Raw genomic sequence first — 116274 nt, 5'->3', positions numbered from 1 at the left:
ACAAAATTTCTTGAAGAACTACAATTTTGCTGTAAGAAAAGTAGTTCTTTCTGTTTGCTGGAAACCAAACCTTCTTTGAGCCTTGTATTTCATGGGGAAAGGTGCTACAGTCAAATCAGATGATTGTGTAAGGGTGTGGAATACAGAGAGTCAATTCCAAAAAGTGCACAGGGGCTGGATGTTCACTGTTAGTGTGTATGGCAAGTGCAGACAGTAGCTGTAGACAGCTTGTGTAACTTCTGCACTGCTACTAGTTGATCTTCTTTACTGGACGTAAAGTTCAGTGCAGAAGTAGGGCCAAAAGACAATGCTGGAAGCAGCTGTCAGTTCTACTGGGCAACAAAATATATTTAATGAAACGGTATGAACAAGTCATTCTTCCAGCTTTGCTGCACGGTTCAGTATGCAGTCAACAGAAATGTACAACTTAATAAACATTGCTTCTCCAAAGCACAGACAAACTCGCTAACCTTTCCCTTTACATACAAAGTGAAAATGTTTGCCTTTAAAGTATGTTCCTTAATGGAGAAGTCTTACATTGCATAAATATATGGACATGTATCAAGAGAGTAATGGATTTTTTTACCAATATTAGGCAAAAACATGAATCAAGATATGTTGACAATGTTTTATTTAACTGAAAAGCCACAGGCAATATGGTTAATAGCTGCAGCAGGTATTAAGCCAATGGAGATTACTGAGGTGAACATTCTTGTATTGCCCTGGAAACAGCTGCATATACCCGTCCTGTCCCAGTACATTTGTGAGACTCTAAGAAACCAAGTGCTTCCTGGGGAACGTCCTTGGTGCTTTCTTCTCACAGCTTTCTGATGTATGTGGTATATATCCTTTGTCACTTGGCACAAAGTCCATGCTTGTTGAGAATTACAGTCGTATTACAGGTGGTCTGATTGCAGCCTGATTGTAAAGAGGATAAAAAAAAAACATGGAGCAGAAGATCTTTGACTTTGACTTTTATAACCTCCCTGCGCATGACCGTATCAGAGGAATTCTAAATCCAAAATTTGGTGACCAGTTATTACTCTGACATTGTTCAACAATTTGTCTAACATGAAAGTCTTTCCTGGACATTTGAAAGCTCCATACCACAATCTCCATTTCTGCTGGTTGTGATGTTTCTATATATTTCTCTTTCTCTATAAGGGTACAAACTTCTTAAAAATTTCAGCTTGTCTTTGGACAAGTGCAGAGCAATACAGAAAGTACATAACAGCTGGTTCTTGCAGCCTGCAACTGGGGCAGTTACAAGTCTCTTGCTTTTAAGTTCTGACCTGTTCTTTACTGGTATTTTTAATGGTTTGGCAGACAGCCTTGAAATCTGTCTATATTGAGTATAACTGTTTAGAGCAATTACAGATATTTATTACCTTTGAGCAAAGAAATAATTTACTAATCTACATAAAAAAAAATAAATAAAAAAAAAATTCTAAAACTCTATGTCTTATTATGAGTAGAATTCACTGAGAGAAGGATTTGGGAGTTCTGGTGGACCAAAAGCTCAACTCGAGCCAGCAGTACTTGCAGCCCAGAAGGCCGACTGCATCCTGGGCTGCATCAACAGAGGGGTGGCCAGCAGGTGGAGGGAGGGGATTGTGCCCCTCTGCTCTGCACTTGTGAGGCCTCACCTGGAGTGCTGCATCCAAGTCTTGGGCCTCCAGCACAAGAAGGATGTGGACCTGTTAGATTGGGGCCATGAAGATGATCAGAGGGCTGGAGCACCTCTCCTAACGAAGAGAGGCTGAGAGAGCTGGGGATGTTCAGCCTGAAGAAGAGGAGGCTTCTGGGTGACTTTATTGCATCTTTTCACTACTTAAAGATAGCCTAAAAAGAAATGTAGAGCAACTTTTTGCTCAGTCAGAAAATGACAGGACAAGGAGGAAAGGTTTTAAAGTAAAAGAGGGGAGATTTAGATTAGAGGTTAGGAGGAAATTCTTCATGCAGAGGGTGGTGAGGCACTGCAAAAGGTTGCGCAGAGAAGCTGTGGATGCCCCATCCCTGGAAGTGTTCAAGGCCAGGCTGGATGGGACTTTGGGCAACCTGGTCTAGGGGAAAGTGTCCCTGCCCATGGCAGGGGGTTGGAACTGGGTGATCCTTTAGGTCCCTTCCAACCCAAACCATTCTGTGATTCTGTGATTCTCTATTGTTATCTATCATCATAGGCTCACTTGTGTTTAAAACTCTTTTGTTGTATTAAGTGATTTGTGTTTGCCTATTTATTTACTGAGAATGAATTGGGTTAATTACTAATTGCATTTAATAACTGTTCTGTTAAAATATATGTATATTTTTTTCTGTAACTCTTTCCTCTTTAATGAATATTGTACAGTTTTAGCTGCCTCCTGTTGTAAGATATCAGGCCTTGGGTGTAAACTTGCTGATCTGCATATAATATCAAGTAATAATCTGGCAATTGTTTAGTTAAAGGCTAAGTAAGCAATAGCTGCCAAAGCAATGTACTTTAATTTACATGTATCAGAATTCTTTGTTTTCTGTTATTGCTCTTCTTTCTTGCCAGGACAGCAGTGTGATCATCTTTATACCCACTGACGGGTGTGAAATAACATGGCCTGTAAGCAGAAATTATTAAAATGTGTGGATCATATTTTACGTTTCACAAGGAATTGTTTCTTTCCAGATACCAGTGATGTGAGCCACAAAACTGCTGTAACATATAGTCTCCTTGGGCAGGTTAATTTTTAGAACTGCTGGTAGGGAAAATCATTTGTTTTTTTTTCAACAGGACATGTAGTCAAATATTTTTGCCTGCTTTATGACAGATTCTTGTATATTACTTTCCAGGAAATAGTTTGTTTATGTCTTTTTTAAATTAAAGGGGTGGTGGGGGGTTGAGGAGTAAGCGGGGAAGATGTAAAAAAGTTTCCAGCACTTTCTATCTCGCCTATGATTTGTATTTACCGTTGGTAGATCTGTGAAGGAGGCAAGATGCCCACAGTTCAGCACAGTGAATTAATCTGACCATAGGCAATGAAGAACTTAAAACAAAAGTACATTCAGCTTTATTGAGGCATTTCAAGAACTAGTTCTGTAAACTATGCAGGAATACTTTTCAGCAATTGCTTTTGAAAACATGTGATTTTTATTACAGTTTTAGCTTTAAGAATGTTAAGCTTGTAGAAGAAATCAAGAGGGAGCATGAAGAAATTGTGCTGATGTTCTCAAAGTTTAAGATCTGTTGTTAAGATCATGGTGAATAAGGTGGTGGTAACTGATCTGCATCAATTTTTTCATAAGCTGGTGGAGCATTGGGTACCTGTGGTAAGAAAATTGGTGTGAAAGATTGAAAAAACAATTAAGGCACAAGAAAATGAAATTAAATATGCAAGGAAGTATTTGCTTTCAGATCAGAAGTTGTATTATAGCTTAAAATAGCTGAGCTAATTCATTATGTCTTTATATTATCTAAGTTTATTTTTTTCTAACATGTTTTCTGGGTTTGCATCATATTAAAATGATTTTGTTTGTATCATTTGTATCATTCGTCCAAATAAATAATTTTTAAATTTATTAAGATAGCAATTTTATACGGAAAATATTTTATATGTTAAGATTTCAAACTGATACATAAGACTTTAAGAGTCTTGACACACGTAAGTTATCTTATTTGCAATGTTAACAATTTAGGAAGCTTATTTAAAATTGGTTATAAATTACACTTTTCACTATTCTCAAACTGTTTAAACAACAGCCATGATTTGACATATAAATTTATCAATTAAGTTATTTTAACTTTTTAAAAATTATGTGGTTTTGAATGTTATTCTTTCTTTCCATAGTGATTAAGGTAGCTAAAACCTTGAAGTGGTGCTCCCACAGGTTGCAGTGTACCAGACACAATCTACTTGCTGTCAGTCAGCACAGGGTAACATCTATTAGGAGCGTCTATTATGTATATATTATATATTATATAATGTATATTATGTGTATTATGTATATAATAGATGCTCCTAATATATATATATAATATATAAGATGTATAACAATGTATTTCAACATTCACATGCTACATCATGCTAATAGATTGCAAAATTGTCAGACAACTTAGGAAAAGTAGGTGAAAGAGATTTCTCTTTAAAAAAGAAGAATTATTATTAGTATTTATCTAAATAGTAATTTAAAAAATCACAGTAAAAATTGTACAAAATACTACTTCTTAACAGTTATTGTAGTCATTGAAGACCCAATCTAGAGAGCACAACCTAAGAAAGAATTCTTTGAATGACTGTTTACCAAGATTGTCTTACCGTATCTTACTGCATTTTAAGTAAATAAGGCCCCGAGTTGCAACTTACCACAGAATCAAAGTTTCTGTACTCCTGCAGAGCCATTTTGCAGTCCACTATTCTTCCCTCACCTACCATGGTTCGTATTGTGCCCATGCTAGTGCTTTTGCTCTGTGACAGATCAAGAAGAAACACGGGGAAGGTGAAAGAGAAAAGAAAATGTGAAGCTGGAGTACACTACATCAAGGTATTGTATGGTTGGACTTGATGATCTTTAAGGTGTTTTCCAACCTAAATGACTCTGTGATTCTGTGACCCTCTAATATTTGGCAGTATTTTACAGTATTTATTAGAATCTGGGATTAGGTACAACAGCAGCAAGTAAGAGAGGCAATCTATCTAGCACTTTCTGCTGTCTCTGCCAAGACATGCTCTGCCTCCTACATCACCAGTTATACTGCCATCAAAAATAGGGATTGCATTTTAAGGTCCATGACCACTGCAGGGACCTTTTTTTCCACACATTTCTGTCTTTAAACTCAACCTTTTTCCATTTTCCATCATGTTTTTGTACGTTCTTTACCGATTTTCCCCTTTCCAAAAATCCTAGCAAAAATAAGGTTTTAAAAACCAAAAAGTATCTGCAGTGAGATGGAATTAAAAAAGACATTGTGCTTTTTACCGTGATGTGCAGGAATGAAAGAAATCTGTTTTATGTGGCAGTTCAAGTTTTATGTGTTCTTCTAGTGGATGTGCCTATTGGATAGGTCACTGGAAAGGTAATAGGACAAAGTTGTTGGGAACATCAAGGAAATTGATTTGCTGACAAGGGTTATATTTTTTAATACAAAATGGTTAAGTCTTTTTAGAAATATTAGGGTAACTAAAAGATATTTGCCACTTACATGGTTACAAAATGCCTCTTTCTCACAGGAGAGAGAACAGAGCTTCAAAGATAAAGCTTTGAGACATTCAACTACAAATTTTGTGGGATGGATCAAATATCATTTAAAAAAAATACTGTTGAAGAAGATAGAGCTGCCATTGTACCCACTGAGCAGCCAGTATACAGCACAGAAAACATGGTTTTATGTGCATTTAAATATAATGCTTCCTATAGATCAGCCTTTCCACTGGTGGGTTGTGCAAAGCTGGGCAGTTGGCTTCACATCCCCATGCTTCTGTTTCCTCTGCCTGATTTGCAAGTTCTGCAGGGTGGGTAGTGCTTCATATTGCATAGTTTTACCCATGTGTATGTTAGCGAGAAACAATGATGTCTTATGACAGGTTTGATGTTCTCTCCATTAACGTAATGCAAATAATGATAATATGTTTTCAAAATGCTAATATGCAACCTGCTGTGCTTACCCGTAGACTTTTACAGCCACTACGTCTCTTGTAATACCAGCAGCCAAAGATAAATAGCATGGCCAGCACCAAAATGAAGATTCCAATACCCAGGCCTCTGTTAAGAAAGCAAAACAAAATAATTAACAGCAGAACTAGATGCATTATTTTGGGAGCAAGAATGGTTAGCACAAAAGCTTATATCTGTATCCCTTTGTTAGAGGCAGGCATGAAGCAGGATTTGCCTCAGAAAACAAAATATCAGTAACTTCAGCCAGTCTCTGTAGATTGAGGAGTTTGTTCTCTGCCAAGATTGTAAACATTTTAAAAATGAAGAATATATAGCTTCAAAGATAATAATCTACCTGTGACCAGTGCTTCTAAAAAAACTCCATACCTGTAAGTCTAGCAATCATCATTCTGATATTGGAAGAGAATGAGAAATAAAATAAATGCTATACATGCAGAGACATATCTCATGTTTAATTGTTAAATTTCTCCAGGCAGTAAGTATTGAGAATACTAATTGCATCACATTACAACACAGTCTGGTAGCAGAAGGTTGGCTTTTGTTGTTGTTGTTGTTTGTTTGTTTGTTTTAGGTACATAAAGCACTACACAATCCCAAAAACCTTGTAAGAAACTTTAATTTTTTCATAAACAGTTCTGTAATTCTTAAGTTCTTGTTTCCTGTCATACTAGGCACAGTATTGATGTCACTGAGTCATTCTAGGGAAGGTGGTCTTTGCAAACTATGCTGTGAGAAATCTTTCCCACTGCTCACCAGGACTTAGAATATAAGGCATAGTTCCACTGTTTATCAGAAAGTAGAGTGACAAGGTAATTGCACATTTCCTTGTCATAAAGACCTCTTCCTCTTGCACTAATGTACTGTCTGTTAAGGCACAGAGCATTCGTTGTGGAATGAAGAGTGTCTTCCCCTTCGTCTATTCTCTGTGCCCAGGGATGAACATATAAAAATAAATGTGTTGCAATACATGTGTGTATGGTACAAGTCACAAAGTTCGGAGTCCAGCGAACCAGTACTAGAAGAGTATTCCACATAAAGGTATCCCAAGCACATCGGAAATATTTGCCTAAAGTAATAACACATCACCAGTGAGATAGTGTCTCTAGTAACCCAAGAAGCAACATAGTTTATTGTAAGCCAAAGATCACAAAGTATTAGCTTGAATTAATTCTGCTTAACTTGAGCTTCAACCAGAAATGACTTACTGAGAGACACATTTGTATGGCATTCATGTCTCTACTGGTTTTTGATGGTATTTTACCATTTCACTGGTGTTATTCTTTAGGGTGAGATGATGCCTTTTTGAGATTCTGAAGAGAGGTATGTAGACCTGGAGGTAAATCTTACTGTAAATATCACATTGCACCAGCCTCAGAAATGTAATTCTAAGTGATCCTCAATAAGCCCAGCAATTTTATTGTAATAGTTGATTACTTGCGATCATATAATCAATCTCCGTATTCTTGAGTTCTGCAGATCTTATTTTTCTTAACCATTGCGTGCACTTTTATGTAATGCAATGACAAACATTACAGACAGCTACAAAACAGACAAAATGCACTACACCTACATACATCAGAGATTTTGTTTTTTCTGATACTATTTTGTAAGTTTCTTTTCAATGTAAGTTTTTTCTTTCAGCTTACATGCTAAAATAGGTTTTGGTTTATGCTTACTCTTCTAATGCAAGATAGCTGTGTCCTTTTCCTCTGAAAAAGTTGCCATCTGGATGGTGGTTTCTTCTGGGCATTTTGAGACTTTAGTCTTGTTCAAACCCACAGGACAGAACTATGGCCCTAAAGTGCAAGAAATAATTTGTTATCTTTAAGGCATAATATTATCAACTTTTTCATTGAGTATGATCATTTAGGAGAGATAGGACAATCTGTTATTTTCAGGATAGAGTCCATATAGATCCATATGTATTTGCAACTGTCCCAATTTAAGGCAAAACTCAAAACCGTAACTATGAACAGTTCCACCGTCACCAAGTTACTTGCATCTGAGTGCACCAGACTATGATTTGACATGGTCTCTCTAGGCACCAACTGATAACAGTTCTGAATTAAAGTCTCTTAGGTATATAGGGAGAAGAAAAAAGGTATTTTGCCTGGACAGGAAGAAATATTTGGAAAAAAATATGCATATAGTATTATATGCATATTATATGCATATTATATGCATATTATATGCCTTCAGGGATGTGTTTCTTTGTTTCTATTACTCTCTATAAATGTTCAAAGGCCAGATGTTCAGTCAACATAAATTGTCAAAGATCTGTTGATTTCAGATGGTTACTAACTTATACCTGCTGACAAGCTGCATTTAGGAATGCAGGGAAGATATAATCTTAAGTTTCAGTTTTAAGAAAGTAATCTTCCAACTAAAAATAGTCTGAACAGTTACAAAGGAAAATCCACAAGTAATCATGTTTCTGTCATTTAAGCAGCACGACAACAGATCCTATTTGATAGTATCTTCCACATCTTCCTACCTTACTGGGGTGAGTATAAAAACCGGTGACCTTGCTGAAGAGAATTCTAGCCAAGGAAGCAAAATATTTTCAAAACTCACTAAGAGTCAGTTAAGCCTCTGCTGAAGCATAATTTTTAATCAAGATAGAAAAGTTTGAGTAGAATAAAAAAAATACAAATCTTACCTCCTTCAGACTTGTATTCTGTCTGTTGACTAAAAGCATGTACAGCTTTATTTGACTTGATCTCTTTTTTTTTCCTTCTTTGATCTGTTCTCTTATGACTATCACGAGTTTAAATTCCTTTCAGTACAGCTTCTGAATGCATTAATTAGCGTGAAAGGGGCCAGTAGACAACTTTTCACTTTCTTCTCATAGTCTGTATCCTTCCCTCTTCACAAGCAGCTCAGAAGTCTGTTACTTCTTCATGTTATTACATACCTTCTTAGAAATGGCTCAACACCATTACCTGCCTAAGCAGAATGACTTCCTGAAGTGGGCAACATACTCCTAGATTAAGACATGTTTTGATTTTTGGCTGATTTTGTTGCTGAGGGTTGATGTAAACAGAGTTTCTGCAAGTGTTTAACTAAAGCTTTTTTTATCCGTGCTTTTTGTACCATTGTAACACCGAGCATAAAGTTCTGTGGAGCAGAACTCAAAGATGGATGCTGTTATGTTATGATCGAAGTGTCTTAGATCAGAGCAAGTACGGTTAAATTCTGGACTGGCAAGCAAATGCTGCAACGAGAAGAAACTCTCTTCTATGGGCTGCACAATTAATGGGGCCTGGTTTTGTGGATTTTGTGTGAATTATCACCATCTCTGTTTTTGTATGCACATACGTTACACTAATTTTGTTCATAACATCAGACAAGAAACAACAGCCTTTAATTAATCCAAAGTTTCTGTGTTCTATGGTGGGCCAGAAGTGCTGGTATCTACCAAAAGATACAATGACCATGAAGGTCCATGTTCTGTTCACCCTTTTCCCCAGTGAATCAATAACTTGACCTCTCTGTCATAAATTTTTGCTTAAGTTTGAAGGACTTTGGTTATCTTTAAATGGATGAACCTGGCTCTAAATTTGGTTGGCAAGTTCAAAAAACAGTAAGAATAGGGTGTGAAATTAACATCCGTTTCCTTAGGAAATCAGGTGAAAGCCTTAACATCAATATTTTCAGTGATCATGGAGCTGGGAAGAGCCAGATCATTTCTTCTGCTTGTGTGTTCCTATGCTTTTTCCCAATGAAGGTAAAAATCTTATCTTGTTTAGATGGGATATTTGTTTGGATTGTTCTCTTTGGAGGTGCCCAGTGCCAGGACAAGAGGCAGTGGTCACGAACTGGAGCACAGGAGATTCCAGCTAAGCACTGGGAAGCACGTCTGTGCTGTGCAAGTGACCGAGCACTGGCACAGGTTGCCCAAAGAGGTTGTGGAGTCTCCCCCTTGGAGACCTTCAAAAGCCACCTGGAGGTGGCCTGGGACAACCAGCTCTGGGCATCCCTGCTGGAGCAGGGGTTGGAGCAGGTGACCTTCAAAGGTCCCTTCCAAATTCAACCATCCGGGTATTCTGTGATTAACACCACAAGACCCATTAAAGTCTGAAACAACCGTTTTTGTTGTTGTTGTTTTCAGAAGGAGTAAAAGGAGGAAGAAGAACGAAAAACAGTAAGGAACATAAATTTGCGTATTTACCTAAAATGATTTGGTGTTTCTTTTACAGCATTCCAGATTAATTTAGTGAGAGTTTCAAGTGTGAATGAGATACAGAGAAACTTTCTGTAGATACCTATGTAAAACGGTAAATGTACACTATCAGTCTAACAAAATCCCAAAGAAACATGCTGGCCCTTGGGTAATACTTTAAAAATGTCACAGAGTTCCTTATCAAGCCATGTGTTTTGCTGAAGAAAAGCTTCACTTCTGGGAGGGAGTTCTGACTGAAGAGTATTCTTTGTTCCAGAATAAGCAAAGCTGACACAGAAAATCCATGTGATACCAAAAGCAGTGGTTTCTGCTCCTTCCTTACCTCAAGCAGTGTTGGGGGGGGAGAGTTTCAACTGATCGAATATTCTACGTCTGAAAGAATTTCTTGTTAACAGTAAAATAAAGGGGGTGGGGGGATGGGATGGGGTGGGGTGGGGTGAGAGGACAACTTTGTCCTTAGTATGTGGTGCCAGCTGATATGTAAATGCACAATGCTGCTATTGAGAAATTGGGTGGATGAGAAGGTGAAACACCATTTTCTAGTTCTGATCTTAGTTTCCTTACAAAGCCCAATTTCTCTGAGGTGATGTTGCTAATGCCTTGAGTATACAGTCACTGGAATTTATGCAAGGATTTCACAGGTGTTACCTTTTAATACCTAACATTTCAGGAGCAGAAGATGGAAGAGGAGGTATAATTACAAGAAACACCAAAGAAATCCAAACTTTTTCTCACAGCCAGCAGTCTGTGGCAGACCTATACACTGATGAATCTTGATAATAGGTATGATGCTTCCCCTATAACTGAAAATAATATACTTGACCTTTTAAAAAGAATGGTGGTTGTTTTTATTCTGCTGACAGTGAGATTCCATCTTTCTAGGATGAGATTTTTATTAATTTGTTTATTTCCCTTAATTGATAGTCTTTATTTTTCACTGGCATTTAAGGGTTCCTGTAGCAGGCAGAGCAAAGAAACATATGTACCTTGATAAAGGCTTTAGTTTTGCGTTTGCTGGGAATTTCGGTAGAACCACTTCAGTATTTCAGTGCTGGATCTACATCAACAACAAAAGTGCTACATTAAGTGTGAGTAAGGGGACCTTTCAGTTATGATGAACATCCTCATCTCTTCATGGCTTGGGGTGATGGAGGAGGGGGCAGAGAAATCACCTCCCTAGATCTGCTGACTGCCCCTGTGACCACAGCCCCAGATGCTGCCAGCCTACTGTTCTGCCCTTGGCAGATGTCAAGATGCCTCAAAACACAGAAATTGGAGACAGGGATTGTAAATAAAATAGAGAATTTTAATTGAAAATACAGAAGTTTAATAGAAAGGAAATGGCCTGTATGAAGTATCTCTCCATTCGTTCTCCCTCCAACAATTCCTCTTTCAATCTAAAAAAATGAAGGGTTATTTTGAGCATCAGAAAGCTGCAGTGACTTAGATTTCTACAGAAATCTAAGTTATTAAATTGAAATGACTGAAACATATTTTGCCAGAAATTTCAAGTCCTTGCTACAAGTCTTTGCCTAGCCAGTTGTGTCTCTCCCACTCTTTGTTCTGTAATCCAGCCCTCACTGATAGTTTATTAGTAGTTCAGCTAATGTCCTGTAAATTAAATTAAAATTTTGAAATTATTATTATTTCAATGGGATGAGAAATAATTATTGTAGATGTGTGATTGATGTTAAACTTGGCTATGCAGTTAAAATATTTCAATGAATAAACACTCCGAAGTTCATAAGTAAGGCAACTATAATATTTGGTGTAGCTTGAAAGCCCTAACTTGCTATGTTTTTCCTTCAGCTTTTTTTTTTTTTTTTCCTATTTTTATTATGTGATCCAGTCCTTCCTCTCTTCTCTATTACTTCTGCCCCAGATAAAATAAAATTACAGAAAAGATATTATTTGGATACAGACTCTTTTTGTTCTCATAAATCAAATACATGCTCAAAGAGCCTTAGGTTAATTGCAATGTAGAACTAAAGAGGAATTCAGGAAATCCCAAGCATTTTAAAAATCCTACTAATATTGACTTTGGAGAAAATCGGACAAGTCCTCAAAAGTTGTAAGATGTCCAGTGTAGTCACACCACTACATCATGTTCTTGATACCTTCTGTTTTGCAGTTTCAGGAAATGGAGAGAAGGGTATGGTAATGTTGACTTATCTGGTTTAGTATTAGTTTGACTTCCTCTTTCACTTCTTTGTTGAAATTGATCTAAAATAACTAAAAATACAGCTGCTAGGACAAGAGTGGCTCCTGCCATGTAGAAGCCTGCTTTGTAATCTCCAGCCATGTCCACAATCAGACCTGGAAAGAAAAAAAAAGACAGTAATGTGACTGATAGAAAACAGGCTAATGTGAATTAGCTCATCAGGGTGAACATATCCTCTCTTCAAGGGAGTATACTGGCTATATAACTGTGTTTCAGATTTCTAACCCATGAGTGCATAGAATATTGGTCCATTATAACATTTTAAAATATAAAACACAATTCACTTCTCGTTTACTTTATATGTGAGCTGCTAGTAAAACATAATGTTATACAGTTTGAAACACTTTCCAACCCAAAATATGATGGGCAATATTTTGGGTATGATGGGCAATGGCAGAAAAATAAACAAATCGTGCAGCTTTGTATCTTAGCCCTATATTCTGAGGTGTAGCTATCGTTACACACTGTACATTCGACCTCAGGTGTCGAGCGGTAGTTTAAAGAAAGAGGGGAGATGCCCTCTGCTGGACACAGGTTGATAGGTTGCCTATAGTGCTACTACTGACCTCTGCTAAACATTTTTCAGTCATAGGCGTTATTGAAAGAGAAGACGCTGTTTTTTAGGTAGCTTTAACCCAACTGAAAGACCTAAGCCATTGTGCACCATGCAGAAGAAGCAGTTGAATAGTAGCAGTGCTGTCGCAGTGCATGCACTAATAGCACTGGCTGCTCGTTGGGTACAGTGGCAGCTCCCACTCCTATCTCACTCACATCAGTCCTGCCAGACAGAAAAACTCTGAAACCAAATCTTTTGAGTTTTACTCTTAGAGTAGGAGGGAAGAGCTCTTAAAGCACTAAAGGTTCCCTCTGCTTTTGTACCTTCTTTTTTGCTTGCTGCATATATGCAAAAGGGGTCACAGTGATCCCCAAGTAATCAGCGTTTGTGACCAGGCATTGTACCTGTAAGGCCTGTTACTGTTGTAGTTTATTAAGATCTTCCTGGCATAATTTGGATACTGTTTCATCTGAAGTTCTCCATAATCTTCCTTGTTTCTGTATCTTCAAAAGCAGATTAAAGTGTTACCGTACTTACTCTGACCCACTTGCAGCCTATAATGTGGTGTTGTTACCACAGAAGTCATGGTAGTCTGTGAGCAGTCTCATTTTATTCAGCGGCCTTTGGATGAGGGCTTAGATCTACTTTTTACATTGGTAATTTTTCTGCCATATCACTTCATAAAGTCCTTACAGCCTATGGCTAGTTTTCCTTGCATTTTTCCAAGATGACTCTTGCCTACTGCCAACAAATAGCCTTGTACTGTCTCATCATCTGCTTTCTCTTTCTACTTTTTTTTTTTTTTTTTTTTTTTTTTTTTTTTAATGCTGCCTCCCCATTTATTATATTGATTAGCTCAAATACTGTCTGAAAACAGCAGGCATCTCTGTGAATATTTCCTTGGGTTCACATAACCTAATGTTTCAAGCTGTTAAATGTGACCTTCTGTATAAACCTTCCAAACAATACCAGCATTTATGCAACACCATTAGTCTCAAAGTTCCAAAAATCCAACAGTATCTCCTCTGCAAGTATGGATCTGCTGCTTGCTCCAAAGGCACACTTTCATAACAAGAGAATGGGAGTCCATCAAGTGTGAATCAGGAAGCAGGAACACCATATGAACCCTGCCATTCTTCCCTGCTTTCATGTTGAAGAGGTATCTCTAAAACCACAGAGAAGAGAGGAAGCAAGATATTTTTTAGAGGAATTAAACTGACTCTTTGTTTTATTTACTTCTTGGTCCAGATACTCCTGAGCTAACAGAGGGCAAAATTTGGTCCAGATACAGATTTTTCAGTTTGGGTTACCACTCCTCATACTCTTATAAACTGTACTTAGTGAAGTATCAACTTACCAGCAAGAGGAGGCCCCAGAAAACCTCCAGTGCTTCGAATGAGCATGAAAAGCCCTAGAGCACTGTCAAAATCTGACATGCCCACAACATCTGCTAGCACTGTAATGTGAACGGCGACTGTTGTGCCAAAGAAGAATCCATAGAAGCCAGTGAATATTGCCAAGGACAGGTAATTGTTAGCCAGCGGCAACAGCATCAAGGAAGTGCTGATCAGTGTAATTGTCATTGTCAGTAAATGAATAGTTTTGGTAACATGGAGATTGGCGTACCAGCCACATAGCAGTCTGCCTGCGAAGTCCACCATAGCCAAAATGGATAGCAGGGATGCAGTCCAAGATTCATCTATTCCCAGGCTGTAGCTAAGTGGAACTAAAAATAACGGAGGAACAAAAAAGCTCATAGCAGCTAATATGCCAAACATGGCATAAAGAACAAACTCCGGTCTCCTCACAAGCATCCAGTTGAAGGTTTTGTGGGTGGAAGAAGACCTTTCTTCTTTTTCCATCCTAGATGCACCAGTGACAGGTGGTGTTTCAGAATGGCTCGCCTCAAGGCAGCAGTTGCTTGTCAAGGGTCGCATGAGCACTCCACAGACACAGATATTGAGTTGGATGCCACCTATGATCAAGAGGGCACCTTTCCATCCATATTGGCCAATCAACCACTGGAAGAGTGGCCCAAATGTAAATGCAAATGCACATTCTCCAGCACTGGCAATAGCATTAGCCAAAGCTCTCCTCTTAGAAAAATAATGGCTAACAATGCTAATGGCTGGTGTCCATGAAAAGGAAATCCCAAGTCCTGAAAAACACCAATACAAATAGTACCACTTAGAAACTGTTGAGGTATTCTGTGAAGCTGGAAATTAAAACAGTCAGTACTCTTACATTTGCAAAGTTAAAAAAGGAGGAAAATAAAAATAATTTTTTCCTCATGGGAGCATCAGTTCAGCTGTACTTTGTGTAAGACTGTATTCATAGCACTTGTTCTGTAAGAATAGGTTTTATGTTCAACTAAAAAAAGACGAGGGGGGGGGGGGGAATAAAAATAAAAATAAACCACTGTTTTGACAAATTTGCACCAAGATTAGAAATCATATGACTGTGGAGTTGAAACTAAATAGACCAGTAGTGTTCATTCTGACCTAATTGAGGATGGTCCTAGATCAGATCTTTGCATTAAGGTGAGTTCTGTTCAGGGTTAGGAGGTGAAGGAGGATGCAAAGGAAGCTGGTGTATTACCTCTACTTTTCATTGTTTTGCCAGACTGCTTGACTTTGATCCTGCTTTAATTTAATTTAATTTTAATGGCTCTCTAAAAACTACTTAGCAGGCTCAGGACTGCCAAAGGACTCAAATTCCAGACATTTTTTCAGACATCCAGCATGCAACTGGGAATGGCTTATTTTATTCCCTGCCAGCGTGGCTTCCTGTTCCAGGAAAGTCCTAGTTGAAAATAAATTTCTGGCCTGTTTTCACCTGGAGCGAAGCAACGGATTTCAATCAACTGAAAACCAGGAAAGGTGTTCGAAATGTAGTATTACGTGATAGAAAGTACAAAATTTGGGATCTCTAGGTCGCTGCGCTTCAGCATCCATTAGGCTCTTCAGATGTTAACAGAGCTGTTAGCTCTGATTAAAAGGATAAAACACTTCCCATTTGCTAGTGGCATATAATTAAGAGGTAAAATTTACTAGCATCTAATTATTACTTTACTATGTCATTCAGTTTTCTAGCACAAATTCCAGAGTGGAAAATGGGGAGAACAACTTTTAAGGAAGGTTGAAGGTTCCAGATATTTATAAAATCAAAATAGAACTGAAGTTTTAGAACTCCTACTATTAGCATAAGGGCTCTGAGTTGCTAGTGAAAGAAACCTGTAAAGCCATAAAGTCATACCCTGTAGGAAGCCAGTTGTTGCATACATCCAGACCATGTTGAGCCCAAGAAATCCCAGTGCCATTCCTGAAAAAGCAAGGAGTCCTCCAGTGACCAGAACTGCCCGATGGGAGTATTTTACACATAGTGAGCTGGCAACAGGGGCTAGATCAACAGCAGAACAGGAGCAAGATAAATACGTTAGGAACATTAAGCTGATTGACATGATCGAGCAATCAAATAAAGCATTCAAAAATGAAATAGCTTTTATTCAAAGAAGCAAATACCCAGTCCTTTGTTCTGTGGGGCTGTGGTGCATGTGTGAGACAATGCCACAGCCTGAATTCTGCTGTATTCTGCTGGACATGAGGGCTGATCAAGATCCTCCCTCATAGGGAAATGACAGCCCTGGCAACACAGATTCAAAAGAAAACGCACATATCTATTCAAAAAACATTAAGTGGATTTCTTTGTTGTTGTTTTTTAATGGAAAGAACTTTTCAGTGTTTTCTTTATGGAATGGTTCTACTGGATATAAAGACACAACCATGTGTCTTTTCCGCATGACAGAAATTTATGTAGCCCTTTAACAGAAAGGGAAACCCTGTCCTCAGAATCTCTAGGTTAATCTATAAAAATTTCTATCTTAACCTACAAAAATGTATTATTGTGCACATACAATATATATGGCTGGCACAAAAGGTTTCTGGAGAACATCAGCTTTTTACCTTCTACATTTTGCAAAATCATCTGTTCATGAAATTGTGAGAAGTTTTATAAAGGACAAAAAGTTGAGGTTTGTTTTTAGGTAATATTTTTCCAGGAATTCTGCAGTTCATTTCTTAAATGAGTATTTGACTGGTACAGTTCCTGTCAGCAGACTGTGGGAACTCTTCAACACAGAGAGGAAAAGTTGCATGAAGTACAGAGCTGAGGTTTTTTTCCTCAATCTCACAACTTGGTGCTGCAAACAAACAAACTTTTCCAAAAACAAAACAAAACAAAACAAAACAAAACAAAATACCAACAAAGAAATGTTAGGAATGTTTTTTGCTTAAGCAAAGATCAGTTCTTGCCTAATTGTTTTTCCACCAACACCAAGTTCTAGTTGTATAGTATACTTTATGTATACTTTATACTTTATGGTATGGTATACTTTACATAGAATATAGTATATGTAGTATACGGTATGCTGTAAGGTATACTTTATGGTATACCTTAATAAGACCATTCCTGTCACCGAAAGGCACTCTGTTCTGTGGGGATAAAGTTCACGGATTTATGAAATAATAATGGCCACTAGATGGAACCCAAGTAACACGGGACAAAACCTGTTTTTCGGTAGGGTTTCTTAGAGAATACAGGTAAGTTTCATCAGAGTTATTGATATTTTGGACTCTGGAGTTCCGGGATGTAATGAAATTCAATTAATGAAGGCCTTGTTTACACACTGAAATAAGTGGTAAGACAATGAAGAGAGGGCAGTCAGCAAATAAGGTTTTGTGGTAGGTTGTAGGGGCAGGCTGTTTTCCGCTCCCCCTGTTAATTAAGATGAGACTTTGGTAACTAAGACAAGCGAAGTAAACCTGACAGAGAGATATTAACAACCATAAAGGCTGTAGGATGCATGTTATCTGAGAGAAGCTATACAAACCCAACAAGTCCTATCAGCATTTACAGCAAAAATACAATGATTTGATAAGCGCATACAATTGATGCTGGAATTCAGGTGTGGTTTGTAAGATGTAGTGGAAGGGATGAGACAGGATGAAGTGTATGCATTTGGAGAATCATACACATATGATGAGCAAAAGAAGAGAAAAGTAGGCTGAGGGTAACAAGAAAGATCCATAAAGTGCTTAATGATGAGAGATCTGCAATTGGAACAGAACTGCTACCACAGAGCAATTTTTTTTTAGTAGAGAAAGAGAAGAAACAGAAATTGAACACAGGATAGCAGGAAGAAGAAAGGAGCTAGTCACAGAACTGGAAGTGGAGAAGACAGCAAGGGATCAGAGCTTGAAAGGATAAAGGGCAATGCTTAGAAAACTTACAAGCAACCACAGTGCCAAAGAGAAAGGTGATGGGAGATACATGCTACTACCAGGAGGAGGCCTATGTATGTGATGGGGAAATCCTTGCTCTGGTAAATTGAACTGCCTGTTACAGATGCAAGCCCCCAGGCAGAAACGTGCTCTCCTTTCATGAAAGACGTGGAGATTCTGAAAAGATGTTGAAAAGATCCAAATGGGAAAAAATTAATAATTCACCGATCATCCTTCATACTGAGCCAAATGACACTAAAGGTTTCCCAGTTGAACATGTTAGGAAAGACTAAGCCAGGCCAGGAAAGATGCTCAAAGAACTGGTGGCTCAGATGATCTTCAGCAGAAAGTCTTCTGATCCCTATAAATGAAGCAAAGGCAGGAGAAGAAGGAAAATTAATGAGTGATGCAAGAAATTGTGAACTGCTATACAGAAAGGTTTTAGAATGTTTGGCCATCAAGCCGTAAGAGATGTATTTTAAAAGGATTTTGAAGACTGAGAAAAAATTTCTTCTGAAAACTACAGCTTTCTTTGAAGTATACTAGCCTTACACTGCTAGACAAATGTAATTTTGCCGGTTGATATTAGCAATGTCATTTAATCTGTTCTATCCTTAAGACATTTCCATATAATGTAAATATATTTTAAAAACAAATAAACAAACAAAAACACTTTTTTTTTTGAGTTCTTTTATCTGCCCTCCTCCTCCCCCCCCCCCAAAAAAAAAACAGTATCACAGTTAGGTCACTGATTAGGCTAGTTTGTAAACCAAATTGTTAGATTCCCATTTATTTATTTCTGTAGACCATGAAATAGATGGAAAAGCAGAATTCTCATTGATTTTTCAATTACCTATTTCTGTCAGAATGAAACAATACTTTGAATAAAGCAAGGATAGCAGTTTATGGAACTAACAAAATCCTGTCAATCCATGTTTTGCTTTATCTTTTGACTTTGATTTTGAATTACTGTTTTGTTCTTCCTAATAAACTTCACAAAGATAAATCAGTTGATCTTTGGAAGTAATGCAATGATAACCAATAATACTGGTAGGTGTGGACTGAGTAGGAGGTATATAATTGTACAGCATCTATGCAATGAAACATCTTCACAATCAAAATTATGATAACATTTCTTACATAAGAATGCTTACCTGTTGCAATTATATATCCATATGAGAATATGTAGAGAGGGCCTCACAAGTTCTGTGCAGTTTCTGCCTGCACGCTTGGAATCTTCATTATAAAGGTGAAAGATGATCCAGTTTACAATGGCAAAAAAAGACTGTAAATGACTACTAAGTGAAGAGCCAAATGCAGTACATCTGATATTCTTCCTTTAGTTTGGCAAAAGCAGGCATTTGGCCAGACCCAGTAGATCACTGACTGCATTTGACTGGTATAGTTTACTTTCTCTTTCTTTTCTGTTTGTATATTCTTGTCTTCCCTTTCCTCTCCATAGGTGAACTGTTTATTTTTATTTTTATTTTTATTTTTATTTTTATTTTTAAACTTCATGAGCTTTCTCTCAGATCATTGACTTGGAATCAATTTTGTCAAGAGAGACAGAACTGGCATTATGCAGAAGGAAAGGGGAAGTTTGTGAAGTGAAAAAGGAGAAATGGGAGGGAAGCAGGGCTGACTGAGAGTCACCATTTTGGCAGCAGATGGCTTATCTGACAGGGTCATGCTTCTTGTCATCAAGCTCTTAAAAAAGTGATAGTCACTGCAAAATCAGTGAATTTGCACAAACTGTTTTAAGAGCTTGATCCAGTTCTTAGGATTACCTCCACTGAGTTTGATGCAAAGCCCGTAGGAAAGTTGAATCAGGAGTCTAGGTACATAAATTCTCTAAGGTAACCTGATTTCTTTGTATACACAAAGAGTCCTCACTAATATGGGTACTTTTTTTTTTTTTTTTTTTAAACAGCGTAAGGTAGCATTGTCTTTACATGCTTTGGTTTTATATGGCTTTTGTTATTGTTGTTGTTGTTGCTTTGTGTTTTGTTTTGTTTTATTTTGTTTTGTTTTGTTTTTAAGGAACCTCTTCAAAGTTTCTTGAGTAGTTAAGACCTTAAGCCAAAACGCTTGAAGATCACTTTTACCTACCTCCTAAATGAAAGGTGGCAATAGTTACTGACATGATCCAGGAAATGGTGCTTGCAAGTTCATCAAAGTGTTCCTGGATTTCAACAAAGAACAGGCCAAAAGTCTTGAGAACAGCAGCAGTCAGACCCATGACCATGAAGGCTGACACCACCACAACCCATCCATAGCCACCATCTGGTGGACTTCTCTCTTTGGCATGCATCTTTTCCATGTCTCAAATCTTCTCTCAGTTTTGGTTGTTTATTTGTGCTTGTTTGTTTCCTTTTTTCAGGAGTGGTGGTGAAGATTTTTAACAGATCTGCAAATTAGTAGAAGGCCCATCTTAAAATAAATTAATTCAAATACTCTTGGAATAATTTATACAAGTAATTACCTAATGAAAATGCAATATGCATTTCAGTGGTTGATTGAAAATACTATCTGGGAAACAAATGCTCTAGGAGACAGAAGGAAAATTAGAAAGTAGAAAAAAGTAAGTAAAAGAAGAAGAAGAAGAAAAGAGAAGAAAAGAAGAAGAAGAAAAACGTATGTATGGAGGACAGAAAAAAAAAGACACAAGAAGAAACGAAAATGGGAGGGAAAATGATAAGAAAAGAGATGGTTCTCAAAGACAGGTCCAGGATCCTTACTATTTTAGTTAACTTCAAGAGCCCTATCCCACACATTTTACAAGAAAAACACTTTACACCAGAAAGGAGAAAAATTAATGCCTGAGAGGATACTGTGCTTCCTCATGTTCCCTGAGCAATGCAATAAACTTTACAAACTTTAAAGTCATCCAGGCAGTTGTTTGTACACATCAGCCCCTGATCATAAGTGTGCATATGGATAAAGCATAATTGTAATTTCTATGTTGCTCCTATGAGTCATACCTATGAGTCATATGAGATATTAATATGTGCTGCAGAAAACTTATGGATTACCAAATGTTTAGAAGTGGTCTCTGGCCAAGGAAGTCTCCAACCTGCAAGCAGTGAGGAATCAGGAAGTATCATTTTATGCTTATTCTATTCCTAATCATAAAAATCCCCTTTGGGCCTAAACCAATATATTTACAGTGTGAGTAAACTTTCAAGGAACCATAGAAAAGAACTTCAGGGTGATCTTTGTAACACCTGAGCATTTATAAGTCTGGATGTTCCCAACACTGCAAAGCATTTTTATCAGAATGCCTACTTGTGAAGGCATCTTTACACGTACAAGTTTATCTTGTTAAATGCAGTACTAAAAAAATGCATTTCTCCTTAAAATTTTGTAACACACTGAAGTGCATGGAAGTGCACATCATGAAGTGCATGGAAGATGTGGGATCTGGCAGAGAGAAGGACATTCTTACCTTTTTCTTGTTTTTCATGGACAGTATAAATAATTTTGAGTGGGTATATGGTACTAAATGCAAGAGACCAAATAATACAGACATGTCACAGGAAGCAGCTTTGTTCTAAAAGTGAAAATGTGAGCTAAAGATGAGTTTAATATATTTATCTTCCTTGTGTGCAGCTGAGAAAGTTAAGGGTACCCCTGGAAGCCATCCAGTATGAAGCAACAGTCACAAGTTCTGTGATTTGCTCCACTGAGGTACTTGACCTCAGGGGGGGCTAAATCACGGAGAAAAGGAGGGGGAAAAGAAGCCATCAGACCCTTGTGGGGATCAGAAGCAAAATCATCCTGCCGCCATATGTCTGACTCAAACTTCTGGCTAACATATGGCACTGGATGCATTTACATGACAGACATAGCCAGACAGATTCATCAGTTGCAGAAGGTCTCAGACAACATCCTGAATATCTTAAAACTTAGACAGAAGAGAGGAAGGAATGCCTTGTGTTTGGGGTCTATACCAAGGAACCTGGTTTTCATTTTCACAGTTTGTGGGTGGTCTCTGGCAAGTTATTTGATCTTGCTGTGGCTCTATTTTCTCAGTTGTCAAATGTAGCTAATACTTTCAAAGATCATGGATTTTGAAAATGTTAGCACTTGTGTCAGTGCTCAGATACTGTAAGAAAATTCAGAAACTTGATCCAGCTGTAGCCATATCTTATATTCCTGGGCTCAATGCCATGGATGTAATTTGTTCTGAAGTACTGAAGAATGCTAAAAAAGATGCAACGCTCAGGCTAAATAAGCCTTCGTGGGAAGAATGTTACTGATATTGCTGCTCTCTGCACGGATATGCTTCTGAAAGGGATTTTGATTTTTGCTGCAAGACAGATAGAAGAAATCCTGCTACTTACCAGGCAGCACACTGACTAAAACAAGCATGATAAAATCTACTTCCTGACACCACCCAGGACTCTTCACCTTCATTAAGCAAACTCTGCCCTAGGAGGAGTACAAATCAGGGCACACTGCTCACAAGACTTAAATTAACTTTTTTTTTTTTTTTTTTTCTTGACTACAAATATATCTTCATGTCACAGCTAAGAATTCATTCTCCAGTCTGTTTTAATGATCACATTGCTACATACAACTCCAAAGTGAAATGACTAACTGAAAAGGGAAATGACTATTCCAGCTGCTTTCCAAATGAAACAACTATTTTAGTTGCTTGATTAATTAATGAAGTTATCATCTCCCATGAGCCTTACAGATGTAAAAGCAGTGCAGCTACATACTGCAGGGAATTGCTGAAATGCCTGAGATGAGTAGAAGAAAGCTTAAATGTTGCAATTGGTGGGCATGTTTCTGACGCTATGCTCTGCTTTCTTCACTCCCTCACTTGTAAATGAGAGATGACTAAAAGCACATAAATGAGAAAAAACTCATCTGAGAAAAACATTCAGGATGTCTTTGAACTCTTAAGTATTAAGCAATGGTAAATGGTAAGTTTTTAATGTCTTCACTTTTCCCCTTGCCCCAGAAAGTGTTTTTTTAAGAGTAAGAGGGAAAGACCTGGACGGAAACTGCTGCCGCAACTCCAAATACAGCAGAGCTGTGCTAGTTACTGCACTTCTGACACAAATTCAAGAACATCTCTTAACAAATTATCCTTTTTTTACTTCATTAACATAATCTTAGTAAGAATTTATCTAATGAATATTATGTATAACACAACTTAATGACATATCATATCAGGATTGCAAAGAGTGGCTGAATGCTCTAAACAGACAGTCTGAAGTAATAAAAATAAAGCATTGCATAAAGAAATTACCTTATTCAGATAACCCAGATTTTTATGGGATATGAAGTTCATCCTTTACCTTCTAGTTGTATGTAAGTTCTTGAGTTGTGCTGCAAACCACTGGGTCATCTTACTCATTGTTCCTTGTACGCACAGTCTAGATGAAGAAGCCAATTTCTCTCACTCAGGATGTGCAAATTGTTAGATTTTATAAGGATTCCCTCCCACCTCTAGAAAAGTCATTTGGCTCCACCTACACTCAGAAAAACAAAGTTCTGTCCTGACTGAAGATCAGAGAGAGCAAAATCAGGATTGGGTGAAAGGAATGGAGAAGGAAGGCAAATTTTATAATGTATCTACATTGTACTGGTACTAGACTTGGATTACTATCCAAAGTTTTTATTTAACTCAACTATTCAGCCAGTCAAAAATTTAAGATATATCAGTCAACTTCAAACTCCCTAGTATTTTGGGGGCAGTTACTGCCAGTGAGTTCAAACATGAAATTAACTTGTCTTTTCTCTTCCAGTTGTGCTGTTGGCCAGATGTTGGATACCGCTGAGTATCACATAGCCTGCAGCAGCCACAGAAATGATAGGAAGCCTGAATATGCAGATCTCAAGCCTGCAATATGCATGGTCAGAATGTTTTGCCATATCATTCAGGCATATTCCCCTTTGTTGTATGACCTTTTATTTATTTATTTATTTCTTCAGGGATGTCAGTTTCCTAAATACTGCATTGCTCTGCTAGATTTCATACAGCTTTTATCTCCCAGATAACACTGCTAGTTTATGGTGACTCTTTCTGTATTTCCTAACCCTTGGCCTTGCACTATGCTCATGCTGGCTATAACCTGTTATTATAATACCTTGTGGCAAGGAGTAGGGTGAGAGGTCTGTTGCAGTGGTTTGTCATTTTTCTGTAATCTTATTATTTACATACCAGTGTGCTTATCTTATGATTTGACCAGTAATCTCTGAGTCGAGGGGCAGGACAATGCATGGGTTGGTCAGTTGACTTTGTATAATTAAGACAGAGATGAAAAAATTTGGTTTTATATTTTTTTATCCTCTGATGTACTGCATGAGAGAAAGCTATCTCCATAGCTTTAGGACTGACTTTTGAGATATTGAAACAGTTCCGGCTTTTATCCAAGGATAAAACCTTCCATCTGACTTTGGGTGGAACGGACAGCACAGAAAAGTTAATTTCCTGTAAGAAAGGATATGATGAGCTTCTAAGCACTCAGTAGCAGAAAGAGGAAAAAAAGGGGCTACTATAACGATTCACCCAACACAATTAATCTGAGTATATATTCAACTTAGGTTGTATCCTCTTGCTTAGTTGGTATTACAATAGAAATAAATAAGTAAGCTGGAAAACAGAGGGTAGTTCTATATGATAAGATTTCATACAAGATATTGTTTAGTAGTATGTTCCTGTTGGTGCCGGAGAGTCCTTATAGCATGCTTCCAGCCATGAGGGATTAACTGCATCTCATAAATGAATGATTCTACTGAAAATTTCATATCGGGCAAGTAAACAGAGTGAGAGCTTATGTGCAGTTAAAGAGGTATGTCAACAGTATCACCTCACAATTGCCTCAGTCCAGCAGAAGAAACAAAGCCTAGGGTGTCTAATAAAAACTTCACAGTCTGCCATTTAATTTCTTTATTTCATGATAGTTTTAATGCAAGTTGTTTGAAATATATGGAATGTAGGTTATCAAAGTAGACTTAGTTGTTAAATGTGTTAAGCAAGTCTCTGTATATAGCGGTGACATTCTGATTTTCTTTCATTGGGATGATTCTCTATGACTGTTTTTAAGGGCTAGGGAAATCAAAAGAATATCAAAGAAAAATTGTGTGTGTGTGTGTGTGTGTGTGTGTGTGTGTTAAGTGTGATTAAGTGTCTACTGATGACAGAAGTGTTGCTACCATCCATTCTTTGCCTTGTTGCTGTCATGTGGACTTTTACACAGAGAACCACACTGGTAGATTGGTGAGTTGATCCAGCTGGGCAAAACTCTCCACCGGGGCAGTTCTTCAGTTTGGAGAAATTTATTTCGTGCCTTCAGAAGGCAGAAGGCAGAAAAAAAGTGGACAAGAAGAAAACCTGAGAGATGAGGCTGCTTAATCCAGAGCAGAAAATTACACGAGAATTGTAGCACAATTAGTATATTCACACAGCTTGGGAATCTATGATCCTAGAAACTCTGCTTAATAGGCAAAGAAAAGTATGTGACTCCAGAGGTATAGGTGTAGATTGCCAACTGAATTGTGGACTAATTTTAAGGCAAAATTTCGAAGTAATGTGTCAGGAATTATGTTGCTTATACCACCTTTCTCCTTCCTTCCCTTCCCATGTTGGAGGAAGCTATATATCATATTGCCGCACAGCTTCTCTCTGAAGAGCCTGAGAGGCCTTGATCTGAAGACATCTTTATGCCAGGTTTTCTTACAGCCTTATATACATATGAGGTTGTGTGTATGTGTGTGTGTATATATATCTATATATATATATAGATATACATACATGTACATATATATAATGGAAGACTTGTTAGTGTTAGGTCAGAATTTGGACTAGGTGGTCTTGAAGGTCTCTTCCAACCTAGATGATTCTGTGATTCTGTGTGATTCTGTGATATATGTGCTGGATGAGTAGGTCTGGTTCTTGCACAGAAGAATGTTCTTCCCATCCTAACTCTGTAGGCTTACACTACCTTCTGGAGTCCCACTGTGATAAAATAAACCACCTGTATGTTTACAGGTGGGTGAAGCTAATCTGTGTTGTCCAGATGGCTATGCATATGATAGATGTTGGACTAGATGATCTGAGAGGTCTTTTCCAACCTGAATGATTCTGTGATTCTGTGGTGAGGACTGTGACAAACAAGACTGTATTTCTCACTTAGAGCTATAATCCAAATGGAAACAAACAGCAGAACAAATGGATATTGTTCATCATAGCAGAGGTTAATATTCTGTAGTCTCTCTGGAAAATGCTTGCCAGTGTTTTACCACCCCCGTGATTTTGTTTTCCTCTGCATCTAATTTGAATTTCCCTTGTTGCAACTTATGACTTCGCCTGTTGTCCTTTTGCTGTGCCATTTAATACATGCCAATTTGAGTTTCTTATTCCTGAAGAACTGCCCATTATCCCAATATTGTGTCATTTTGTAATCATATAGGTTCAAGTCTATACATGAAATAGTGATCTCAGGAATAGTGCATCAGTCAGCCCATCTGATTATTATTTTTTTTAATATTCTACTCACTGAAATTACAGGACATTGTTGATGCCTGTCATGACTGTAACTTAAAACCAGAATGTTCAACCTGACAGCACACTGAATACTCACTTTCTACATTCCATCTTACTCCATACATTTCATCTTTAATCATAATCATGTAATTTGGGTTTCCTAAAACTACTCTTACATATTTCTATCATAGTAGATTTTTGCTCAGTTGATCAGGCTAAAATACTACTTCCACAATTTTCTGTGAGTATATGGAATGTTTATAGTACATGTGCAGCTTTGTACAGTACTTCTCCCCAGTCGCTTATTCTTCCTCTTTTTTTTTTTTTTTTTTTAATTCCAACATAAAATCTAAGCCTCTTTTTTTTTTTTCCTTAAGAAACAAGAAAAAAAAAAAAAGACTCCAGTTGTATAAATAATGTTTACACCTTTTCTAGTTTAGAATTTAAGGATGTAATAATACTCTAAGAGAGCTTTCAGGTATCCACTCATATATAGTTTATTTCAGGTGGAAATGAGATTCTCTTCTGTTCAGATCTGGTTTGCCAGCTCAGATTTCACTGAGTACTAGTTTACTCTTTAAGTGCTTGAGTAAGCACAAAATGTGTTCATAGGTAGACTTCTACACAAAATATTTGGTGTGAAGTGAAATGAGAAACTGCCTGGAACATCTGTACTTCAGGAAATAATGGTGATTCATGATCAGAAGAGATTATGATTAAATTCTGCCCAATGAAGTCACAAAGAGTTATTTAACCATTCAGGAGCTAGCTGGTGTCTTGATTTTTACTATTAGACCTGTAGAACAAAATTGGCAATGATCTAATCATATATGCCTTTCACAATGACTTTTTCATTCTAATCTGGAAAGTGAGATTAGTGGCTTAATGGCTCTGCTGCTGTAAATGGTTGCAGTTCCATCGATTTCAAAGCTATTTAATCCCTTTCATCATCAGAAAATTTCTTCATTAATTTCTCTGTTGGAACAGGGCTGCTTTCATAGAGGATATACCTTTCTATCGTTTTTTTTTTTTTTGTTTGTTTGTTTGTTTGTTTTTGTTTTTGTTTATTATTATTATTATTATGGTAGTAAATGAGAGATGAGGTAAACAAGTCTCCAAATTGTACTTCTTATTTAAATAAACTGGACAAACATAAAAGGCCAGCTTGCTATAAATACACAGAGATACACAGAGTCTGGCAAAGTCTCCTAGCAGTCAGCTGTTCTCACACAGAAGGGCTGACAGCTTATGAAAACATGTTTCCTACATTCAGCAGTCCTTGGTGATGATCATACACATCCCTCCAACTCTAACTACCAGCTCTTACCATGCACCCAGTCATTTTTATTTTTTTTTCCTGGCCAAAATATTTATGAGAGCATTACATAAACAGATAGCAAGCCAAGACAAAATATTGCAAGGCCACATGATTTCTCAACTAAACACCATGTTTATCAAAATGATTGAATCAAAAGCATTTGTCTTTGGTTTGTTGTGTTAAGTGATTGCTGATGCAGTATGAGTAGACTGAATGTGAATTGTCTGAGGACGGTGTGTAGGGAGATGTTAGCATGGAAAGGACTAGGAGATGATTATGGAATTAATAAACAGACTGGCATTGCTGACAAAAACAGCTACATGGGATGCAAACTGGGTAAGCAACATAGGTAATCTTGGAGTGGCTTGAAGTCTTGAAGGAAAAAAAAAAAAAAAAAAAAAACAAGATAAATCTTGACGTGACTGAAGGAGAACCAGGCAGGTGATTCAGTTGCATAATGTTGTTAGGTTGATGGATGAAGGTGGCAATTTCTCTGCTTGTTTTCTTGTGTAGATAGGGTAGCTGGCAATGAGACTATTGGAGAGGTGAAGGGCAGAAAGAGACAGCAATCAAGCTATTGAGTGAACAGGGTTTGATAGAAGCTGTCAGACTGTACAAGAATGTGAGATACTTAATACATACTGGAAGAAAAAATTGCTTATATTTAGAATGTGTTCAGGTTCTCCTATTATCAACTTCACAGAATCACAGTTTCACAGAATGGTTGATGTTGGAAGGGACCTCCAGAGGTCATCTTTTCCAACCCCCCTGCTCAAGCAGGGACACCCAGAGCAGGTGGCTTAGCTTAGCAAATGATCATTAGTTTAAAATTGAACCTTTCCAGGCTGGGAGCAAAAGAAGAATCCTTCTGCCCTGAAATCACAGCAGACATGCTAACAATATCTCCCTGCCCCTGTCCTCTCTCCTCCAGCCATTCTCTTCCAAAGCCCTTGCCTCCTTTCAGTAACAAAGGGAATGCTGAGCCTAAATTAGTATCCTATTCACAGAGTGACATAGAGCCTTAACAGGTTGTGAAGGCAGGATATGTCTATCTGAAGAAAGGTTGTTTGGGTTTTTGACAAGCAATAATCAGTCTATTTTCTATAATTATTGGTTATGATTACAGCTCCCATTACAAAATAACAGAATAAGGGAGAGAGGGAACACAGAAAATATGTTTCTTTACACAAGAGGGAAAAACACCATTTAAGTCTATCAAAAAAAAAAAAAAAAGGCTAGGTGTGGTGTTAATGCAAACAACAATCTGCCTGTCCCCTATCAGTCCAGAAGCTATGGATGGTTCTTCCAACCTCTAGTTGCTGAAATGAGTGACAAGGATATTACCATTCTCTTCAAAGTACAGGATGATTGTAGAAATGCCCAGTTCCTGGGGGTGTCTTGGGGGCTAATGAAACTTCTACTGTCCTTGTATCTTGGGAAAGAGATGGAAATGTTTAGTTAAATAAGCTCTGAATGGCCTCTGGATGACGTCTGGGAAAGATTTTTACACGGATTCAGCTGAGAATACAAACGTCAAAGGATACAGGCTCATCTTCTTAAACTACACTGTCATACTCAACGCCATCTATGGACTAGATGTGGAGCTGTGTGATACAGTGAGACAATAAAAACCAAGAAGAAGAAATGCAGACTTCCTTGATGACATGAAGTGTGCCTGTGTAGAAGATCTCTTAAAGTGAAAAACATCTGAGCTCAATAACTTACCAGCAGTTCTGGCTAACTGGGGAGGTCCCAGCTGACCAGAGGTTAGCAAATGTGACTCCAGTCTACAAGAAGGGCAGGAGGAACGACCCAGGGAATTACAGGCCTGTCTTCCCTGACCTTGATACCAGGGAAGGTTATGGAGCAGATCATCTTGAGTGTCATCACACAGCACACACAAGACAACTGAGTGATACGAAATTTCCAACATGGGCGTGAAGGGCAGGTCTTCCCTGACTAACCTGATCTCCTTCTCTGATAAGGTGATTGCCTCAGTAGGTGAGGAAAAGGCAGTGGATGTTGTCAACCTGGATCTTAGTGAAGCATTTGACACTGGTTCCTTTGGTATTCTCCTGGAGAAACTGGCTGCTCATGGCTTGGACAGGTGTACAGTTTGCTGGGTGAAAAACTGGCTGGTTGGCTGGGCTCAAAAAGTGGAATTCAGCCCTAGACTGATGGGCTGAGTCCAGTCACATGGCATTCAACAGGGCTCAGTGCCAGGTCCTACACTTGGGTTACAACCCTATGCAGTGGTACAGGATGGGGGAATAGTGGCTGGGAAGTTGCCCAGCAAAAGAGGACCTCGTTCACAGGCAGCTGAACATGAGCCAGCAGGGTGCCCAGGTAGCTAGGAATGGCATCTTGGCCTGCATCAGAAATGATGTGGCCAGCAGGACCAAGGAAGTGATTGTCCCCTTGTATGTGGCACTGGTCAGAACACACCTTGAATATTGTGTTCAAACTGGGGCTCCTCACAAGAGGAACATTGAGTTGTTTGAGTGGGTGCAGAGGAGAGCAACAAAGCTGGTGAAGGGTCTAAAGAACAAGACATGTGAGGATCAGCTGAGGAAACGGGGGTTGTCTAGTCTGGAAAAGAAGAGGCTGAGGGGAGACCTCATTTCTCTCTACAGCTACCTGAATGGTGCTTGTGGTATAGAGGGTGTCAGTCCCTTTTCTCAGGTAAGAAGTTATAGGATGAAAGTAAATGGTCTCAGGTTGTGCCAGTGGAGGTTTAGACTGGACATTAGGAAGAATTTCTTTACAGAGAGGGAGGTCAAGCTTTGGAATGGGCTGCCCAAGGCAGCTGTGTAGTCCCCATCCCTGAAGGTGTTTAAGAGATGTGTGGATATGGTGCTTAGGGACATGGTTTAGTGATGGGACTTGGTAGGTCAGGTTGGCAGTTGGACTTGATGACCTGGAAGGTCTTTTCTAACCTACATGTATATGATCAAAAAGAGGATAGATCCAATGCCTGAGGTGTGGTGGAGGAGTGAAGAGCTAGCTCTATCGTCATATGTGGGCAGAGACACCTTGTGAGATCAGCAGCGGTCCAGCTCTGGCTGCAGCACAGGGAAGTAAGATTTGCCCAAACCCACAGTTCTCACTGGGAAGGTCTGAAACCATAGTCCTTGTAAACTCGGCATGTTAGATCTAGTTTCTCCTCTCTGTGGGATTTCCTGCTTCCTGCTGAGCTCCATTTTCACTCAAATCTGACCTGGGGGATCCTGTCTGTCAAACCATGTAACGCTGAGTGGCTGACTGGTACATGCTGCTGTGACAGAAGTAGATTCCCAAGCCAGCTGGACAGAATCAATGCTTTGACACCATGACCATGTGTTTATGTTAAAGCAAACAAACGGCTCTGCCTCCCTGCAGAACGATTATTTTTCCCTTGTATTTGACACAGGTGCAGGTGCTGGAATACCACTTCTACTCTTGTTTCATCAATGCAGGAAAGTTGCTGAAAAAATGAAAATAGTCAGACAACACTTAGGAAGATGAAAGAACTGGAAAAGTAACCGATTGAAGAGAAGTGTAGAAGGACACTTCATTGTGATGTGCAAATACATTCAGTGGATCAAAAATCTTGTAACAATGGGATTTTCAATTTATCAGTCAAACATCCAATGGATGGAAAATTGAAGCTAAGAGATTAGTGATACAAATAAGTCACACTTTAATGAGAAGGATGTCTGATTATGGGAACAATTTACCAATTATTTGATGGATGGTTCATCATTGCTTATTTTTAATCAATACTAAATGCTTTTCTGAGGACAATGTTCTTGATCTCTTTCCCTAAATAGGTGATTATGGCCTTAACCTAAAAAATTGCATTTGTATTTATTTGCTCAGAAAAAAAAAAAAAAATGCAATCCTGCTACTGTCTAACTTGGGTTTGCAAGTTAGAAAACAAAGCAGGGCCTATGTCCCTGCAGATGAGATACTGGGTTTTTAATTTTTTCTGCTTATAAGCAGAAAAAAAAATCTGCCTTTTTAGCTTATATTACATGCCCAGTGAACAAGGGATTTCCCTCTGTTTTGAGGTGAGAAAATGAAGCAGTGTCATTTACAAGAACTAGGTTAAGCATCAGTCTTCTTGACATAAAATCAAACTGAATATATGCTGAATCATTTGGAAATTAGATCCAATTACCTTAAATCAGTCATTCCAGACTAACAGAGCAATAAAAGGCACCACATTTGTTGATGTATTTGACTCTGATGCTTCATTCATGTCAAAACGTGTATGCACTATACTTCTAGCTTAATTCACATTGCACACTGCCCTCCCAAATGCTGTGCTCAGAACAGATCATAAAAAGGCTGTCACTAATCCAACTATCAGAAGACTTTCCAATCTAAATGAGAAAATTACCTCTGAATTTTGCATTGACAGAGCATTAAAAAATGCTATGTATCTGGGGAGTGTGACTGTCACCAATGTCAGTAGTCTGGTCTGCTTTTTGACTGAGGGTTCTCAATACCCAGATGTTGCCCAAACAATGAAAGAAAAATGACCACTGAAAGGGAAAGGATGAAGTTCTTTTACAGCCCTAATCCTGAAATATATATAGAGGTAAAATAAATGAATAATGCTTAGCTGCTGTTTTCTCACAGTGTACGTTACCCCTGAAATCAAGAATGCAGAGCCTGTTCAAACATAGTCAAATTGAGATTCAGCAACTGGTGTTCCTGGAGAGGAACAGTCCCTGCATAAAGCTGCCTAGGTGAGTTTTTCAGGACTGGTGGCCCCCCGTGCTTTAGCACTGATGGTATTTTACATGAGATGAAAATACAAGATGAAAGTCCATACTTAATTCCTGGTCTGATTTCTTGGAACAGATTTAGGACTTAAAAATTTCAAATGAGAAATGCAGATCTACACTGAATACCCGGCCACATCTTTCTTCAACATCACATCTTTTCTTTGTATTAATATCTTGTCATCATGCAGATTACTAAGATGGCATTTTCAAAGGGAGGCTTGAATAATTGTGTTGCAAGCATTTCCCTGGACTGATTATGCACTTGTGTGCTTGAGAAAACATTTACATTGGAACTTTTCAGAGTAGAGCTGTTTCGCTTGTAAAATCTTCTGGGAGCCAAGTTTGGGCATGTGTTTTTCCTGATCCCATCTCGTTGGGAAGAGAGAGGTAGCATCGATAAGTGGAAAAAAAAAAAAAAAAAAAAAAAAAAAAAAAAGCAGGAAGAAAAACTGAACAAAAGAGAAATCAAACCTCTCGGCCCAGAACTGTGTTACTGGGTCTCAAATGTAGTAACACAACCTAGGGTTGTGAGCCATAACCTTGTCCTTGATGAATCTGAAATGAAGCGAAGGAGAAAACTCAGTGAACCAGAATATGGAAATTTACAAAAGCACCTGAAGACGGCAAAGAGCATAGTCATCACATTTTAAGGCACCACTCCTTCAGACTTTTTTTTTTTTTTTTTTTTTTTTGTCCCGAAGGGTATCCCGACTGCTGCTAGGCAGCTCCCTCCAGGCAGCAGTGCTGAGTTTATCCGTAACGCTGGGTGCACCCGGGCAGCCGCGCTCCGCTGCCTGAGCGCCCCGCACAGCACCAGGGACACCTCTCCCCCCTCAGGGCCAGCCGGGCGAGGGGCTACGAGGCCATGGCTGAAACAAGCCGCCCCTCCGCCCGCCACTCCTCGCCCCGGAGCGCGGCAGGGCTGGGCGCCGCCCGCCCTCCCCGGCTCCTGAGGGGACCGAGCCCGCGTCCGTGAGCGCCTCGCCCCGCGCCCCAGCCGCCGTCCTTCCCGTGTGTGCTGCTCGTAGTGCTTTGACTGATTTGGTGTTTTCTTCTTTCCTTTTTTTTTCTTTTTTTTTTTTTTTTAACTGATTGGATGTTTTTCACTGATTTAATGCTTTTCTCGGTTTAATGTTTTTTATTGCTGTGATGTTTTTATTGCTTGATGGAGAACAAGTCCTACGAGGAGCGGCTGAGGGAGCTGGGCTTGTTCAGCCTGGAGAAGAGGAGGCTCAGGGGCGACCTTATTGCTCTCTATAGGTACCTTAAAGGAGGCTGTAGCGAGGTGGGGGTTGGCCTGTTCTCCCACGTGCCTGGTGACAGGACGAGGGGGAATGGGCTTAAGTTGAGCCAGGGGAGTTTTAGGTTAGATGTTAGGAAGAACTTCTTCACTGAAAGGGTTGTTAGGCATTGGAACAGGCTACCCAGGGAAGTGGTGGAGTCACCATCCCTGGAAGTCTTCAAAAGACGTTTAGATGTAGAGCTTAGGGATATGGTTTAGTGGGGACTGCTAGCGTTAGGTCAGAGGTTGGACTCGATGATCTTGAGGTCTCTTCCAACCTAGACAATTCTGTGATTCTGTGATTCTGTTTTTAACGCTTTTAACGCCAAGACTCCCGCAGTTCCGCCTCCACCCCCGCCTGGGACAGCGACGGGACAGGCACCCCCCCGTCAGACGCCGGCGCGCGCCGCCCGTTGCCGGCATAACGGCCCCAACGGCCGCAACGGCCCGGCGCCGCCCGGCAGCCTCCACCCGGCCCCGCGGGGAGGGGGTGGGTGCCGCGTGCCCCGCCCCCCCCATGAGCCCGCCCCGTGGCTCCGCGTCCCGGCCACCCCCCCCCGGCGCGGCGCGGGTCGGGCCGGAGCGGGAGCGGGAGCGGGGCGGGCGTGGCGGTGTCGCCGCTCTTTTTTGAGCCTCGGCCTCCCCCGTAGCGCAGCGGGCGCGCGGGGCCATGGAGCGGAGCGCGGCGGCGGCGGTGCGGCGGCTGCGCGCGGCCGGCGGCGGCGGCGGGGAGCGCGATCGCGACCGGGAGCGCGATCGCGCCCGGCGCCCGGCGGCACCGCCGCGACAGGACGACGACGGCGACGGCGACTGCGCCGCGGGGAAGGCTCGGGACGGGTCGCGGCGGCGGCCGCAGGCGCTGTCGGAGCGGCGGGCGGCGGCGGTGGTGCTGCTGTACCTGCTGGCGCTGCGCGGCCTGGCGCACGTCGCGCACCGGCACCTGCTGAGCCGCCCGCAGCGCGGCGGGCACCCGCACTTCAGCGCGCACCGCGCCAGGTACCGGCCGGGACAGCCCCCCCGGACCGTGCTAGGGGTTCTTGCTCGCGTGTGGGTCGGTTTCTGTTCGGAGTGAGCCTTGGAGATGGGCAGGGAGGTGTAAAGCTTTCGGTGGGTTGTGCGTGAAATATCAAGCGTGCGGGCGCTGAACGTGTGCTGTCTCTCCTGCAGGGGATATCTCGACAACATAACAGCGATTGGGCCCAGGACGGTTGGAAGTCCAGCGAATGAAGTTCTTGCAGTTAACTACCTCCTACAACAAATCAGGGCAATAGAAACTGAAAGCACAGATGCTCACAAGATATCTGTAGACGTACAGAGGCCGACAGGCTCCTTCAGCATTGACTTTTTGGGAGGCTTTACTAGTTACTACGCAAACATAACCAATGTGGTAGTGAAGCTGGAACCCCGAAATGGAGCTGAGCATGCAGTCTTATCCAATTGTCACTTTGATTCAGTACCAAATACCCCAGGTAGGTCCACATGCTCCTCCATTCCTCTGCGTTACATGAGCCACTGAGCTTGGCTCACTGTTGTCTCATACCAAGTGCTGTCATAGCCACATGCCAGGACACTCTGTGTGTCAATTACTCTGTGCTTGATTTCAGTAAGATTCAGTACTTAGAGTGGCAGGTTGGTCCTGTTAAAAGTCAGCATGTTTCAGTGTTTCAGATTTTAACTTTTGTTTTCTGGTAGACAGCAAGTTATAGATGTTATGTGTGGGTTTCTAGGAAGTTAGGTTGAATCCACCTTTTTTTTTTTTTTTTTAATATAGTTCATTTCCTAGGCATGTGCTCCTGATACCTGTTGTTCAGGTCTTTCCATACTTCTGTACTGATTTAAACCTGGCTTTCCTTAAACAGGATGCTTCATGCTGGGGGCTGTTCCCTCCCCCACAAACCAATCTATTTTATTCTCCTTTTTCCTGTGTCAGCTGGTATCACACTTATCTCAAATTTTTACTTTTGTACCCTTATGGTATACAGTTTCTGCATTCCTAGCTTCTGACTAAAAAAATAATTGCAGTGATCAAAAGTTAAGTTGATATGTATGTCTCTCACTGCTACTTTCACTGTTGTGTGTTTTCTCATTCTTGTCCTACTGCATTTTTATAAATCTAATCATGTTAAAGAATTATTGCAACATGGGTGTAAACAGCTTGGCAAATACATGGTTTAATATTGCCAGGAAACTGGAAACCACACAAAAACATTTTGCTGTAACTCGTAGCCACAAGTATATGTTAATTATTGCAGCCGAAAAATATGTATAGGTTTCAGTCACTGACAGTGCTGTTTTTACTTAAGATTTTTTATTTACAGCCTGCACTGTATTTTTATTTCGGAAGGCAACCTCTTTGGTCTTTAGCACACAGAAGTAATCACTATGAATGATGAGATGTGAGAATTAATGAGTTGAGTGTTAGAGAAACAAAACATTTGCTATACTCTTTGCGCCTTTTTTCTGTTAACAAGTAGTGTTAGAAGAAGACTTCTTTTTCTCCTCTGGTCATGTTTAGGCAAGATGGAGTTCCAATTAAGTATAATAACTGTGTGATTGTTACACATTCACTGTGATTTAGGAACTGTGTTGATTGTAATTACTTCACTTATGTTCTAAACATGACTGCCTAGACTTAAAGAATACTTCACAAGTATAATGTAATGATGAATGAGAATTGTTTTTCGACTGATGTCTTGTGTAAGCGGCATGCCTGTTTCTTTGGGTTGTTCTACAGGGTTATATATCCATCAATAACTTTCATTCAGGCAGTGAAATATTTCACCAGCCTTGCACAGGAATGCCAGAAAAATAATGATTCCTATAGTATAGGGTTGTACAGAATATGTGGAGGAGATAGAAATCAACCTGTATGCTTGCCCTCAACCAAAAGCAGCGCTTTACAACAGCAGTGAGGAAATGCTATTTCATTTTCCTGTAGTAAAACTTCTATATAGTATAAGAAAGAACCTTTTGTTTTCTATTCTCCTGTATTTCTATAAGTTCTTTGCTTACAGTTTCTTTTTTTTTTTTTTTTTTAAATTACTGAAAACGTTTAGTTTAACCCAAATCAGTATGACTCTTGTATACTTCAATGAGTAGTATACATGACGAATCAGATAGAAATAGATAATCTGATGTTGATGCTTGTAGATGTGCTTTCCTGGCATGATTAATGGCCCATGAGCCCAATTGTGTGCTGATGGAAAAGATATCAAGTCTGTATAAAGTTTTTTATTTGTTTCCTTTGGGTGTTAGTATTCACACCCTTACATTAGTTTGGGCTATTCACAAATGTATCCCTCAATCATTTTAAAGCGTTACCAAGTATTTTGGTATTCAGACATTTAAAGTTATCGTTGTTGCCACTAACGTTCCTGTGTATCATTTCTTGGAAAGCAAGGCAAGTACATCTCACTTTTGCTAACAGTACAGCACAGTGCAGTATTAGGGAAACAGTTTAAACAACAAACAAACAAAAAAAGAGTAAAGATAGCTCAGTAAACTGTCTGAGCTTCGATGTTTAGTCTCTTTTTAAGTAAAGAAGCAGGTGAGGAAAAAAGCTTGTGAAGGAAACATGTGAACTATAAGCTCCTAACATATTTCTCTTGTTCTGATAGGCCATCTACACGGAAATTAGTATTATTTGATTCTTCTCGATTAAACTTGGAGGTGGAAATACCCTTGCAAGTATTGGTATAGATGTGGCTTATGGCATGGTTTTCTTATATTACTGATATTTGCCATAAAATCTGTTTTAAGTGTGACTGTGGCTGCTTCAATCTGGTGTGTGTGTGCATTTTGAAACCAATAAGTCCTTTACTTTTCCTAGCTTCACAGTAAGATAGACAAGTGATTACTTTTCAGCAGGGCTTATCACTTCCTTGTTGAATTCTCATCACAGTACAAGTTAGATAAAAAGAACTTGGTGAGGCTAAGAGTAGGCTATGGATAAACTTCAGGAGCAATATAATGAGGAGTTTAAATTTGATATGTTTTTGGAGCTTTTTGGAAAGCCTTTGGCAGAGTGAAGTATTCTGAGAACTAGATGAACTAACCAGTGCATTGGAAACATTTTCTTTGTATATGTGTTTGTTTATTCTAAAGTATGTATATACAATAAAATTTTGACTGAGGTTTTTGTTTATATCAAGAATACTCACTTATTTTTTTAGAAGGGGCAAGCATGTCTTTTTCCAGGTTATGAGCTCCAGAAAATATACTTGTTTTATATATACCTTAAACAGTTTCAGCAGCTAATGAGCCTTCCCTAATATCATGCTGATACATACTGTGGCAAATAATGCTGAACAAACCATAGTCATCATCTCAGTGCAAACTGGCATTATCTATACAGCCCAGGCCAACAGGAATGATGTTAAAATTCTCTGTTTGCTCCCAGGTTTAATTAATTGCAGTCGGGTAGGGAGATGCTATGGCTTGCACTAGAGTGAGGGAAATGGGGCAAGGGCTAAAAGATGGGTACTTAATCAAGATGAAAAACTGGTGGGCGGTGTGTTGGAGGAGGTGTGAGGAATTGGGTGCAGGTCTAGGGTAGTGTTGGATGAGGAATGTGAACAGACCACTGAGGTTAAAGCAAAAAAGGTCTTTCTGCAAAGAAACCAGAAAGGTGGTAGACAGCATCCAATCATGAAACTACTGCATTGCAATGTATACTTTCACTTGATGAATGTTTTAAAGATGTGAATTCTGATGTATGCTTTAATTTGTGATCTTGGCTGTACATTACTTGGAGGATTTGTCCAGTTACTAAACTGCATTGTAGCAGCATAGAATTCCTTAGCGTGAGTAGTGTGGTTTCATTTTTTACATTTACAAAATAATATTCAGCTTAATAAAAATTCGCTTTTTGTAATTTGAGTATGCTGTAAGTGAAATTTATGTCCTTGTTTATTCATATTGATCTTAAGCAGAGTGATCATTATCTATTTTTCTGTTTAGTACTTAGTTAGCCTAGATCTTGTGAAGAGTAGTACTGGATTTGATACTCTGTACATCACTTGTTCAACTTTTGAACATTAGTTTTCTTCCGCTGTTGCTTCTAACTAGCATAAATACCAGGTACAAGCTGTAGCAGAAAATAGACTAAAGTTTGACACAATCATGCCATGGTTAGATTAAATGATTGAGAGGACACAAAGTCTTTTTGTCTTCTCAGGTGTTAGTTGCAATTCTGTGCATTTGTTGTAAACCATGCTGTTCTGCTGGTTGTTTTTAGGTGCCAGTGATGATGCTGTTAGCTGTTCAGTGATGCTTGAAATACTTTACACTCTCTCAAAATCATCAGAACCCTTGCAGCATGCTGTCATATTCCTGTTTAATGGAGCAGAAGAAAATATTTTGCAGGTAAGAATATGCCAGAATTATAAAATGTGTATCAAAGCTGTGAATTAAGACTCTGTCAAAAGAAAGAGTAACTACAAGTACAGTGTTTATTTAATCTGTTGATATATTAGTTAATGCCAGTGTTAACATTCTGAGAAAAATATATTTGCTGTAAAAATGAAAAATAGATTAAGATTGTTGTCTATGTTAATTTAATTAGAATACTTTGATGTTCTGTTTTGTTTGTGTTGTGAGTGATCTGGCTGCCTTGTTTAACCTTGAGTTATAATCATACATGATGGAAAATAACACTTAGGTTGGTATGGAAGAGATTTGACCTGTATTTTCTTTGTTTTTCATCAAGGCTAGTCACGGCTTCATTACACAACATGAGTGGGCCAAGTCAATTAGAGCTTTTATTAACCTGGAGGCAGCAGGTGTAGGAGGAAAAGAACTTGTTTTTCAAACAGGTAGGAGCACGTATTGTGTCCAGTTTCTACACTGGGATAATTTGATCATGAGATAATGTAGACTTGAAAGAGTATTGAAAGTCGCTCACAAACAAAAGATAAGAGAACTGCTATGCCCTTTATCAACCCTCTGTAGCTAGTAAGTTGCTCTGCATCTTTAGATGCATGTAGGGTAAAGCACTGCAACAGAAGTTCCCTTAGAGATGGGAAACCTGTGTAGAACAGAACTAAGGAAATTGTATTTCTTTCCTACATCAAGATAGTAAGGAAAAAAGATTTCTATATCTCTTATCTCTTACGTACTCATACTTTCATATGCTTTTTTAATTTTCACATAACTCTTCCAAAATCTTTGCAGAGAGATGTTGGCATTAGAACTCCATCTGCTGCTTGGAGAGCAGCAAAACTTATCACATACACTGCTGTTATACTTCTGCTCCATCCTAGTTGGACTACAGATTTCCTTCTACTACTGCGGCTGCTTAATTTTTTACTTGCATTGAATGCTTTGATGGAGAGACTGTTCAGTAAAGAATTTTTATCTGTGATAAAGAATGTTGTGTTTAATTGGATTTATCATCCAATTTTGATGATAAATTGGAAATTCTGCTGAAGGTTGTGGTTTCTGCTTGGTCTTTGGTAGATGGTGTATCTACCTTGCCATTGAACACCCAAGGCATTCATGATTTTTCCCTCAAAGTGTGACTAAATATCTCAGGTATGTGAGTGCTTCAGCTGACACCAATGAACTTAGTATACCTTGTGGGGCAACAGCATTACAACTTTAGGGAGTTCCTATGTATTGTTTTTGTTGTTGTTACAATAAAGTTATCTTAATAGAAGTTCAAAAAATAATTGTTCTGAGCTTTCTGCTCATCTTTTATTAGGACCTGAAAATCCGTGGTTGGTACAGGCATATGTATGTGCAGCCAAACATCCCTTTGCCTCTGTAGTGGCACAGGAAATCTTTCAGAGTGGTATTATCCCAGCAGATACAGACTTCCGGATCTACAGGGACTTTGGTAATGTTCCAGGTATGGTATCAGAAGGCATGTCCATTTATCTAAGTATATAACAAGTAGACTGTTCTGTTGTTCACTATGTAAAGGTCCTCAACTTCGGTTTGGGTTGTAGTCTGGGAGAAAATTTTCCTGTCTTTTTCCTAAGGCAATAGCATTCGGCATTCCTGTGTCATGTAGTTTTTAAGAATGTTTTTGGAGACTGCTGTTTTCCAGAAAGAAACTACATGGTAGAAAATCAGTCTAAAAATTAGGGAAATGCTCCAGGAAATAGCAGTACACTTAAATACTTTGTTTTTAAACACTTTAGTAATGGTGCTAATAACTTGCTTCCAGGAATTAAATAACTAATGAAAAAAAAAATGAATAAACTAAAAGCAGCTTTTTTTAAGACAGTGACTTAGTAAGTAATAAATTTTCATTATCTGGGGGGGAAGGAGTGAGTGGAAGGCCAGGGTGTAATTAAGCACAAGACAGTGAAGGAAAGTTTTTTGGTTTTGCAGTGTGGTTTATAGATTCTTATCCATTCTGTAGAGAATTTTCAGTGGAAAAAAATGCGGAACAAAAAATGATATCTGAACAAACGTAATTCAAAAAAAAAAAAGTAAATGTTCCTCACTATCTGGCGTGAGTTGCCATTGGAATTACTTCCAAGAAAAGTGATCTTTCTGAACTGGTTTTCAGAGAAAAACTTATTCTAAACTTTTCAGGCTAGAAATGTACCACAGAACATAAAATAGCTGTCTTTCTACAATTTGTTCTGTTATTTGTTTGGAATTGTACCTGGTTCATAAATGGTAAATAAATTCTCCCTAACCTTGGCTTTTTCTAAACTCATAAAAATAATTGAGCTAGAGAAGTAATTTGTTCCACTTTGTCCACTGGTAGAATTGATTTGTTAAACCTCTGCAAAATCTTGAGGAGTCAGATTGCTGACAGGAGCTTTTTGCATATGCAACTGAGTGTATGCACGCTTTGGATATGCTGAATATATAACTTTTTTATCTTTACAAATTATTTGGGCATCTATAGAACTTTTGGACTGGCCATCTAAAAATCTGTGTACAAATCCATAGTAAAAAGAATACAGCTGGCATTTAGAGAAAGTGTTCTACAGTACTGCTTTTTTCACAGTGGAACTCTACTGATGTTTTAATAGTAAATATTTGGAAAACAAACATGTTGTTTCTTCTGAAGTTGACATGGCTAAGAATTTCCATGTGTTTCACCAGTAAAGAGACATAAATTTCTGTACAGATGTTATGTAATCAATAAGATAGTAAGGACACATTTTCATTTTAATTTGCTTTTTTTTTTTTAAAGGCAGGTGGAGTTCTGGTTAGTCTTGCATAAAGCAGGCTGATTTCTGAGGAAAGTACATGTGTTACAAAGTAGACCAGTGTTTTACATGAAATTTATCTGAGGTTTCACACTTGCTTTGTGTTTTTAGGTTTACATAATTTCTCTTGCTTTTCCTCTTTCTGTAGGAATAGACCTGGCTTTTATTGAAAATGGCTATATTTATCATACAAAGTATGACACATCAGACAGAATTTTAACAGATTCGATTCAGAGAGCAGGTTGGTATTTCTAAGATTTCAATAACTTACTGACTTACTTGTTACTATCAAAAATTCAGTAATAGCTATTAAGTCTTAAAGTAGGACTACATTGTTGTGTCTTCATTTTGATGTAAGGCTACTATCTCAATAAATTTATAATGTTAAGAACTACTTGACCATCTTGGTAAAAAAACAATGTTAACTGAACACATGCCTTTAAAATACATAGGGAATATGTTTGAGGAGCTCTGAAAAGAAAACTTTGTCACCATCCAGTGATGTTGATTTGAAAGTAATTTTAGAATCTAATTAAGGTAATCTAGCCATTTGAGTAACTTACATTCATTGATACCTGATTGTTCAGCATTTGTCATTCCTTTTCTCTTGGTAATTCCCCTTGTTGATTAATGATTGTCATGAGAGGATTATGGTTAAGTAGATAGCATAGAGATCAACTTGCCAGTAGAGATTTTTCATTTAGAATAAGTCTCAATTGACCTAACATAGCAGTACGTAGGCTGTGGATTGTTGGCAAATAACATCGATTTTCTACTAACAGATTGGATGTGTAGTAGGTTATTTCACAGATTTCAGTAAAGAAAATTACAGTAAGACTTCTAGTTTCTCAGAAAAACTAGCACAATCCTAAGCAGCTCCAGGTTTTTGACCACTGTCTTCTGTAAGCTAATAGAAGTCCACTGAGGGGTCCAGCATCAGTAAGAGCTTTAAATGTTTATTTGCACCAACACAACTGTAAGATAAAAAATAACACTTTCCTCTAAATTTCTGTTGGAAAGATGATTTTACTGCTCATAGTGGTTAGGGAGACCATTTCTTGGTAAACATTTCACAGCTTAAAGCAAAACAAACGTGGTTTTGGCTGTATTATGAGAGACAGGAAGGTGGTTTGTACCTGTACAAAAGAAAACAACTTCCTTGTTTCCTTACATTACTGTCATCGAGGAAAAAGAAGGCAGGTAATTCATAGTGAAACATGGAGTTAGCTACTGGGTGCAGGGACAAGAGCAAGAAGGTAAACAGAAAATGAAACTCCTCTTTTGGTAAGGCCTGAAGTCTACTGCTTATGGGCTGAAAGAGACATTGTCTGAGCAGCCAGGGATCAAGTTAGGAAAGCCAAAGCACTTTTAGAATTGAACTTATTTAGGGACATCAAGGGCAACAAGAAAAAGGCTTCTATAGGTACATCACTGATAAAAGGAAGACTAGGGAAATTGTGGCCCCTCTTTGGAAGGAAAAGGGAGACCTGGTTACACAGGATATGGAGAAGGCTGAGGTACTCAATGACATTTTTGCCTCAGTCTTCACTGGCGGGAGTGAAGACTTGCCTTGGGCCCCAGAAGGCGAAGGCAGGGACTGTAAAAGTGATGAAACACCTGCTGTAGGAAATTGGGTTCAAGACCATCTAAGGAACACAAAGGTGCACAAGTCCATGGGACCTGATGAGGTGCATCCATGTGTCCTGAACTGGCTGATTTAGTTGCTAAGCTTCTATCCATCAGACTTCAGAAGTCATGGCATTCTGGCGAAGTTCCCACTGACTGGAAGAGTGGAAAGATAGCCCCCATTTTTAAAAAGGGAAAAAAGGAACACTCGGAACTACAGGCCTCACCTCTGTACCTGGCAAGATCATGGAGATGATCCTTCTGGAAACTGTGCTAAGGCACATGGTAAACAAGGAGGTGATTGTTGACAGCCAACATGTCTTCACTAAGCGCAGATTGTGACTGACAAATCTGGTGGCCTTCTCCAGTAGGGTTACAGCACTGGTGGATAGGAGAAGAGCAACTGACATCATCTACCTGGACTTGTGCAAAGCATTTGACACTGTCCCACATAATATCCTTGTTTCTGAATTGGACAAACATGGTTTTTATGGATGGACCTTACCCATTGGGTGGGTAAGGAGTTGTCTGGATGGTCACAGTCAAAGACTTGTGGTCAATGGCTCAATGTCCAAGTGGAAATCCATAAAGAGTGGTGTTCCTCAGGGGTCAGTAGTGGGACTGGCACTATTTAACGTCTTCGGTGACATGTACAATGGGATCGAGTGCACCCTCAGCAGGCTTGCTGATCACACCAAGCTGTGTTGTGCAGTTGGCACACTGGAGGGAAGGGATGGCATCCAGAGGGACCTGGACAGGCCTGAGAGGTGGGCCTGTGCAAACTTCATAAGGTTCAACAAGGCCAAGTGCAAGGGCCCGCATTTGGGCTGGGATAATTCTAAGCACAAATACAGGATGGGCAGAGAATGGATTGGGAGCAGCCCTAAGGAGAAGGACCTGGGGGTGTTGATTAAAGAGAAGCTCAACATGCGCTGTCCGTGTGCACTGGCAGCCCAGAAAGCCAACCGTATGTTGGGCTGCACCAAAAGCAGTGTGACCAGCAGGTCAAGGGAGGTGATTGTCCCCCTTCTGTTCTGCTCTTGTGAGACCCCACCTGGAGTCCTGCATTCAGCTCTGGGGCCCCCAGCACAAGGAGGACATGGACCTGTTAGAACAAGTCCAGAGGAGGGCCATGAGGTTGATCAAAGGGCTGGAGCACCGCTCATGTGAAGACAGGCTGAGGGAGTTGGGGTTGTTCAGCATGCAGAAGAGAGGTCTCTGGAGAGACCTTGTAGCAGTCTTCCAGCGCCTAAAGGGTACTGGAAAAGGGTACAGGAAAGCTGGGGAGGGACTCTTTGTCAGGGAGTGTAGTGATAGTACTGCGAGTAATGGTTTTAAACTGAAAGACGGAAGATTTAGATTAAACATTTAGAAGAAACTCTTTACTGTGAGGGTGGTGAGGCACTGGCACAGGCTGCCCAGAGAAGCTGTGGATGTCCCATCCCTGGAGGTGTTCAAGGCCAGGCTGAATGGGGCTTTGGGCAACCTGGTCTGGTGGGACATGTCCCTGCCCGTGGCAGGGGGTTGGAACTGGGTGATCCTTAAGGTCCCTTCCATTCCAAACCATTCCATGATTATCTGATTCTGAAGATACGCTTTCTCCCTTCACTGATGTAGTATTTAAATATATGAATCTTTCCAAGTGTACTTACTTTAGGGAGAACTGTGTAGATTACCTTCTGAAAATACTTTGCACTGCTAATGATCAAATAGATATTTAGAATAATCAGTTGCATGTTCATTTCTCATGTTTTGGATAATTCAATACATTGTTGTTTTTTTTAAGTACATAGAAGAATGCTATGTACTAATTCATCAACCCTGATACAGTTATGTTGTGTATCTGCTTTTTTTAATAGGTGACAATATTCTAGCTGTCCTAAAATACCTTGCAACATCAGATAAACTGGCCAAATCTTTTGAGTATAGACATGGAAATGTTGTATTTTTTGATGTACTTGGCTTATTTGTCCTGGCTTACCCTGCTCGTGTTGGCACCATCATGAATTGCATAATAGCAGCAATTGCTTTTCTTTACTTAGGCAAGAAAGTATTCCAGCCCAAAACCAGAGGTAAGTCTAGTGTTTTGTTTTGAGATCAATCACATTATTATTTAATAACAATTAGTAGATCAAGAAGTACTCAGGAGGTAATGGCAAATGATCTCCATAAGTCCCTTCCAACCACAACCTTCTGTGAAGGTTCTCTGATTTGATAAACTTAAGGAATAAACTTTAGGTGTGCAGGAATTACTTTTGTTCTAAGAGATGAAAACTCAGTTGTGAATCATTATGATGATGAAATGACAGGCCTAGATGTATAGCATTTATGAATTACAACTATATCTTTTATCCATTTGTGAAGATTTAAACTAAATCTTTTAAAGATCTGAATATGGGGAAAAAAAAGTTTACCTACCATCTGTATAAACTCTTTGTTCTATTAAGACAGGTAGAACTTCAGAAATATGATTCATGAACTCCTGGCCATAGGCTGGAGCACATAACAACACAAACAGGAAAAATTATATCAATACTCAATAAAGGGTGTAAAACAACTTAAATCCTCTAGTTACACATTTTCATTTGAAGCATAGGAGCACACATTAAAATAAAAATAAAAAAAATCCAGAAAGCATTTTTAGAATATGAAAAAGTTAGAAGAAAAGCAACTCTGACATTTGTTGAGACCTTCTAGCTTATAGTCTCTTCACTGATTCCTTAGACAAATTTTTATTATCAGGAATATGATAACCTAGGAAATAGACTAGTTGTCTGGGAATTAATCCTGTAGGGAGGAAGACTGTAAAAGGAGTAGGCTACGTGATATAAAGACCATTCTGTAAAGAAATCTGCAGAGTGCACTTCTCCTACAGACTTCATGTGGTCATTACAGAAATTATGCTGAGGGTAGTTTTAATGTTGATTATAGTATTTAAAAATAATAGGTATGACTGTTGAATTAAACTTTTTTCTTCTTCTTCACAGTTATTAATAACTTGAAGAAATTCTTTACTGCATTTGGCTTAATACTGTTAAGTTGGATCTCCACACTAGTAACTGTGGTTATTGTGGCAGTGTTCGTCTCTCTCATTGGACGGTCTCTTTCTTGGTATACCCATTTCTATGTTTCTGTGTTTCTGTATGGCACTGCAGCTGCAGCTAAACTCATCCTTGTGCATACACTAGCCAAGAAGTTTTACTACAAGGTAAGCCTAATTTCATTGCCAGTTTTGAGGGGTGGTGAGTGTAGTGTTTAATCTCATTTAAACATAAGGATTATTGCTGTGTTAAATGAGAGTTAACAGCCCCTTGATTTAAGTCTTTGCCCTTGCTAATGACTTGTAGCAATTCCTGCTTGGGGCCAGGGGTGACAGACAAGAGCCTTGTAGAAGACAATGTAAGGTATTGTTTCTTTTCCTCTCTGCACTCTCCCTTTCTCCTATCATTTCATTGGTAAGAGATCAAAGTAACAGCTGGATAATTTATTTTTTTGATATCTTCAAGTGTTCTTGATACTTACAGAATTGACATCTATATGGTCTTTGAATCTTAACAGATTCTTGCTTCTGAATTTACGTGTATAATTGAGTGTCCCACAGTTTGTTTATTTTTGTACTTTTAATGAATCTTTTAATATTTTTGTTCATTATTTCATCTAATTTACCATGTAAATTTTTGTCATGAAACTTGGGATACCTGCTCTGTGTTGTATTCTGACCCATTATTATGCATGTTTGTTTGGTAAGGCCATTAGTATTCATTGCCTTCTAAGCAAATTTTTTTCAGATTGTTCACGTGAAAGCTTTTTTCTTACAACTATCAGAATTTATCATTCTGTAATGCAATAACCTGTGCTGTGTAAAGCTTTCTAAGTGGAGCTTTTGTAAAAAAAATTTGAGTTTTCAGCCTGCCAACTATGGTTATTCTGTATGATTATTCTGATATCTGTTACTTGTTTTGACCACAACTGGACCTGAAAGAGAACTCTTTATGTTCCACATTCTTTTCTGCCATAGATAAAAGTACTTTAGGCCCCTAGAAAGTTTGATTTCGATTTTGTCATGTTACCTTTTCATTGCTGTCATTTGTCATGATTACTGCATATCTATCTTTTTTGTGCAGAATTCTTCTGTGTTGAAGAATTGGTTAGAATTCTTCTGTGTTGAAGAGTTGGTTAGAATTCTTCTAACCAACACAATGTAACTTGCATAATAATGTCATAATTATAGTTCATAATAATCCCAAATGCGTAGATGATAGTTGAATTGTTTTGTATTTCTGTGGTGCCTTGAGGTATCTGGGCAGATGGTGCTCTTAAAAGGGAGAAGTCAACTGCTTGAGCCTGTTTTAGGTTTACAGGTTTTAGGCATGATGGTATTTAGTCATTCAGTTTACCATTACTTATCCTTCTCAGCCGTTTGTACAAGCCTAGGGTGGTGGAATTTAAGAAACCTAAGTTGTCAGTCAAATTCAATTTCATCCAAATACTTCAAGTTTTAAAAAGTACTGATATTTTACTTGACTGGTGTGCGTTCTGAGTGTATCCATTATTTACTCATCTGGAAGTTGTTTGTTTTATAGAGTATGTGTATGAATAATTTTCAGTAAAAGGTCACTAGCATTATTATTTTTTAAAGATGAACCATTTATAAAATAGATGGGACATAACCTCTATTCCAAAAGACTAGAATAAGGTACTTACTGACAGGAGAGCTTACTTTACCTAATCATTCAGTTGTTTCAGGTGCTGGATCTAGTTCTTACCTGTTGATTGTCTGAAGAACAGATCAGATGACTAGATACCGCGCCTCTCTCAATTTTATTGGCGCGCTATAGCGTGCAGTATTCCACACTTTATGCTGCCTCAGTAATTTACGTTGTCCCTAAGAAGTGTTGCATAAAAATTTTGGAAGCTAATCTGTTACTTGGGTATTACAGGCAATGCCTAGGTGTTGATGAAGCAGTGTGTCTTCTGTTACTGGCTCAAGAACTTGCGATGTAATAACTTTTTGTTTTGAAATATGTTTGGTAACCCAAAAGTTTCTTATCCCTACTGCCCAACGTTTTTCACAGCCCAAAACTCAACTAAGTGCTTGTTGATAGCTTTTCAGTGAAGCTGTCCTTCTTGCTGCTAACAGCATTCACAGTTACAAGTCTTGTGCTGCAAACAGTGCAACACTGCATTTAACTAAAGACAACAAATAAAAACACATTTTTAAGGGTTAATTTTTTTTTTCTAAAACATATCTGATACTAACTCAACCATACATGTCCTCTTCAAAACAAATAATGTATTAAAAAAGCAGACTTCTGAAGTGACAGCTGTGGTGTGACACATAAAAGCACCAGTGTAATGTTTATCCAATAATAACATTACTTGCTTAAGAAGTAGTATATTAACAACTGCTGTGCAAAAGCAGTTTAGAATTTCAGGAGGTATATATAATTCTTTTCACACATAAGTAGTACATAACTTGTTGATATGCTTCACAAATACCAGTGCTTTTTATAAAAAGACCTTATTGCATATGTACCTGAAACATTAGCCTGCCATCTTCTTGGTATTGTAATTTGTACTCCACTCCTGTCCATCCCATTCTGTGTAATCTCTTCTTCAAGCTAAGTCAGAGCAGATGGTTAAGAAAAGAAAAGCACCTACAAGTGAAAACTGTCATGACTAACTCTATGGCAGGGAGAGTCGTGAGATGGTAAATGTTTTATGTGGACAAAGCAATTGTAACAATTACATAGAAGAAATCGGAGTTTTTGTGTGTGTTCTTAAGAAACACGATACACAAAATATTTTTGCTCGGCAATAACTGATTCCCTTTTTTGTTACAGAATATGAATGACCTGAACCTGGGAGATGTGTTTTTTGATGCCTCATTGCTGATTTGGACTATAGCATTGGCTGTGATTACTCAGATAGGCCTTTGTTCAGCGTTCATTTGTATGTTGTGGGTGGCATTTCCATTACTCACTAAGCTGATGATCCATAAGGAATTCAGACAAAAAGGTATGAGTTTGTGGGGGGGAGATAATTGCAGCGTTTGGAGCAGAAAACCTGTGGTTTTTTTTTTTGTTTGTTTGTTTTGTTTTTGTTTTAACATAAGAGTAGTTTTGCAGTGGTTTTGGAAGAGTTACATTGGCATCAGCTATGTAAAATGGGGTCCTTTTTTCCTATCCATCTCAGGGTGAGGACTAGTATTGTACATTGGGCCTTGCAGCAGTGTTTGGATATATTATTAATGCTATGTGCTTTATGTTTTGTAGGTGCCACAATTAAGTTTCTTGTGCTGTACATGCTGGGAATGCTTGTTCCCTATCTGTATATAATGTATCTTAGTTGGACTATATTTGAAATGTTTACTCCTATCATGGGACGAAGTGGTTCAGAAATTCCACCAGATGTAGTGTTGGCAGGATTTATTGTGGCCATCACTATGATTCTGTCATCCTATTTTGTAAGTAGAGTTTTTAAATGATGTTGAAAACTTCTAAGCTTTCTCTAGAGTTGAAAAAAAAAAATTTTTTTTCTATACTTCTATTTGAAATTAATGGTATTGTTGAACATCTCAAGTGTTAATGCAAGGAAATTCTAGGAAATGTGAAGGATCCTATGTTTTATGTTAGAGAGAAGTAATTGAAGCAGGGATTACAAAAATGTATCTGCTCAGTCGTGATGTAGTAATAACTGGTGTAAAATACAAAAAATTGATGATAGCATTTGAACAGGTATTCATTTTAGGTGGAGTGTGGTATGTGGCTGAACAAAAAATGTACTACATTTCCAAAAAAAGAAAAATGTTTTTTTTTTTATGCTGCCCTTGCTGCACAGTTTTCAGGACTTTTTTTTGGCAGATGTTTTTAAAAAGATTTTTTTTTTTTTTTGAAAGTTTTGGAAAGTAGTCACCTTTTTTTCCTTCTGGTTTTAGATATTGAGGTTGTGAAGTCTTTCTGTGTCATATAGCATGTGTAATACACGTTCAATTCCAGAAGTGAATTTTAGAGTTACACATAAGTGTCTTTCATTTCTCAGTCTTGTAGTTTTATAACTGGACTGTCTCTTTGTTCTCTAGATTAACTTCATTTACCTTGTCAAAAGTACAAAACTGACGCTAATAACTTCAACTGCTGTGTCTGTAGTCACTCTGATTCTCGTTTGCAGTGGAATCTTCTTTCCTTACAGTTCTGATATGGCTAACCCAAAGCCTAAGCGAGTCTTTCTCCAGGTAAGAAGAGTCTTGCATATCGTATTGATTCTGTGCTGCATGCAAGAGGGTTCTTTGGTTGTTTGGTTTTCTTTGTTTTGTTTCTTATTAGTTATTACTGTTTTTAAAGAACTTAAACCCTGAAGTAGTCTCTATTGTTTGCTTGATTTAAATTCTAACATTTTTTTTGTAGATTTGAACAAATTGCTGCTGTTCCCCATGTTTAATTTGCATGTCTAGTCTTCTCAGAAGAATAGGTATTTTTAGGTGTATTTAAGTATGAGTTAAATAAGCAATTATCATTACAGAAGTGAATGCAATGGGAGATGTCTAAATATTTACAGGCACAGACATCTATTCAAATTACATGTTTTTATGGTGTTCTGTTTTATCTGTGTAACTGTATTCATAAATGCTTAGATTTGTGTTGAGTACATACTGAAAATGCATTAGACTTTAAGGGTTGATATGGTGGATATTTCAGAATGACTTTTGACTTGCAAACTGCACAGACTCTTAGCATCTTTCTGTGCATCTTTTTCTACTTCTACTTGCAGCACACGAGCAGAAGATTTCATGACCTAGATGGAAACCTGGTTAAAAGTGACTCTGGTATATGGATTAATGGATTTGATTATAATGGAATATCTCACATAACTCCCCACATACCTGAAATCAATGACACCATTAGAACTCCATGCGAGGAGTGGGCTCCTTTTTGTGGCCTGCCTTGGATTCTACCAGTGCATTTCATGTTCCGGTTGGTGTGAACACTGCTTTGTTTGAGCATTTGCTACAAAGCCCATTGGTTATGCAGTTTATGCAACCTTACTTCTGTAAAGGACAAAAAAAATAAGTCTAATCTTGGCTTAAAAGTAAATTATCCTTCCCTTTCAGCAGATGCTTGAACTTCTGTGTAGGTACAGTGTCATCTGCCACAATCTATGAGAGAGATTGCTGGGTCTGCTGGAGGACTTCTAGATGTTGATGTGTGGGAAAACAAATATTGGCACCAGTGGAGAAAAAAGCAAGGGGGAGCTTCTAATGGGCACTTCATAGTAGGAGTATGTGTTTCTTCCATGTTTCTTCTGTGTCAAGTCCAGTTGGAGGCCAGTCACTAGTGGCGTTCCCCAGGGCTCGGTGCTGGGGCTGGTCCTCTTTAATATCTTCATCGATGATCTGGACGAGGGCATTGAGTGCACCCTCAGTAAGTTCGCAGATGACACCAAGTTAGGTGCGTGTGTCGATCTGCTCGAGGGTAGGAAAGCTCTGCAGGAGGATCTGGATAGGCTGCACCGATGGGCTGAGGTCAACTGCATGAAGTTTAACAAGGCCAAGTGCCGGGTCCTGCACCTGGGGCGCAACAACCCCAAGCAGAGCTACAGGCTGGGAGAGGAGTGGTTGGAGAGCTGCCAGGCAGAGAAGGACCTGGGAGTGATGGTGGATAGTCGGCTGAATATGAGCCAGCAGTGTGCTCAGGTGGCCAAGAAGGCCAACAGCATCCTGGCTTGCATAAGAAACAGTGTGACCAGCAGGGCTAGGGAGGTGATCGTCCCCCTGTACTCAGCTCTGGTGAGGCCGCACCTCGAGTACTGTGTTCAGTTTTGGGCCCCTCGCTACAAGAAGGACATCGAGGTGCTTGAGCGAGTCCAGAGAAGGGCAACAAAGCTGATGAGGGGCCTGGAGAACAAGTCCTACGAGGAGCGGCTGAGGGAGCTGGGCTTGTTCATCCTGGAGAAAAGGAGGCTCAGGGACGACCTTATTGCTCTCTACAGATACCTTAAAGGAGGCTGTAGTGAGGTGGGGGTTGGTCTGTTCTCCCACGTGCCTGGTGACAGGATGAGGGGGAATGGGCTTAAGTTGTGCCAGGGGAGGTTTAGGTTGGATCTTAGGAAGAATTTCTTTACCGAAAGGGTTGTGAGGCATTGGAACAGGCTGCCCAGGGAAATGGTGGAGTCACCATTCCTGGAAGTCTTCAAAAGACATTTAGACGTAGAGCTTAGGGATATGGTTTAGTGGGGACTGTTAGTGTTAGGTCAGAGGTTGGACTCGATGACCTTGAGGTCTCTTCCAACCTAGAAATTCTGTGATTCTGTGATTCCCTTTTTCCACGTCACCTCAGCTGGTAACAGAGGAAATCTAGAATAGCTACTTTCCCCAGAAGAAAGCTAGCTTCCATGCCTGTTTCTCATACCTCAGGAGTCTTGTGAACAGAAATGTAGAATTTTATATTTTTTTACTTATTTACTTTTTAGTTATTTTTTATTTATTTTATTGTTTTGTAAAGTAAGGCAGATCAAAGTAACAGATAAAAACACTAGTAACTGTTGTTCTGTTACTGTGTCCTTTAAATATTCGACTGGCTGCAAGCTGTTAAATTTTAACTGCTTTCTGCCACCATAAATACCTTTTGAGTATTTTGTTTATTAACAATGCGGTCAGCTAAGCTATACAAAAACTTATTCTTCTCATATTTTAGCACCTCTGACTGTTGCATTGAGATAAAATTATAACATTATATATTTATTTAAACAGGAAAAACTGGTATCTTCCTGCTCCAGAAATTTTTCCAAGAAGCCCCATTCACTTCAAAGTTCTGGCCAAAGAGCTAATGCCCTGGAACTCTGTGAGGTTAAGCTTTGAAGTATCTGGTGAGTGACTGAAGCTTCTATTTTGTGATTTATTTTTATGCCCATAATAGATAAGGTTCTAAGTCTAGTACTGCAGGTTACAGTGCCGTTCCTAAGATAGTGAGCTTTGTGTGATTGGCATGAATTAATTCAGTTTCATAACATGCTAGAAGCTGTGGATGTTGTGTTGCAGTTGTTATTTGGGGGACTGATATCTTGTCTATTTTAAGTAAGCTTTGATCATTTTTAGCAAGTCCCTTCTTGAAGTTCATTTTAGACCTCTGTCCATTCTTTACATCGTCATCTAATTTGTCTCACTACATAGAAATAATAGAAGCTTCTCTAGAGAAGACAGTATAGCTCTATCTTGTGTTGGAAGACACAGGTAGTAATACATAGGTTACGTGTTACTATTTAGGAAAATACGTTATTGGAATGAAAGGAAGGAGGGCAAACGTTTTTATCTCCTTTCAGCTGTTCATACATCTCGATACATTTCCCTGTCTACAGGTCCAAGTCACATGTCACTGTATATTCGGCCACACAAAGGGTCAGCTCTGTCTACCTGGTCTCTTGGAGATGGAACGCCAGTAGCTAGTGTAGGAGGAGACTACTTCGTATTTTACTCCCATGGGCTGCATGCTACACCATGGAACTTCTGGATAGAGCTTACAGTAAGTATGCTGCTGTTGGAAACGTGGTGACCCCTTGGTCTTCTACTTTGTCCCTCTACTGTGTGTATCAGCTCATACATATTTCGATGCTTTGTCTTCTAACTTGCCATTAAGTCAAAGGGAGAACATTTTCCTTGTTTGCACAGTGTTAGGCCTTAAGCTTGGATTTCTCTCATTTTAACTCATAGTTCTTGAAGTTTTATCTTTATTGCTGTTATTTCACAGATCTTTTTCCTGTTGTAAACAGTTCCCATGTCATATATTTTGTTAGGGGGAAATTACAGGGAATCCTTGGTAGGAAACTTACCTGTCTTGATACTGAAGAAAATCATAAAAATTTTGTCTTCTGTACTGTACCTCTGTTTGGAAGCAAGGCTTCCAGCATTCCTATTCCAGTGGGATTTATGATCCCTCATTCCCACTGTTAAACTGCCAATGAAGATTTTATTTTTTCAGATCTGTGAGTTACTATCATGGTTTTAATAATGAGGCTTATTATAGGTTTAATTTTGAGGAAATATTACTAGAACTTGTGGAAATTCAGAAAGTTTGTTGTTCCTTCTTAGATCATACAGTATGAACATGTAACCAAGTAATCCTTATGAGGATACCTGGTAAAGGCAGACAGGAATCTACAGCATAACAAGCTTTGTGAGATTGATAACTGCAAAGCCTAGGCATAAAAGGCTTTTCATTCTAAGCGTAAACAGTAGAAAGATCAGTAAAAATACCATGTTAGTGTCCATGTCTTGATTTGCTAGCAAAACGTATAAATACAAATGTTGAATTTAGAACATGCAAGTTTGACATGTCATAGGCCCTGCGATATAAATACCTAGTTGCAATTTCAATTTAAATTTAACTTCTCATGATACTGACACAGTTGAAGATATGAAATGCTTTAACTTACAGAACAATAACCTGTGGGATGTAGTTTGTTGCATAGATAAGTCTGTGGAAAAGTACATCTGGATTGGGTTTACACGTTAAACTCCACAAACAGTCATAAATACCATGTTGCCCTCTCTCACTTGCAGGCTTCAGAAAAGCATTCTGATGGAATAGTCTCCCTTGCCATAGCAGCACACTATTTTTTTGGGGAAGATCAAAAATCACCTCAACTCTATGCCTTACTGGAGAGACTTCCAAACTGGACGTTTTCTTCTGGTTGGTCCTGCACCTATGACCTTTTTGTATTTTAATGTTAACAGTAATACAACGCTGATAGGGTGATCTCTCTCCAACATAGGATGCTGTCATAGCAAACATCCTAACAAGATAGCACAGACTTTCACAGTAATTTAAAATACGTTGGCTGAAAATGGTGTTTCTTTGGCAGTTTGGCTATTTAAAGGCTACAGCTGTCTTGGGGAAAAGGTGATACCCTGTCAACTGAGCTGGTTCTTCCACTGAAATGGCAGTTTGACCAGTGAGTTTCTGAACATGAAAACTGCATTTTAGGAATAACGTTAGCATAATACAATGGCAATTGTAATGAAAGGGCCTCATTAAGTTATTTTAATGTAACATAAAATATAACTGTACTTCACACACACCCGCCGTCCACTCAGGGGAGGTTCAGACTGGACATATGGAAAAACTTATTTCCTGTGAGCATGGTTGAACCCTGGAACAGGCATCCTAGAAAGATGCGTGATGCTTCATTCCTGTCAATGTTCAAGAGACGTTTGGGTAATGCCCTTAATAATATGCTTTAACTTCTGATTAGCATGGTCAGGCAGCTGGACTTGATGGTCTTTACAGGTCCCTTCCGACTGAAATACCCTTCTGTATGGGTACTATCACGTGCCACTCCTATCCGTCCTATTAAAGTAAGGCCTTCAGACTTACTTGCAGGTAGCTGTTTACATGATGGGGGAAAGAAGCAGCAAAGCCCTAACATTACTTCTGTCACTGGATGAAGTCACTGAAAGTTCTGATGCCTGTGAAGGTTGCAAATGTACAATGCAGAAAACCCAGTATTCTGGAATGTGGTAATTATTTATCCAGATTAACTTTACCAATTAATATGTTTCTTTTAAAAAATTTGGTTCCTACCTTTTGCCTGTCTTTTTGGTGTTGAAACTTGGGTGGGTAAGTTTGACCTGTCTCCTTGTGCAGGTGTTCCCTTTAGGATCTTTTAGTATCAGCGTACAAGCATATGACTTACTCTTGTATGTAAGGCTGCCAAGGAACCACTCCTTTGAGTGGATGTCTTATAATTAATCCAATCTAAATTTCAAGTTATCTTCTGATTTACTAGAATTAGCGAACTTTTGGTATCTCCTTTGGAGAGACTTTTTTTTTTACTAACGTGACAATATTGCACTTTGCTGATACATATAATTGGTTCTTCAAGTATGCTATTGTTCCTTACGGAAACCAGCAGTCATCTTTAGAAGAATGTATGATATCTCTGGGTCGCTTTTCTTGGTTTTATTTCCACAGGATGGGTTTATAAATGTCTAAATGATCTAGAGTATCTTCCAGTTTCAACGAGCTTTGAATTCTGAAGCCACTTACCTGTTGTTGTGTTTTTATTTTTCCCTTTACACCCTACAGGTTTTTTTCAGTGCACTGTAATAATTGATGTTAGTTTCTGAAATTCAAAGAGCTCTGTGCACTTGAAGAAACTTTTACTTTTTTTCCAAATTAAATATAAAATATTGTGACATCAACACCATGCTATGAATTACACAGATTCATGTTTTGCCTCATGAACATTGCCAAAGAGCATGCAAAGCAGACTTTGTGCATGCATCATCATTTCAAGTAGAAACATGCTAATACTGGGAAGCTTACAAGGCATATGGAAGAAATTTGTGACACTTTAATATGTGTGAGCTGTGACAGATAGCAGAGCAGTTCCCCATTCAGGTATCGTCCCTTCAGATTGGCCTGTAGTTGTGTAGGTAAGTGGCAAGAAACAGTTATATTTGCTGCAAGGTCCATTTGCAAACATTGTTGACTGACTCATGGACTAGGGGCAGAGATTTAATTACTGTATTTATACTGAACTGGACATCAGTATCTTAAAACCAGTGTCATCCTACATTAACGTGAATTGATCATCACTCGCTTGATTGTATCTGATTTGAAAGTACATTCTGTATACTATGCATTCATATTTAAAAAACAACTTGTGCTATTAATGTTTTGGGAAAAAAAGCTTCAGAACTGTTACGTGTCTTGAATCTCAACAAATGCTGTGCGTTGTGCTGTAGCCAATGCACAGCTGGTTAACTAAAGCTGCACTGATATTTACTGTCTTCCCCTGATTTGATTCTTATTCTGTTTTGTGTCTGATTTATAGCTTTTTAAAAAAGTGCTGTGTGAAGAAGTCATACTGAGAGCCAAAAATGTCAAAATGCCTGTTAGCAATTTCTGGAACTTCCGTGAAGCAGTAACTGTTGCTAACTCAGGATTTAACCTTTATTAAATAATTTAATTATGAGGGATGTCTAATTTGTTGTAAATCACTGGATTTATAAATAAAAGTGAACCTTAATCAGTAAAACTTGATGGTAAGCATGATTGTTAAAGACATATTTGAGTTGTCTTTATTTCTTGTGTTAATGTTGTATTTTTGCTTTGAGTGGAAGTATTGCTAAGTGATACTGGAAACATCTGGAGTTAGAGCTATGTGGAATATGTGCATGGCCAAGGAATGTAAAAAATTATCTGAGTGGAGGACTCTGGCCCTAGTTGCTTGGACAGGAAAGTTTTCCTTGAAACAAGATACATTTTGGAGGAGGAATTGGTAGCAGAGTTGCAAATACTTGTCAAAACTGGTAGTTGAGAACAAATGATGTTGTTGATCACAGGCAGAAAAACACAGTAGAAAATTTTGCTGTTTGTGTGTGTCTGTTTCCCTATTCAATAAAAGCAGATCAGTCTGCTGCAGCTGCGGTTTCTTAATTCTCATACGAAGAACTGCATGTCTTACTCTGTGAAATAAACACAAAGAAAGCAGGTGGTGATTTTGAGGATAGCAGGGCATAGGAATAGAAAAAGGTTTTTTCTGAGTGGGACAATAAGCAGCTAGTTGACTGGAATTCACCTATATTAATCTGAGATAGTTCACATGCACAGCCTTTTCTAAGCTGCTTTGCTTTATGTTAATTCTGGGTCTCCCCTAATTTTTGATGTCTTTAAGAGTCTGTTACATTATTTATTAACACACATCATTCTGTTATGTATCTAGAGGGAAAAGGGCTTCAGAAATACGTTACTTACCAATGTAACTGTGTGTTTGCAAAGGAGGCCTGTGTCTGTTGTGACTGTGCAATCTAATGCAGCATCAGAATGTGTCACGGTGCCTTCAGATTGCATGTCAAGTGAAAGTATGTGTTTGCAGAAAAAACGCTGGGATAAGTGCAATGAACAGGAGAGTTTCAGGCACGACACATAAAAGAACAGACAGCTGAACTAGGTGGAGCTGTTCTTTATTAGCAATACCTGTTTTAATGTCTGTTCAATTTAGGTTGAGTTGTAAGCCTGCTGGAAAACGCTAATCAAATAGACAAGATCTAACAAGTCTGTACAGACCTAATTGTAGCATATAGGACAGAGCTGCTGAAGAGTGCTGCGTGTGTTGTAATGTTCACTATTTTTTTTTCCTTTTCCCTTGGGGATGGAACCTAATTTGGTGCTTGATAATGATCTAGAAGGAGTTGGCAGGATGACAGATCTTAAAATCTGATATGCAGCATTAGTGAAGGATGGCTGAAAAAAAAAAACAAAAACAAAAACAACATGGAACATCAATAGCCCTGAATTACGTGCTCTAGCCACAGTTTTGTGATATGAAATTGCTTAACCAGGGCTTTTATTCTGAACTCAAAAATAGTCCTGAAGGTTTGTAGTATTTAGCCTAGAAAGGAATCATTCTGTCAATCTAGTCTGAAACTCTGGGACAAATACCAATAGGTTCAAACAAATTTAAGTTAATTACCTAGTAATAAATTAAGCTTCAAAGACAATAGGTACAGATGGATTTAAGTAAGTGTCTTAGTTGTCCATGCATGTTTTGTTTGGGGATGTTGGTTTTCTGTGTGTGTGCATGTTGTTGTTTGATAATTGATCAATATTAGAGAACTTTGTCATTTAGCTTCAACTTTCAGTTCTGGGTTTTTATAAAGCCTCTTCTTGGCGTTACTAATTTCAGATGGTACATGGTATGTAGAGAACTCATTAAGATCTCAGGTTGCATCTTTATTTCAGAGTTAACTTAAGAGTCATATGAGAAAGCTGCTTGGAAGAAAAAAATTAAGGTGTCTAGATACACAGTGGATTTATGGTCTCTGTTCTGGAGACTAAAAAGTAGCTTATTTAGTACTGAACTTTGATCTGTCACTTTCACTTTCTGCTCTTTTTGTTTTCTGCCTGACTTTGGCTACAGATCTTTTTGCTACAACAGTGCTGGAGCTGAATTTTCCTTTCTTTCTTAACGTTTAATTTTTCTTTGCTTTTTTTTTTTGTTGTTGTTGTTGTCTTTCTTTGATTTGGTATGTCTATAATGAAAAAAATCTTAGTTCTTCCTACCTGTTCTCAGATTGCATTTCCACATCGGCACTTGCATTATATTCACATTACGTGCCCAACTTTATCTTTATGTGATCAAGAGCTGCCTGCCAGGTACGGATGAGAGAGTATCGATTGGTATCTATTCCTTGTGTAAATAACCCATTTAAAGAGTTTTCTGCACTTTAACCTCACTTATGAAAATGGAGGTAATTAATAGTATACAAATAGAGCAGCACAAAACCAGAAAGTCAATACATGGTCCTGTCCTCTCCGTTATGAGTTCAAGCACTGGGATTATTTTTGCCGGTCACCGTTAGCGAACATTCATCTCATTAACCACTACAATCTTTCAACAGTCTTCAGCACTCAGCTATAGAATAAACTATCATGAGACAGTAAGTAGTGTCTGTGGCCATTTATTTTTTCTTAAGGCTTTTTGTCCCTTTGGTTGTTGCAGCTTACTGCCCTAAACAGTGGGTGACTACCTATTGTTTTATAATCTTATTGTAGCAGTACACAGCTTTTTTTCCCCTTAATTGATAGCAACAAAAAAGGGCCTCTTTTGCACAGGTCCCAGCTAGATTACGCATTAAGGTATTTCTATCTACTTAGCAGTGGACCTCAACCTATAGCTTATAGGAGCTTTAAAACTAGCTTTTTACATTTGTTGCTTTGCAACTGGCTAAAACAGTAGTTAAAAATAAAAATTAATCTACTTTAGCTGACCAAAGTGGTGGTTTAAACTTCCCAAAGAACTATTACTTCAGTCAACCAGTTCTGCAAGTACACCCTGTGAGAGTTTTCAGTGAGCAGCAAGTAACCCAGCATTGTTGCTCTTTTTCAGCTGACATTAGTGTTGTGCAGGATGAGACCCAGATCAAGAAAACATGGTCATGAGCAAATGCTGGTGAAGGATGAAATGTGTTATCTTTAAATATAGACATTAAATGGTTATGTAGGCCGGCCTTGCAAGAACTAGGGCAGCCTGCTTTATGTTAGCCGGATAAACGAAGTGAGAGGCAAGCTGGAATGCCATAGAAAATGTTGATTCTCAGTGTGTTAAATGTATTTTCTCCCCTGTTTGGGTTGAGGTAATAGCTCTTATTTTGCAGAAGACTAAATGTGTGGGGTGTTAACCTGGGCCAGCTTCTAAGCTGCTCTCCCTCTCCTGAAGAGGATGGGGGGAAGAATGTAAGATGAAAAGGCTTCAGCAGTGAGCTAAGGACAGGGAGATCACCGCTGATTACCATCACCAGTAAAACAAACTCAACCTGGGGAAAAATGATTTAATTTATTCCACCCCCACCTTCTTCCCAGGCTCAACTTCTGAACTCCCTTGTCCCAAGCCCTCTGCTTCCTTCCCAGCAGCACAAGCCAGGCTGGGGCAGTCACTGCTGCTCCTTCCTCTTCAGGCTTTCCTCTGTCACCTGTGGGGTCCCTTCCAGAGGGTGGGAGAGGGAACAGCTCCAGTATGGGCCCTAGTCCTACAAGAAAACTCTTATCTCCCACCCCTCTGCCACCCTCACCTAGGCTGGCAGTCCTGCTGGGAGCTCGTGCCTTACACAGACTGGCAATGCACTGCAGCTTCCTGCAGGGTCCATTCACCACCTGCTCTGGCATAGGCTGCCGTGGGGATATCTGCTCAGAAATGGCCCCCTGGGCCTGCAGGACAGCTGCTGCTGTAGTGCCTTGGTGTCGGTGGGGCTATTTTTCATTTTTTCTCCCTCACACCTCTCTCTCACTTACAGCTGCTCCGCAGTGCTTTTTACTCTTGAATGTTACCACAGCGGTGCTCCCAGCATTGCTGATGGGCTCAGCTTTGGCCAGCAGGGGGGAGGTTGGAGCTTGATGGAAGTGGCTGTCTGATAGTGCCCCTCCTAACAGGGGCCACCTCTGCAGCCTACTCTGCTAGCACAATCTTTCCAAATGCATCTCTTTCAAAGCAATAGGTGTACTTAACTTCCAAGATGCACTAATAAAGCAATTTTCAACGTAGAAGCCTGATACCTTCATTCTGTGAAACAGGCCACATGGAGACAATGCAAAGTAGAACACTTCATCTGTTACTTCCTGTGAGAGTTTAGCTTCTCCAGGAAAACATGCAGGAATTGTGGTAAGGTTCACTACCAGTGGCTTGAAGTGTGATCTTCCACAGGAGTAACTTCAAGTAAGGTTGAATACATTTGTCTTTTAATTACAACAGCAGTGGGATTGAAATACAAAATTAGCACAGATAATTTGCATAGAGATAATTACTACTAAAGTACAAACTTCTAAAAGTTCAGAACTAAAAAGATTTAACTGCTAAACAACAGCACAGTAGTAAGATGTTTAATACCAAGAATCTTAGTATATCAGTTAACGCATGTGTTCACTTGTACAGATCCAACCCTGAACAGCAGAAAGATGGCTGGGCTGGGCTTACAGCATTACCACAGAATCACTGAAAAATATTAACTTGGAAGCAGTTTTTATTTGTTGTCTTAACATGAAAACTTATAGATTAAATATTTTTTCCATAGAAAAGCTTTCTAAATATCCCCTTAAAACAATGGATTCTGAAGTCCAATCACAAGAGACTTGTAGGTACTAATTTGGAAGGAAGTATGATAGACATTATCAGTAACCAGTAGCTATAATGCATACTAAACTTAATGCTGGGACTCAAACTGGATTTCTCTGCTGTAAAACTTTGATATTAGTTTCAACTCTTAAGTGGAGATTCGAGCTCCATTCACTAAAATCTCCAGCTTTCCAAGTAATACTATTATTGCACTTGTACTGGTTGTATTGGCTTAATAAAGCCATTTTAAAGCAACCATTTAATATTTGTACATTTTAAAGCACTTGATCTTATCTGCAAAGGAAATAGACAATAAAACCACAATTTATTTCAACTTCATTGTGAATGTTGTTAATTTTTAGAATTTAAATAGATTTGCATTTTGTAACTACGCTATGGAAGCAACAGATGCTGTAACTACCTTTTGACGACTTGTTTGGTCCATGTCAGTAATCAAGTGATGTTATAAAAAATAAACTAGTTTATTTTGTATAAAATGAGCAATGTTGCATTTTTGTTCAGATTGCACAGTACAAACAAGCTAATATCTAAATTAATACTGTTACAGGTAGTTATTACATAGGGACAGCAGCTAGAAAAAATAAGGTACCTCAAAGCAACAGACTTTTGCAGCCAGCTTTCCATAACATTGTATGAAAGTTAAATAAGTCTTAGTTACAAGTATGTATATTATAAAATGTTTGAAAATTGTTTAAGTATGAGCTGTTAAACTAATTTTTCATAGCAAGATTATATGATGAGTATTTACATTTTAAAAATCCATTTTTTTCAGAAAAGAATTTACAATGAAATAAATAACCTTCAGCAATCCCTTAAACCCAACTATAAGATCTGTAAGTGGCAGTTAAAAAACAAAAGAAAACAAACAAAAAAAAACGAACAGATAAGCCACCTTGTGTCACTGCTAGGTCAGTAAAGTATGCCTCATCCAGAAAGAAGTGCAACTCTGCTTTATCTTTACTAGGAATCTAGAAACATGCGTGATACATATGGGTACCTTCAAATATGGTACAACCTTGAATATTTGTACAAGAGTATTCACAAAAACATACAATATATTTTACACTCCTTTCATACAAAATATTGATATCAAACCAATCTGCATTGATCAGACATTTCTTAGGCAGGCAAGGTGGGAAGGAGAACAACTTTTAGTATCCACTTTACCTTTTAAACTCAAGCAAGAGATAAGATAGTAGCTTGTCCCAAGTAAGCTGTGATGTAGAGTGACCGATGAACGTTAGCTGAGCCTGTATACATCGCTATTTGCTGTCTCTCGGCACTATGAAGTATCAAAACCTAAAGCTGCAGTCTGAAGATTGCATCAAAAAAATCTTGCCTTCTTCTGAAGTTGTTAGATGAAACTGCTCCTTAGTTAAATTATCCCCAATATAGATTTGAAAGATTAATATAAAAAAGTTCAACTCCAAAACACGGAAGCATGTCTAGAGCTGGTTTGCTTCCTTTCACACCTGATGTTTGGGACGTAGTTCATCTTTCACTTAAGACACAATACAGTCGTAACTGCCCTCTTGGAATGAATCCTCATCCTCTGTCTTGGACTTGTCCTCTTCATGTCTGCTAGCACTGCTGTTGCCAGCATCACTCTGAGGATTAGTGCCGTGGCTAATCAAAGTCCTGCTTTCCTCAGCTCTGGTGTTTGCTTGTTCTGTAATTTTTGAAGGATTCACTGGCTGAAAAGCTTCAGGCTGCACTTGCTCTTCTGCTATTTCACTTAGCTTCTGGATCTGTGGTTTGATGATATTTAGAAATGGCTTGTACCCAGGGCTAGGAAAATAAAGGTATAGAACATCTTTAGTGAATTAGCAATGGTACTTTTGTCAAATGCCTGAAAAGCAGAATTTATTGGGAGATACTTGCTATAAAAAGGTGTATTCTAGCGTACTTCCTGTACAGAAGTTGTCTTTTTTAATGAAAAAAAAAAAGCGATCATAATTGAACAGTAGAAATTGGTGGTGGTTTTTTCAGTCTTAAGTGACTGTCTGTCCATAAATTTCCTGCAGAAGTGTATTAAACTTGGGGCTGAGATGACTCCCAAGTTATTTCTTTGGATAACTAAGTATCCGCAACTGGAACAGAAATGAAGGTGGAAAAATAACACTTACCAGTCTGTAGAAGCCCATTTGTCAACAGCATGGAGGCCAGTCTTGATATTCTGACAGATTTCTCCATCAATATCGGAGGATTGCATTACACTGAAAACTTGGTTGATTACTGAAGATTCTCTGAGGATAAGACCTATGATGATACACCAGTCCAGACATCCTGCTTCCATGAAGATATGTAGCAAGTACCTATATGGAAAAACACTCTTCTTAGTTCTTTTCCCCCCAGCCAGAGACAAAATCCCAAAGCGCAAGCAGTATAGAAACACTGCAGGCTGTTTCTTTCTCATAATGCTGGGTATTAGTCATTCCAAGTTTCAAATGCAAAATACTTACCGCAGCTGGACCTGTGACTTGTGTGGCCCTTTACTGGCCAGTTCCAGAGAGATATGTTCAAGCTCTGACTGAGTTAGACTTAGGCTGGAGAAGTTCTCATCCACCATGGTCCAGTCACCATCCACCATAGAACTTGTTTCAGTCAGGTCTGTTGCTGAACCAATGCTGCATTCGTCACCTATCAAAAACACTCAGAAACATAAGGGGAAAAAAACTACTCACTTTACTAAGACTCAGAATTTCTTAACTACTTTCAACAGAAACTGATAAACTACACAGTAGTTAGCCACTGCTGGATTAGTTTTTAAATTATTACTAGAATTCACCTGACAGTATTTCAAAGATTATTAATTCACTTTAAAAACAAACTGTTTCAAAATGCTTATCAAAGTCCATTGAACTCAAAGGTCTTCATTCAGCTCAGAAAAAGGTGAGATACTTGTCTATAGAAATGACAGTAGTGGCAGGCAGCAGTACAACTGCAGAGAGATTTTTTTTCCTCATTAAATTCTGTTGTTTTTTTTTTGTTTGTTTGTTTGTTTTCAGAAAAAATACATTTTTGCAGTCTCAGAAGTAATAAATACAACAAATAGGAATGAAAATACAGGAAGGCAGTGCTCAAGGAGAGGTACAAAACCTCATCCTTCATTTTTTAGAGCCCATCAACCTGTTAAATAGTAGCTCCAAGTGTTTTTTTCTCTTACAGGAGGCTCTAGCATCTTGGAGAGATTGTACTTCATGCTCAGGCTTTGCCCTAGTAAAGTGGAAATCACAGGATATAGATGGTTGAAGATGTTGCTCAGTGCTTGAGGACAAGAAGGAGTAGGGAAAAAAAAAGATGAGAAATCTTTCAGTCTTAACAGTTGTCTCTTGCTGGTCAGAAAGTGCTGCACAGAGAATCTTATTTCCTTTTATTTTCTTGAGCTCATCATACATTTGAATTTTTAGAACAGCGATAAAAAAAAAAGGTTTTTGGGAAAAAAACACTGTATCAGACCATACTTTCCTCAAATTCCTCATTAAAGAATGCATCTAACGTCTTCTAAATAATCCAAAAGCACAAAGTTCATGCACTAAAACACTGCTGACCTGGGCAAAAGGCAAAAATAAACTTCACTCTTCTCAGACAGAGTACAAATATTAAATTGCAAATTACCATCAAGGATAGGAACTTCACGAAGTATGGATTTCATATTCTACTTCAAATACTCACAGATGTATGACATGAGTATATTTCTGTTATAAAAATTTCAGGTCAATTTTCATCAGGTCCTCTATTTTTTCCCCTGCATTGTGGTATCAGCAGTTGAGAAGCAACAATACAGTAGTCACATGCAAATATGAGAATGTAGGTGCTTATTTCCAGGTGCATTTTTCCAATAGGCAAGTACAGGGAAGAGTGACTAACCTTTACTTAGCAAAGGAGAAAGGAATGCATCTTGCATGTGTGGTCCATGGGATGAAGCTGTGTCAATTTCTCTCTGAGAGGAGCCAATTGCGCCAAGCCAGCTGCGACTCCTAGGTGTGCTTGAAACCCCTGTGTCCATTTCCATAGTTACAAAGGTGTCTGCAGACTGAGATTTTAGCAGCTGTTCCCCCATGGCTTAAAAAACAAACAAAGGAAAAAAAAAAAACACACCAAAGGACAGATCATATAAACATCAAAAAGGAAGTTTGGAAAGTTCTCTCCAGGCATTTAGGGAAGCTAAAACTTGTAACTAAGTCAACAGTCAATTAATTTGTTGAGATCACCAGAAGCAAGGGAATGCAGTAAATTCCAGTACTTCAAGAACTTCTGGTCAGCTTTTTATGTCAGCACTGGCATCAACAAAACATCAACTAATGAAGTATTAGCCTCAATAAAACTAAGTAACAGGGCTGCTACTACTGGGCAGAGAAAGCCTTGGCAGTTACTATCAACTGTGCCCTAAGAAGGTAAACCAGAGACTAATAATGCAAAGAGGTTTACAGCAAGCTTTCAGAATTCTAGTCCTCTACCACATGGAGAATTTCAAAGATTAGGAACATTATTTTTTAATATAAAATAATTAAGTAAATTATGTACATCCTAAAAACTGTACAAGTTTTGATTTTTTTAATATAATAATTTTCCATAGCAGATATACATCAACAAACAGTATCCCAGTTCAACTTACTACCTGCACAAGTCATATCCACTCCAGTGCACCTAAGGAAGTAAGAAACCTCAGAAGAAACAGTAGTGTAGTCAGACTGTGCAAAAGATGAGGTCTATGCTAAACAGAATCCCTTCAAAAAACACACCCTGTATGAGAAGGCTATGCAGGTCATAAGCCTCAGCCTGTTCTTTGCTTGGCTGAATTGAGGAAGGAGATATTCAGACTGATGGGTGTAGGATTGCAGAAGAGAAACCTAGTCCAAATCAACTCAGATGTTACAGCACCTGTCTTGTACTTTCCGTTCTTGAAAGGTGAATTAATGGATGAAGCCGGTATGACTGGGAATGGCCAGAGGAAATCCTTGTGTAGCTTTTTCAAAGCGAACACAAAGTCTTCGACACGAGCAGCTCTGGCTCGCTCCTTGCACAGCCAGCCAATCAGCTCAAAGCCCAGCTGTGCAGCAAAACAACCAAGGTCTTTCAGCTTGATTTCTTCTAGCAGACGCCGAGCGTGCCGCCAGAGCATCATGTCAATGTACATGTTCTCAGCACAGTCACTGTCTTTACTCCACCTATGGACAAATCAGAGGACAGTCACATCAGGTGCTGGACTGAGTTGTAAGGATGGCTGGCCACAGCCACAGTACAAGTGGCCACAGCAGTTTCTACCACTCCTTCCTGCTTACGTTCTCTAAATGATCCCATTGCCACAACGGACAAGTGAAATAAAGGAAGAAAATTGCAGCAGCAACAGCATCTATTGAGTTTCAAACAATTCAAAATGCAGAAAAAAAATAGATAGAAGAAGCTGATGCCATTGCAAAGTGACTTCTGAGATACAGCTTTAGAAAACAAGACTAACTTTAACCTAAGACACTTCCTTTCAAAACTCTTGTGATAGTACTATCTATGGAAAGTTACTATCTGAAAGAATTACAGTTGGTAGTGAAATTGTTTTGAAAGTCTTATATAGGAACAAAACAAAACCAAGATAATAAAGAATCCTACCTCTCTGCTTCTTCTCAATATTAATACTCATCAATATGAATTCTGTGTACAGCAGTTTGAGAGAGATCTACCCAAATGTATAAAAGACTTCATGGCTCATCAACACACTGCTAGGTCAAGATATACACAACAGCACTGTGCAGTGTATTTTATGACACTGTGAGGTGTTAAAGACATTTTTCAGCAGAACAGATCCTCCTAATATGAGGCCTGTGTTCTCACTAACTAAATTACTACAGGGGCATCTGCTGGATTTTGGTGAGCAATATCCATTTAAATGTGTCACTATATAAATACACGCATGTATGTGAATTTGTCTTCTCCCAGGAGGGTAAGAAGGCTGTGGAGGGAGGTGATGACAGATTTGTCTCTAGAATACAATGCGCTTCTATAGCTTAAACTAGGAAGAAAGCTAGTACATTACCAAACAAAGTAGGGAAGGAGAGAAAATTACTACCAATTACCTTTTTCCAGATGGGCCAGAGGGCATACTCAGTGTTTTCGTCAAGTTAAATTTGCTGTGGAGATTCTCTGCTGATTGGGATAAACTAATGCTGCGATGTCTGAAGAATTCAAAGCCACTACTTGAACTGGGTTCCTGAAACCAAGAAAACACAGACTTGAAATCAACTGAGTAAACATGCTACATGATAGCAAGATTAATCATTCAAGTTTTGATGTGTAGTATTTACTATTTTCACCACAGACCTGAGTTGTTGGTGTAGCTGGAGGTGTCTCTGTTTCTCCAGATCCAATGGCTTTAAGAAATCTGATCATATGACGACAAAGATCCCACTTTCCCTGCTCTAAGGCAGTGTTAAACAGGAGAGTAGCATGTTGTCTGCTAACTGCTGGAACTTCCATATTCTGCAAGTAACAAAAAATAATTAAGTCCTTTGCTTTTGCTGTTCTGTTGTTGAGCAACAGAAAGATTATTAAGTCGAGTCATACCATGTCACATTCAAAAATAAGAGAGATTAAAGGAAAGAGCTAGCTTTCTACCTTTTTTTTTTTTCCACCTGTAAGCTAACAACTTGCATTGCCTGATATTGTCCCCTTCCCCACTGGGCATAGTCATTGAACTTAAAATGTGTTCAACATGTGTAACTTTGATTTAACATTTTTTAAGTAACATAACCTCAGTAAATACCACCTTTCTTACAATATACAGGGTACCGTTACCTGTAGGATAATAAGATAAGAGGCAGCTGTGTCCAAGTCCTGGGCCATTAAGCACTCTTCAAATAAGTCCTTTGGGTTTCCAACAGCAGCAAAAAGGTAATTCCACAGGGCATACTCTGTCTTCCTAGCACAATGGACTACTGTCTGCAGGAAGAGGGGGAACTCTGTAATGAACTTCGCCACAGTGGGAAGCAGAGGGTCGGGAATGGGTTCCCGCGAGGTAGCTTCTTCTTCCAGCACTTCATGAAGCATCAGTTCTAGTACATGAGGGAAGTATGGTAATGTGGCACAGGAGTGAGCCAAAAGCAAGGCTTGTTCACCAAGGTTCCTAACCAACAGCTGGCGTAAAATGTGATGGAGGTAGATCTGAGAGGTTCTCTCAACAATGGAGAAAGGAAAAAGAACCTCTAAATGTTCTCTAGCACTGGTTTGAGTGTATAAACAGTCATAGAGCACAGTGTCATTAACAGCACCAAGAACCAAGGCATCTTCAAACAAAACAGCCAGTGGGTATATGTTGATGTGGAAAGGCAGCATGATCCGTCTTGACAGAAAGGAATGTGGTTTTCGATGATCTCTGGGAAACAGGGGAAGCCAGACTTTCATACCTGCCCCACCACAGCTGAGCCAAAGAGCTTCCAATAAGTGGCGTTTCTGTTTGTTGATCCTGCAAGTAGTCCACACATTTTCAACAGACTGGGCTAGAACAACCGGAGCACAGAAAGGCAGCTATAAAAAAAAAAAAAAAAAGTCATTTCATTGTACCTTTTTTTTTAAACCCTTCACAAGAGCTCTTCTTTCAGCTAAGAACTGTTCTCTCTGCAAAGCACCTGTAATATATTACCTATGTTAACTCAATAGACACTTCTTTCCTTTTTCTAACCACCTTATAGCACTCATGAAACCTGAGGGGAGAGGATAAGGGAGAAAGCAAAAACCTGCTCTCTCCTTCTTCAGTTATCCAAAAGTCCAAAGAAGAAATGACAGAATTACTACAAAGACAAAATCTGCTAGCGTTTGATTGAACTACAAACGAGTCTTAGTATAAACTTTTCAGATTTCACTTAAGTCCTTGTTTCATGTAGCCAAAGGGTTTTTCAACAGCACAGAAAAACTAGTACTTGAAAATTCAGTATGTGATTTTTATTATTGTTGCTTCTAAAAATTTTGTAGATATATTCTGCAAGAACAACATTTCATAAATACGTAAAACAGTTTTAGATAGACTGGAGACTTTCTATTATTACTGCATACCAAGTGTTGCACAGGACCTTTACTCTTAAAAACTTATATTTTTCATTGCAACACAAATAGTAAATACTTGTAGTAAAAACAAGTATTGAATACTTAGTTAGATATTTACACAGGTAACTAGTAACTTTTCATAAATTCTTGGAAAAACATTGTGGGAATTGTATTTCCAGCTAACAATTCAGCTTGTAAGTATAGATACTGCCTTGTGTAAATACTTCTTTATTTTCTTTTTTGACTCCTGTACTGCTTCGTTTCACAAATTCTCCAGTTATTGACATCTTTTAAGCCATACAAAATATTACAAATACATACAAAATATTACATCACTCACATGCTTCCTTTGATTAGGATTATTATCCTTATCCCGTATCTGGGGTCCAGATCGATCCCGTTGCAACATGATGAGCTGTCCTGCTAAGTTTAGCATAATACTTTCAGCCTCACAAGCCTAAGGAGAAAAAAGTTTTAATGCAAATCACTTGTTTAAACTTTTTGCATGGATCGTTTTATCCATAACCACAATATAAACCCAGAATAGAAAAAATAAATTAACTGCACAGCCTCTGCAAAGAGAGCTCACAACTATTATTCATGGACTATAAGATGCTACATTTTTAGTTACCCTCCAAGAGGGATTCTGGCCAGAAAGGGACTAGGACAGTGCTCAGCTTCTGCTTCTCAGGCAAAACAAAAAACAAAACAAAACAAACAAACAAAAAAACCCTATCCAACAGGTTCCCTGCAGTTTTGCTTTCCAGAACTAGCATGCATAAGCAGGGCATGTTTGAACTCCACACACTTCTTTCCTTGGATGTTTCATACCTGGAGCTAACAAGTTACAAGATAAGTTGGTGTATAAACTTGCAAGATGTTAGTTACCTAGCTGTAACTACATTAAAGCCAACAGCCACCCCCTAGTAAACTTAGTACTCTGTTCATACATGCCCACAGTTGATCAGATACTTCATTAGATAGATGGAGACACGTCTCAACAGTTCTTAATCTGAATTGCATAATGCCCTATTAAAAAAAAAATCATACAAAAATCTCAAGAATCTTTTTTTTTTTTTTTTTTTTAAACACACAGGGATGGTGGCTTCAACCTAGACTGCAGCAAAGCCTTTGACGTGGTTTCCCACAGTATTCTCCTGGAGAAGCTGGCAGTCCATGGAGCAATTTGCTGGGTTAAAAACTGGATGGATGGCTGGGCCCAGAGAGTGGTGGTGAATGGAATGAAATCCAGCTGGTGACCAGTCACTGGTGGTGCTCCCCAGGGGTTGGTGTTGGGGCCCATCCTCTCTAATATCTTTTTAATGATGATTTGGATGAGGGAATTGAGTGCATCCTCAGAAAGTCTGCAGATGACACCAATTTGGGGGGAAGTGTTGGATCTGACGGAGAGTAGGAAGGCTTCTGCAGAGGGACCTGGACAGGATGGGTCAATGGGCAGAGGCCGATGGGATGAGGTTCAACACGGCTAAGTGCTGGGTCCTGCGCTTTGGCCACAACCCCATGCAGTGCTACAGGTCTGGGGGAGAGTGGCTGGAAAGCTGTGCAGAAGAAAAGGATCTGGGGGCGTTGTTAGATGCTCACCTGAACATGAGCCAGCCGTGTGCCCAGGTGGCCAAGGCCAACAGCATCCTGGCTTGTATCAGGAATAATGTAGGCAGCAGGACCAGGAAGGTGATCATCCCCCTGTACTCAGCTCTGGTGAGGCTGCACCATGAGTGTTGTGTTCAGCTCTGGGCCCCTCACTGCAAGAAGGGCATCGAGGCCCTGGAGCGTGTCCAGAGAATGGCTACAAAGCTGGTGAAGGGCCTGGAGCACAAGTCCTGTGAGGAGCGGCTGAGGGCACTGGGGTTGTTTAGTCTGGAGAAGAGGAGGCTCAGGGGAGACCTTATTGCTCTCTACAACTGCCTGAAAGGAAGGTGTGGGGAGCTGGGGGTCGGCCTTTCCTCACAGATGACTAGAGATAGGACTAGAGGGAATGGCCTCAAGGTACACCAGGGGAGGTTCGGGCTGGGAATGAGGAAACATTTCTTCTCAGAAAGAGCAGTCAGGCACTGGAAGAGGTTGCCCAGGGAGGTGATGGAGTCACCATTCCTGGCGGTGTTTAAGGAAAGGTTGGTCGTGGTGCTTAGGGATGTGGTTTAGTGGGAGATATTGGAAAAGACCTCTGAGATCATCTGGTCCAACCACCAACCTTAATGATTCTATGATTACCCATGAGACTGATTTTAAAATAGTTGATACCTCATTCATAGAGATTTACTAAACTGCAAAATTGGAAGTGAAATAAATTTACTTCACATACTACAAGCATTATCATTCAAAGAAGAGTAACAGTAAATAAATCAACACAAATGTTTGAAGGAATCAAGTGTTTCAATTTATAAAACTCGTATTTCCTTAGTCTTGGTCTTATACCTCCATCCATGTCTCTAGGCACACAGCACTTGAAAGAACTGTTTTAATTGGTTTTGCTTTTCTGTTTAACACTAGGCCTTTCTGCCCAAGTGAACTCAATAGCTTCTCAATCCATACAGAGATCACTAAGTCTAATTCAATGCAAAAGGACTCAGAAGACTCGAGCATAACAGAGTACCTACAGATATATTCATTTATACAGGTCTTATGCCAGAGAGTTAACACTGGAGTTTTTCTGTTTACTAGATTCCATGTTTATTTTTTATTGCCTAAAAGTAAGAAGGTCTTATAATGTCAACTAAACCTGTTGACACAGGCAAGCCACCAGTATTTTAAGATAAAGCTTTGCATTCTTATCAGTATCACTGCTACACGCTAGCATCTTACAGCAGACTAACATTGGTAAATGTGCCAGAAGTTTAGCCACAGTTGTACAGTATCTTGAACCTTTAGAAGCTACTGTTGAAGAAAAATAGTTACGTGTATCAAGAAAGCAAAGTATTGCTTCTAAAGATTTATTTAACTGTTTCATATTAATCTTAAACCAAGTCACTGGAGCTTCTACTAGGCTATGCATTAAGTTTAATCTGCATGGACACAGGGCCTGCATGGTAAATTTGCAGAATCAGGGAGTAAGATCAAAAGTGGTTAACAACACTGAAAAGGCTGACACACATTAAGTCAGGCTCACTGCTTTGTCCAAAGGGCAGTACAACATCATATTCAGTACTAACATTAATGCTTTTCTTTTGATCAGTACCAACTTTTAATATAAATCCCTGACATCAATTGCTTGTATAAATATGTAGTTTACCTAGAGGCCTAACTGTCTACTTGCCAGTCTGGGTTGTTTAAATCTGACCATTTGACCACTCTATGGGAACTAGTAAGTCTTCCCATGACTTACTAGACAAGAGGTAAAGAAAAAAATTAAACAATTTTGGCACAGGGACATAACCAGAGCAAGCTTGCCCAAGATCACATGAAAGTCTTAGGATACATGTTTAGCACACTCAATTAGAATACACTGGAGAAAGCAATGCAAACCTTTGGATTTTACACACTTGTGCTAGTGCTTTGTTATCTGCCAATGGCTTTGTTATGTGAAGAAAAAATACATGTCATATATCCAGAGCCCTAATTCACAGATAACACAACTTCAGAACTATCTTAAAGTAGCTTCTGTGAGGTAAAATGCTTCATAATGCAGCTAATCAAATAATCAAACTTTATTTATTTACACCACAGACAACAAAAATCCAATTTCACTTTACATAGTAGTGTAAATATAGTATAGTATGAAATTGACTAGAAGTAACCTTATAAGATAATATGCCATCTTTTTTCTACGGATGCTTTTGTAGTTGACTTATTACTGTAGAATAGGCACTTCCTAGTGCCATGCATAGCTCTGGTGTTCAGCATTTTCCCTAGGCATAGTTAATTTTTCCCCCAATATTTGGTCCCAAACTTTACAAGATGACAAAAGAAGACATGAAACAGAAGTAAGAATTTACTTTTTTTTTCTTCCAGTTTGAAGTCTTCATAGTAAGCACCAGGAAAAAAACATAATGGCATTTTACCACGCAGAAGAACCACTGACTTATGATTTTCATCACTTAGGTAAGCTTTGAGAACTAAGCTAACAAATCCAGGCAAAAATTTCTTCCCAATTTTGAGCACTAATGTCTTTGTACCTGCTGAGGCATCTTCAAGCTGATGCCAGTCTCTGTCCTCACCGATGTCAACGTAACAGACACTACAAGAAAAGGATGGGGGATGTATCGAGACATGGACACTTCTTGAAGAACTTGGACACTGGCAGTAGGGTTAAGACTGAAATAAAAGATGACAAGGGTTACAGTTATTTAATAGTATTTAATATAAAATCAGTATTATGAAGCAAGGCTAATGAAAATAATCAATTTAGCAAACAATTTACTCTACAGATCACAATTACTTCCCCTTAAACAGAAATCTCATCGGCCCAGATATCTACACTACCTAAAAGTTACCAAATAAACCTAACAGCAGCTTAGCTTGGATCTTGATAGTTTTGGGGAACAGAGCTTTATGAGTCATCAGATACTTCAGATACTTCAGAGTAAGTCTCTGATCAACCTCCAGTTTTGTTGTTACTGTGGAAAACACTGCAAATATTTTCCTCTGAAGTGGGTCAATAGCTTACTTTCTGCTTAAAAGGGTCCTTTATTGCTGAAACCTAGATATCATATGGAAGAAAAATCACCTGTTCAGACACTAAAAAACTATGTGGGAATCTGTCTCTCTTCTATGGTCACTAGACTTAACTATGCAAAAGTATCTGGCTCTTTGTTGCTACTTATCTTGCAACAAAATAGCTCCCCACAACCACAGAGGGGGCCAAACTTTCCTTTTCCATCTTCATCTTTGCTACTCCACCCTACCTCCACCAATTCCTACTTCTATTGTTAGAAATATTTTGTTGTTAAAATATTCAGATACATGGGTGTCTTTTGGTACCTTTTTCTTCTGTTTACATTCACTTTTCAAGTAGTTATCAAGTAGAACAAGCCACATGTTTGTGCATACATAGCTTGGAATATGCATTCCTCCATGCACACCCCCACACTTAGCGTGTGTATTTGCTTGTCGCATCCAAGTGACAAGACTCATGAATTATCACTTGCGCATACAAGTGACATTTACTCCTCTGACACTATTTAAAATTCTGATTCAACAAGTTGTCAAACAACTTTATACTGCTGAATATAAATCTCTCTATATATTCATTTCTATATATTTATAAATATACTCATATATATGTGAATTTACTCAGACTGAGAACACACTCAGACTGAGAGCAGATTTACAAAAACTTTACAAAAAATTGTTTAAGTACTAATACTCACCCTTCAGGCCTTCTCTCAATACTGTAAAGGCAAATGGAACAATCTGCTCTGAACAATATTACGATGTCCCGGAAGACACTCAGTAGTAACGTGTTTGCTTGCACTTTGGTGATGTGTGCAAATGCATTGTCAAGATTAGATGTTCGCAGGTAGATTCTCAGCTACAAGGAAAACTAGTAGTGTAAATATAGGTTCTGTTTACTAACATTTGATAGTACTTCCACTTTTTTTTGGTGTGGAATGGTTGTCATGGATTTCTAGCAAGATACATTACTGTGTTTGTTTCAACAGATGATTTAGGCATTACATTTTACTATTGCATCCAAAGCAGTTGAAGTACAGTCAAATCTGAAATACTAAACAAACATAGGGGAGTTTCATTCATTAGTTAAAAAAAAATTGAAGTTTTCTGCCCATATTTTTCTTTAAATATTACAAAAACTCTCCCTCTTTCTATAATGGAAACCTCAAAACATTTAAAAATACCACAAAGTTTTCATATCAATGAGCAGATTCATGGTTCTCAGCAGAAAACAGTTTTTCATAGCAATAGTAAACTTATGTGCAAAGAATTAAAGCATTAATACAGATTTTTTGAAGGTGACCTGAAGTCACCTATAAATCAAGTTACTCATTTATACTACTACTTTTGAACAGAACTGATATTCTAAGCAAGATTTAATAATTTTGAAGAAAAAATACCTCTTCCTGATGATCATTTAAATTATAACATGCAAGAACAATGAAGTCATTCCACCATGCTAAGCCTCCTGTTACGATCATATTTTGCTCCTGAAAAGAAAAAAAACACAGCAAACTGTATTGATAAGAGCAAGGTGATCTATTGATATGAAGTTTTTGGCTGTTTGAAAATAACAAAGAACTAAAGAATAGTATGTGAAGGACAAACTTCATCCTATGAGACACAGCTCTACTGTTCCCTAGTCTCCTGGCATCCCTGAACTTAGCTTCAGCTTTTTTGCTTTTGGCCAACTTAGCTTTTTGCCTTTGGCCAGAATTTAAAGGTTAACATCCAAACCTGGGTTTCACACAGACTCTCAGATAATACATAGTAGTAGTGTCTGACTAAATGAAGTCATATTTAGAAACAATTAATAATCAGACATGAACTATTGCACCAAAACCACAAGACGTTTCAGCTATTTTATGGAAAATGTGGAAAATCAACTACCCTAATCCCAAGTGCATTGTCAGGTTGTTTATCTGAAAAAGATACTTTTAATCATCCTCCAAGAATCACATTCCAACATATTTATCCTCCCCAGTATATCCAAATAAAATTCCATAGCCTCTCACCTGGGTAATGTTTCCAAACAGCTTCCATTTTTTGGTGAGTAAAGAATAATGTGCAAAACCAAACTTGCCAACAACAGCTACATTCTGCCCAAGCTTGTCAATAGCTGAAAACTGGCCAAAAGAACATAAAACAAAAAAAAAACAGAACCTCAGTAGAGAAATAATCTAAATGGTATATCCTATCCAAGTGCATTACAATACAACAATAAAATGTTAGAGTCAAAACTTGTGAAGTATCTTGTTTTTATCCCATTTTCTACTTTTCCTGCCCAACACATTCTTCTTACTGTAACTTAAAGCAATGTTTTCATCTTTCAGAGGTCATCCAACCCTAAAGGACAGTTGTTAAGAACCCCAATACCTTTAAAAAAGCAAGAATGTATTCTTAAAATCGCTCACCCTTATAGGCCAGTTGCTCTCTAGGTAAGTACTATGTATCTAAAAAATAAAGAACACCAAAACAAAAAATTACTATACTCTGAACCATTGAAGTAGTGATTAATTATAACTTTTTAATGTATTTCTTTTAACTACAATTACTTTTTTCCAATTAAGTTCCTGAATGATACGTGTTAAATTGTTTTTAATACAAGAAGTGCATTAACAACATACAACAGGTAATACATCACAAATTAACAGTCAAATTTTGCTGCTTCCCCCCACCCCTTAGGTACGTCTCTTTTATCAGAACCTCTCATGGGAATATACAAGCTTTAATAAACACAGCTGCCAAGAAGGACTTCCAGTGTTGCAATGAAATTTCTAATCCAGTCAGAAACACACACCAGCACTGTCAAGAGCCCTGTTAGGAGAACACTTCACTGTGATGCGTCAAATTGAATCTTGATCCTGGACTTGTCATGTAACTTGGGATGATACAATCCAGGATCAAACTTCAGTCCCTGGTCTAATACAAAACAGATAAGTGCCTTCATAGTTCACATAGGTACGTTGATTCCCACAAAAATTCCAGTTGTCTTGATTTTTGTTTTCCTATACAGGAGGAAGACCTAGACCTTTCTTTGAACAACAGCAGCATCTGGCTAACTACACTGGAAATTCAACAGCATCCAGATATACATGCCTACTGTAACATGCTGTTTAATAATACTAATTCATGCACTGTGAAAAATAAGATGTTGGTAGATATTTTTCTGAATAAAGGTTTTTAGAAGGTCTGAAACTGTGGAAGATGGCAATTGCATTACAGATTAAATGTTACTTATTTTTTCATCTATTGCAGAGAAGTGAATCTGTGCTATGATTACCCCTATAAATAAATTTTTCTTTCCAAGCTTTATTTTGTGATGTTTTAATTACATGCTTAGACAGATGCCATCTAAAACTGCTTGAAAATACAGCCAACGTCCTAAGACTATATTCATTAGCTGAATTTGCTTAAAGCAATCTGCAAAAAACAACAGAACTCATCCCTGAAGTGTTTTCTGCAAGTCACACTTGCTTTCCCTTTCAAAGCATAGGAAAGAAAATTAATTTCTTAATTTCTTTCATACAGTTAAAAGACATCTTGATTCTTATTAGCTGGAGTGCAACACAAGGTTGAGATGGTCAACAATCCTTTGTAATTTTTCAATAAAAAGCTGTACCAGTCAAAACTCAGAAGGAAATAAAAAGGCAAGAATTTCACAATAGGAAAAAAAAGAGTATGGCAGAATGCTAAGATTCGCTGCAAATTCCAGCCACATAAACTCCAGCAAGCTCAGAACACACACAGGCAACCAGCGAGAATTACCTGTACGACGTGCCAATGCCGGTGTCCTAGTAAAGTGCTTAAACCCTGAGAATCTAAATTGCCATCTGAAAATGGACCTCTTTCCCTGGTAGGCTTGTGTTCAGAGTGTGCTGAAGTATTTCTGGGGTTCTGGGCCTGTGTTGCATCACCACAGTTCAAATACAAGCGATCTTCTCCTTGCAGAAGGACTTGTTCCTGGTTACTCTTTTAAAAGAAAAGAAAAGAAAAGCCAAATAAACCTTTATCTCCATGTACAGGGAAAAAAAAAAAAAAAAAAAAAGAAATTATCACTGTATTAACAAGTTAAACAGCATGAAAAATAGGTATTAAGGCAGTTTTTTGTCTTTGTATCGCTTACACAAATAGGTTTTATGTTACATTAGTGCATACCAACATTTTCAAAGTACCATTTTAAAGATTTTATGATAAAATCAGTCTAACAAAAAATAACTAAAAAAAAACACCACTAACAACAACGAAAAGAAAACAAATGAAAAAACAATACTCTTACCATGCAAGGATTAACAGTGAGTGCACTCTTGATGAAATGAAACTGCAGAATACCAAACTGTTGAGGTTCATTTTTTGCATCTCTGTCAGGCTTAGTGTTTTGAGAAGAATTCCCCTCAATGACCCACAGATGATATCCTTCTGAACCCCAGGTCTGAAAGCAAAATAATAAAGAAAAAAACATCAGCATTCATTCTTACTATTACAAGCAAGGCCAAGAAAAGGCTTTGTGTGCATACTTGATGATCAGGCATAGTACATGACAATCATCAGCTGTCCCCTCTTCCCTCAACACAATATTTGTATTATGAAGAATAGTAAAAGCATCTTACTCATTAAACACAATAAAGCCAAATAAAGCCAGTTTGCTTTTCTGAAAATCTTTCTTAGAATGGGTTGGGTTGGAAGGGAACTTAAAGACCATCTAGTTTCAACCTCCTGCCATGGGCAGGGACACCTCCCACCAGACCAGGTTGCCCAAAGCCCCATCCATCCTGGCTTTGAACACTTCCAGGGATGGGGCATCCACAGCTTCTCTGGGCAGCCTGTGCCAGTGCCTCACCACCCTCTGAGTTCCTCTTAATATCCAATCTAAATCTCCCCTCTTATATTCTCTGCCCAACCTGTGCTTGAGATTGTTCCAGCCCAGATGCTGGACCTTGCATTTGGCTCTGTCAAAAATCATGAGGTACACACAGGCCCACCTCCCAAACCTGTCCAGGTCCGTCTAGAATTATTTTACTAAAAATAATTAAAAAAAATAACAGGCAGTCTCTCATTACAGTATTTTTCACATTTATATTTACCATAGAACTGATCTTTAGAGGGTCCTTTTTAGTACCATCAGACTGATACCTTAAAAACAGAACAGAAGTTTGAGTTCAGCATTGCTTCAAAAATAAGAAATTATCTTCCTACCTTTCTATTGTCATTTGATGCCATATTTTTGCCCTACCTCTGACTAAAAAGCATAAAAGGCAAAACAACTGTCAGGTGTCTAGAGTAAACTGTCTGAATTTTGATTTGTGTGTTGGCAATTTTTCAACAAATACATACTGGTACTGAAGGAATTTTAATAATATTTGCCTGTTGAGGCCTAGCTTTAGGGTAATTTGCCTTTATGGCCAAAAGAGATCACTACAAAAAAAAAAAATACAATTTTTTTTTTTTCAAATTATCTCTTCCTAAGTATTCAATGACTCCCAACATCTATGGAATTATGATGGAAAGAGATTACAAAATAATTCAATTAATTAATTTCTAATTATGTATATTTTAATTAGAAAAATAATTTTTTCCTAATAAAACATTTTACAATTTCATTAGAGAAAGACATACTCACGCAAAATCACCTCCTAAAGTACAGATAAGCTGAGCACCAAAAACACTCCATAAGGACAAGCCTCCACATTCCCAGGTCACCATAACAACACAGCTATCAGGTGACCATCTGATTAGTTTAACAGGTCCTGTTTTATTCCAAATATCTGTTTAAAAACAGACAGTAAAATACCATGTGAGAAATGTCATGTCCTTCAACTGCTCTTAACAGTAGAAACAAAAATATACAGAAATAAGTACTTGATTTTTCAGTAACTTTTTGCTGCATTCATTGAAATGAATAAGCAGCAAATTAAGAATTCACATTTTCTTTCAAATGTTTGGTTTCATAGAAAACTAAAAGCACATGAAAACAGGCCAAAAATATACTGTGCTATGACATAACTATGTAACTGCAATTCTGCTAAGACAGTATTTAGGGGAAAAAATATAGCCACTCTTGAAACCCCTTACTTTGGCACTTTGCTGGACTATAAAGGTTTTATTTACTTATTTTTATTTATTTTTTTATTGTTAAGTCACATATTTTCAACTGAGGATGAAATTTACCCTTTTATACATTCCTCACTCACAAGTCAGCAATACTTATCACTACACTGCATGTAAAAATTTATTGAGTTTTTGTTCACTGCAGTTCAGGCAAGGGATTGATGGATTACTTCAAGAAAATGTTTGTAATTTTGGGACCCTGTACATACTGTTTCAAGTTGACTTCTACCTCTTTTAAACCTCTATTATGCTCATTTCAGTTTTGACAATAATCTCATTTTCCCAGATAAATCATGGAAAAATAATCCAAAACTGTATGTGGGAACTACAGACACCTGCAACACTTAAAAAGGCACCACATGACAGCAGCGAGATCTGTAACCTACTAACTCAGATCAAACCAAAAAACTCACACATGAAACACATCCAAATAACAGTTAAAAGCAATCAGCAAAAAGAGCAAATATACAAGAGTAAATTACAACACATGTGCAAGAGTAAACAACTAATGCTGTCAGTGGTAATAGAAACAACAAATAGGTAACTGGTAAAATGTTCTTTGTTCCTCCCCAAAAACAGATGGAAAATTCTAGCATTAAAATTAGCTCACCAGGATATTGTTTTGGTGTCAACTCCAATTTATGAGAAAACTGCATGGCTCCAGTGGTGGTATCTATTGTATAAACCTGCACAGAGCCACTGAAAGAGATTACACATGCTTTAGATTACAAACCATTCGGATTTCTCATCAGTTTCAAGATATTAATAAAAGCTGTTCCATATTATCTGAGAGCAGTGTTCCCACTCTCAGAAACAGTTCACTCTTTACTTTATATACAGAAGTTATAAAAATAATTTTAAAAATTTGTCAATGCAGATAACACAACTTTAGGCTGCATTAAGTTCGTTAAAAGCCAAGGACTTTTATAAATACCCACTTGTCCTTCTAAAAGGAGAAAAAAATTAATACCTTAATTTTTATGTCTGCTATTTTCTCACTTGTGCAAAATTCATCCAGAACAGATACACTATGCCAAGTAACACTCATAGCACTTTACAAGACATATTTGTAAAACATACTTAATAAGGCAGTGGAGGACCTGAAAAACCAATCTTATGATAACCAAGACTATATTTTCTGAAAACATCCATGTATACACAACCCACATAGTTCATAGCTTCCAACCGTGACAATCCACATAAAGAAACTCATTTTTTACTAGTTGCTAAAGTTTCATCATCAGCATAGAAGTAACTAAAAAAAATATAGTAACTATTTTTCAAAGGCAAATGCTAGCATACTGTGTTGTTACTATAACTGAGAATACTATTTCAGACAGTTGAAGACCAAACCACATAGATCATCACATCTTACGAAATGCTCTGAAAAACAAACACTTTTTTAAAAGCTGCACTCAGAACTATCTGGAATAGTATTATATAGGAGGAACTGTCTTGAAGGAGCAGTAAATCAACCACTACAACATTTTTCAAGTTTAATTTATAAATATTCCTAGTTATTCAAATAGGCATCATTTTTCCTGACCAGAAGAGATCACTCTGCCAGCTGGGTACAAAGTGCTACTTTTTGTCCAGTACTATTATGATTAACAGCTTAAAATTGACTTTATAATCCTGCTTTGAAATTAACTGGGACAGTACCACATTTCCAATCCTCACTACTGGTCCAACCACTTTTTTCTCCTCCCCAGAGCTGAAAAAAGCATCAACTGCAATTTCAAGCAGGCATTTTTTATGTATTTATTTATTAAAAAAAAAAATAAAAAAACACCTTCCCTCCTAATTTCTTGACACAGCATATTATCCTAGGAAGACTGATCCTTTTCATCTTTAAAGCTTTTTCAACACAAGTTGGTAAGAATAAATTAATACTTCTGTTTTTACAAGGAAAGACTTCTTTTCCCCATTGAACCAGTCTTGCAAAACTTACTTAGCACATCCAAATGCCATTAGTCTGTATTTGTTATTCACTGCCACACAAGTTCCATCAATCACATCTTGTGCCCAAACACCATGGAGCTGCTGTAAAGGAAGGAAGTCAAAAGATTTGGTGTTCAACAGTGCTTCTACTCATGCTAGCTGCTTTCTACCCACATGCTACCTATGCATACCATATAACAGACTTGCCAGTTGACCTTCATCACTTTGGTAAATTTCAATTGCAGATATCAATATTAACTGACTTGCTTCAGAAGAACAGTTTCCCTATGTACTGGCATCTTCCTGATTTTTTATTTTTTATTTTCTTATTAGGAACAGTGAAACCAGTTTTATATGCAATAGTTTTTGTGCATCACAGCTCTGAATGACCAAAGCAAGTCAGTGTTTATAAGGCAAGTGTGTTCTTGTACCATCTAAAAATCGGTAGGTGGTACCAAGGACAGAGGCAAAACAAAACCCAGAAAAATAAATTCCCATCTCCAACAAATGAAACTGCAACATTAAGAGTGTGAAGGAGTTTGGGACTGAGTAAACAATTTTATTACTTTTTTATAATTAAAACAAATAGAATGGTTGAAAGGCACCTCAAGAGATCTAGTCTGATGGCCTGACCACTTCAGGTGTAACCAAAAGTGGAAGAGATTGAATGCTAAAATGTAGGTTTGTAGGCTGAATTACAGGTAAGAAAGTGCTTAGCTTACAAAAGCTTCCATCAAAAAAAAATATCTGAAACATGCTTGTCACTATGAGAAGAGTTAAGACTTAATTACAGCTAGAAATAGCACCTATGATACTTTGCCATAGGAGAAACCACTTTGTACAACTATACCTGTGGCTGGTAAACAGAAAAGTCTGTCACAGAGACAGTGGTAAGACCTCAGAACTAGAATGACATTCTGAGACAATAAACAATTAGAAAGTAAATCTGCTACTAGTTATGTTCTCCCATAGACATGTACTAGTCCTAAGAGATTCTAGTTCAAACTATGGTATGAAATACAGTACTGTTTCTATTTTCTCTCTCAAACGTTTGTTATTTTTTTTTCTTTCTTTGTAGCAGAACATAAAGTTAAAATGGAAAGCTAACTGGAATGCAGAGACCAGGGGAAAAATTTCTGTCGAAGAATGTGTGCTATAAATACTAAAGGAAATATACCTCAGCAGTGAATCTACTTGACATTGGTGTAATGAAACCAACTCTGCCATCATTAAAAACAACAGCAAAACCATCAAGTGTGGCACAGTATTCCATATCTCTGATGTAAACATCTTCAAAGCCCAAAAATGAACCTGCTGAGAAAATACCAGTAATTTAAAAATACATTAACACCATGATATTGAAAGCCAACAGACTTTTCAGTTGCTTATTGCTACTTCACAGCAAAAACTAATTTAAACTGGCTACTTTGTCCACATTTACAAAAGGCAATTTTTTCTCATCTCTGAGAACAGATTGTGTTTTATATTACACAGTATTTCTCCAATAGCTTAAGATCACAAAAACAAACAAAAAAACACAAACCACCAAAGAAACCACAGATGGCCACAAAACAAACCAACCGAAAAGAAGAAGAACAAAACACAAACCTACCTCGAGAAGACTGCAGATCCACAGAAAATGGAACTGTGCACAGGTTGATAGCCTTCCTTCCATTGGTCATACCATCCCAGTGAACAAGATGGAGAAATCCATCAGCAGTAGCAACAAGTAGATCCTCTAACATGGACTGCAAACTAACAAATGTATTTGTCATTCTCTAAAAATCTCTATCTCAAACCCATGTCACAGATTTATCAACTAGCGTAACAAACACTACACAGCTGCCTTTTGTATAATGAATAACTTGAGAAGTTACACCAAATAAATTATAACCTGAGTGCATAAACCCTTTATACAATAAGCTATAAAGAATATAAAATACAGTGTCTCTGTTTTTCTCTAGGGATCAGAAGTCATTAACAGGTCTGTATTGTCAGAATAATGGTTTAGCTAGTACACAAACCACAGAATGTCATTTTCATGCTTCTGATAGGGAATAGGGAAGGCAATCACCACAAAAAAAATGAAACTTTTTTCAGAAAAAAATGGGGATCATCTGCAAACAGCTGAAGAAATGTTGAAATTCTGCCTACAGTTTTGCTCGGATGTACCTAGGTTTCCATGAAATCTCTAATCCATACTTTGAGCCCAAGTACAGTAACATTCACAGTAATATAATGTAGTACTGAACATAAGCATAGCATTTTCTTCATGTTTCTACATACAAACAGTACCAGCACAGGCAAACACAGAAAGAAATAATTCCTAAACAGCAATACACTTTCTCAACTTCTTAGGCTTACGAGAAAGTTTTTTCCATCCCCTTCCTGTTTCATATGAAAGTTTCTCATTAGGAGAAATATTCTAAACACGTGATTATTGAGCATACCTTGTGATAGAAGCTTGCAGATCCAGCACTTTCTTCATTTCTAGACTTAAAGAAGGAGCACATTGCTCTTCTTTATAATGTGGTGTTCCCTTCAGATGTGGACTTCCTCTAAAAACAAGGAAAATATTAAAATTGAAACAAGATGGCAGTCGAAAAAGGTAAGAGTTAGTTTTACATTTCTCACTGACTTTTTGCTTTATATTCATCTACAACCTGCCACAAGGAACACTTGATATGTAGAACGCAATTGTAGTGGAAAAAGCGTAGTCATCCTACATGCCTAAAAGGAGTAAGCAAGCAAAATAAGACAGCAAACAGATTGTGAATGCTACAATAGCCATCTCAAATTCATTCCTTGCCAACATGCATTACAGATATTTTAGACTGAAAAATACTCATGTTTCTTCAGTTCTTTTTGCCAGATCCGTGTTTATACTATCAATTCATCATGCACAACTCAATAGGTAGACTTTATTATACTAATCTGTAAGACTATTTCCCTCAAGCAAATTAATAATACATTTATAGCCTACCAAGAGAAGAAGAAAGATGATGGAACTTCCTTAAAATTGACCATTACACTTTATCAGCTTCTAAACACAGAAAGATGTATTTTTCTCTTTTTACATTTTGCATTTCATTCTCTAATGAAACTCAGTACAGCATTATTAAAGCATTCCTTATTTATCTAGGTGTCTATTTGATGTGCCATGTGTTTGGCTAATGATTAAAAGAACAAACAAGAATCCTGAACTATCCTAAGTATTGTGACATATATGACCCAGTGGTGAAATGAGCATTATGCTAGTAAACAACACCAAATGTGCATGAAAAAGGCACGGCAGACAAGTTAAGCATTTTGTCTAACATCGTTAGTCAGAAACACATGTGTACACAAATCTACCTCACCTTTACTTAGGTTTTAAGAAAACACTATCAGCAGGGTAGCCAATGCAACTACCTAAGATGTGGCAGAAAATTAAGCAGCTGCAGTTTTTGATAAGTTTGATAGCACAACAACACCTTAATCTCCTTCCTGCCTTTCTTGATCTCAGATGGTGTCAAGTGCCTTAATTCCACTACCATTTTATAACAAAATGTAAAATTTAGATCACCTGTTCTTCAATGGATACAATATCCTCTTACACAAAGCTATACATACGCTAGCTAAGGTAAGACCAAAGCAACCTCTGACAAGCTGGAGTTAACAGACATAAAGAGTAACATCTCTTAAGAAAAAAACACGGTGACCATAAAGTCCAAAGGAGGGCCATGAGAATGATCAAAGGGCCAGAGCATCTCTCCTAGGATGACAAGCTGAGGGAGTTGGGGTTGTTCAGCCTGGAGAGGAGAAAGCTCCAGGGACACCATATAGTGGCTTTCCAATACCTAAAGGGGGCCTACAGGAAAGCTGGGGAGGGACTCTTTGTCAGGGATTGTCATAGGACAAGGGGGAATGGCTTTTAACTAAAAGAGGGGAGATTTAGATTGGATATTAAGAGGAAATTCTTCACTCAGAGGGTGGTGAGGCACTGGAGCAGGTTGGCCAGAGAAGCTGTGGATGCCCCGTCCCTTGAGGTGTTCGAGGCCAGGCTGGATGGGGCTTTGGGCAAATTGGTCTGGTGGGAGGTGTCCCTGCCCATGGCAGGGGGTTGGAACTGGGTGGGCTTTAAGGTCCTTTCCAACCCCGACCATTCTCTGATTCCGTGACTCTTGTACATTTCTGAGACCAAACCCATCTGCTCTGGCTTGGCATCTTCTAGAATCAGAGAGGTCACAGATAAAAAAAATATAGTATACAGAATTAATTTATCCACATCTGTCACTATCTCCAAAGGTATCATCCTGAAGGTTGGAGAAGGGGACAGAAAACACCCAGAAACCACCACGTACTTGAATGCATGCCTTTCAATCTATGCAGACATACAGTTCCAGACAGTATAATCACAAGCAACACAAAAGGACTGCAGCTTATCAAGAGTCAGTGTTACAACAGAATTTTGTAATGAAACCACAAAAGGTGAAAGAAAAGCATTGTGTAATATTTCACTGTTGCTGCTATGTGTATATAACACACCACACAACATGAATCTTGTAACTCACTGAGGTACATAACAAAAGTATAAACTCTGTTTCTGCAGAACACAAATTATAAAACCAGAATGGGAATGCCACAGTTTAGTATTTATTTTTTTGTGTGTGTGTGCTGAAAGAGAAACTTCCATGGGGGCAGGGTTCTTCTTCTTTAAACACCTTTGATAAAAATAGTTTGTAGGACTATTTGAATGTTTTCAATTTCACAAGCTAGTTTCAGCCAATTTGTTACTAGCTGCAGAGAATATCTTTTGCCACTGTGCCCCTGTTGTCACGATTGAAACTCAATGTCAGTATTTTAGTTCATTACCTATGATTATGTCAAATTCATCAGTTCAACCTATACCCTTACTATGGGTTCAGGGGTTGTACAATCCAAAGTACGCTGTGTTCATACAGTCCACATCTGCATGAGTCAGCCTTACTAGTTAAGCTACTTTGACCTTTAAATGAAGAACGTGCTCTGCTGACGAAGGCAGGAAGGAATGTTTGGTCTGCGTTGCCACATCAGCATCTGCTACTGTTGTATCCAAATTTTAAGTAACTCTTTTACACAAGAATTGAGAGGAATGGACACATCAGGGTGACCAACTAGCTGCATGTTGAAACAAATGTAATTATTTCACTTCTATATTTATTTCAGTAGGTATGTAAAAACATTGTCATAAAGGTAATGAGTTTGTACTTGAAATGACAGGGAAGAAATTTTAAGTGAAAAATCTTTCATCTGTCCCTTAGTTTCAGAGTTCAGTCTTAATTCCCATATGTAGCTGGAGGGTTGTCAAAGCCCCACGTTTTGATACTTCATACATTAAATTTAAAAGATATTGGCCACATCTGTTAATATAACTAAACCTTTGAATAAGTCTATTCTCAATTCTGAGTGCTAAGAATCTCCCATTGCATCGCTGATCCAAGAAAAATATTTTAAAAAAGCAAACAACAACAAAAATATACCGAAGAATCATTTCCTACTATTCAATTTAGAGATGCTTGGGAAATAATCGATACTCTTTATTGGAAAAGATGTTAACACCTGAAACCGTATTAGAACATATTAAAAGTTGAAAACATGAACAGTTCTGAAACAACTTTTAAGAAGTTGCACTATGAGCTCTCATTTCCTTACAGCTTCAGCCTTCTGACCTCTAAACCTACGAATCTCCACCAGATACTGCAGCCAGCCACCAGCAGATGAAATATGTCCAGCTTAATCCATAGTTATATGCACACAGATCACCAAAAGCTGGACAAAACTTTAGAGAGAGCATATGGATACAACTATAAAGAATGAGGAAGGATTTAAAAAGGTAATTCTTTATAGAGCCTTTTCTACCAAAATGGGTAATATGTTCCTGTGGTTTGAGAATAATAACCAGCTAGCATATTAATCAACTCTTCATTTTCAAAAGTGAAATGGTTTAACAAATTATCCAGTTTCAAAGATTTCTTGATGACATTTTAATCCTCCTGAACCACAGCCTGGGCTAGTAAGTGCCATAATGCTTAACAAAAATTCTGCAACTAATCTAGTTTTAAATATACATTATCCAACCAAAGCCAAAATCATCTTTGTTGTTTTAATAGGGAAAAAACACACAGTTAAGTTTTAGCACGAACTGAACTCCGAAGAAAAATTATTTAGTAAGTTAATTAACTGTACACCTCATCAGTTACCCATGTAGAGTTGAAAGTTCAAAACATTTGTACACTCTAATCTTAAGTCCACTGAATCAGGCAAAAAGTCCTCAACTGGTGAGGTAATTTATGGCACCTATAAACAGACTTATTATAGGAAAGAAGAAAGGTTTGAAAAATGCCAAAAATAAGTAGGACACGAATACTCTAACCAGACGTAGAAGCAACAATACAAGAATGTAAACTGGCATACAAACATTAACTTGTTCAAGTACCCATGGTGGTTAGAATACAACATCCATTTTTAAGCTTATTAGCCACAAAGGTTTTTTTTTTCTTTTTTTTTTTTTTTTTGTTTTGTTTGTTTTAAGGCAAGAATATCCTCAGCATTAAGCGACTGCACACTGTCTCTTCACTGACAAATCTTGTATTAATCTCTTTGCCAAAACTCTAAACAGAAATAATTAACAGATCAATACAGGGAAGCCTCAGTTGTGACGCTGTTGCACATCTCTTCCCTATGACACGATTTATACAGTACCTGTACAAATCCCTTTGGGAAATCCTCAAAGAAATATTACCATACTTTGCCACAACTTAAAATGTTACAAGCGTGCTTGTGTGCACTGCCACTTTTCTTAAGCATATCACTTGTGGAGATTAATTATATTTTACCATTGTATTATTTTATACATACATATTCTTCAAGTTTTATTTTGTTGTAATTTTAGTAATATGGTGGTAAAATTAGAGTGAACTAATTGAAGCAGGACTTTGTACTTGTGTTCACTGCAGGGAAGCATCCCAGTACGTGGGCTAATAGCCAATACTTGATTCTCTTCCAAGTCTGCTACGAACTGGATCAAAGATTTTAAGAGCTGGAGCAGTTGCAGACTATTCTGGCTCAATTTAAAAAACAATTTTTTTTTTTATGTTTTTAGTGTCCTGCTTGATTTGTTAGTCTAAATTTTCACTCAGCATTCACTCCAAGAACAAGCTAGCAAGTCCTAGCCAAATATAAGCAGAGCCAGAAATATTCCCTTCAAGAGAACAATTTCAACTCCTAACACTCCTAAAAATCTTTTAAAAAAGTTTGACATACAAACAAACAAAACCAACAGTAACAAAAAACAAAAACAACAATAACAAAAAATACAAACACCCCCACTATCAAGTGACTCCAGATGAAGTGTAAAAAGTGTCCTTTTTTAATCTGGAAAAAATACTCGGAATTCACAGAGAACGCTGCATTTCTGATGTATTACTTTTATGACATTAAACTAATTTTAGCTTTTACATAAAATGTGGATAACACTGAACTGGTCAGTTCCTTAACCCTTACATTATCTACATCTAGATACAATATAAAGTACATTTCAAACCAATTAAACTCTGAAAGGCACAACATATCTAAAATTTAAGAATTGCTCACTCAATCATCTTAAAGTACATAATGAATTCTCAATTTCATAAGATTTATGACCTCAGGTATTGATAGAACAAATTTAGGATGTTTTGTAGGCTGTAGCTTCTCTAATCTTGAATTCCAACACTTTCATTAAAACACCAAATTTCAGAATATAAATACCATTATGGTAGGTTGATAAGTAAAGGAGGAAGTCATGCCAAATGGGCATTTTTCAACAGGAAATCAATTTTCCTAGATTCCAGTTCCTGTCTGGTTTTAAACAAACAGTAGCAGCAAGGAAGACGCGTTTTTTTCCCCAGGCTTACTTTCCAAAATCTGATTATTTTACATGACTAAAAGATATGGGAAGGCAGAGACTCTTGCATTCAGACAACGAGATTTTAGTACCAATTCACACTTTAATCAACACAGGCTTAGTAGAAGAGCTAAACTGGAAGAGAGACTTGGCCCTAAAAAGAAGTGTCATAATCAGATATACTGCAATGTGTATTGAAGTATAAGCAGCAGAAGTGTTTCTGTCACTTCCCACTACTTCCATGCAGCTTTTTTTTTTTAGGCATTTGTTCGAGCTGTACCAGCAAAAAAAAAATTTGCATGCATAATTACAGTTTACGCAATAACTGTATGCTGGAGTAGTTCTATTAACATTTCAGTTACAGGCAAAGTCTTCTGGATTATCTTGATCAACAGCTATATATCATAACAATTTTATATTAAAAACAAATTAAACTGTAAGGACTATATCTATCTCCCAGAGGAATGAAAGAGGTGATTTTTATTTTCAGTGACACCTTTGGTCCATTTCTTCAAGTGAAGGCTAAACCAGTATTTGGACACTTCAACTACCAAGTAAATTCTTAAGCAATTCATCAAAAATACTAATGCTTTACAAAGCTGTACCTCTACTGCACCTACCAGTGTCCTAAAAGAGAAGAATACAAAAACCTAAAGTTGAAAAAGTTTATCATATATATTAGCACCTTTTTTTTTTTTTTTTTTTTTACATTTTTTATTTATTTTCAGTAAGATATGCGTGTTGTGTTTATATGTCAGCTTAGCAGCTGACAGAATAATTTGAACACAACATTTCTTACTTTTTTTTCAAAAGTTATTTTTGATCAAACGTAAACACAAGCTCAACTTCATAATACTGCTTAAGCAAGAAAGTCTTGCTTCAGGATCCTGGTGAAGAGCTGAGGATGTTGCTGGTATATATTTCCAGTACACCACAATCTCAATATGTTTAGCTGCAACACACAAGAGTTCTTTTCAAGCTGAAGGTGTGTTAAAAGAGTTTTCCTTTTGTTTTATTTTTTTTAGCCATGATGTTTACCCTCTATGACTCAGTCAGAACTGGCCATTATTACAGAACTGTTAGTAGATATGGACAGATCGTCAACACTAAGCAGATTTTCAGCATTTTACAAATTACAGCAAGTACAACTTTTAGGAGCACTGACACAAGTGTGCCCATTAGCTAGAAACAAAACAGAACTGATAATATTCTATATTATATCTTATAATATCTTAACTTTCCAGTACATTGTGGAGATAGCCAAAGAGAAGAAAAGTAGAGGAAAAAAACACTTTACCTAAAATATGCGAAGCGTGTGGTCCTACAATTGAACCTGTTTTTCATCCATTTCACTGTTTCTAATGACTTGTTTCTAGCAGTTGATAAGACACAGTCCTACCATACTCATAATGCCAGGACAGCCTTAAATCTTCCTTTTACTTCGCAAAAATCACCGCCCTTCCACTCACAGATAACTTAAATAACTATGTAAGACAGAGCTGGACAAGCCAGAATTAATATCTGCATGAGAGCTACAACACAACAAGCAATTCCTTCATCACCAACTAAAGAGAATCATCACTCAAGTATCACTACTAAATCCTGCTAAAAAACAAAGCTGTAATGACTGCTTCCTTGCACTCATTGCTACTTCAAGGTCACCAGTTTCTACTACCAAACCTCCATTATATTTTATGAGAGCCTGTAAGCTAAGCTACTAGAATCCAGGGAAGGTAAAGAAAGGAGAGAGGCAGGTTTAGCTTCTGCATGGGGTCAGCAACCTGGCTCAGCTGCATAATGACTACTGCCAACATAAAGGAAGGAGCCAAGAACATCCTGCTACAGTGGGACAAAACAGTAAGATAACCCCTTTCATACACCATACAAGTCAAGTACGAGCCCTTACAATGACTTTTCATAATTTCAAAGTTAACAGAATGCATTTTTTAATACTGTTCGGTCCAGTAGAAATGAAATCCAGTGTTTCAGTGAAATAACCTACTCTTTGGAAAACAAACAAATCCTAAAAGAAAGTTAGTTTCAGTCCAGAGATTTTGGATTTGTGTGTCTGTTCTTTTTTTTTTCCTTCATTTGTTTGTTCAATATTTGATCTACAAAAAAGAAACTACAAAGAACTACAGAAACTGTCTACAAGACAAAGCAATGCAGCTGCACAGAAAATTCAACTCCTCATAAGAGCTTACAGAAATTTGAAGTTAATCACAGCAGATAATTTACACACAAATGCTATTGGGTTTATGTCTTTCTTTTGATTAATATAATCAGAACAATAGTAATGTTAAGTAGGTTTTCAAAATTGAGAGCTAAATATAGACAGTCTAGTAATCCCAGTAAATTCAGTGAGATCATTCATCTTCTTAAAGTTAAGTCCATGAATTAGTCTTAGGAGATTGTGAGCAACCCATCATAAACACTCTAGGGACATTCACCTTGTCCTTTTCAGCCATAGAAAAAGCATTATATCCTTTTGGCTAGATAAACACATCTAAAATATATTGCCATTCAACACACAGCTCATCTAACAGATACTTTTTCATAAAACATACACTTTTAGGTTTACAACAAAAAACATTTAATACTTTTATATGAAAGGTAAACTAACCAGTCATTAACTAACTTAACATAAACTAACAGCAGTCATTAACTGCTTAATAGATATTTTGAAACCTGCCTTCATGTGTCATGTCTAAAATTTTCTAAGATTTCTTTCTTGCTTACTGCATATTTTATACAGACTTCCATTCAGTTTTAGATTTTAACAGTTGAAAATTACATTCCCAATGGAAGAGCATAATTGTTTAGTCTTCTGCTTTATGTGCAGCTGTAGATATTCTACTATTCCTTTATTCATTTCAACAGGTTTTTATCAAGTTAAATTTCTCTTTTCTTCCTTCTTTTTATCTGATGACTGTAAGTCAGATGTGAAAAGTCAGCGTGAAAATCTGTCTCAGAAAAGACAAGTAATGTAATATAACTTATCTATATTGGTCTTAAGTTTTTGGAAAACAGACAAATATGGGAAACAGTACATTCCACTTAATTTCAGAGCTTTGAGGGCTGTTTCAGAGGCAAAAAGATGCATTACAGTATTCTCGTACACACCATTTTCCACTTAATGAAGCAAGAACTAATTCAGTTTGAAATCATCTACTAGCTGCTAAGCCATTTCTTCCTATAAATACTTGTAAATGAATTGAGATTAAAAAACCCAGATCTTCACAAAAATTAAAATTTTAAACATTAATGATTTAATAGTTGTTTTAAAATGTTTTCCCCTTATGTGATATCATCAGTTACCCAACACTCTTCACAAATCTCTACTTGCAGACACCTACCCATCAACTTTGTTTAAACTTGTTATAAAAACATGAAAACATACATACACCATAAAGGAGCATTTCACTGTTCCTCTGGGCAAATTTGATCCTATCAATGACTACAGATTCTACCCATGTGAACATACAAAGACACACAAATACACCCCTTAAGGTTTTCATGTCTCCTAAATATTTTTCAGTTTTGCCAAATCACATTAGAACTCAAAGAAGTCAACCACAAACATATCCAATGTGATTTCACTTTACATTTTAACAAAAGGAATGTATTATGTGGTTCAAAATAAGGAAAGTAAGATAATGACAATATAACATATTACAGCTAAAATATTTGCATATTCTTACAAAGAACAGTTCATATTCTTTCTTTGAGAATTCCTTCCCTCTTTGTTTCAAAAATCTCTAAGTTATTACAAAGCTGGAGGGAGGACAGGAACCTTTAAAAACCTGTACCCTAGTAATTCCTAAGAAAAATGATTTATTTAACTGAACTATTCTAAACTAACTATTAAGGCTTGTGACAAATCAGGAATTCAATAGACTGCCTTAAATCAATTACAGAATTAGATGATTTCAACCCTGGTATTTAGAATTTTGAGAGCTCATAAAATTGACCTAAGGAATCCTATCAGTGAACAGCAAACCAAGTAAATCAGCTTCCTTCTGAACTGATTACAACTCATGAGAATGATGCTCCATATACATATCAATGTTTAAAACACACTGGAAGAATACGTTTTTAATCATATTATCTGCCTAGGACTTGTCTGGTTGTATTTTTCCACATTGTGGGGATGCAAAAGAAAGTTTAAAATACTTACTTTGGATACATTGGCTCATAAAGATACTTGTCTCTCGCTGATGGAATTTCAAAAAACAAGATGTATCCCTTTGCAGTCTGAAAGAGAAATACTGATAAATATACACTTGGTCTAGAAGCATGAGTAAAGTCTATACAGATTCTTTTAATTTCTATGTATGTCTCACGTATATTAAGCACAAACATACACCTGTATCAACTTTCAGACATATTGAAAAAAATGGTACTTTGAAATTCATTCTAATTAAAATCCCTACTACCCCTTAAAATCCACTGAATGGATCACTCAGAACAGAAAGAAAATATGAAAAAAACATTGTGAATGTATGTGTCCAACAGAGATTTCCCCAACTCGTATAGATCTAAATACATAAGACCAGACAGCTACAGCAGATATTCAGAACTGGGGCACCTAATTATCAAAAGGAGAAATGAGCCTGTAGAAATGGCAACTTGTGCTTTGAACAGGAGAGAAGGAACTATGTTCTTGCAAAGGAGAGAGTTAATGTAGTAAGCATCTAGTATTATGTGTCAGGCCTTCAGAGCAAAACTTCCATCTACTTGAACGCAGATGGACATAACAGTATCACAGAATGGCTGAGGTTGGAAGGGACCTCTGAAGATCATCCAGTCCAACCCCATTGCTGAGCAGGATCACCTAGAGCACACCATGCAGGAGGGCATCCAGGCAGGTTTTGAATATCTCCAGAGAAGGAGACTCCACAACCTCTCTGGGCAACCTGTTCAGTGCTCTGTCACCCTCACAGTAAAGAAATGCCCTCTTATATTCAGCCAGAACCTCCTGTGCTTCAGTTTGTGCCTGTTGCCTCTCATCCTCTCACTGCGCACAACTGACAAAAGACTGGCTCCATCCTCTTGATACCCTCCCCTCATAAATTTGTACACAATGATGAGGTCTCCCCTCAGTCTTCTTTCTTCCAGGCTAAACAGGCCCAGCTCTCTCAGCCTGTCCTCATACAACAGGTGCTCCAGTCTTCTAGTCACCTTCGTAGCCCTCCTCTGGACTCTTTCCAGTAGCTCCATGTCCCTCTTGCACTGGGGAGCCCAGAACTGGACACAGTACTCCAGGTGAGGCCTCACCAGGGCAGAGTAGAAGAGCAGGATCGCCTTCCTTTACTTGCTGGCAACACTCTTCCTAATTTACCCCAAGATCCCATTGGCCTTCTTGGCCATCAGGGCACATTGCTGGCTCATGGTCAGCCTGCTGCCCACCAGGACTCCCAGGTCCCTCTCTGCAGAAGACTGTAAAGAAGGTAAGCACAGCCTCTCGCTGTTAGTCATCCAGGTAGGTTTTGAAAAATTCTCCTGTCAAACAGTATCTTTAGTTATCATAATGCCTTTTTAAAATCTTCCAGTGCCTGAAAAAAAGTTTTACTATAATCCAATACCAAGTCACATTCTGTTATTCTGGAAGACCGACTTTAAACTACTATGCTATTCGGATAACGAATATAAATCATTTAGTTATCAGATGTTCCAGTCATCAGTAGAAGCTGATCGAGTGTTTGTATAAGCACAAGACAAGCAGATGACCAGTAAGGTTAGTTGTTCAAAATTAATATATAAGATTTGTTTAAAGCACAAATTTGACCTTCTGGCAAATACATTTCAGTTAACCAGTAGTTCCATACAAATATTTTAATATGAGCTAGGCATGTACCTAAAGCACTATTACTAAAAGACAAGAAGCACCAAAATGCATAGTTTCAAGTTGCTTTGCAAGGTTGGTTTCCTTTTCCGGGAATAAAGGAAACAGCAGTACTTGTTAGCTTACTTTATCAGTTCACAGAAGCCATTTTTTACCCACTCAAATATTTTGCTTTATTGCGAAAGAAATTTCTTTCAGTTTCATAGAAGTCAAGAATATACTTAGAACACAACTGTTTTCATTCAAAGCAAATATTTTTCTTATGCAAAACTAAAATCCAAATGATAATGGTCATCTTGAGACAGGTCGAAATTAAATGGAAGATTTTCCACGTGCAGCAATATCATGTTCAAGCATTATGCAGTAAAGAAACACGCTCATTTCTAACATCTTTACAAGTTCTTTCCATTACATCATTAATTATTTAACCTCTAAGTTACCTTATACTGGAAGGAAAAGTAAAACAATACTGTGAAGTAATCTTTATACTGATATTAAGGTACAAAGGCCTTAGCTAAATCCCATTCAAAGCACAACTTGCTATTGTTACAGCTTCATTTCTAAATTGAACCTCAAATTCCATGAATAGCTGGCTGAAATGCAGAAGCATTCGACCATGCACTTGTTGCAGATTGATTAGGGAACATGTGACAGTGGTGGTTACTCCAGTGAGTTTCACTGCGTCACAAACATTTCTAAAACAATATAAAAACCTATCAGAATGAATATGATCAAAGTATAAACATTCAGTGCCTTGCAAGAGACGTCACTACACGGTTTCTCATATGCTACAGTACCTAATAAAGCTCTGCTTTAGCTATGGGAATGCACCCTGAAGAGTAGCTTGTATCAGAGGACTGCCCACACCAGGGGAAAGACTAAAACGCCTGGGATTTTTCTCTACATTTAAGCATCTTGATTCACTTCACAGGTTTATTAAGGTAGTAGAATTAGCTACTATGGGTGTATATACTAATCTAGACAGTAACAGTAGTAAAGTTACAAATACACCAATATGAGAGAAGAAACTGCACAATACTGGGAGGGTGAGGGAGTGGGGGGGGGGGGTTGAGTTTGATCCTGGTTATTTTCTACCAAAATCAACAATATACGAATGATAGTGAATATGTGATAGTTCAAAGCAAGACAGTCAGTTTAAAGATGTGCCAAGAGTTTAGCAGTAAAAGATACTATTAGTAACAGAAGCTAGAATTTCTAGAGGATGAGTGTGGGAACTGCTTAAGCTTGTTTAACTGCATACCATTAAAGCTACCTGAGGTATTTTATAATGCCTCATGTGTTAGATCAAAGTTTGCCTTTAGTACAATAATAATCACCTCACAATAAACGCTATGAAGTAATTTTTTTTTCTGAGATTCTCGGAACACTTTGGCAGAACGAAAGAAAGAAATAGCACTGTGGATCACTGCCCCTAACTCCCAACTCCCCTGCCCATCATTGGCACTTAAAAAATAGCTAAGTGGTACATTTGCAAAGAACATAAAAAAAACTTCTGTTCACATTTGAAAAACAAAGTACAATGATTTTATTATTACACACACAACTACAAACAATAAATTCAAGGGCACAGGTAACAACAGCTAAAAACTAAATCACTGAAAAGCTTTCAAATTAAGGTGTTTAAGCTACGGCATAGGACTGCACTAATAACTTCAACAAAACTAGAAGTGTAAAATATTTTTTTTTATTTATTAGCTAGCCTTGCTACCAGCTCCTTCACTTGTTCCTATTAGTATTCTCCTTAAGGAAAAGTCACAAAGAATGGACACAATACCTTTTCTGTTGGAAAGAAGTGCATAGTTTTACTTGGGGACAAGATTGCCATGCATCAGCAGAAACACCTTCTTAATTAGGCCTCCCATTACTGCCTTTCGTCCACTGTCTCTCTATAACAAAAATATCTGCGTTTCTATATCTGAGTAGTCTTCTCTGTTTTAAATTAAACCTCATATCTGTTTTAAATTAAACCTCATACATGTTTCAACAGCTTACTAAAAAAAATTGCTATCCAAAGCTGATGATAAAACTAGTATAATAAACATATTTGTCTACACTATTTGTGTGTATATATATACACACACACTCTCAGGAAATGCAATATTAACATAAGAAACACGGATATTAGAAAAGTCGTGACAGTTATTTTGTAAACTGACCATTTTGAGTTTTATTTTGTGAAACCTAAGTTTACAAACAGACTTTAAGATACAAGCATTTACAATCTGACGTCACTTGGAGAAAAGAACACAATGCTTTTAGCTGCAGAAAAACTTAAAAGTGCGGTAACTAAACGGGCAAAAAATAAAGCTAGTCCATATGTTAGCTGAACAATAATGTCTCTTCAGCAAATTGATCCCAATATCACAGAAAAAAATAATATACAAACTAATTAAATTTAAAAATCTAAATCTCTTCTGAATTCCGGCATAAAGATGTAATTGAAATGGGTAGTTCACTTGTGACTATATTCTGTGTTTTAAAAATCGAAGAATTATTTATTCATTCATGGCAAATGCTATAGAATTCTCCTTCTTGCCTTTACTGGTAACTATTAACACATAAGATCTGCAGATAAAATCTTACACTAATAGAAACACTTTCCTGCACTGGTTTCATCAGTTCCTTTTAGGCAGTTTAAACATTCTAAATCAACTACTGATAAAAGTCTACCCCAGCATTATATATACAAAAATGGGATCACCAGCAGTTTAGCTGATTTGAGGCATGAAGGTAATGGTAGAGGCAGGAGCTATTCCATAAACCATCTGGTATTTTCCACTATAACAATGCCTGATTGATTTAAAAACTCCAAGACACTACAGGCATCATTGTAAGTACAAAGAATGGTTTATATCAGGAGATTAAGTTACTGTACCAAACAATTACAGTAGCTACTGTCCGATTTGCAATTCCACATGCCCATCTTCTGATGGATAGTTTTAACGATTTCCGTCTTCCACACCTTCTCACAGCAACAGCCTTGATTTAAAATGCTATTAGAATTAACACACCTGAACTTAAGACCTGGTCAAAAGTTGCAAGATACTGTATTCTGACTTCTGAAATTTCTGCTCCCACCTTTACTGTGACTACCTTGCACCTCAAAATTACTTCTGAACACTGGAGCTCAAATAGTCCACTCAACTTCCGTGAGCACAGCACTAGCAATGAAACATGACTAAATGTTTTATTTTCATATGCAAGACAAGATTTCATCTTTCCATCCACATTTTCATCCACTTAAGACACCTTTCCGAAATATCTGTAAATCCTATTTATCAAGCTACACATGCTTATGTCACCTAATTCCTTAGTTATTTCTTTTATTCACATGCCTCTAAATTCCCTTTTTATTTGTGATCAGGTTACTAAAATAAAGTGATGCTACATCAGCCCTAGTGAATACATTAAACATCATTTTAATACAAAGAAACAGTTCATTTTTAGGGGTAAAAATGTACTAAAATTACTTAAAAAAGCTTCTATCATCCAAAAACACATTTTGTACTATTACGTATTTGCACACAGTAAGTATCAGTCAAATGTACATACCGTCTAAAGATTTCTGCAAGGAAACTGGTAGTAAAGAACTCTCTTTACAACCATTTAACTGCAATACATAAAAAGACAAAAACCCTACTTACTGAAACAGCTATCATGGTGCTGTCAGGCCGCCATTCTGCTTGTTTGTACGGTCCAAACTGAGAAGCTGCTTTTGACAGTTCCTTGTAACTCACAATTAATACACTGGGCTGAAAGAAAAAAAAAAAGGAAACACAATAATAATTACATCTTACGTCTAGAAGGAATGCAAAATATAAACAGTTATGTTTCCTTACCAATATGTCTCTCTTGAAAAGGGAATTTAAAAGATTAATGAGTATTTGACAATGCATAATACGATTGTGGTTTTAAAGAGAGTCTATGGTGAATTCTTGCCACACTGTCATTCCTAATCTCACTCTTTTAAATAAAGGGTACTTGAATAAAACAGTTCATTTGCCCAGAAAAGCATCATTACAGAGTACAAAAGTAGATTCAAGTTACACAAAGGATAACTGATGCTTAAGATGAACAATCGTGTCTCTAGTAGGTTCTAATAATGAAAAGGACTGTCAAATTAGCTAAAATGAAACATGCTACATAGAGGAGTTAGTGCAATCTATCTGTATTGTTTCTACTAAATGGATGGATCACTGTATTAAATAGAATGATAACCAGAGAACTTGTTTTATATCTCTTCAAGAAGAGGTTGCCAGAAATCATGCAGAAAAAAAACACATCTCAAGTTCACTGCAGAGATTTTTCATATGAGACAACTGTTGGCACCTTTCTTCTTGGGAATGGAGAGCTCTGGAGTCCTGAGGCCCAGAAAATGCTACCAAAGGCACCAAGTCTTCATTCCCTTCCTTGAAAACAATTTAGAGCTGTGATATAAAAACCTTATGGAAGGGTATCTTTTCTTGCTCCCATGCTTAGAAACAGATCTTAAATATATTTACGGAGTAAGAATGTTTGCACTTTTGTGCTCTTGGACCAGTAACAGCTTTCAGCTTAGATAGGTATTCCCCTGTCTGCTACCCTCCACCACTGGGAAAGAGGGAAGCAGAAAGATATGTGCTTATACATCAGTCAGATCACAACTGCACTTCCTCAGCCTTCAGCTAAATTAAACAAGCCATGCTTTTCGTGAAAGAAGCTCCTCCCCAGTGTTGCAGTAGATGAACTTTCCCTAACCATTTAAACGCTGATTTTTCTTCAGAACTTTAGCAGCAAACTACGTACCAACAGGAGCACACTTCTCCAGCTGCTGGAAGGGAAAGAAAAGGCTGAGTAGCAAACACTGTTTGCCGAAAAGAATTACAGATACACTTGGCAACGCTCATCACCTGCCATGAGGTCCAGAGGTGATGGCAATTTACTATTGTTCTTCGTCTACTAGCTCAAATGGCAAAAGACAGCACAACAAATCTAAAATGATTAATTCTACCCCAAAATCATGTCTGTTCGCACCATACCCAGAACTAGGAGCGTATCTAATACCATCACATTTGGAATCAATTGCTTCAGTTTCCCTTAAGAATAAGCAGAGCTACAAACAAATTAGTACGAAATTAAGTAATCAAATACTTTCACCATGCATATAAATTAGGAGTTCAATTAATGTCACATAGGCCTTGGTTAATGCATAGTATAACTTTGCTTTCTGTAAGCAGTACCATCACTTAAATTTCAAATCCACATTGAACCAAATTACCAAAAATAAAGTTCAGTGATTACACTGGCAAGTATAACAAGCAAACTAAATCTTTACTGTAAGAACTATTTACACAGGCTTTTTCAATTCAGATGGCTTCTTTTGCAGCTACTTGCAAATCAAGTAAACAAACATTAAATAGACTACTCTTAGCAAAATCTTCTTGCTTGTTCTTCTAAGTACATAGCCCTTCACTGCTTGACTTAAACCCAAGTGAAATGCCTCAGATAAAGTGCCTTGTGACAGCACAATCATGGTAATCTGCGCTATTGATTGAAACCAACCTTTAAGCACTCCTGTGCTTCAAGCATTTTAGCAGCAGGCAAAAAATGTTTCAGAACCTCATTAATGCACAACAATTTTCTTCCTATGTTCTTACTTTTACAAAACATAATGACGGTATTTATACTGTAATGCTCTTGAGACATTAATGAGAAAGCTGCTATTATACCTCAGAATCTGGAAGAACATTCTACTTACATAGCAGCTGTAAAATTTATACAAAATAGACATCTAGATTCATTTCGTGTTTTGCAGAGGAAGAATAAAGATGAAGAGAAAAGAGTAAAGAGTAAATTAGGAGTACATATAAGCATTTTGGATCTTTTTGCAGATTCAGTAGCTTTCTTATTAGCAAGCAGTTCCGTTTCTAATTCAATAGGTCCAAAAGTCTACCTAGCTAATGGTTAAACTGTAATTATTTCACTAATGCAATTTATTTCCACATACAGAAACTCAAAAAAAAAAAAATCCATCTTCCTCTGTGAAGAAAACACCTGACATACAGACTTTCACTCCGTAGGTTTACAGCACAGCTACAGCGCAACCTGCTCTCCTGCTCTGCTCATGCAGGAGAAATCGAAGCAGCCATTTTACATCTGAAGTCATTTCTTACCGAAAAAAAAAAAGTGACTTAACTTTTCTTAACACTAAAGGTGTAAGAACACAGAATTCTGTTTTATAAACAGGAGTCTATCGGCCTAATCTTAAGTACTTGCCTCAAGTGAAACAAGCCATTCAACACACATTTAAAAAAAATAAAATAAAAAACCAGAAGGGTCTAGTTAGTACAATACCTTTCTCTAGTTAGTTTTAGATAATTAAGTCACAGTCTGTACAGAAGCAGTAGTTTAGATTTCGTTACATGAAGTTTTTCCTAAATTTTAACATTTGTTTCTGTTGAGAAAATCAACTCCATATAGCAGCTTCATAACAAACCACACCAAAAAAAAACACATGGAGTTTTGTCCTCCTCGCATTTATGCACCACCTATTAAAAACTAAAACAAATCTAGTTAAGCACAACTGTAATCAAAGTCTCAGATAAGTCAAGCAATTGATTCTCCTTCTTTACAATGCTTAAAATTTCCTTTCACTTGAGTTTTAATGGCTGAGTCCCAACTTTTCAAGAAACTGGTGTTTCAAGAAACACAGGAAGTGACCTAACAAAAAAAAAAAAAAAAAGTTGTTCGAAAAAATGATTTGTCTACAGGACGAAAGTAAACACATTTGTTTTTTACGGAAGTAAAAACTGAAGACATTCTGTGCAAATATTAAGTAATTCACTCAAACTGCAACCTAAAACTAGCAAAAGCTTTCCGAAATAGATGAGAAGCATATCTGGCATTTCACAATCTGCTGCAGAGAGTATCTAGCATTTTGATATAGTACGCTTTGCCTCTCAGGAAGGAATATAAGGTCAGCCAAAACAGAAGCCGACACTCACTTATGAATAGAACAGGGTGGGTGGATGCTCAAAGGACAACAAAAATGAAGGAGGGGGAGGAGAAGGAAAAAAGATAACCTTAAAAAGAATACACTAATATCATCACCAAAGAGTAAACAAATTCTCCAGCGTGCTCCAGTATTAAAAAGAGGACAACAGAATACTATTTCTTGTTCCCATAGCTTAATATACTGTATCTCCTTCCTTTCTTGTCTACCACTCATCTGTCTTGCCTCCCTCCTCCACCCTTTCTACAGGTCCCCTACTCTGAAATCTTTGCTTCTCAATAAATACTTCCCATCTTAAAAAATGCCCCCCCCCCTCCATCCCCCCCCCTTGTTAAAATTATTTATGTCAGACTATGACAGCATTTGTAGCCAGCAGATGAAAGCAAATTTGTTTTGGATGACCAATTCTGAAATACAGGAGCTACATCATTTATAAAACAGTAATGCAGCAAACCAGCTTAAGAGGCAAAGACACCTAATTCAACAAACTACTTTAAAACCCCCTTTGATTTATTCTAAGTTGTTGAAAGATTGTTCAGTAAGAATTCCTTTGGATTTCTGACTGAGAAATACGAACTCTTCATCAACAACAGGCCAAAACAAAACGATACTACAACAAATACACAGTGAAAGTATTTTAAGTGTGGTAGTTTTATTTAACTCCACCTGCCAGAATATACCGTATTTTCCATCTCCTTTCTTTAAACAATAAATAATCTCATTAGACTGCATCATATGAAGTGGGTTTTGCGAAGAGATCTATCAGGATACACAAACCCTACATCAAAATCTCTTTGCATGCTAGACGTGGGTTATTCCCGGTTTACTTCTCCAAACACAAGCATTCCTTAATATGTGATGTGAATGCACATTGAGCAGACATTTAAATCCCGAACTAAGATGTGAATGCTGCTCCAAACTGGCTGTCTTTAAATAGCACAAGTAGCACAGACTTGAACAGCAACCCTCACAGGAACGAGAGACTGTCTTTAATCGAGGTGCTTAAATGCATTAAAATAAAATAATACATCAGGCAACTGGAGAGAGGTACAGTCATTGTTTGACAGAATATAATATAATGAAAACAAAGGTTTTCCTTAATTTAGAGTCTGTGGTTTGACTGCTGCAGGCTAATGGCAAATTGTGCACGTAGTACATTTAACATGTTAAGTAGGTCAGCAAATACAGTGTAAAACTACTGGACTAAATTTGAGAATTAAATACCTAGCAGCATCTTTGGATTCAGATACTGAAGCCTGTTAGTGTTCCTTAATTTTCAGTCGCTCTCTTAACACTAATTCACTTGAACCCATAGTGAAACAGAGAAAGAGCAAGACAGGAGCACTGCCATTTACAGTCATCCCAAAAATTAATAGAACCATGAAGTAACACTTTCTCTCAAGCTTGTAGATGTACCTGTCAGACATCAGCAGACTCTAAATTTTTACACAAAACAAAGAAGTAGTTATTCTAGTCGTATTAAATATGAATAGCAACACTGTATCCTAGGCAAGGATAGCAATGTCTCAGGCAGTTTATAAATTTATGCCCAAATGCTTATGCATGGCAAAAAAAGTTACATGAATTCTTAAAAGTAGTGATAAAGGTTTACAGAATCTTATCATTTCTGTCAAAATAACTTTGCAAAGAACTTTGAAGAAAGAACTGCAAAGTTCTGGATGTTTTGCCTAGCCTATACACATCCAACACGTTCAACTCCAAACCACATTTTTTTCTGCCTTTTTTATTCTAAATTTAAACCCAGAGGAACTTGATTTTTTTTTTTCCAGCACAAGTAAGTTACGCAATCCTTAATACCTCCTCTTCTTTATTTTATAGGATTTTACTCCTCAGTTCTCCTCCACCAATTCACTTCTACCAATTTACTTACGGAATAATTTTTTGCATTTAAATTATAGTTGCCAAACACCAAATATCTGGAAGACAATCAGCCTCCTCACAACTGCCATGTCTAGGAAGAAATTCTTATGTGTGCTGACAGCATGCAGTGGTACCAGCAGCTAGCAACGCAGTATCATGTACATTTTTTCCTTCTTAACAGAAGCAGTAAGAATCCTGCATGACCATAGAATAATGTCAAGCCCCTTACATTCTCATCCTCCAACAATTCAGTATTGTAAACTTTAACATTTAATCTCACTCAGAATCAGGAGGCAATTTCTTTCAAAAACACAGATGTTCTGTTTTGTCTTACAAGACAAATCTTTTCAATGCAGTATTAGGCTGTAAGCACAAGACAAGAATCAAACGTACACTGTTCTGATGAGCTTACAGTCTAAGTGACAGGCTGCAAGAAAATAGACCCAAGAACTGGTGAAACTGCACATTGTATTTTGTCATTAAATGACTTGTGCTCTGGTTTTAAGGTTGAAGCTTCATAGGTTTATAAAGTTATAAAAGGTTAAATGGAGAAAGAAGAAGTATACACATTTAAGAAAGGAAAATTCATTGGTAAGAACCACAAGAAGAAAAGAATACAGAGTATGAATAGCTACTTTGTAGTTAACACAAATACAAGGTAGCGGTAAAAGAATTTCTAAAAATATGGTTAGTTAATTAGAAAAATATCACTTAAAGCTTTAACTGAGTTTTAAAAAGCTGCATAAAGTTTAGAATCAGCAGAGTATCCATTCAAGAAGCTAACACGCACAACTCCCAGTGACATGCTTCACACAAGCTGCTGTCAAAGAGCAAAAAACAAAGCGCATCAGAACCATCTAGCAGATGACAGTCACTGCCTCTCACAAGCTAAAGTTTTCGGTTAATCTACTGCTCAAAAATGTTGACAATATGAAAGGTCATATTCTGTAGATTTTTGCTGTTCCCATGAACTATCAAGTGCTTAAGTTTAAGTTAAATAGAACTCTGTGATGAAGATCAGATTCACAAAAGCTCTAACATGATCTCTGATCTTGTACTGGCAAACAACTTCATGAGCAACTGCTTGCAAAGTCAAAACCCACAGCTGAAGATGTTCTTCTTTTCACTGAAGTAATTCTACAATGTCTTTGAAGGGTCATCTATTTGATATTAACATAAGATAAACCAGAAAACGGTAAAGATGTGCTGGATATTAACACGGGAACTTTGTATTTCATGTGACAAATTCATCAGTTTAATAGGTATTTTCTCTCTCTTTTTTGTTAATTACCTAACCATAAATACAACTTCATAATACGAGCAACAGCACACCCAGTGCTCTTAGTAAAGTACAAATAGAAATGGCCTTCTCAGACCAGTACCAGATGGGTATCTGTAAGAAGTCTGCATTTCAGAGGTTAAGTTACCATGGGGAAAAAAAAGCACAATAGAAGAAGCAAGACATGATAGTTTGCACTGATGCCATCTGTGCCATACTGTTCACAACAAGCAACCCCGAGCATCACTAGGAAGACGTCTGTTGTCCATTTTCCAATCAAATTTCAGATAAAATGCTACAGATTGTATCTCATCCTCCCTAGGAAGAGGCCACATATAGTATTCAGCAGTGATATTGCTTAGAGTTCTGAGATGAATGTGTGATCCTGGAAGCAGAGTTAGTTTTTTCTTTTAATAGCCACCTGTAATAAATAAGATAAAAGAAACAACCGCACCTTTTTTTTTTTTTTTTTTTTTTAAAGAGTCTATTTACATATCATATTAACTATAAGCAGTGGTGTCACAAATAACTTCTTTTATACTGTGCCAAAATTCCAGGTTGGAGAGAGCACTTCTCTAAGGGAATCACAGATCCCTGTTGTTTTCAATTTGTTTCAAGCGTGTAACAAGCTCTACTCTAACACTGAACCAGTTAGAGACTGAAAAGAGCAAGAAGAGTGTGTTAGAAGGGTTGCCTGAACATAAACTAATTCAGCATTCAGAACAAATAGAGATTATTCTGTCATCTGGGATTCTGGAATGTATGTTTTCCCATAGGCTTACAGTTCATTTGAGTGATATTCAATGTCAGATTATCACCAAAAAAAAAAAAAAACAGGAAAGTTTAAAAGCAAGGGTAGATGTAAATACTAAGTTGGTAAACACCTAGGTAGTTAAGAAATTTTCCTCAAAATGAACAGCTGAGCAAGCTACTTGGACACCACACAACTTGCAAAACTGGTTAGTTATGACAGGCAGCCCAACCACCTCCAATAGTTTTCATTAAATATTCAGGGCCAGTACTTATTACTGTCACAAGCCATTTAAGATTAAAGAAAGGAAATGCTGAACTATATTTGGTACAAGTGTGCCATCAGACACTATTCCTGTTCCACTTACTTTGCTGTTCAACATTTACTGGGGGAATTCAACTCCACACCTCTGTCACAACTCCTCCTTCAGCCACACACAGCTTCCCTCAGTATCCAGAGTCCTGTGGGTGAATATCTAGGATTCACCAAACTGCCTCAAGCTCTTACTTCATGAGATAACCAAGCTGATCTAAAATTGAAGGCCACGCTGCTGTCAAAGGAGTAATGCTTTCAGTGAGCCAAGTACAATGCTCCTTTGATCCCTCCAGGAGCAGAAAAAAAAGCAGGTTTCTATTTGTTCAGCAAACTGAACAGCCTCATAAAAGCCAACACTAGCTCCAAAAATACAGGTCTAAGCAGGAAAGATGACAACCTTTCAGACTGCACAGCTGCCTCATGAAGCCCTCACCTCCAGTACCCAAGCCAATTAACTGCCTCTTTTTAGCATTTCAGAAAGTTTCTTTCATGAACTGAAGTTTCACATTTCAAACATCCAAGTACTTAACTTTAGCAGAACAAGAACTCCTCGACAAGCTTTCCAATTCTGTTGATGAAAACAGTTTCATTGGCTTTCAATGTCAATTAATCTTCTGAGGTACCTAAGCCATAAATTTCTTATGAAATACTGAAGAAAGCCACTTAGATAAGCTGTCTCCAAACTGGGAGATGTGCCAGACAATCCACTGGGGAGCAAGAAAAAAAAAGTTTATGCCACTGACAAACAAAAATTAAAAGTATTGCTTATTTCATCTTTATCTTTTTTAATTTCTGTTTTGTGTCTGTTTTACAGCATACAAATAAGTATATTACTCAACACACACAGTTTGTAAGGAACTATACACACATCGGGGGTGCATGCCCAAACATCTTTTATCAGTATCAGCATGCAGTCTAGTCAGTTTGCCACTCATTAGTGGTCTTTGTATCCACAATCCAGCCTCCCCCTTCAAAACAAGGTAAATCATCTGGAACTCAACCACACCAGGAGAACTCCATCTGTTTTTACACACATCATGTAAATCAGCTTCTAATCTTATCACCTATATGGCTTCCAAACCAGAAAACAATCCACACTTTGGCGTAAAGATTCCCTAATGCTCGGTCTTAACCCACAGCAGATGAAAAGGAGCTTTAAACATTACCACTTCACTTGAAACATACACAAGACTGAATATAAGTTCACAAGCCTGAAAGTATTTCAAAGGGCCCCTTGTTCTTGAAAACCTCAAAACAGTTTCAGCAGCCTCACATCCTTATTCTTACAGGAAACCTTTCATATACGTTTGAGACAGTAATAAGTCTTAACAAGGACATTAGCCTAAAGGCTTTTCCACTTCGCAAAACTGAATTAGTTCAACCTGACCAGAACTTTGCCTTGTTCTAAAGAAGATACTTCTGACAAATGGTAACATTTTCTATAATGTAAAAATTTTGTTTGTTTCAAAGAAATTCAACATATGACTTTAATAGTCACCTGATTAAAAGAAAAAAAAAAAAGAAAAAAGAAAAACAACACACTATGTTTAGCAATAATACAAAAGATTCTCATAAAGAGACTGCCACATTTTATAGTCTAAACTCAGTTACTGACCAAGTCTGGCAAAGTCAGCACATTCGTTAAAAACACCCATGACACACTGGAACCAGAACGGGTTGAGAAATTTTTAATGACCTGTAAGTTTGCTCAGCCTTTTTTTTGCAACAAGTGAATTCTTCCAGTGTCCTGCCTCTTGCCAATTATACCTTGTTTAACATTTCAAAACAAGCCCAAACTTGTAACATAATGAAGGCAGTCCTCAAGAACCAACCATAAAGCAAACTGCCTTCTGCACAATAGCACACATCTACAGAAGCACTCTACAAACCTGTCCTCATTTATATATTTTCCCAGAAAAGGTCATCAATTGTGCTTCATTGACAGCTACAACTATGGCTTTGACAGTTGGAAGACTGTGTAATTTACCTACAGTAGGTGCCATGAAGCTCAGGGACCGCAGGCCACGCGATGCTGTTCACACAGCACAGTTACTGGGCTGACACTCCCTGACCGGATACTTGTCAAAGTTAAGAGACAGCCACGGCAGCAACCCACCCAGGAACCAATTATCAGCCACGCAGAGCACAGCAGAAGGCCAAGTGATGAAACCTCAGCATAAATCAAAACAGGGTTTTAAGGCTGTGACTGTTGTTTGATACCTTTCTACAGCAGCTTTCTAAAACTGGATTTTTACTTTTCTCTGAAATCCGACATGAACTCTGAAAATTATCTGGAGCCGGAGATATTTTTAGACAGAGAGGGAATTTAATTAGGGCAGTATTTTAGAAGATCCAGCATCAAAATTTGAAGTCAGCACCCCAGCTGTTTCATAAGACTGCGTCAAACCAAGCTGACAAGCAGCACTTTCATGCTCCCAAGCCAATTCAGAGCTCATTTAACGCAACGCATCCGATGCCAGTTACACACGGTCCCGGAACAACGGGGTGCTGCTGGAGCAGCGACTCCCAGTCAGCAGCCGCCTCAGTCCTTACGGCGTTCAGGGCCACAACGTATCCGACCTGCAATCGCAAAAAGTTATTTAACTTCTCACGGGTTACGTAACGGCGCGGCGCTACAGGTGGCTCTGCCTTGCCAGAAGCAGGTGCTGGGTGTGTTTCACGTGTGTGTGGTGTGTGTGTGTGTGTGTGCGCTTTGATATAAAGCGTAAAGATGAAGACAAAACGCACGGAGCACGTCTGCACAACCTGCGTTGCTGTGAGCACCCCTCCGCGTCAAGCTCGCCCGCCGCTTCACTTCGAGGCTTAAAAACAAATAAATTGATAGATAAATACATAGATAAATAAATAAACAGGCTGGGTAGGAGCCGGGGGGGGGGGGTGCCCGTGCCCGCACTCACCCGGCAGTACCAGACGCTGAGCTGGGACGGGGCCAGCACGGCGAAGAAGGCTCTCTGCGGGTCGGTGCGGATGTGGACGGGCGGCTCGGGGCCCTGCAGCGGGCACAGCAGCCGCCGGGGCCAGCCGCTGAGGAAATACATGGCGGCGGCGGCGGCGGCGGCCTGCGGGGCGCGGCGGCCTCTGGCCTAGGCGGGGGGCAGCGGCGGCGGCGGCGGCCGTCAGCTGCGGGCGGTCACTGCTCCGAGCGCGGCCGTGCCGGCTGTGGGGCCCCCCGCTGCGGCTCCTGGCTGCCGCCCGTGGCTCGCCCGCCGGCTGCCGGCGTCGCTGCGCGGCCCCAGGCGGCCGCCGCCATCTCCCTGCCGCCCGCCCCCCGCTCGCGGCGCCCGGGCGCTGCGCGGCGGAGTGAGGGGGGAGGGGGGGGGGGAGCAGGGGGCGGGGCCGGAAGGGCGGCCGCCCATTGGCCCCGCCGGCGGGCCCCGCGCGGATGTGGCGTCAGGAGGCGGGGGAGGATCCCGCCCCCCGGGGGGCTCCGTGTGCGGAAAGGAGGGAGGAGGGGGGAGGGGGAAGGGGAAGGGGGAGCGGTGGTGTGCGCATGCGCGTGGGGGGGCTCGGTGTGCCCAGCCCCGAGCAGGGCAGGCTGAGGGGAGGCCTCATGGCGGCCTGCAGCTCCCTCACGAGGGGAGCGGAGGGGCAGGCGCTGAGCTCTGCTCTCTGGGGACAGCGACAGGACCCGAGGGGACGGCATGGAGCTGGGACAGGGGAGGGTCAGGATGGGGGTTAGGGAAAGGGTCTGCACCCAGAGGGTGCTCGGGCACTGGGACAGGCTCCCCAGGGACGTGGTCATGGCGCTGAGCCTGAGGGAGCTCAAGAAGCGTTTGGACACCGCTCTCAGACACAGGGTCTGATTTGGGGGTGGTCCTGAGCGGTCCCAGGAGCTGGACTCAGTGATCCCTCTGGGTCCCTTCCACGTGGACGCTCTGTGGGCCAGTGATTCCACGACGAGATAAACCTGACAGCAGCAGGGCTGGCACGAGCTTCCGTCACTGCAGCTGTGTTTGGGGGCTCGTGGACAGGAGGAGTGCAGGTGGAGGGAGCAGCCGCACCCGCGGTGTGTGTGCAGCAGGGTGGTTTTGGCACTGAGTTTCTGGCAGGTGCTGTCCCAAGCGTTTCTCCCACCAAGTGATGAGTTAGATTAAGGAACTAACCCATCTGGAAATTATGTGTACATGCATATATTTATATATTTCTCTTTTTTTATTTTTTTCTTTTTTTCCCTCTAGGTTATTTTTCAGCCAACACCTGTTCCCTCTTCTTGTTTCCAACATTGTCCAAGTGTTTTTATACACACATTAAGGAGAGAGCAGGAGCATGTGGTGAGAAGGGTGAGGAGTGGAAACTGCCAGAGCTCAAGGTAGCTGTAGACATAGTGACAGGTTGATTAGTCTCTTGTAATTGGAGATTAAAAAAAAATAATAAAAATGAAGGAATATTATAGAAGATGGAAGAGAAGTGACAGTAAGTGTTCATGCCATTGCAAGGTCAGGTCATGTGTTGTAAAGATACGGCCACGCATAGAAATAATTAGGGAAACTTATTGAACAACTCTTTCTGTTCAGTAACCTACTCAACCACTCTCTCCTGCTGCAGCAATTCCTCTGGACTGTGGTGTACCAAAACAGGTAAACATGTCTAACTGCCTCCATATTAACAAGTTACCTTCAAAGAATGTGACTTGTCCTCACACCTAAGCTCTGTTCTCTCCTAACATCTTTTCTTGGCAGTAAGTCATAGAATTACAGAACAGTTTCGGTTGGCACAGACCTTCAAGATCATCTCATTCCAACCCCCTGCCCTGGGCAGGGTCTTCTCCCACCAGACCAGGTTGTCCAAAGCCCCATCCAGCCTGGCCTTGAACACTTCAGGTATGGGGCATCCACAGTTTCTCTGGACCCTCACTTCTAGTGCCTCACTGTCTTGCCCAGGTCCCTCTGGATGCCATCCCTTCCCTCCAGTGTGTCAACTGCACCACGCAGCTTGGTGTCATCGGCAAACTTGCTGAGGGTGCACTGGATCCCAGTGTCCATGTTGCCACCAAAGATGTTAAGTAGTGCCAGTCCCAGTACTGACACCTGAGAAATACCACTCGTTACTGATCTCTACCTGAACACTGAGCCATTGGCTGCAACTCTGTGATCATCCAGCCAGTTCCTTACCCACCAATTGGTTCACCCGTAAAAAACATGTTTGTCCAATTCAGAAACAAGGATATGCAAGACTGTCAAGTGCTCTGCACAAGTCCAGGTAGGTGATGTCAGTTGCTCTTCCCCTCTCCACCAATGCCATAACCCTATTGGAGAATGCCACCAGATTTATCAGGCACAATCTGCTCTTACTGAAGCCTTGCTTACTATCACCAATCAACTTCTTTTCCATGTGCAAATGTTTGTGTTCCTGTACAAATACCATGTTCCAGCTGAAGTCAGTCTGAATGCAGACATGAAGAGGAATGAGTTTTCATGATGTATGTTTTAGAGCTGAGAAAAAAAAAAAAACTAAGATCCATTGAAAAGATATGTACTAAGGAAGCAATGCGTCAAGATATTTCTTATCCTTGATCTCTAAGTAGGTAACTTGTAAATGTCTTATCATCAAATTCCCACCCCTCAGACAGATGCCAGTCAGCGCTTCTGCTACCAACATCCTCTTTGATATAGGCTCTTCCCTGAACCCCTTTTGGACTGCTTTTCTGATAACCAGCCTCCTAAATTAATACATCGGATTAATTAGGAGCATAGCAGCAACTCATTTGTTAACTTCCTTTCTGTTCCTGTTATTAGGAAATAAATGCCATGAAATACACCCCGAAGGATAGGTGTGACTTTTAGAATCAACTTTCTTCTGGATTAATTACATTTTTCACCTTACTTAATGAAAGGAAAGTACAGATAAACTTGACAAAGAAAATTCACACACACAAAAAAACAATAATTAAGAGACCTGCATGTGTTCTGTAGCTCCTCATAGCTTTTTAGTTAATGCTACAGTGTTGTAACGCATATGTATGCATAGGAGGTAAACATGCCTCCAGATCATGCTGTTTCTGGTGAACAATACCAGGTTGTATGCTGAGAACAACATTAATGAAAGAAAGCTACTGCAGTCAATGGCAACTAGATTTTAGTCATTTGTTGTAACAGTCCAATGTGCAAAAAGTAAAGGCTGAAGTCTTCGTAATGTTTGCGTTATTGCTGTTGTTGCTGCCTGTGGAAAGGCATGGGGCACACTATAAAATCATAAACAATGATGGTGCATTCACTGGCACAAATGGTGCAATGTTTCATTCTAAAGAATGTAATTTTGGGTACAATTTGTGGGCTGGATCAGGAGCATACTTCGATGCCTAGAATGGTAATTTGGTGACAAGATAACAGACTTGTGAATCACAGGCTGTTTGTACTTGAAGATAAATACGTAAGCACATTTCTCAGTGTTGCAGTATAGGAAAATAAGTCATACTGCCCTGGGAGGGAAAAGATTTGTAGAAATGACAAGCATGCAGGCAAACAATCTCGCAGAACTTCAACAGATCCGGCAGCGGCTGCCAAAGCACAATAAGAGGATGTAGCAGAGAGGCTATGATAACACGGCTGGACAGAACTGTGGAAGCCCTTCGTGCACAGATCCAGTTGTCAGTCGTCATCAAGTTCACCTAGTTAAGATAAGATACACTTGCTTGCAGCTGCCTACACAATGACAGCCATGTAGTTTTGGAAACTGCACCCTTGAGATAACCGTCCTGAAAGGAAAGGGCACATGCAGAGGTGTGGGAGCACGCAGGGACACTGAAATATCGTAAGCCTAGATAGGTCTCAATGCTAGCAGGCAAGGAAGGAGAGGGCACTGCTGAGACTGACCAAGGGCGAAAGCACTGCAGTGTTGTGGGTGCTCTGCACAGCTGCCCCTGTTACACTGACAGGTTCCCGGCACAGAGTTGCCTCTGTTGCTACAAACTGTCATGTAGATTGTGCAGTGAGCTCTCACCTAGAGCTCTATCTGCAGCTCTTGTTACAGTGTGTCTGCGTGAACAGGGAGGGTCAGTCCTTGCATGTGAGAGGAAAAAAACACAGCTCAACCACCACCGATATTACCACTCCCAGCAGCATAGCTTAGGCCCAAGAAAGGCTTACAGAAAGACTGGTAATGAAGTGTGGCCATAGTCAATGGCACCAAGCTTTTGCCAGTGTGCTTAATGATGCTGCATAAACAACAGACAGCCCGTGACAATGTGTGAGCATCTCTGCCACGTACATCAAAAGATACCGGTTTATCTTGGCTTCTTAAAGCTACTCATAGAACAAGTCGTTCACCTTGCAGATTTCTGCTGCAGAAATGTGAGAGTTGCCATAAGCTAGCCTGTCATTTAAACTGCCTGTTCTGTTAGTCATCCCTTGACCAACCAAAAGTGTTGTGTTTTTTTTTCATTATCAGGAGATCCATATGAACAGAATGAAGCAGGGCAAGTATTCAACTCACTTTCCTGTAGAACATCTACTGAGATGATTTCAAAGAGAGTTATCATGGTTGTTACCATCCTTAAAGATGAAATCTAAAGAAATATCAAAATGTTAAAATCAGAAATGTAAGGAAAAATCAGTGCTAAAAGGGAAGTTATTTGCTGCAAAATGACAGGATAGTTTAATGTACTTCTAAGAGAAAAAGAAAGCTATCATAAATAGAGGGAGTTTCTTGCGAATGATTAGTGGCTCTTAACCTTAATTTCATCTTCCACATCTCTTCATTTTAGGCACTTTTGTGGACTGAGAAGTACACTAAATAATCTGTGACAGGGTATTAATGTGCACTTGGCATTGGCAGGGTCTTCTGTGGGCTTTTATCTAGTAAGCAAAAGGAGCTGTAGTAACCATGCTTTACTTTGATAAAGTATTTATTCTGGTTGAGCCAGTTCTTGTAAGATATTTTGCTAGTAAATCATCATCTGAACTTTGGAATTTTATTGCCAAGGCTGCCCAGGTACAAATACAGTGTTTTAAGTGAACATCCAGAAAACATTAAGCAAAGAAGTTATGGTCTTGTTTGAAGAGCCTGTTTTCCTATCAGTTTGTGTCTTACAACTTTCCTACACCCTGAAAAACAGTAATTCCAGCTCCCATCTCTTTTCCCTGTAGGAGCTTATTTCTGTCTATACTGAACTGGATGAGTCTGAAAGAAATGGCTAATCAATTCAATTTTTAGTTCCTTGTTGTCAGTGACTACACTGAAAAAATAGTCATCTTTTTTTTTTTTTTTTTTTTTATAATGGCCTTGCATCAGTTTCAGCTAAGTTACCAAGGGATATATGTCCCAATATTGCTAGAAGACAGCTGCAAGTAAAGTTGAAATTGTTTTTGTCACTGTCAGAGAGGGCATCAAATTTTAAGCTGTTTCTGTTCACGTGCAATGCAAAATAAATGATGTTTGA

The 116274-nt window shown here is 38.4% G+C and overlaps 4 protein-coding genes across 11 annotated transcripts; 1 reads left to right on the top strand and 3 right to left on the bottom strand.

The window, feature by feature from the left end:
* Positions 1-3223: 3223 nt before the first annotated feature.
* On the bottom strand, positions 3224-7390 carry MLANA (melan-A; the record flags this gene model as incomplete). Its single annotated transcript, XM_084304959.1, has 4 exons — positions 3224-3292; positions 4332-4433; positions 5631-5727; positions 7317-7390. The coding sequence occupies 4 exons, from the start codon at positions 7388-7390 to the stop codon at positions 3224-3226; spliced, it is 342 nt and encodes a 113-aa protein (XP_084161085.1).
* A 4522-nt stretch (positions 7391-11912) lies between these two features.
* On the bottom strand, positions 11913-20199 carry LOC311221285 (monocarboxylate transporter 13-like; the record flags this gene model as incomplete). Its single annotated transcript, XM_084305152.1, has 4 exons — positions 11913-12139; positions 13958-14758; positions 15856-16098; positions 19989-20199. The coding sequence occupies 4 exons, from the start codon at positions 20197-20199 to the stop codon at positions 11913-11915; spliced, it is 1482 nt and encodes a 493-aa protein (XP_084161278.1).
* Positions 20200-34421: 14222 nt separating this feature from the next.
* Positions 34422-78139, top strand: ERMP1 (endoplasmic reticulum metallopeptidase 1; the record flags this gene model as incomplete). 4 transcript variants are annotated; one of them, XR_014619307.1, is made up of 18 exons in its annotated part: positions 34422-34747; positions 34919-35220; positions 38988-39115; positions 39459-39564; positions 40452-40598; positions 42071-42163; positions 45408-45620; positions 46536-46756; positions 49392-49566; positions 49824-50014; positions 50630-50782; positions 51319-51521; positions 53297-53412; positions 53902-54065; positions 71306-71494; positions 74179-74268; positions 77172-77276; positions 77524-78139. XR_014619307.1 is itself a non-coding variant. In XM_084305301.1 (15 exons), the coding sequence occupies 15 exons, from the start codon at positions 34422-34424 to the stop codon at positions 71342-71344; spliced, it is 2577 nt and encodes an 858-aa protein (XP_084161427.1). In that variant the 3' UTR covers positions 71345-71608. The 4 variants fall into 4 exon arrangements, 2 of the variants coding, with proteins under 2 accessions (XP_084161427.1, XP_084161426.1); XR_014619306.1 differs by lacking the exon at positions 71306-71494; XM_084305301.1 differs by lacking the exons at positions 74179-74268; positions 77172-77276; positions 77524-78139 and having other exon boundaries at positions 71306-71608.
* On the bottom strand, positions 61760-111160 carry RIC1 (RIC1 homolog, RAB6A GEF complex partner 1). Of its 5 annotated transcripts, none has more exons than XM_084305295.1 (26): positions 110795-111160; positions 100304-100411; positions 94971-95047; positions 85338-85445; positions 84500-84642; positions 84065-84201; positions 82898-82989; positions 81557-81645; positions 80459-80603; positions 79923-79971; positions 79118-79270; positions 78607-78810; positions 77253-77291; positions 76854-76964; positions 76239-76328; positions 75537-75697; positions 74343-74481; positions 70550-70666; positions 68965-69693; positions 68491-68649; positions 68247-68380; positions 67060-67346; positions 66046-66240; positions 64638-64815; positions 64302-64490; positions 61760-63963 (listed from the first exon to the last, which is right to left on the bottom strand). In XM_084305295.1, the coding sequence occupies exons 1-26, from the start codon at positions 110933-110935 to the stop codon at positions 63678-63680; spliced, it is 4260 nt and encodes a 1419-aa protein (XP_084161421.1). In that variant the 5' UTR covers positions 110936-111160; the 3' UTR covers positions 61760-63677. The 5 variants fall into 5 exon arrangements, with proteins under 5 accessions (XP_084161421.1, XP_084161423.1, XP_084161422.1 ...); XM_084305297.1 differs by having other exon boundaries at positions 82898-82986; XM_084305296.1 differs by having other exon boundaries at positions 84065-84198.
* Between the last annotated feature and the right edge of the window lie 5114 nt (positions 111161-116274).

The sequence above is a fragment of the Netta rufina genome (genome assembly GCF_964035555.1).
Source record: "Netta rufina genome assembly, chromosome: Z".
Taxonomy (NCBI): Eukaryota; Metazoa; Chordata; class Aves; order Anseriformes; family Anatidae; genus Netta; species Netta rufina.
Note: the sequence above shows the minus strand (reverse complement) of the source record. Positions and strands in the feature narration are given on the sequence as shown.

What these genes read in the sequence shown, in the direction of transcription:
- RIC1 (XM_084305295.1), bottom strand. Translation starts at nt 110,935, where the DNA reads ATGTATTTCCTCAGCGGCTGGCCCCGGCGGCTGCTGTGCCCGCTGCAG. An exon ending in GCACCATGATAGCTGTTTCA is followed by an intron (nt 95,048 to 100,303) that starts GTAAGTAGGGTT and finishes TTTCTCTTTCAG; the next exon opens with ACTGCAAAGGGATACATCTT. An exon ending in GACACCAAAACAATATCCTG is followed by an intron (nt 80,604 to 81,556) that starts GTGAGCTAATTT and finishes GTTTTTAAACAG; the next exon opens with ATATTTGGAATAAAACAGGA.